This window comes from Amblyomma mixtum, chromosome 9 (genome assembly GCF_055824585.1).
Source record: "Amblyomma mixtum isolate Tamu chromosome 9, ASM5582458v1, whole genome shotgun sequence".
NCBI classification, from domain to species: domain Eukaryota; kingdom Metazoa; phylum Arthropoda; class Arachnida; order Ixodida; family Ixodidae; genus Amblyomma; species Amblyomma mixtum.
In genome coordinates, this window is record NC_143020.1 from 18937105 (window position 1) to 19081283 (window position 144179).

Here is a 144179-nt window from a genome sequence, read left to right on the forward strand (position 1 = left end):
GGCGCTGTGCTCTTACAGTGGCAGGACGGCGCTGAGCGAGTCATCGCGTACGCTAGCCGAACTTTGTCTAGTGCTGAATCCAATTATTCCACCACCGAGAAAGAATGCCTCGCTGTTGTCTGGGCAGTGATGAAATTTCGCTCGTATCTTTATGGCCGCCGCTTCCAGGTCGTGAGCGACCATCATTCTCTTTGCTGGTTAACGAACTTGCGCGATCCCTCTGGACGCCTTGCACGTTGGAGTTTACGTCTTCAGGAGTTCGACATGACCATCATGTATAAGTCCGGGCGCCAGCACAACGACGCCGACTGCTTGTCCCGTTCGCCTATCCAGTCGGCGAACGAAGACGAAGAGCCCGACTTCCCTATCATCGCAACTGTCGACGCAGTCACTGTTTCGCAGCACCAACGTGAGGACCCGGGGCTCGCACCACTCATCGACTTCCTGAAAGCGCGTACTACGGAAGTACCCCGTCCCTTCGCCAGAACGCACTCCTCGTTTGTCTCCCAAACGACGTGCTGTACAAGATCAACTTTTCTCTAACGGGAAGGGATTATCTCCTCGTCGTGCCAGAGACTCTCCGCGGCGAAGTCTTGCAGGCATGTCATGATGAGCCCACCGCCGGTCATCTCGGCTATGCTCGAATTTTGGCTCGCATTCAAAAGAGTTTTTACTGGCCCAAACTTGCCGCGGCAGTGCGCCACTATGTACGGACGTGCCACGATTGCCAGCGACGGAAAATACCGTCTGTAAGGCCAGCTGGTTTACTGCGGCCTGTCCAAGTGCCCAGACTTCCATTCGAGCAGGTTGGCATGGACTTGTTGGGCCCTTTTCCAACTTCCTCTTCGGGCAACCGGTGGATAATAGTCGCTACCGATTACCTCACGCGCTATGCTGAAACAAAGGCCTTCGAACGAGGTACGGCCGCCGAAGCAGCGAAATTTTTCGTAGAGCGCATCGTCCTCAGGCACGGCGCCCCGTCAGTTGTCATCACGGACCGAGGCACAGCTTTCACGGCCAAGCTGCTGGAATCCGTCATGTAGCTGAGTTGCACTACCCACCGTAAATCCACCGCCTACCATCCACAGACGAATGGCCTGACCGAACGTCTCAACAAAACTCTCGCCGTCATGCTGTCTATGTACGTGGATGTTGAACATCGGTCTTGGGATGACATCCTACCGTACGTCACATTCGCTTACAATACGGCGCAACAAGAGACCACGCGCATGACGTCCTTCTCTCTCTTGTATGGCCGCGAAGTGTCCACCATGCTAGAAGCCATGTTGCCCCATCACGGCCATGCTCCCGAAGTTGGTACCGAGGAATTTACTCAGCGCGCCGAAGAAGCACGGCAGCTTGCGCGACTGCGCATCCGGAACCAGCAAAGCAGAGACGCTCGGCGTTACAATCAGCGCCACCGAGTAGTGACCGTCGAACCGGACGACAGGATGTGGGTGTGGACTCCGATTCGACGCCAAGGGCTTTCCGAGAAACTGCTAAAGCAGTACTTCGGTCCCTACAGAGTGATCCGTCAGCTGAGTGACGTCACATACGAACTTCTTCCCGACGGCTCTTCTACTACTCATCGCCGCCAGCAGAAGCCCGAAGTCGTCCACGTCGTGCGAATGAAGCCGTACTTTTCGCGCGAGCTCCGCTAGCAGCCTACCGCCACGCCATAACCGCATGCTTCTTGTGACTTCATTTTCTCACCATCCTTGCTTACGAACTGCTTATTTTCTTCCATGTTCTTGTGAACTGCTTTTCTTACCTTCTTTTCTTGCGCATGCATCGGATCGATTTTTTTCGGGAGGGGGGTAATGCCACGTTTCCACAAGCAGCCACTAGGCGGCTGCTCTTCGCAAGTCGCGTGCACCGGCGAGTGAAAGAAGATCGGCGGCCTCCTCTGGGTGCTCTTGGCTTGTTCTCCGGTGCCGTCCAGGTCAACCCCCCATTAAAGCCTTTCGGTTACGAGCCCCAACGGCTACGCAACAATATCAGCTAACTAGATACTTGGGAAAGAAGAGTTTCCAAGCACGCTTACAAACAGCACTGAACTCACTGCATTCCGACCTCTGCCTTCCTCTACGTTTCCCTTTCCGTGCACTTAAGGTTCCTTTTGAAAAGAAAAGAAGAAAGCTGTCGCTGAGCGGTCAACCGCCCAGTGACGACAGCTCTTCTGAGTACTCAAAGCTCATAGACCCATTGGCGCCGCATCGCGTACCGATCTGCCACCGTACACCTGCGTCCTCACATTAAGGTATGTACTATCAGCGTCAAATGAAATGCGAACAAAACACCTGAAACGCGAGCACAAAAAATCAAGCATATTAGCGGTTGGAGGTGAAATACAGGCGTGGCCTATTAACATTTCAGAAGAGCGGTCTTTTCCGCTTTGATGGGGAAATCAACTACTTATGTATTTTGCCTCCCTAGTATAATATCTGCGAGTTATGCTGTTCGCGTTTCAATTGGCTTGTTCGCGTTTCAATTGACGCTGATAGTACCCGAGCAGAGCAAATGACTGACACCCAGGGAAACGAGAAGGATAAAAAAAAGCATCCACTGGCCACAAACACGACTGCAGGCATTCAAACCCTGAACACTGCACAGAGCTGCGTGCTGGAAAGATATCTGTGGTGGGAAGGCAAGACGGAGACGGCACGAGCGCTCTGCCGGCGGTGCCGCCGGCAACAATAGAGCAGCCACTGAGCCGCCGTCGTGTGGTCGCGGTTCCATGAATTTGGTAACCCTTTGACAAGGGATAGGTGCACATGTCAAAGTCTCGCTCCGGACTCTCTGTGCTGGAGACTGGATGGCGCCTCGGAAAGTTCAGCGAATTTCACACCGTCCTCTGTTCCAATGTGAAGACGGAACCCAATTTGAGGTTCTGGATGACAATCATTCGATTCCAGCCACCATGACAAGCGAGCTGCTAGAAAGTGTTTAGAAAGCTTGGAAATAGTCGGCGTAAGTGAAATAGGGCGGAGGGCCGAAAGAGAAACCGGCGGCTGACCTCAGTTGGATATTGGGACAACGATAGAATGTTTCCACTCTGCAGGAATAACTCCAGAATGCCACACCTCATTGAATGTATCAAGGAGGGACTGTAGAGCAGGTCCTTCCAATTTGCCAAACAACGAGTCAGGTACACCGTCATGCCCGGGAGCAGTGCTTGTCTTGAGGCGATCTATGGAGGCCAGCAATTTTGCCATGGTAAAATCTGTAGTAACCTCATCAGGGGGCTGGGAAATCCATTATATGGGAGAAGAGGTAGGAAGGCAGTAATGATGTTGGAAAAACTGACGGGCTGCTTGTTGTGCAAATGAAGCATCATCCACATTCAGAGCCAAGGGAATGCTTTCCGTATAATCAGCTACTTGACAAATGCGTTCCATGGCGTGAAACGCCCGCCAAAGATGCCTATTACCCTGTGTAGAGGAGAAGCGGGCACACCATGCAGCCCAGCGTTGTCTGCTAAGTCGCTTTGAGTAGCGCCGCGCACGTGCAGTAGCCCGATGAAGAGCTGGAAGAGCTGAAGGGTCATCGGGATTACGAAAACCATAATGATCCGCCCTGCGACGAAGAGACCAGAGATCAAGGAGATGCATGTCCGGGTTCGAATCATCCTCATTTACAGTAGTGGAGAATGTATGAGTCGACAAAACAGATGAGAGGGTAGACAAAACATTAGATTAATTCAGTGTACACAACCGATTATCTGTGCGTACGGAATCCCATGATGTAAAGCGCACGCTGCGGTGTATTTTCCGGAGACGCGAAATTGTGATATAAATTAAAATATGGCTCTGATCACTGCCCCAAGTATCTGGTTCAACAGTCCAACGAGGGTTACCGGGGTCTAACCACCAAGAGAAATCAGGCGAATACGGACCACCCCGTGGGCGCGTTGAAGTTTGCGGTTGATTTAGGAGTTGAAATGAATGATCTAGAAAGGTGTCATGAATGTGAGCACCACGGGAGGAATCCAAAGGGTAGCCCCACGATGTGTGAGCGCGTTAGAATCTCCGCCAACTAAAACAGGGGTGCCCCAGTAGTTATTACGGAGGAAACGAATTCAACCTAGGTTGGGAGATGCTGTTCATGGACGACCAATAAAAGATGCAAGTATCAGTGGTGTATGTGCAGGTTTTGCGAGAAGGCCAACGACCTCCTGGCGAGTGTTGCACCACCGTGAAAGATCGATCGGTGTATGGGGAACAAACAGATGAGCATAAATTGCAGATTTACCGGGATGGAGGGAGGAAGCGATGCAGCGGCGATCAGGGATGGAAAGAGAATGGTACGCCCAGAAACCACAGAGGCGAGGAAGGGAATTGTCTTTTTGAAGAAGGAAGGCCCAGGCCTTGAGTTTGCCGTCACGCAAGCAGATGTTCACTTCCGATGATTTATTAGCAAAGCCACGGCAGTTCCATTGCACCACCACAGATGATGCACTAGCCATCGCGAGGCCGAAGAGTTTCAACTATCAGGGTGGTCAACTGCTGCATGAGCGCCATTACTTTCTCCACTGCCGGGGAGTGCACATTTGATGGGACCTCGGCGTCGTTATGTGGCTTAGTGCTGTTTGGAGATGCTTCGTGAGGGGGTGGCTCGTTCGTTATGTTTCTTCGAGGTGGATGTGAGCGTCGTTGTTCTCGACGCTTAGTGAGTTCCTCTAAATGGCGACGAGCCTCTGCGATGGCATTGTCGAGAGCGGTGTCTACATCTGTGGTGTTTGTGGCTTTACGTGTTGTGATAAACTGTGATAAACTAAAACGATGGTATTAGTAATAAAGCCTGAAGTACCAAACACACGTGATAACGGAGCGCGACGAGAAGTTAGGCTAGTACATACAGAGGCTTGCCTATGTCGGCGCCAAGGCGGTTAAAGCCCTCACTATCTGGCCCCTGGTACAAGAATCTTTTTCTGCGCTACCAAAGACGTCGCAACGGCCAACAAGCTGGCCCGGAAATTCAGCCTGAAGTCAAATGAGGGTTCGCTCCCTCTTATTGGCCACGCGAAACTCAACGGCGAGGTGTGCCGGGGAGTCATCACCGTTAACGAGCGGAAGACCTCGGCTACTCTCCGCGACAGAATCGTCTGGCGCGACGTAGACACCGCCGCCGTCCGCAAGCTCGGAAAATCCTCTACTGCGCTGGTCACCTGTGTCGCGCTTTGTCCTGTACAAATCAACGGTGACAGCGGTGCGTGAGTACAAGCGCACCATTCCTGCTTGTTACCGGTGTGGAACCATCGGACACCGGGTGGCCAACTGTCCCCGCCCGGTAGAGGAACGCTGCGGCCATTGCGGCCAAAACGTAGGGACGACTGCCGTCGGCGGCATGGCGCCCCACCAGTGGAAGCCTCCGTGCATGGTCTGCGGGGAAGCCCACCTGACGGACTCGCAGACCTGCAAAGGCAAATTTCGCCGGCTCCAGAAAGCTCAAGGAGTCCCCACCGGACGAGCTCCAAGGGGCCCCCAGCAACACGTCCTCCCAAGTCGCTGGACACCGTGCCAGGAGGTGCTTCCGGCGGCAAGGCTGGTGGCGCGGCGACTAATGGCATGCTGCCGCTCGGCGTCGCCAAGCGCGCGCCAGCAAATTCGAAGACGCCCCCTCCACCCCCAAAGTCACCGAAAACGTTGTCAAGATTTCACAGGACCAGGGTGCTCCTGCTTTCCAGGCCGGGGTCTTCCCAGAGCTCGGAGGCAGCGGCCCATCAGCGGCTGATGTTTCCAAGAAATCATCGAGCAAAGTAGGCAACTGGGCTAAGGTCGCCTCCCCCACCTCTCGGCCCCCTTCCTCCCTCTCCCCCAAAATCGTAGAGATGCGCCGCGAAATGGCGGCGCTTCGCACGCAGGTAGCTCAGCTATCTGCTGAAAACAAAATTTTACGCTCTGCACACGCAGAATCGCTTTCCCCACCGTCGTCGCCGGGAGGTCCAGTGGTGCGCCCTCAGGGACCCGAGCCTATGTGCGAGGGCCCTCAGAAGAACATGATGGACAGCCGCATAACGACTGTAGAAAACACCTAGCCAAGTTGGTATACCAGTTTTCCAACTTTGGTAAGATCCTGGAAAACAACCCTCAGAACGTGACCACTGCGGTCACCAGTAACATTAAAACATGGATTAACGAGTCTGGCCCACCCTTCGTCCGTAGGCCTAGTCCGCTAAAGGACGTTAACCGACCATAAAAATTTATGCGAAATGCTGACCTGAGCGTATTCGCCGAAGATTCTGCGGAGCCCCTCCCAGTTCAGGGCCTGGGAGCGTAGCTGCAGAGTCTTGCCCAATTCAACCCAAAATTTTACATGGAAGCGGGAAGCGGGGATGCTGGGTGGTCACCCAGCATGCCCCCAAAACATCAGGCTTTCTCTCTCATACAGTGGAACTGCCACGGTTTCAAAGACTGTAAAAAAATAGCTAACTTTAGATTATATCTAGATATTTTTGAGCACACGCCAGCTTTAGACGCACTCCAGGAACCTGAGGCTGCAATGAGGCTATCGCGTTACAACACTTTCCAACGGGACCCGTCCACCTGTCTTCTTGTCCACGAATGCTTTACCGCGCAGGAGGTAGATCTCGAACTTTATCTTATTCGTGCGTGATGGTGACAGTCCTCACCCTGCGTCGCACTGACCCACCCGTACATATCTTAAATATATACTGCCCCCCTAAAGTTAAGAACATTACGTTCTCGGACATCTTTAGCAAAGCGTTTAACGCAGAAGGTCGCGACCCCCTTCTCTACGATTTCGGGGGAGAGGGAGGAAGGGGGCCGAGAGGTGAGGGAGACGACCCTAGCCCCATTTCCTACCTCACTCGATGATTTCTTGGAGACACCAGCCGACATCTGGAAACACTTTATCACCGAATTCGTCTGAATGCTGCATATACAAACGGCTTGCGATAGCGTTTTAGACAAATGAACAGTCCGCACTGTGACAACTGTGCCTCAATAGAAACTGTGGAACATATCCTGCTTGAGTGCCCTGCGTATGCTAATGAGCGTGCGTACTATGAACATTGCATGCAGAAGCTCTGCCCAGTGCCCCTAACGATGGACAAAGTTTTAGGTACCTTAGCCTGCTTCAGGCAACAGAGACTTGCAATGAACTTTCTATTTACATATTTAAAAGACATTGGACATCTCGATAAGCTATAAATTCACTTGCACGTTACCTTCATGCATTCTTCATGCAGTGAACTTCGTCAGCCCATTTGTCGGACATCCATACTCACCATTGCATCCTTAGTACCCATTTCATGGCCGCATTTCATCTTCGTCTTTTTTACCTCTTCCACGCTGCTCTCCTTCTGTCTTTATCTCCCAAATTCCCCTCCCTACGCAGAGGAGCTTGCCAGCGTAATCTAAACGCCGGCTAAATTCTCTGTATTTCATTAAAGAGTCTCTCTCTCTCCCTTCTGACAGTGGGAGATTTCAATGCCGCCAGTCAGTTGTGGGGCTATCCCAAGGAAGAGTCGCATGGCGGAAAGCTTGAGGAACTAATCTCCACGCTGGGAATTACTCTCCATACTGACCCCGTCCATCCAACACGTGCAGGTAACTCCGTAATTCAGGAGACTTGTCCCGATCTTACCCCCACCCGCAACATAAGACACGCAGACTGGATCAACACCGAGCATACCCTTGGTAGTGACCAGTACATCATCAACTCTATCATCTATATTCACCCCCTACACCGCCCCATAGCGTAGGCCCGCCTACCGGACTGGACGGCTTTCCGTCAATCCCTGCCCCCATACAGTATGATCCAAAACAACTACTCCTTCTGGGCGCACATCATTCTCCAAACGCTACACAAGCATGAGAAGCAAATACAACTCACAGATAAGCTTACGGATGTGGACAACTACCTCCATCTTTGGGAAGCGCGGCGCAGCCTCATTAAGAGGTGGCGTCGTCAGAAACATAACAAGAAACTCCGCTTGGGGATTCATGACCTCACACAAAAGGCGGCTGAGTGTGCTGCCCAGCTCGCCGACTCCAACTGGGTTAATCACTGTAACTTGGCTGCTAGACAAATGTCTAGTCGCAATACTTCGAGGCTATTCCGCAGCCTCATAGATCCAACTCAGACCCGCAGAAGCACAGAAACATCTGCAATGAGCAATTCATAACATCAAAGGCAATACGGACGAGCTTGCACAGACTCTACGGGATCAGTATCTGTGTCAAGTCCAAGACCCCAATGGACAGGAATATCTCTATGCAGGCAGAAATAATCCCGCTCTGGATCATCCGTTCCAGCTCCACGATCTGCGGGCGGCTCTTGCTAAAATGAGACGGGGTACCGCGCCGGGCAAAGACAAGATTGCGGTCAAGCTATTGGTCAACCTTCCTGACCCGGCATGGGTGGTCCAGCCATGCTTTACACTGCTTTGTAGAGGCCACTTAGCATATTTGCGAATATCTTCCCAGATGCCGCTCGCTCTGGCTCTGGTCAATGCACGAAATTCCTCGCCATCGATGGGGAAACCATGCTTGGCGATGAGGTCATCGCGTCCCTTGCGGAATTCTGAACAATGCCAAGCTAGGTGGTACAGGTGAGCACGACACATACAGCCACAGTGCGGGCACTTCATGACGTGTGCGGATGTGACAGACGTGCGCTGCATACGTTGGCATTGACAACGTTGTGCCAGAAACACGGCACTGAAGCCATGGGCCGTCGACGTTCATTGTGTTCATTGGCATTGGCGTTGACGTTTTAGACTCCGATAATTTTAAGGAAAGGAAGTGAGCATAACTGCCTCCCTGGGTCAGCGGATGCCTGAGTCACGTTTATAGGTACTACGTGGGGCGATGAAAGAGGGATGTGGGCTGCATGCGTTAACGCTGACAATATTGTTGCAGACACGCGGCACTGCAGGAATAGGTAGCAGCGTTCATTCGGTGAGCAAACACACGATCAACCATTAACACATGCCAGGGTGGCAGGGTGAGCGCGCTGCCTATCTAGTGTCCGGAACGCACTCAACGTTACAGACGCCAAGCCGCGTACAGTTGCCCGATACGCCATAGTTTTCGCTCTCTACCAGATTCAGCAGTAGTTAAACCACAGCCAAATTTTTTTTCTCCTTTTCCCATCTTTTACAGCCATTCTGCATTTCCTCTTCTTCATACTTTCACTGTCAACTAATCATCATCATCAACTCTTCAACTCATCGTCAACTCTCTTTCAGTCAATACAAAATTGAACCATTCCATATGTTGCATTCAAATTTGCACATAAAGCCGTCGTCCTATCTTTGATCTCCCAGCTAACAGGACCCCTTTCGTTGCGTCGTCCAATCTGTCAGCCTATACCCTATTAATTCTCCTTTTGATCTAAAGCTCCTAATCATTCCAACAGTTCACCGCCTGTGTCTTGGCCACTCCCCCGTAGTGGGTATGTGCCATTCTACTTGAGGCCAACCAACCAACCAACATCACCATTTGTGGTTCTCGTGCGCTTTCGCAGCGCTAGGCTTCGTTTCCTCGGCTGCTTTTCCGCACGCCGCCGCGGTTTATCAGGTCGTGCGCTATCGGCGGAACCGGTTCCGACGCTTCTGAAGATCCGTAAATCGGCAAAAAGCAAGGGTTATCTTCCCGGAATGACCGCCTACGCTTGAAGCATGGCCGCACGAGTACCGAAGCTTCGTCCAAGCGTGGCTTGTATCGCTCGTGTGGAAACAGAATTTCCTCTGATATTAAGGCACCAAAAGGTATTTTTCGGGCTAGTTTAACCACGAATGCCAGCATGAGCGACGACGAGCGCCACTACCCTTCGCGCAGGAGCCATCGCGCGTTTGCTACGGGGCCTTAGCACCGAGCGCACCTGGTTGGTAGGCGCGTTCCCGGGATGCGGGCTCATCGACCAGCTAGACTCTGGAACAGAGCATTGCGGGCGGCGCGACGGGTCTTGACGGAGTTTGAGCCGGGAGAACTCTGTCCGCGCTAATATGACAGGGGTGAGTGACTACGGGGCTAGCGACGTTGGTTGCGGCAATGTAAACGCCGGTGCCTTCCCCTAAACGCCGGTGCCTTCCCCATAGCCCGATGTCACCACTTCGCGCACTTTAGCGCGCGTTTCGACACCGTTAGAGCGAGTGTGGGTAGTAGTCTCGGTCACAAAGGAGATGCCCCCGACTCAGCGTGGCAAGCTCTGCCAGAGACCAGCTACCAATACAGACGGTTTGGTCGTTTGGTGCCCAACTTTCGCCAGTCGCAAGCCAGAGAATGGGTCGGAGACAAAGGTTCACAAACAAAACAAAGTTTATACAGCAAAGAGACGATACACAGGATTATCACAATGACTTGTACGAGCACCTACAAAGTGATTTCCAATACAATGCAACTCGTGCACTCGTGAGAGATCACAATACAAAGGAATTATTGCACCTTAAGTGCACTAACACAAAATAGAAGCCAACAAATAAGGCACAACTTGTTCACCGGGCACTGTGACAGTCCGACGACCAGAGGTTCACGACGCTACCGTCCCGCAGACTGGCGCGCTCTGTCTCCCTGGTCCGTGGCTGGGCGAGTGGTGTTTACCCTGGAGTCGAGCGGGCGCGCTTCTCTGAAGCTTGAACGGCAGCTCGGGCTGGCAGACAGCTGTTGTTGCGACTGAGCGAAGAATGAAAAGGAAATTGCATGGGCCTGCCTACTGGCTCGAGCCAAGCCGCCACCGCTGCCACGTGCAGATAGAGGAGAGTTAAAAGATCACAGGAAAGGAAAGACGCGCGTCGCAGCAACAACCGCGTCCGCCGAAGCGGACGTTGTTGTTGTTGCGACTGGGAGAAGAATGAAAAGGAAATTGCACGGGCCTGCCAACTGGCTCCAGCCAAGCCACCACCGCTGCCACGTGCAGATAGAGGAGAGTTAAAAGATAAGAGGATTGATTGATTGTAAAACATTTTATGCGAGCTCTTGCTACAAGATAAGAGGAAACAGCGAAAGAAAAGAAAAGACGCGCGTCGCAGCAACAACCGCGTCCGCCGGAGCGGACGCTAGCTGAAAAAACAGATAAGCGGCCGCAGCCGCGATTCGTCACCACCTCCCCAAGCGGACGGGTGAACGCCCTTCATATATAGGCGCGCTCCACGTCTGTTCCTTCTTCGCGCCAAGCAAGGCGCGCACATACACACAGTATCATCTGAGAGATTTCCTTCTTCTTGCGCCGGGCGTGCGTCCCCATTGGTCAGGCGCGGAGACTGGCTTCGAGATATTTCTTGTGTGGCGCCACCGCTGGCTATCAAGTGAAGAAGCATCACTTAGCTCACTCAAGGCTACGTCCTCTCCGTCAGCATTGAGCAGATACTCCGACAGACAGGCGTCGTTTCCTTTCCTTAACACGGTTAGGGTGTCCACTGAAATATCAGTGATCGTCGTTTCCTTAAAAGCAATTTCAATTTCATTTTCTTTCCCTTAACGCGTGGTTCGGGTGTCCACCGAGATATGACAGGCGTCGTTTCGTTTTCTTCAGGCAAGGCGTCGCGCCGAACGGGCGATGGCGTTCCTGGACCCCTTGGCAACGCTGCAACACTCTCCCGCGTCCCACTCTTAAAGACAAAGCTTAAGCACCTCCAATTTTTTTTTTTTTATACATGCGCCGAACTTTGTGGCACTTGGCTGCCTAGACAACACCGTTGCATCCATGAAGTCCAGGTGCACGACCAAGTCCACATTGACCGCTTGTCGTCTATCCTCATTGGACCGGCGCCAAACCTGAAATGCATTGTACTGCATCCCTGCCGCGGACTTCATCCTGGAAGCGGTTACCTCCAAGCCTTTGGGCCACCGCAATGCCTACGCAGCCTAGACCTCATCAACATCCATGTCAGCGACGCTCTTGCACCCAAGGTGGCCGAAGTTCTGAGGGGAAACGCATCCACTCTCCACAGCGTCAAGTTGGTTGGAAACTGTCTCCAGAAATCTTCCGGCGTCCTGCTCCTGGCATTAGTCTCATGTAAGCGACTGAAAGAATTAACCCTCCAGGACAGCAAAACGTCTTCCACCTGCGACTCCATCCTCCTTGGACTCATGGCAGACCTCTTCTGGAGCAGCACAGTGATTCAGAAGCTGTACTTAGTGGCCCTATGCGAAGCTGCCATGAGCTGCAAGCACTTCAACTTTGCGAGCGGAGGAAGAGTGCCTTCATTGTTTGACAGATCTCTATTACTTCAGCATCTGCCACTTGAAGAAACGTCCATTGATGGCACAATGGCAGAGGCACTGACTGGCACACTTCTTGACAGGGCATTGCTCAGTGCAGACATTGTCACTGCTCAACTGCATTTTTGATATCAGTGGATCGACGTATATTGCCGAAGTGCTATCTGCGAACGGCACTTGCGAGAATCTCAACCTGCGTAATTGTTCCCTTGAAGGAGAAATTCTCAGCAAGTTATCCTCGGCACTTCCTGTCAACACCACCCTGAGGACATCGTTCTGCCGGAAATCAGCAGCAGGTCGCTTATTATGCAGCAAGGAAATGCCATCCTTGAGCTGCTCTGGCTGGAGTGTCCTAGACGTGTTCAGTTTCGCCTGTTTGTAGAACAGCAAGCCTCGTGTCGCCAGCCTTGGCACAGGCCGTATGACGCGCTGCAACGGTGAGGATATATGCCATGGAAGGTCTGCCGAAGTCCCTTTAGCCGTGTATAACTAGCTCGCCTTGAATAATTCACTGCGTTCTCTGTACATCGACTACAAGGATGGCGGCAGTACCGATGAGGGCAACACACCGGGAGCTCTTATCGGTGCGCTCTGCACCGCACTCAAGGCATGTGGGTGCCTCCAGAGATTCCAGTTGGACGTGCACAGGGCTCATCATGAAAACTAGGTGACGGCACCACTTTTCACTGAGCTCTTTGACGCCGTCTCTTAACCAACGCATGAGGAAGCTTTCGCTGGTCACTTCTCGATTGACCTACAAGACTGCTGAGGCGCTGTCTGTCCTGGTTTCCCAGTGCAGGAGAAGCTTGGTTGAGCTGCACATCTTGCGCATGGCCAACATGTCGAACGCTGTCCTCGGCGTGCTTCACAAGACGGTGACCACGAATGTCTTCCTGTCAAGGATGTGTCAGCTATTCCGCCTGGAAAGACGTGGTGCAGGCTAGTGCGGCCATCGACGATGCTAAGGAGCGCAGCTAGGGCCTCCTCAACAAGGCAGGACAGTTCGTGACGAGCATCGATGGAAGCCAGTGGGGTCTGCCGAACAACAGTGCGCTGCTGCCTTCGACGAATTGCGTGGTTGCGGGAACACCTGGTGGCACTGTGGGAAAAATCCGGGCTCCGTGTGTCCCTGGACGTGAAGGCGTGGTGTGCAGGACAACTACATGGTCTTCGCTCGTGTCGTGCGTGCGGCGGTTGTCTCCGACGTGTTGCAAGGTACGGGCTGGGGAAAAGAAAAGAGGGCCCCAGGCCCTTAGAAGGTACAGACTAGCTCTCCGAGCAGCCGCTCTCTTCCGCTGCTGGAGTAAGACTGCTTGTCCGTTGACTGTCGCGTTTTCGAACGCCGTGTTCTCGGAATGAAGCGTTCTTGGCCGTTGACGGTCGCGTTTTCGAACGCCGCGTTCTCGGAATGAAGCGTTCTTGGCCGTTGACGGTCGCGTTTTCGAACGCCGTGTTCTCGGAATGAAGCGTTCTTGGCCGTTGACTGTCGCGTTTTCGAACGCCGTGTTCTCGGAATGAAGCGTTCTTGGCCGTTGACGGTCGCGTTTTCGAACGCCGTGTTCACGTGACCAAGCTGCTGGTTCTCGGAAGGAAAGGTAGCGTTTTTGAACGCCGTGTTCACGTGACCAAGCGGCAGGGGTGGGGGGTGTCCCGAAAGGTGTTCACGACGAGTGTGGTACCCTGCAGCGCCGCCGAGGGTAGGACACAACGCTCGCGGCACAAACAGTAGTTTCCGGAGCTCGCGGGCCCGCAGGCCAGTAGCAACGCAACAGAGGACGACGGCCCCTTATAAAAATTTCTATAGACAGTCCATAGAGTGTCTATAGACTTTAGTCTATGAAGTCTATAGACTGTCTATAGACAAATCCTTTAGACTGGTCTATAGACAGTCTATAGATTTATGGCCATACACTTTTAGTAGACTTTTGTCTATAGACAGTCTATAGACAAATGTCTACTGAAAGTCTATAGGTCTATAGGAAGTCTATAGACACAGGTCTATAGACAGTCTATAGACGATCTATAGACTTATGGCCATACATTTCCTATAGAGCTGTCTATAGACCGTCTATAGACACTTGTCTATAGACGACCTATAGACTTATGGCCATAGACTTCCTGTAGATTACTGTCTATAGACAGTCTACAGACAAAAGTCTACTGGTCCAGTAGACATATGTCTATAGACTGTCTATAGACATTCCATAGGTGTGTGGCGTGGCAGTGCTATAGACCTTTGTTTATAGACAGTCTATAGACCTCTGTCTACTAAACTATTAGTAGACCATTATCTATAGACTGCCTATAGACTGTCTACAATAATTGAAAAAGGTCACCAGACAGAGTTCACACATGAAACAATCAATATACTTACAAATTTAGTTTATTTCCAAGCTATCCAGGCTGGGAATATGCAATACATGCACCATAAAACTGCACCAGAGTAACATAAAAGTTGAAAGTAACAGTCCGGCTAGTTTCCTCAGAAGCATTCTTGTGGCCCGTTGTCTGCAGTAAATCATCAGGGCATGTTCACCTGTACAGCACAAAGAAAAAAAATAATATAAGAGGAACTGAAAAAAAAATTCCCATTCCATCTCTACACATGTGCTTTACAATGCAAGGCATATCCTGGCTATGCCATTCTAGAAAGGCAGTCTTGATCTTTTGGTTTGGTTTTATGGGGTTCAAAGACCCAAGGCGACACAGGCTACGAGACGCTGAAGTGAAAGGCTGGGGAATAATTTCGGTCACCTGTGCAGAGTACACAGGCCTTTACCATCTTGCCTCTATTAAAATGCGACCGCCTAGGCCGGAATCGAAATCTTTCAGGTCGCCACGATAGCCACTGAGCTATCACGAGGGCTCAATCATTTCAGTAAATACACGACAGATTGTAAGTGTCGTCATAAAACATTGTAACAAAGACCCCTAATCCCTGGAGCACTCTAACTCTGAATCCAGTACTGATACTGATTTCTGTATGGCAATACTGTTACAGCGAATACTGACCTCTTTATGGCAACCCTTTTACACTATTTGTAACAGAAGACTTCGAACAATTGTGCCACATATCTGCATTGACTCACAAGGAGCTGTTAAGAATGCCACCTCCATAAAATACAGATTCAGTGCACCTTACACAGGGATCCAAAAAGGAGATATTGCAGCATTTATTCTTATAACCGCTATAGAAGAAGCGCTTCAGAATACCCTGCATGAATTAAGCCTGGTACACCCGGCCAAATTTTAACTGGCTCGGGTGTTGCATCGCTAAATGCACCTTGTAAAAAAGGTGCCTTTCGGCTACACTGCTGGCATATTCATGCTGTAATTTAACGAGTGAAATGTCATTTCGTGGTTCCTTTTTGTTCATATAATGTTTGAGTGCAGTACTTGCGTGTTTAGATCAACGTTATCAGAAACATTCGTCTGCCACTACGAACAGCTGAAACAAGCGGCATACGCAGCAATGGATCTGGTCCATATGGCCTCATCCTCTGGGTAAAGTACCCCTCCTTTCATGGCGGACAAGTCGTTTACCCAGATTAGTGCAAATGCGCCACCAGAACCATGGCTGCGTATTCCGCTTGTTTCGGCTCTTCGTAGCGGCAGACGACGAATATTTCTGATAACTTTGACCTAAACATGCAAGTACTCCACTCAAACATTATATTAACAAAAAGAAACTATGAAATGCCATCTCACGCGTCAAATTACAACATGAATATGCCAGCAGTGTAGCCAAAAGGCACCTTTTTACAAGGTGCATTTAGCGATGCAACACCTAAGCCAGTTAAAGATTTGGCCGAGTGTACGTAAGCCGATACCCAAACGGGCACAAGCTATACAAAACCAGCAGGCAGAAGCAACCAGTTCACCACAGATTTGCACCTATAACTTGAAGCACAAAGACGGAACAGCATACTCATACATCTGCGCGCGCTCTTAGAAACAAGCGGGTTGCAGCGCTTCCATGCCGCGCTCATTATTCAGAAAACTAATACAGCACACAGAGGCTGCAGCTGCGCCGTTTCAAAAGCAGTCGCGAGATTGAGACAGCAAATTACTGTCACGATAAAATACCGTCTGAAATTCACTTAGTTTTTCCTTCAAGTGCAGCTCCAACAGCGCAGTAAAGAGGTGTTTCTTCCCTTAAGGCAGCCTAACCCAACGCTGCTAGAAAAATCAGCGAAAGCATTGAACGTGCTCAAAGTAGGAAGTATTTCAATGAAACAATTAACTCCTTCAACAGGCGCAGCTATAATAACACGAGAGCTTCATTTAATTTTAGGCGCATATAAGCGGCGAGTAACATCGGCGCTTTCGTAACGTAGCAGTCTGAAATCAGAAACACATACTTTGCCTCTCGCGCAAATGGTATTCTAGAAATATGTGCACGCGTGAGCGGGATTCATGAACGAACCACTCGGAACGAAATGTAAGCCACCTCTTGTCGAGCCGACCTTTACCCAGCTTTCAAAATGAAGTGCCCGCAAGCCAGCGGCGGTGGCCAACGGCTCTGATGACAGACACGGACGAATCCATACGTGTGCAACGAAGGGGAGATGGGATGGAGCTCGTGGGTTCTTCGCGGTGTTTGAGCACGCCGGCCATTCGCGCCGGCAACGAATTTTATTCACCCATCAGACTACAAGCATTCCTCCAGCGCCGCTTGAATACAACTTTGACAAACGTCTCGCGCTCCAGTCTATAGCGTTACAAGACATCTTTGCTGAAACGTCGGCGTCCACGACGCGCACCGAGTGAGCGTCCATACGTAGCAAGCAATGCACACCTCAAAAAGAACAGCACTCCATGGTCCGGACAGGCGATAACACAAAGATAAGAAAATAAATGTAATCCACCACTGAACGAGACTGTATGTAAGTACGTTTTCGGAGGTGCAAAGTAAATTGAGCTCACACGGCGCTAACTAACACACAGTTCCATTTCGGCCGTCATTCACAGGCTAAACGACATTTCTGGCCGCGCATCTACTTTGAAACACGAAAAATCTAGTAGACAGCTCGCGAGGAGCGGCGTATCAAGGGCATCGCACAGACTGCCTTTCCGAGCGTTAGTAAAGACAGCGGGACAGAGATAAGCGGCATTAGTCGAGAACCCCATGGCTTCCGCCTTAGAAACGAAGATAGGCGCACATAATCTGTTCTGCACACACAGCTCTGCTTAGAGTGGTTTAGGAGACCAAATGAATAAAATATAAACGTGTAGACTTACCGTAAGCGGGCGATGAAGCTGGATTTTGAAGAAAACGTAATCCGCGAAACACACGCCAACGCCATTGATGCAGCCATGCACAGTGTTGTTTGCAGCCCGAATGATTTTCCGCCGTCTCGCGGTAAAATGGGTAAAACGTGAAACAGAAACCCATTTCACGGTTGTATCTTTATCGCTCGCACTCTTGCCGTGTGCAGCTTGATCTGATATCCAAGTCCACAGAAGGCAACTGGTTTATAAGCTTAAATTCTTCGCTTACCCTCTAAAAATCTTATTGTTTTCGTGAAAACAGAACCGAAATCTAACTTCTTGTCGGTATACGCGTCGCATCTCCCACCGAATAGTATGTGGTACAATTCTCAAATAATAATTATAAGGTTGCATAGCATAACGTCTTTTTTGGATGTGTTCGTGTTTAGAAAACTGATATGCGCCACATCAGCGTGTCATCGGCTCCGAAGCAACAGGTGCAAGGGTAGGAACGAAAAAATACTGGCTTTGTGATTGTTGCGTCGCAGCACTTATTCACGTGAATACAAACTGCAAAGGTAGAAATGGCAGATGTTAATCGCACAGAGGACCAGGCTCTTCGAGATTAATCTAAGATGTTTCTAAGGGTTGGGCGCTTCCTTGAATTCTCACACCCGTATTTCCCCTTTTATTTTCAGGACGTTTTAAAGAGAAATGTAGAACCGTTGATGAAATGTTTCTGATTTCAGCGCGTTGGACAGTAATGATCGAAAGATGGAATGGAATTGTGTAGAGCGATTCCTTTAAGGGAAAGCGTATTCGTTTGACGTAGTACAGTTTGCGGGCGCCCTTACTTCAAGAACGGCTGCGTTTCCTCGGCTTACTTGTTAGCACTAAATATCTAATTGTACTATAACGAAAAGGAGCTTGTCAAGGCTCCTGAAAACAATATGCAGGAGGGTGTTGTAATGGCCTTACGCAATACTTCTTAATTTTCGTAATAGCGAAGGAGGTGGGGGACTCCCGACATGGTTGCGGTCACTAGATGCAGGTCCCCTCAACATGCAGTGCAAAAAGAAATTGACATTGTTCTGGACTTAGTCGAAAGTCAGTGTATCGAACATTGTTAGATAAAATTACGATTGTTATAGACTGGTCTATAGGCAGTAGACTATCTATAGTGTACAGTCTATAGACGAAAGGAAATTGAGGTAGTTGTAGACTGTAGTCTATAGAGAGTCTATAGACCGTCTATAGACAAAAGGAAATTGAAGCAGCTATAGACCGTAGGCTATAGAGATTCTATAGACCGTCTATAGACGAAAATAAATTGAGGCCGCTATAGACCTTGGTCTATAGAGAGTCTATAGACCGTCTATAGACGAAAGGCTATTGTAGCAGCTATAGACCTTAGTCTATAGACCGTCTATAGACGAAAGGAAATTGAAGCAGTTATAGACTTTAGTCTATAGAGAGTCTATAGACAAAAGAAAATTGAGGCAGCTATAGACCTTAGTCTATAGCGAGTCTATAGACCGTCTATAGACGAAAGGAAATTGAAGCAGTTATAGACTTTAGTCTATAGACAGTCTATAGACAAAAGGAAATTGAGGCGGCTATAGACCTTAGGCTATAGCGAGTCTATAGACCGTCTATAGATGAAAGGAAATGGAGGTAGTTATAGACTTCAGTCTATAGACAGTCTATAGACCGTCTATAGAAAAAAGGAAATTGAGGCGGCTATAGACCTTAGGCTATAGCGAGTCTATAGACCGTCTATAGATGAAAGGAAATGGAGGTAGTTATAGACTTCAGTCTATAGACAGTCTATAGACCGTCTATAGAAAAAAGGAAATTGAGGCAGCTATAGACTTTAGTCTATAAAGTGTCTATAGACAGTCTATAGACAAAAAGAAATTGAGACAGCTATAGACTTCAGTCTATAAAGTGTCTATAGACAGTCTATAGACAAAAGGAAATTGAGACAGCTATAGACCTTAGTCTATAGAGAGTCTATAGACAGTCTATAGACGAAAGGAAATTGAGGCAACTATAGATCTTAGTCTATAGAGGGTCTATAGACAGTCTATAGACGAAAGGAAATTGAGGCAGCTATAGACCTTAGTCTATAGAGAGTCTATAGACCGTCTATAGACAAAAGGAAATTGAAGCAGCTATAGACTTTAGTCCATAGATTTTCTATAGACTGTCTATAGACAAAAGGAAAAGTCTATAGGATGGCTATAGAGTCTATAAAAAGTCTATAGAAAGTCTATAGACCATTTTTATAAGGGGCAGCACACAGCTGGATGGACTCTGTTGACTGCAGGTGTGCCATCGCGCAGTACCGAAGCTGAGTGATGTGTATTAAAGTGGAAATTTGGGCTAGTTGGAAATCAATCGCAATCATATCTGCTAGCGCTTGTTTCGACACGAGGACACAGTAACACACAAGCCGCCGCGGTGGCTAGGTGGTTATGGTGCTCAGCTGCTCACCCGAAAGACGCGGGTTCGATCCCGGCCGCGGCGGTCAAATTTCATGGAGGCGAAATTCTACAGGCCCTAGTACTGTACTATGTCAGTGCACGTTAAAGAACCCCAGGTGGTCTAAGTTTCCGGAGCCCTTCACAACGGCGTCACTTATAGCCTGAGTCGCTTTGGGACGTTAAAACCCCATAAACCAAGCCAACCAGAGTAACATACGCACAGGACAGACGCGTCTGTCCTGTGTGTGTTACTTTGTCCTCGTGTTGAAACAAGCCCTAGCAAGCATAACTGAGAGTAGAGTAAGCATGAAATGTTTACGGGCATAACACGAAGCGTACGCGGACACGACGAGACGCAGGCCTGACGCGAATGTATATGCAGCGCGTTCGAAACTGTCTAAAGTGCGTAGAGGCGAAAGCGTTTTCCGCACCACTTTGCCTATGTGACACTGGTGACGTCACCACTGGATTACGTCACACATAACTGAAGACAAAGTAAACTAAATACTAATTAACTGCCAATTAATGACGCTTAAGCTTCGCCTTTAGGAGTGGAACGCGACACGTATTGTAGCGCTGCCAGGGAGTCCACGGAACGCCACCACCCGTTCGGCGCGATGCCTTGCCCTTTGAACGCGACGCTTTTTGAGGAAAGGAAGGGAGGAACGCTACCACCCGTTCGTGTGTTGTGACTGAGAGAAGAATGAAAAGGAAAGTGCACGGGCCTGCCAACTGGCTGCCGCCGAGCCACCACCGCTGCCACGTGCAGATAGAGGAGAGTTAGATCAGAGGAAAGAGAAAAAGGAAAGAAAGACGCGCGTCGCAGCAACAACCGCGTCCGCCTAAGCGGACGCTAGCTGAAAAAACAGATAGCGGCCGTAGGCGCGCTTCGTCACCACCTCCCCCGCTCGGCGCGAAGCTACCGGCACTTGTATGCCGGTCCTGTAGGAGGGCTTAGAGAGTCTCGTTAAATCTCGTACGGTGCCCGGATGAGTGGAGCCACTGGAGTTCAGTGTCCGGATGTTGGCTCTCGGTCTCGGCGTGAGGTCGCGCCGGATGAGTGGTGGCGTTCCTCCCTTCCTGTACGGTGCGGTTCGGGTGTCCACCGAGATGACAGAGAATTACTGTGCCATTTCCTTTCCTCAAAAAGCGTCGCGTTCAAAGGGCAAGGCATTGCGCCGAACGGGTGGTGGCGTTCTGTGGGCTGCCTGGCAGCGCTACAATACGTGTCGCGTTCCACTCCTAAAGGCGAAGCTTAAGCGTCATTAGCAGTTAATTAGTATTTACTTCGTCATCAATTATGTGTGACGTAATCCAGTGGTGACGTCACCAGTGTCACATAGGCAAAGTTGTGCGGAAAACGCTTTCGTCTCTACGCACTTTAGACAGTTTCGAACGCGCTGCGCCCCACCGCGGTGGCTCAGTGGTTACGGCGCTCGGCTGCTGGCCCGAAAGACACGGGTTCGATCCGGGCCGCGGCGGCTGAATTTCGATGGAGGCGAAATTCTAGACGCCCGCGTGCTGTGCGATGTCAGCGCACGTTGAAGAACCGCAGGTGGTCGAAATTTCCGGAGCCCTTCACTACGGCGTCCCTCATAGCCTGAGTTGCTTTGGGACGTTAAACCCCAATAAACCAAACCAAACCAATCGAACGCGCTGCATATACATTCTTGTCAGGCCTGCGTCTCGTGTCCGCGTACGCTTCGTGTTATGCCCGGAAACATTTCATGCTTCCTCTACTCTCGGTTACGGGGCAGAGATTTTTAAGGCGAAAGCCAATTCAATGCCTCATGCTGTCGTTAGCAGTGTCGACAGACGCGTCGGCAGCCGTGTCGGCAGATTTGTCAGCCTTTCGGCGTCACTGCTTCGAACCAGGGCCTTTGGCATTTGAAGCGGAGACGCTACCACTCCACCGCCACGAAGGCTCAAGGTTCTAGCATGAATAAAGGCGCATCTTGTGAATGCATAGGTTTGATAAATAAAATAAAAGGAATAAATTCAAGAAAACGCAGAATAAAAATAAAAAATAAACAGAAATAGAAACAAAATAGAAATAAGATATGAAAATAAAAATAAAAAGCAATAAAAATAAGGAAAGGAGCAAAAATAAAAAAAACGAAATATGAAAAATAAAAAAGGAAATAAAAACAATCAGTGCGCCAGGAAACGCTTTCGCCTTGCAGCACTTTAGAGAGCCAAAGTGCCCCCTGATTTTTTCTGTCCCCGGACGGCGACCAGCTGATCAACGTCAACTTCAAATGGCCCCGCCGCGGTGGCTCAGTGGTTACGGCGCTCGTCGCCTGACCCGAAAGACGCGGGTTCGGTTTTCCGCGTCTCTCGCCACATATCACAAGACCCTGCGTAGGCACATATGCATTAGTCTGGTCAGTACCAATGGGCTGTCGGACAAGGCCCGGAAGCGTGCGCATCTTACACTGCGTTAAACAAGCTCTCCCCCCCCCCCACACACACACACACGTACACACACACTCGGCAGCAGTGATGTCGAGCCAGGATTCTCACGAACGTAAATTTAAAAGACACTTGCCAGTAGCTGTGCACCGGGAACCACCGCCATCGTCTCCAGTAAGCGAGTCGATCGGACCAGCCAGCAATGTACAGTACACAATCATTTTATTCAACCGCTAGTGCGTATAGCTGCACGCCTTGTGCGTCCCAGCCTCGTCAGTCGGCGGTGTGGTGGACGTGCCCCAAACTACACTGCCCGCAACAGCGCAGCACACTGGACGGCCGCTCACTTGGTCCGGGGAAACGACGACGTCTGTACAAAACACAACGGCAGACCAGGTGGGAACAATCAATACTAAGAGCACACGTCGATGGTATCCAGTTGTTCCGCTCGAGGTTTCGGATCAATAGATGCCAGTTTGTCGGGGATGATTTGGGTCGCGGCCTTAGCCGAAAACCGGCGGAGCCGAAAACACACGTCTGCTCACGTCGGGCGTTCAGACGCCCCCGTGGTTAACTCACTAGCCTTGAAACGTTCACTGCGCTCTCTGTACAGACCACGAGGGTGGCGGCAGTACCGATAAGGGCAACACACCAGGAGCTCTCATCGGTGCGCTCTGCACCGCACTCAAGGCATGTGGGTGCCTCCAGAGATTTCAGTTGGACGTGCACAGGGCTTATCATGAAAACGAGGAGACGGCCCCACTTTTCACTGAGGTCTTTGACGCCGTCGCTTAACCCACGCATGAGGAATTCGGTGGTCACCTCTCGATTGACCTTCAAGACTGCTGAGGCACTTTCTGTGCTGGTTTCCCACTGGAAGAGAAGCTTGGTTGAGGTTGCACATCTTGAGCATGTCGAACGCAGTCCTCGGCGTCCTTCACAAGACGGTGACCACGAATGACTTCCTGTCAAGAATAAGTATCAGCTATTCTGCCTGGAAATACGTGGAGCAGGCTAATGTAGCCATGGACGATGCCAAGGAGCGCAACTAGGGCCTCCTCAACAAGGCAGCACAGTTCGTGACGAGCATCGATAGAAGCCAGTGAGGTCTGCCGAACAATGCGCTGCCGCGTTCGACGTCAACAAGCTAGCACAGTTCGTGACGAGCATTCATGTGCCGAACAACAATGTCGCGTTCGACGTCAACAAGCTAGCGCAGTTTGTGACGAGCATTCATGGAAGCCAGTGGGGTCTGCCGAACAACAATGTCGCGTTCGACGTCAACAAGCTAGCACAGTTCGTGACGAGCATTCATGGAAGCCAGTGGGGTCTGCCGAACAACAATGTCGCGTTCGACGTCAACAAGCTAGCGCAGTTCGTGACGAGCATTCATGGAAGCCAGTGGGGTCTGCCGAACAACAATGTCGCGTTCGACGTCAACAAGCTAGCGCAGTTCGTGACGAGCATTCATGGAAGCCAGTAGGGTCTGCCGAACAACAATGTCGCGTTCGACGTCAACAAGCTAGCGCAGCTCGTGACGAGCATTCATGGAAGCCAGTGGGGTCTGCCGAACAACAATGTCGCGTTCGACGTCAACAAGCTAGCACAGTTCGTGACGAGCATTCATGGAAGCCAGTGGGGTCTGCCGAACAACAATGTCGCGTTCGACGTCAACAAGCTTGCTAGCACAATTCGTGACGAGCATTCATGGAAGCCAGGGGGGTCTGCCGAACAACAATGTCGCGTTCGACGTCAACAAGCTAGCGCAGCTCGTGACGAGCATTCATGGAAGCCAGTGGGGTCTGCCGAACAACAATGTCGCGTTCGACGTCAACAAGCTAGCACAGTTCGTGACGAGCATTCATGGAAGCCAGTGGGGTCTGCCGAACAACAATGTCGCGTTCGACGTCAACAAGCTTGCTAGCACAATTCGTGACGAGCATTCATGGAAGCCAGGGGGGTCTGCCGAACAACAATGTCGCGTTCGACGTCAACAAGCTAGCACAGTTCGTGACGAGCATTCATGGAAGCCAGTGGGGTCTGCCGAACAACAATGTCGCGTTCGACGCCAACAAGGCAAGAGCATTTATGGAAGCCAGTGGGGCCTGCCGAACAACAGTGCGCTGCCGCGTTCGACGAATTGTGAGGTGCGGCATCGTTGCAGAAACACCTGGTGGCACTGTGGGGAAAATCCGGGCTCCGTGTGCCCCTGGACGTGAAAGCGTGGTGTCTTCGCTCGTGTCGTGAGTGCGGCGGTCGTCTCCAACGTGTTGCAAGGTACTGGCTGCGGACTATATCGGTGAAGGTTAGGAACTGTTGACCCAAAAAAGAAGAGGGCCCAGGCCCTTGGAAGGTATGTACTACATACTGGCTCCCCGACCAGCCGCGCTCTTCCGCTGCTGGAGGAAGACTGCTTGTTGACGGTTGCGTTTTCGAACGCCCTGTTCACGTGACCAAGCTGCGAGTTTCTGGGATGGAAGCGTCCTAGGCCGTTGACGGTCGCGTTTTCGAACGGCGTATTCACGACGTGGCTTGGCGGGCCCCGCCGAGGGTAGGCCGGAACGCTCGCGGCACAAACAGTCGTTTCCGCAGCTCGCGGGCCCACTGGATGGCTGCTGGCGTGCCATCGCGCCGTACCGAAGTCAAGTGATGTGTATTAAAGCAGAAATTTGGGATAGCTTCTAATCATTCGCTAGCGCTTGTTTCGACACATAAGCCGCTGCGGTGGCTCGATGGTTCGGTTGCTGACCCGAAAGAGGCAAGTTCTATCCCGGCCGCGGCGGCCGTTACACACGCACAGGACAGACGCTAGCGTCTGTCCTGTGCGTATGTGTTACTCTGTCCTCGTGTCGAAACAAGCGCTAGCAAATATGGCTCAAAGATGTGGCCTGGTAGTTGCTTACCTAGCTATTACGGGGACATTACAATTCATTGCCGTCTTGCTTTTGTATGTGCGTGCGTCGACAGACGCTAACGTCTGTCCTGTGCGTATGTGTTACTCTGTTCTCGTGTGGAAACAAGCGCTAGCAAATATGACAGTGATGTGGCCCGGCAATTCCTTACCTCGCTATTACGGGGACATTAGAAGACATTTTTTTTTATCTTTGTGTGCGCGTGGCGTGTGCTCTGCTATCAGTAAACCTTAATTGTAAACGGCGTTTTCAGTAAACACACATTTGTTCACTCGTTTCCTCGGCATCTTGATTTCATTTCTTTGGCTCTACTTTTTTCTGGCCCCGGACGGTGACCAGGTGATCAACGTCAACTTCGAATGATCACTGGTTCTCCTGCGTGATGCCTTCTGCGCGGCCGAGCGTCCAAGGACGTCATAATGGCTCAGACGCCACTGTAAAGATGTTTATCACTTCTCGGTTTTCGCCTGCTGCTTGGGAAGGCGATCCTGCTGTCGCTTCGCCAAGGCATATAAGCTCTAGCTCGTTGTTGCTTCGTCCCGACGTGCGTGGCGCTGTGCAAAATTGTCGCACAGAGCGGTCGGCAAAGCCACGGTGCAACCCGTTCCTTGCAGGGTTGCGACGACCATGTTGTGGCGATCACAGTGATATACGATTCCATCGTGTTGTCGTTGGTTTCCACATTGCATAATCGGTTCCCACGATGTGACGACTCTTCTGTGGACCAACCACGATGACGGCTTCGTCAGCAGCGGTGTCTAAATCATCGTGTGTAACTTACAAAGTTTGCTCACAATCCTACAGGGCGTTTCATACGGATATGCGGGACCTAAGCGTGCTAATCAAGCTAAGCAGCTGCTTTCCGCTAGTCCATAAAAGATATCAGATTCCAGGGGGGGGGGGCAGCTACCTCCCACCTTCGGGACGCCCATGACCCCATGTGAAGGCTGCCCCTTTTGTACTGTCCCTATTTCTACTGCACTGTAACCTCAGCTACGTACTGTCTTTGCCAAAACTAAATGATCAACGCGCTTTGCTCCTCGGCTGTGTAGAGAAAACTTATGGTGGCTTTTTGTGCACAGGGCAAGGAGAGCCCTAGTCCCCATCTTTCGGAATAGTTTGGTCTGTAGGAATGCCGTAAGTGCTCCACATATGGCCGAGAAGCAAACCCCGTTGCCAGGTTATTTTTGGCATGGGGTGTGTATTTCCACCGCAGATCACAAGACCCTGCTTAGGCACACATGCACACAACCACTAGTCTGGTCAACACCAATCGGCCGTCGGACAAGGCCCGGAAGCGTGCCCATCTTACACTGCGTTAAACAAGCCTCCCCCCCCCCCCACACACACACACACAAATTTTTAAGTGGTCAGGGCAGCAAACAGCTGCTCGGCAGTAGTGGTGTCCATCCAAGATTCTCACAAACGTAAATCTCAAAGACACTTGCCAGTAGCTGTGCGCTGGAAACCACCGTCAGCGTCGTCCAGTAAGCGAGTGGGACCAGCCAGTAATGTACACAATCATTTTATTCAACCGCTAGTGCGTAGCTGCACGCCTTGTGCGTCCGAGCCTCGTCAGTCGGCGGCGTGGTGGACGTGCCCCAAACTACACTGCCCGCAACAGCGCAGCACACTGGACGGCCGCTCACTGGGTCCGGGGAAACGACGACGATGTCTGTACAAAACACACAACGGCAGACCAGGTGGGAACAATCAACACTAAGAGCACACACTGGGCAATAAATAGGCTAGTCAATAAATACGGGGACGAGGGGAGACGGTCAGTGGCCGGGCTCGGGGGCGACGTAGAGGCCGACGGGAAAGTATTTGATGTGTGTCTGCCACTGGGCGCTCAGCTGGAAGAACTTGACGCCCGTCCACTCCACACCGTCGATGGACACTGCGGCACCAAAGGAGGGGAGACGCGGTCAAAACAAAAAACCGTAGGGCAAGCCGTAATTTGCTAAATAAAGGCATTCACGATGACATAACATCATTTCCTAAAACAAGGTCAGATTCCACACCACATGATGCAGCGCTTACTATACAACATTCCCATAAAAGATCAAGCCAAGAATGTTTGTGAACTTGGTCGGCCAATGTACAAAAACTAGACAGGCGATTGCTAATGGTGGGATTAAACTAGCTTCCTTCTTACACTGCTTAACTATGCCATAAGAAGAAGCAGTGTCCTGAACACTCCGCGTAGCTTGCAGACTGCCTCATGTAACCCAGTAGACTTTACAGGTGATAACAGCCAGCATCCGACCCCCAAGTCTGCATCAGAAGTGAAATAAATTAAAAGTAATGTCTTTGAACACTGGTCCAGCTGACTGAATTCACAAGCAGGCTTTGTTCCAGAGACAGCTTTGTTCCAGAGACAGTAAGTGCACAGATTCCAGAGTGCCCGTTTCGTCTCTGACTTGATGCAGATACTTTCTGCTTTGCTGCAGAAAGGCAAACTATCAAAGTGCCCCTGTCACAGCAAACCTTCGTTAAGCTTGCGAATCGCAAAATACCATTCAAGTCAGAAGTTTTTAATGCCATACAATAAACTGCCACGTGCCATGTGCTTGTCACTACTCAGACGCTCTCCTATGTGATGAAATTTGGATGTGAGATAATCTGGCCTCCAGAAAATTGAAAGGGCCATCACTCAGTGGTTTGTGCAGCTCAAAGATCGCCCCGTGAATCAACGAGCAATTCTGTACGAGCTACACGAGAGAGGGGACATGCGGCAAAGAGCATAACCCCAGATCCCAGTCCTCCACATCTTCCACAGGCAGTCACTTCATTCGTGTTGTGCTGGAGGTGGCCATGGCTGCAGTCATGTTTTGAAGCCAAAGCTTCACTATGAGACCTCAGGCTTCAATCGCGGACCGTGTAAATTTCCCGCATAACATCGAGAGGAGAAAAGCAAGAGGGGAAGCCCTGCAGAAGAAATGGGACAAGCAGACTAACACCCTTTACGTGGACGCAGCAGGACCACAGAATGGAGTCATGACTATTGTAGTCTCAACGCCTTCAGGGTCGATGGTGAACTGCGCCTCGGTGAAAACATCTAACCCCACTCACGCAGAGGAGGCAGCTATTGCATTAGCTGTAGCATCTAACCCCAACGCCGTTGTGCTCACTGATTCCCAGAACGCCTGTCGCAACTTCAATTACGGATTAATTCATAAGTCAGGGTTGTCATTGCTGACTAAGCATCCACCCAACCAAGTCTCAGTCATCTGGTTTCCCGGTCACCTGCAACTACCAGGAGGAAACGAAGCCGCCCACAGGCATGCCCGAGCTCTTCTATACCGGGCGTCTCCCCCTGATGAGCATGAAGGGTGCCGTGACCTGATAGGTTTAGCAGTGTATGCTGACAATCTCGCGCCATACAGAACAGCCAGAAAGGAGTACCCAACACCACACAAATCACTCAATAAGTTAGAAGAGAACACCCTTAGGAGACTACAAACCAACCCATACCCAACACCAGCTAAATTACACCATTGGTACCCTACACTATACTCTCCGCAGTGTCCACATTGTGGAGTGGTAGCTAACGTCTACCATATGGTGTGGGCATGCCAATATAATCCCTTAGTTGACCCCATTCCCAACCCCTCGGAGGAGCAGTGGGAGGCTATTCTGCTCAGCGATGATCCTGACCGTCAGCACTGGCTGGTGGGGAGGGCCAGCGCAGCAGCAGCAGCCAGTGGACTACCGGACTAGGCGGCCCACCCACATGTTCTGAGAACACTGAAGAAATAAAGATGTTTGTAATCAATCATCAATCAATCACCTTCATCTGAGGTAGAGGTCAAACCATGAAAAAAAGAAAAAATAAACTGAATCAATATCCAAGAATGGGAGTCGAACCCATGGCTGTGCAAACAGATCTCCTTTAAGGGCCGCTCAAAGAGACCACTAGGCTATCGCCACAGCCAACACAACTTGTGTTAAACTGAACCACACAGCGCGCTGTGCATCTGTGCTCCTTCATCCGCTTTCTGAATTAATTGGGGCAAGAAGCATCACTCCATTTCGCCGATGCCATCAGAGTGTAAACGAAACGTCCAGGGTTAACTGGCATTGTCTCAAACCACACTAAAGACAGCCAAACGCAGCTTGGCCATTCAAGAAGTGACGGCACCACTCCTTTAAAATTCTGGCTAAATCCGCCTCTTCTCACAGATCAAGAGGGAGTGCTCCACCACCGCCAAGGGAACTCGCATTCACTGTCACAGAACTAGAAAAGGTTTATGGTTGATGGGGTTTAACGTCCCAAAGCGACTCAGGCAATGAGAGACGCCGTAGTGAAGGGCTCCGGAAATTTCGATCACCTGGGGTTCTTTAACGTACGCTGACATCGCAGCAGTGCATGGGCCTCTAGAGGCAAAATTGCATTGCTAAGCATGAAATATTGTGGGAAAGCAGGTTTTTGCAGGTGAACACCAACAACAGCCCAAATATATGAAAGCAAAATTGAGGTGTCCACTGACCCAGGGAGCCAGTTGTGCCCCTTTCCTTTCATACCCCTGGGGGCCCACTTGTTTTGTTTGGTTTTTGAGGAAAGAAAATGGAGCAGTAAATGTCACATCTAGGTGGACACACCCGGAACAAACTGCATAAGGGAAGGGATAAAGGAGAGAGTGACAGAAAAGGGAACTGAAAATTGAAAACTGGTTTTTGAGGAACGGAAATGGCGTAGTATCCGCCTCACATCTCCATGGACACCTCAACTGTGCCTTAAGGGAAGGGATAAAAGAGGGAATGAGAGAAGATATTGCTAGAGTCGACTCAGAGAAGATGAGGCAGACGAAGTGAGAGGGTGCTTGGCGCGTGCTCGGGCTCCGAATTCTGTGCAGTGGCCTGTGTTTTGGCATCCGGTGCGCCCTGTGCTTGTGTTGTGTTCAGCGTGAGTACACCAGTGTTCTGCGTGGTGTGAACGCCTCCTGCCATGTAACAATATGTCATGTGGCTGCCACGCCTCCACTGCTCCTCCACTAGCGGCCAGTAAAATTTATCTCTGCTTATCTGCACCATGCTTCATTTCCGTATGAACAGGAACATCTGAATTTCGGCGAGGGTCATTGTGCCACCATAGGCTGATGCAAAAGTTGCAGTTGCTTGCAACAGTTCTGCTTGCGTCAGCTTTGCTGCAGCAGCCAAGTCGTTATTGCCATCGCTGCCCAACTCCACAAGCACTTGGCAAATGAATTCTCATCCATAAGCCCAGCACACAAGTCTACCTCGCTATCCACGTCCACAAACTGCGAGAAAGAAACAGCAAAGAAGACTGCAATGCCTGCCAGCTCACCAATCGCGTTATCATCATCCAAGGTGGCCGAATGACCATTCAGCTCAGATCACATGTAACGGAAGTAGTTGTAAAGTGTTCCGGGCGTCACCGACTTCGAAGCATTGGCAAGCATGCCAACTGCTCCAAGCAGATCTACAGCGTAACCTTTTCCGCTCTTGGCACACAGCACCGCAAGGAAAAGAAAACAGACGTGACTTATAATTAACCTTGAGGTTACGGATCACACCATTGCCCAACAATTGTAAGACACCTGTTGTGTTCAGTGATAAGTATTTAACGCATACAAATTAACGTGATCATAAGCAGTGCAGTTATCCATGATCGCCACAACCTTGCCGCCGTCTAGATCGAATCTGAGACCTAGCTTTCACATGTTGCTTTCAAAGAGTTGCTGCATAGCTTCACACCTTCTTGTTTGCCTCATACAAGACAGGCAGGGACTTCACATCTTTTAAGCACCTCGGGGCTTCAGACTTTCTGATGATCAGCATCGGCAATTTTTTTTCAGTCCCTGACATATTGCTTTCGATCAATCCTTGCTGCGTTTTCCGCCATGAAGAGGGTCACCAGCAAAAGAGTCTTTCTTGGTGAGAGCTTGAAAAACAGTTCCGTTTTGTCACAGCTAAACGCATTATTCAGCAAATAGTCTTGCAAAAGCTGAGGTCAAAATGTTTCTTGAAATTTCGAAGCCAGTGGTCGCTGATCTTGAAGCCTTCAATGCTTAGTGAAAGTGCCGTCATTTATGATTTTTGTGCGAGGAGGCCACTGGAGACTGTAACCTTACCAGAGACTGTCAATTTCAGCCAGCATATGGAGGGCCTCCTCGAGATTTTGGGTAGCTGCCTTGGCTTGCATTCTGCTGCGGAGACTTTTCAGCTGCTTCCAAAATCTTCTGCTCATTTTTCACATAGCACAAAAACGTCTGTTTACAAATCTGGAATATTCCCGCAACGTCTACCAGTGATCAGCCGCGTTCCATCGCCTTGGTGCTAGCCACTTTCTTCACCACTGACAGGGTGTGGTACTTGCGCTGCTTCATCAAAGCTCTCAAGGCCGATGACACCACAAAAGATTGCTTCTCCTTTATGAATTCATGCTCAGCTAAGCGGAACCCGTAACATTGCGCAGTCATAGGGAGGTTTTCACCGGATCACAACACTATCCCCATGGAACACCATCATCATCAGCCAGACTACGCCCAGTGCAGGGCAAAGGCCTCTCCCATGCCTCTCCAATTAACCCTGTCCTTCTTGGCCAGCTGCGGCCACTCTATATCCCCGCAAACTTCTTAATCTCATCCGCCCACCTGACTTCCTGCCGTCCCCTGCTACGTTTGCATTCTCTCGGAATATACTCCATTACCCTTAAGGACCAGCGGTTATCTTGCCTTCGCATGACATGCCCTGCCCAAGCCCACTTCTTCCTCTTGATTTCAACTAAGATGTCATTAACCCGCGTTTGTTCCCTCACCCACTCCACCCTCTTACGATCTCTTAACGTTACGCCTACAATTTTTCTTTCCATGGCTCGCTGCGTTGTCCTTAACTTAAGCTGAACCCTTTTCGTTAGCCTCCACGTTTCTGCCCCATAGGTGAGTACCGGTAGGATACAGCTGTTGTATACTTTTCTCTTCAGGGATATTGGTAAGCTACCATTCATGATCTGAAAGAACCTGTGATATGCGCTCCACTCCATTCTTAAGGCAGGGACACATGTGCGAAAAGTGCGTGTGATCCGCTGCGGCGCGTCGTTGTGATCGTCGTTGCAACGACCAAACACAGCTCGTCGCATGCGTCCAACCTGCTGGATGTCAACGACGAGTCGTGCGCGGCAAACGCAACGACGGGAAGCAGGAGCCAATGCGAGCACGGAGAGCGGCAGCGTCACAATGACGTACAGCGCGAGGCTCAGGGCGCTCGGGCCGGTCTGCCAGCTTTGATGCCGGCCGCTGGCGACTGGAAAACGCGCTAGTATTGTTTGTTGATGTTTTAGCAAGCCCACGGATACATGCATGTAAAAAATGCATCATTTCTGACGATCGTTGGCCAATACAGAGTTGCTAGTAAAAGTGATGACGGCGATACAAGCAAATTTCATCCCACAGCCGCTTCGGTGCTGCTGCTACTTGGTGCGGTTCGCCTACCGTCTGCTAGCTCCGTTGCTGAAGGCATCGTGGAAATCGAACATATCTTTTATTATGGGACGAGTTCGCAGTAAAGCGATGTGAATAGTAGGCCTTTTATTATAGCACAGGCGACTTCCGAAGCGCCATCAGCTTCGGCTTCGATGCGAAACCATTAGGCCTAGCGACGACTAGGGCAGCCGGGACCAGCACGCAGTTCGTCACCCGGCGTTGCCCCATTCAGCGTCGTTGCCGAAAGATCCTCTTTTGCACAGGTATATTGTCATTGCTCAAATCTAGAAAGCACCCTTACATGGCTGTTTTGTATTTTCTTGTGCGAACGTGAAGTACGCCAAGCATGCCGGCCGGCTGGCTAGCCTGGAGCCTGTCTGCCGGCATCATAAAAACGAGCTAAAGTGTGTTCTTGACTTAAATAATAAACCGTGGGATAAGAAATGTGAAAAATGCGTCATTTTTGAGCATCGCTGACATGTACTGAGCTGCTGGTAAAGGTAACGACAGTGATACGAGCAAATTTCCTGCCATAACCGCCTCGCAGCTGCCGCTGGCTCGACGTTGAGGTCCGGCTCGCCTGGCGCCCGCCCGCTTCGCTGCTGAAGGCATCGCGGAAATTGACCATACTATTACTTTATTGTGAGATTATGATGTTGACAGTAAAGCCATGTGTAGAGTAGGCCTTTTATTACAGCTCAGGAGACTTTCGGAGTGCCGGCCGCAGCGGCTTCGATGCGAAAGAGGCTATAGGCCTAGCGACGACAACGGCAGCCAGGCAACAGCACAACTCGTCGCCCGGAGTGCCCGCGAGCGGTGCAGTTGCCGAAAGCTCGCAACATAAGCAGGCATGCTTTGTCGCTACTCGAGCAGATTTTCTGATAACAAGGCAATCTTGTCTTTTCTTGTGATATTTGTACACCATCCCAAGCAGCGCTCACGCACCGCTGCATGGCGGCGAAGTGCGACACCGGTTGCGGGCGGAGCTTGGGCAGAGCGGCGCAGCGATGCTCACCGCTCCGTGTGTCCCTGCTTGCAGTGGGGCGCCAGTTCGCACGCGACGATCGGTGCGGCGCGACGGCCAAGTTTTCGCACATGTGTCCCCTGCTTTATTCTTCTAGCTAGTTCCCTCTCATGATCCAGATCAGTGGTCACTACCTGCCCCAAGTAGACATATTCTCTTACTACTTCCAGCACCTCGCTACCAATTGCAAACTACCTTGCTACCTTGCTAGACTGTTGAACATTACTTTGGTTACTGTGCCCCCCCCCCTATGTACAGTCAAACCCACTTATAACAATACCGGTTATAACAATATATCGGATATAACAATGGTCAGTTGCGGCACCGTCAGCTTTTGCATGTGTTCTATGGTATTTTCGGCACAACCCTGTTATAACAATTATTGGTTGTAACAATGGTATTTCCATGGCACTTCAGTATTGTTATAAGTGGATTTGACTGTAATACCCTCTGGAGGGCCTTTAGGGGTATTCTGTATAAATAAATAAAAATAATAGCACAAACCAGCATGCTCACTTGGCCATGCTCAGACGTGGTGCAACTCGGAAGTGCTCAGTCAAGGGCTCACTGGGACCCACTCAGACAAACACCGACAGGAAGGCCCTGCTTGCGTAAACTTCCACACTTCAGATAACACTCACCTCACGTGAATGTGGACACACCAAACTGACACACAGTCACACTCCCTCAAGGTCACGTGCACCCCAGACGACCCACTTGGACTCTGCTCGAGGCTCAGGTTCAAATTACAGTAGAACCCCAGTGATATGATCCTGGCTTATGCGAAGTTTGATACGACACGGATTTGTAAAATTCCTCAGCCAAAAGGCACTGCACACAATGCGCAAAATTTTGAATGCTCTGAACACTTTCCCAAGCCCCTACGGACAATACGAACGCCGACACGACAAGTGCCGTTCATGCTGTACACACCCCGAACATTTAGCGGGCGCACAGCTATGAATAACCCACCTCCTGTCGAGTTTCGAGAATGCGCTTTGTGTGCTTTGGCAAAGGATTCCATCTATTTTTTGATGATACAAATACTGTTCATGACCCTGTGAGATTCGTATCAGCAATGTTCTACCGTATCAACATGTAGACTGAATCCGACAGGCCCTCACCTCGGAGTGGAGGCTGGAGGTTGCGGCAGGAGCAGATGAGTCGCTGCACCCCTTCCACCTGCTGGCAGCGCCTGGCTTCCCTCTCGCCCTCCTTCTTCTTGCCCAGGCGCATGACTGCACAGTCAGGGGTCAAGCCACACTTAAGACTTCCTTTCAATAGAAGTCTCATCCTGGTCACGCCCCAAAATTGTTCGACGATAACAAAAAAGGAGAGGCTGACTTCATTAAGGGGGGGAAGGGGGAAGCTGGTCTTAGAAAAAAATTTTTTGTCAGTCTCTCTATTTATTGAGAGGCACGTTGGCCACCATAAGTGATATCGATGTCAGTTTTTATAACTTTGAAACCACAGTTACCCTTGGCACTGTGGCCTAACAAAATTCAGCTATATCGCGTCAAAATACATGTGGTTTGACAAGCTAGCAGGCAAAGCAACCCCTCCGGTACACCTAACTCATTGAAACAGCCAAAATTTGTCAAGCCACAGTGCCGAGGGTACCTGTGTTTCCGAAATTTTTAAAATAAATATGAATATTGCTTACGCTGGGCTAGACACCAGCTTATACATAAGGAGACTAACAGTAATGGTTGAAAAGTCAACTATTCAACACTGGTTAGCCAGTCTACTAGACAGCATGTCTTAACTGCGTTCTGATTAGCTACAGTGCTGAAACTGCTCCACCAAAAAAAAGTACTCTCCAAACTCAAAAAGACTGCAGAACATCTTCGGTAAAACCCACTAAAGAGAAGCTTCATGCAGCACAGCCATTTTACTCCACAAGAAAGCTCGAATTGCAATTACAACTAATTCCTCCTGTTTAGCATGAAAGGTGCTCAACCGCAGGTCAGCCCACTGCTTAGGGCACTGAAGGCTCATCAAATTATGTGAGCAAGACTGCTGCCTCAAAATGCTAAATGTAACAGGCTGCCCGAGTGGAAGAGATCGAAAAGGAGAGAGGGGAGGCTTAAGAGGGGGGGCACTCACTCTTCTGCTTCTTCTCCCTTGTGACATAGCTCAGGCTGAGGCAGGGGCCCAGGATCTCAGACACTGCCAGCCGCCACACCTGCATACGCAGCACAGCACCAGAAAGGGTTGAGATGCTTTTTACGGTGAAAGCCTTTAATGCCTCATCGTTGTTGACAGAAGGCTGTCAGCAGAGGTGCCACGCTTATCTGTTGGCCGAAATGGTTATGACATCAGAGTGCGCGGATTAGGAGTAATGAGGTCATCCCCGGACGCCTGACGCCCCCTTTTTGAGCAAACAACAAGCGACAACTAACAAAATAGTTGTTGTCCACTCCGACAGCGGGCGCAAGGCGTCCGGGGGTGACCTCATTCCGTATCTCATTGCCGCGAACAGAGCCATGGATACAACCGAACTCATCGAAGCAGAGCGAGACTCGTGCTAAAGAAGCAGTCAAGGTTGGCAGTCAAAGTGTGTAGTCAAATGAAGCACTAGTACAGCACAAACAGTCAGTCTCACAGTCCATGCCAAACAGTGCGCCAGGAAAGGCTTTCGCCTTGCAGCACTTTAGAGAGCCAAAGTGTCCCCTGAATTTTTTCCTTCTTTTTTTTTTTTGCATCCACTGAAACTTCACCACATTCCCCAAGCAGCACCGCATTCCCCAAGCAGCACAGGCCCTATATTGGAAACGGATGGGTTTCACTCTGATCGACTTTTGCCAATACGTATCCAATATTGCACCAATTAACTGTGCTGCTGGGAATGTTTAGGCACACCGGGGGAATACAAAAGGCAGAAGAGAAAGGGCACAGATTGCACTAGTGTGCACAACGTTGACAACAAAGGTGGTATCACCGTGACCATCACTGCCCACTACAGGACCAAGTCCTCTCTGACTGGTGATCAACTGGCCCTGTCCTGCAAATCAGTAACTAATCGCTCCAGGTTAACTAATCTCATCCTCCAGCCTGACTCTCTGCCATCCCCATTAACTATTCCTTCGTGTGGAATCCATACCACTACCGTAAACAGTAATAAAAGGTTAGACCTTTTATAGTAAACCATGACCAGATTCAAAGCCCTTTTTCGCTGCAGCTTCAACATGAAGCACGCTAGGCCTAGAGACACTAGCCAAACGGCACTTTACTACGATGCATATCGCCCGAGCCTGACGTCACCACAATGAAAAACGCTGAAAACGTGGATGCTCCCAATTCTAGCTTTTCGCACAGCATAACATTTCATCCTTTGTGGTGTAAACACCAAGCGCATAAGACGAGTCAGTAGCGCTGAGGCACAGCACGTTTGCTCCCAGCATAACCTACCATATGGGCAAATTCATGCACAGATGAAAAAATTTACTTTTTTTATTGAATTACCGGCCGCCATGTTGGGGATGCGGCCCTTTTATGGGGGCGGCTCTTGAACGAGTATGCATCACATCTTGCGAGCTCAAACCATCCAGTCATGCAACGGCTCCCCTGCCCTAGTAAGGGCAAACACGTGCTCGTAACCCAGCTGGTGAGTCTGACAACTTCAATTCCTATGCGTATTCTGTTGCTAGCTGTCATCATTGTCATAGCAGTGATATAGCACCTTTCTGTGTCCATACACTGCCCTACTCCTCTGTTCCCAGGAACATGACCCACCGTGGTTGGCTTGCATTCAGCAGCACTTGTAATCACGGGGTGAGGTCAACAGTTTGAACTGTCAGCTGCGAATAGGCGGGGAAAACGTATCTCTCCCTCTATTCACCCCAACCTGCCCCATGCATTAAGCCAACGAGATAAGTTACCAGATGGCAGGGCATGGTTGAAATGATCAACAACTCTCAGAGTTAGACCCTCTGCGGTGGCTCAGCGGTTAAGGCGCTCATCTACCGAGCCGGAGTACCCAGGTTCGAACCCGACCGCGGCGGCCGCGTTTCAATGGAGGCAAAACCCAAGAGGCGCCCGTGTGCTGTGTGATGTCAGTTAAAGATCCCCAGGTGGTCGAAATTATTCCAAAGACCTGCACTACAGCACCTCTTACTTCTTTTACTCCCACCTTCCTCTCTTTCTATTTTTCAGAGTTAGCTCAATGTATACAGGAAAATCCGCCAGGGCAATGGACATCTGAAATAAGGCAGTAATTACTTGTTCATACTAGTGCTGTATGTGTGTCTGAATCTCCTGTGTTCACAATCCTAGCAGACCCCCCCCTCATTTTCTCTGCACAGCAAAAAGCAAACCCAGCAACAACGTACCAACAAGCACGTTGCTGAAACACAACAGACCCAGTCAAGCACAACTGATCTTGCCAATCAGTCTTCACAAGAGTGTCTGGTCCTGAAAAAGAGAGAGAAAGAAAAAAAGAGAGAGAGAGGAGGAATGCCCACCTGTAGCGAGCGGAAGGCCGCCTTGAGGGAGAAGCGGCATGGTTCGGCGCCCCCCTTGCGCTGGAGGGTCCAGTAGTCCAGCTGGAGCTCCATCGCCTCGCATGGACTCCACGCGCTGCCAACACCCCTGTCAAGAAGAACAGCCGTGTTGGCTCCACATCACTCCACATTCACAAGGGCACTGATGACAATGCCATTCAACGTTCTCTCTTTGGCTCCGCATCGCTCCACATTCAGAAGAGCACTTATAACACCATTCAACCCTTTATCCTAGTAAAAATCTATTACTGTATTTACTCGCATAATGATCGCACTTTTTTTTTTTCAAAAAATTGACGCAAATTTAGGGGTGCGATCATTACGCGGGGTAAATTTTTTGCAAAAACTTTTGAGCATCGAAAACGCAAACAAGTCGCAGGCAGACAATCCTTATCACACGGGCGCGCTACCCACAGTTATCGCGAACCAATCTCGGCTTACGCCGTTAACCGAGAAGGTAGAGTGCGAAAAGCGCAAGAGCTGGCTCACTTCAAGAACATACTTTCTTTGCAATAAATCATGTTCCAAGAGCAACGCATCAAAATAGGCAGTGTGTATAGTGCTGCGCGACGGCGCTTTTATGCGGCCTTCAATCTCGTCCGATAGCGCGGCAGCAGCGCACAACAGCAACGTCCCGCGGCGCTCAATCTACGCATTTTACCGGTGATGCGCCGAAAAATGTCCGGTCCTTGCCGCATCGTTGATGTGCTTAGGTGACATGTTCGCAACGCTCGGAGCGCTGGATTTCGCGCGCTTACCGTAATGGTGCCGCCCGCGAGCGCAGCAGACGCCGCCGCTCTGTACTCCCTAGTCGTCGCTAGGCCTAACTTGTTTCGAATCGAAGCCACAGTGAACGGCGCTATTGAATTGACCAATGTTATAATGAATGTTCTACTTATGGCACTGCCTTACTCACAACCTAATTGTTTCATATTAAAAGAAATATATACGATCGATTTCAGCGACGCCTTGGCAGCAGAGCTGGCGTGCAAGCAGATCAGGTCACTCACGCGGCAATGGCGGCAGCTGCTACGCGGCTGCGAACGTGAAACTAGCTTGTATTGCTATTATTACTCCTACCAGCAACTCGGTACAGGCCCGCGATCCTCAAGGAGGATTCATTTTTGACGTTCCCGTATATCCCAGGGCTTATTATTTACGAGAAGAATAAAGTTTAGCCGGATCACCACATCACATCGTTCGTTACACTGCAACCCAGAATGGTGGCAAGACTTGCGACAACGGCGAACCGTGATTCGAGATAACCGTATTTAAGTTTGGTATCCGCGATTAAGCATTACCGCATTTAGACTGCCCGTGTGACTGCAGGTCAAACAACAGGTGGCTGCCGCTGCAATGCTGACAGAGCAAGATGGTCATCTGCACGTGCCATCTGTCAGACAGACGGCAAGTACGATTATCGTCGGCTAGACTTGTCGACAAATTGCCGCGGCAAGTTCGGGGTGCGATCATTACACGGGGAATAAAAAAAATGGAATTTTGCCAACAAAGTTCGGGGGTGCGATCATTACGCGAGTGCGATCATTATGCGAGTAAATACGGTATGCGGCTCTTGCACGCTACACGGCTTCTTGAGGGATGAGTGTGCACGAGAGCACAGCACCAGCTCAGAGTCGGAATACTCTGCGAGTGACAACTGAACCTAGAATAAATGTCGTTCATTCCCTTATTGGAGTGTTTTTCAAAAAAAATTTTTTTCGCACATCACGTGAATCGGCAACACCCCGAAAACTGGCCCTTGAATCTGGAAAAAAAAAAAATCTGCGGCCCTACAATGCATTTATACGGTACTTAGTATTTCAATTAACAAAAATGTATGTGAGGTTTAACGTCCTGAAGCGGCACATTCGCTAGGAGAAGCACCCACCGTATTGGAGGCCTCCAGAGTAATTTCAACCACAAGGGCTTCTATAAAGTGCATAGACATCGCACAGCATACGAGAGCCCTTTTTTTGCATTTCGCTTCCATCGAAATGCGGCCGCCACGGTCAAGGTTCAATCCCGTGACCCTGAGATCATTGGTTCAACGCCAAAGCCAAACTACAATTCGAAATCAGTCAGGAGCACTCTATGATGAATCAATTATGTAAACACACAATGAGAAGTTGCCTACGTTAAGTGCGATAGTAAGCCAGACACGCACCACAATTAGGACGCATGAGATAATCAATATGAACGGCCAACGTAATTACTGTAATCAGCAATAGTTAAGAGGCACAACTAAAGAACCACTGATCAGCCAGGGTTCAAGTAGACCACAGAGCTCCCTTTTGCAGCCATTAGACAATGCATTCTAAGACTGGGTTCTATGGAACTCTTGGGTCCCGTAGAGGGCTTTATGGAGTGCTTTTTGCACCTAAACCCATGCATTCCTCTAACTCCACCTTTCCTTCACCTATAGTACACAAAAAAACTATAAGAGGGCACCCAAAAAGATAGGCCAATTTCTTATAGTCCACACACTTGCATGTTCTTTTACTTCGACAGCTGTTAACGGCAGTTTTCCCGGTGCTGTGGCGTTGGCGGCGTAACACGAAGGAGCAAAGGGTGTGGCGCCATCTGCCGCGTGAAGGTGTTGTGGTGTCCTCTGTGTGCAGTGGCGTGAACTAGTACTCATGCCGTTCGCACTTCTAGGCAGAAATGGCATACCGTGTAGCACGGCAGAGGGCGCATTCACCATCACAAACAGCTGTCGCAGAATGCAGTGTTGCACAAGCATGGTAACCGTCAAAGAGTTTTTCTTGTGTGCACATCAGGCACGGAGGATTCCTCAGCACCTTTTTGAGAGCTGTTTGGGTTTATTCGAGGCCAAAAAGATCCGAGAATCCTTGCGTTAAGTTATCCTAATGTGGATGCTTACTATAACTAGTCTCTCGTTATAAATAAAACGTTAGAGGGCACTGTGGAAACCGCACTGGAGTAATGTGAAAGCATCGACACCTCCTCGCCGCCTCTAATTGTCCTCTTTGCATCTAGAATTTCCCCTACCTTACTCTATAATTAATTCACATTTAATTCACAACTAATTCATTTAATGCACACTTCATTCACTTAGTTCACAATTATAACATAATTCATCCATTTAATTTGCAATCGATTCATTTAGTCCATGATTAATTCACAATTCACAACTGATTTACTCTAATTCACTTTAATTCATTGCAACATACCATAAAGTCGCATTATAACCAGATTAATCCACCTTAATATATAAATAATTCACCTTAAATCACTGTAGTGCATCCTAATTCATCTTCACTTACTATTGGCATTTCTATAATTTGTTAATCAGTAACATGGGCCAATCATGTGGTACATAACACAGTGTGTAATATGGTACTGCACTTCCAGCGATTCAAACTTCACACCACTCCCGGGCCGACCACGCCCACCATTGGTCACTTTTTTGGCTCTAATTAATTAACTAATGATCCGATCGGCACCAAAATTTTTGCGCTGCATCTTCGCATCCTCCTCCTTCGATTACACCCACTTTTTAAACAATAACTCTTTATCATCATCATCATCATCATCATCAGCCTGACTACACCCACTGCAAGGCAAATGCCTCTCTCGTGTCTCTCCAATTAACCCTGTCCTTTGCCAGTTGCGGCCACTGTATCCCCGCAAACCTCATCCGCCCACCTAACTTTCTGCCGCCCTCTGCTACGTTTGCTTTCTCTTGGAATCCACTCCGTTACCCTTAAAGACCACCAGTTATCTTGCCTTCGCATTACATGCCCTGCCCAAGCCCCCTTCTTCCTCTTGATTTCCACGAAGATGTCATTAACCCGCATTTGTTCCCTCACCCACTCCGCCCGCTTCCGATCTCTTAACATCACACCTATCATTTTTCTTTCCATAGCTCGCTGCATTGACCATAACCTAAGCTGAAACCTCTTTGTTAGCCTCCACATTTCCCATAATCGCTGCGGACACGATTTCGATGACAGGAAGCCGCCGACATAGCCTAGTAATGCGTTCGCATTAATAAGCCGAGTCACACGAACTGACCCTGGTGTAGAGCTGGCCGCCTGGGCTGCGGCCGCGGCCACCCCAGCACCTCCGATGCTCGGTGACGAGGGCGGTGTCGTGCTCTCCGCACCCGGGGGAGAGCTGCCCAGGCACTCCTCCATGTCCACTGAAACACCCCAGTGCAGACCCAGTTCAGACAAGTGCACACTCTCAATGACACCACACTTTCGCACAGAGGCACACAGATACCCCCGCCTTCGAAGGAACAACTAAACCACAATGATGAATTCACAGCACAGCACCTCACTTCGCCCACTACCAAGGCCCCTGCTTTCCTGCGATTTCATGAAATATCGCGGATTTTAGCGGTTTTCACGGAAGCCACGCTTTTTTTGACGAGATGTACTGTTTTTGCAGAATGTCGCTAGGAATAGCAGAATGATGGGAATGCGATGGATTTAAGAGCGTTTGCTCTTATTACTTACGTTTGTCGATGACGCGTCTGTCTGCAATGAAGGTCAAAGTGACCAAAACACTTACCAACGTGACCACACTACATCAAGTAGCAACAGCGGGCGCCTAGCACCTAAATTGATACCTATACTTTCGGTCCGTTATATATATGTGCCAGTATAGCGGCCATCGAAGTGGGAACCCGCGGTACCACCATTTGCATAAAATTTGGGGACACCCGTTTGATGCAGAGTGTTCTAAGTGGTGTCAAATGACTTGCCATGTTCCTGGGGATAAAATTACTCATTGAGCTGAAGCCCAAAATGTATGTAGGATTTGCAACGACGGCCTTTCCAACCCCAGACCGTGCATTCCGAGGACCTTCAGACGGCCATTAGAACTGAACCGTTTGTCGCAGGGGGTTCCAGATGGTGTCAAACGATTCGTCATGTTGTGATGCACACTTTTATGAAATTTATTAACTGATACAGTGAGGAAATAGACCGGATATAGCAAAGGTGGCTGTAAATCACAATAGTAGTGCAAAATCCATGAGGCAGATGGCGCTGCTTGTCTCTTCTCCATGTTTGCTGAGCACACCAATGTAAACACTTGGAGCGCCCGTAGCTAACGCTCGAAGTTGAACACTAAGGCAGTGTTGGCAAATAATTTTTCTGCAACAGCGTAGAGCCAGGCGGGAAGACAGCAATTGTTTTTAACGTGCTGCAGTATACTATTCCGCAACCCTGCCTTCAAAGGTAGACTGCCCACACCAATGGATTGTGCACACAGCACTGACCTGAAGTCATGCCTCCTTCTGCAACACCAATCTTGACGTCCTGGAAAGAAAAAAAAAGTTAGCTTCACTTAAGTACACCTTGATGTCATTGTTGTGTTGGCTTTTATGGTTCATAAGCAGCTAAGGCTATCATGTGCCAAACACAGAGCTGGAAATGACTATTGTGATAAAGGATTGAAAGTTTTGAAAAGTTTAAGACATTTCCCGCTTCTAGGAACATCACAACACAAGAAGAATCTAGAACTACTTTCTCTCCCAAAGGCAAGCTAGCATGAAAGGGAATGTGTCGCAAGTAAATCAGCTTGTAATACTTTTTTTCTGAGTTTCTCCCATTCTTGCGCATAAAAAAGGGATGTGGTTTACTTCGTGTTTTTCTGTGTGTTAACCTGGCATGGAGTTACAGGTGTTACACACTCATTCACAGCATACTTTGGTTTGACAAACCTCCTAATTCAGAATTCATGCTGAACAAGGCCGCAAGACAGGTACAGTAAAACCTCGCTTACCCGGATCTCGATAACTCGGAAATTCAGTTAACTCGGACACGCACCGCGGTCCCGGCGAAAATGTGTGTAGTTCAATGGTGTTAAACGCTTGTTAACTCGGCAGCATTTAGCCGCGTATCGGTTAACTTGGACAACCCCGGCGAGAGCTATCGAAACGTCCACATTCGGCGGCACGAATGTTCAAACACCCCTAACCAACGACGAAGCCGGCGCAGCCGAGGACAGCCACACAAACCGAAACAAGACGAGAAACGGCCACAGGAGGCGAGAGATGTGATGATGATAGTGAGAGAGCGATCAGTGGGCAGGTGGCGCTAGCCACCACCCAGCGCACTGGTCGAGCATTCTGCCATCCAGCAACCACTAAAAGTTGCAAAGGACGATGGGACGGCTTTACTTTGTCACCGGATCTACGCGCGTGCTGCTCAGCCTATTCGACCCACTCTACGCCTGCGCTGCAGCTGTGTTCTTTTGCGAGCACGCGAAAAGCCGTGTTGTGTGCGGACTCGTGCCCGTTGCGTTCGACTTCTGGTGCGTGCTGTAAATGCCGCCACGTCTACGCCGACGCTGCAGCTGCTTTTTTTTTAGTTGCGAGTGTGACAAGCCGCATTGCGTGCGGACTTGTGCGTGCTGTCTCTGCCTTCACGCTTTGCTGTTATGGCGGCCGCCCCCCCAGCGAAACGGCAACAGCACCCGGCCAATAATTTAGAAACGAAGGTCAACATATTGGCTCTATCCTCGTTGGCGTCCCAGAACCCTCCTCGCAGCGCCGCCCCTCCTCCTCCGCTCCCCCTCCTTCTCTTTTTTCTCCCTTCTCCTCCTTTTTTCTTTCACAGCTATTGCGCTCTTCGGTCTATTCCTCCTGGGAGTCTGCCTCCGCACCCCGCCGCCACGGTTTCTTGAGGTTCTGTCGTGCAGAACCGCGATTCTGCGCGTCTTCTGGACCACGCAGTCTGTGTTCTTTAACATTTTTCGTTTTTTATAGTTTAATTTCTTTATTATTTTGTTTCTTTTCATATTTGCATTTTTTTATTTGTTTTATTTCAGTCACGAAACCCGTGCGTTCACTAGATGTACCTTTTCTCTAATATTTTTCGTGTTTTATGATCTAATTTCTTTATATTTTTGTTTCTTTTCATACTCGCAATTTTTTCATTTGTTTTATTTGACTCACGAAACCCGTGCGTTCACTAGATCTGCCTTTATTCACGCTCAAACCATGTTCGTGGCGGAATGGCAGGGACTACCGTTGAAGTGCCAAAGGCCCTGGTTCGATTCCCAGTCTCAATAAAGTTTTTAAGGTGAAAGCCTTTAACGCCTCATACCGTCGTTCGCAGCCGTGTCGGTAGATGTGTCCGTGTTTTGACGGGTGTCCACCGCTGCCTGGCAGCGCTACAACATGCTGCCGCGTTCCACTCCGAAAGGCGAAGCTTAAGCGTCGTTAATTAGCAGTTAATTAGTATTTTTCATTTCTTTTGACTCACGAAACCCGTGCGTTCACTAGATGTGTCTTTATTCATGCTCAAACCGTGTTCGTGGCAGAATGGCAGCGACTACCCTTGAAGTGCCAAACGCCCTGGTTCGATTCCCAGTCTCAATAAAGTTTTTTTTTCTTCGCCAGAACTCGCGTGGTCCAGAAGATGCGCAGAATCGCGGTTTTGCACGACAGAACCGCAAGAAACCGGGGCAGCGGGGCACGGAGGCAGACTCGCCGGAGGAATAGACCGAAGAGCGCAACAGCCGTGAAAGAAAAAAAGAGAAGAAAAAAAAGGAGGAGGGGCGGCGCTGCAAGGAGGGTTCTGGGACGCCAACGAGGAATGAGCCAACACGTCGGCGGAGGTCACTGCGAACTCCTTCAGGCACAGCGGGTTAATCCGCCCTGACGATTGTGATGTAGATGTGCCTCCCAAGGACGCTGAAAGGATGGGTGACGAAGCGACGGATGACAGGAGGTGGGAGTTTCTCCTGCCTGCTGATGTCCAGCTTGCCGACTACATAGCCATTGACGATGGTGTTGCTGCGGCTGGCCAGCTGACTGACGATGACATCATATCGGAAGTGCTCGGCGTGGAGGAGAATGAGTGTTCCGATGATGAAAATCCAGATCAGCCGCCGCAACGTCGCACTGTGCGGGAGGCCGCCGAGGCTCTCGCCGTTCTAGAGGAATTCTGCGTAGAATCCCGTGACAGTGAGCGCACGAACCATCACCTGATGGGGTTGAGAAAGATCGTTGTAGCGCAGATTCCGGCGACGAAACAAACGAAAATAACACAGTTTTTCAAGCAATAAAGGTATGTTCATGCTGCGTACATTTGTTTCTCGTTTTCTTGGTACATTCGATAATCCGGAATTCGGTTAACTCGGACATTTTTCCCAGTCCCGTGAGATCCGGGTTAACGAGGTTTTACTGTATTGCAACAACTTTTATCCACCAAAACATGGCGCTGTTTGCGGATACTAGAGTGTGGTGCTTGTACTGACTCCGAGAGAATGCATGAAGCTCTTTCTTTGTTTCTGTCAATTTCTAATATCTCTTCTAACATGCCCTCAATTGTAATGCACACCCATTTTTCAAAGTCAGAAAAAAATAAAGTGCAATGACTTCAATTGTAATGCACATCAGGTTTTCATGCTTCTACTACTGTGCTCCTCCTCATACACCGCACTACGCCAACACCAACGCCGCCGTAGAAACATAAAATGTGGCACTAACAGCTGTCGCTGTAAAACACGTCCCTGTAAACATGGCCTGCGGCAATAGCTAATTGCAGGGCAGAATGGCAAAGGCATACTCACACTGATGAAAGGCACGAACACCTGACTGGATTCGTCCTCAGAACTGGAAAGGATGGAGAGGGAAACACAGGTCACACATGGCTCAATGGACACATTTTCGAAGCTAGCACCATCTGGTGAGAAACACCAGCCCTAAATGTACCGGGGGGGGGGGGGTGGATGTATAGCTCCTTGACTAGAGAATTTATTTCTTCAATGTTCATTATGCAACAGGGGGTGTTTCAAAGAAAAACAATGTGCAATTTACCGTATTTACTCGCATAATAGGCGCGCTTTTTTTCGAGAAAATCCGGCTCAAAGTTCGGGGTGCGCCTATTACGCGGGGTAAAATTTCCGGAAATTTTTCGACTCTCAAAATTGAACACACCGCGTAAACGCACTCGTGTACGGGCCGCACCCCGTTTTCCTGAAGAAAATATTTTTAAAAAAAAGATCCGTGTAAGGGCCGCACCGAAACTTTCCACGACCCACGCGGGAATAGCCTTCGGAATGCACGCGCCGAGGCCTCTGCGATCGGCTCCGGCTGCGCGCAACGGGCGCTTGATCGTGGAGGCCACACACGCGCACAGGAGCTTCCAGACGCCACCCACGGATGGCGCCCTAGGTAGAGCTTATCATCATCATCAACGTTTTCCTCCGCTGCGAGCTTTCACTATCTATATCGCCATCAGCATCTCCAGCTCGTTTTTTTTTTGTTTTTTTTTTGTTGCTGTCAAGTGCCGGGATCTGCGGTAGCGCGATAGTTCATCGTGGTTTATGGCTTTGCCGCGGAGCGTTGCTGTTTTAGCTCGACGGCCAAGCACCTTTAACAGCTACACGGCTGAGAGTTTGCTCTCGAACACGGCTAGAGTGCGGCAGGTCGGAAAATACGACGTGGCCGAGAAGTGCGGCAGTTGCGACTGCGGCGTCCCTAAATTTTCGTACGCGACTCCAAGCGCCGAGGTTTTCGCGGGCCTAAGTCGGGAACGTTTCCAGCTGGAGATGAAGCTTTCCAAACAGACGTTTAAAGTGAGCATCCCTGAAAACTGTGTGCGGCTGTTCTACGCGATGTCGTTGTACGTGCTGTGGGTCCGCAGCAGGACTAGTAGTCAGTTCAGCAAAAACTTTGTTAAAATAAAGATTGTGGAGCGGGGGGTGGCGAGGTGTCGGCTTGCAATCGTGTAAATACAGTATTGATCACAGTGCCAAGTTCGGGGTGCGCCTTTTATGCGCGGAAATAAAAAAAATCTGATTTTTCGCGCCCAAACTAAGGGTGCGCCTATTATGCGAGTGCGCCTATTATACGAGTAAATATGGTATTACACAAATCACACCGACTCCCCCTGCAATATATCTTTAGAAGTCTCAATATTTTCATCACCCCATATTTAAATCCATTCTGCTGATCCCAACACGTTTTTCTTAGTGTAGTATGTCTTGAACCAAGGTGTGGGGTGTGGGTGAACACAGGCTTGGCTGACATTGCCGAATCCCCGCCACCTATGTCACCGTCATACAAGGTGGTCTCACTATCTGCCAGAGCACACAAAGTTGCCGTTACTTTCCTCAAGCAAGGCTCTGATTTCTGTGTCTATCAAAAACTTGCGTGGCTTTCAGGCATCCATACTGCAACCTTGCCATTTCCTGCCCATGAGAGTTAATTTTGTCATCGCCTATTGCACATAATTGCAACTACGCTTAATTAGATGCAGTTCATGTTAATTCTACTAGGTGACCGCAATAAGAAGACAATGGAACTTGTGCACAGCTACTGAACCGGAGTTCCCAGGTTCGAACCTGATGGAGGCGAAACACTAAAGACTAAAGAACTGCTGTATAATACAAACGTTAGAAGCATACTTGAGTATGCTTGCACAGTCTGGGATCCGAAATCCTTTCTTGACATTCAAAAGCTAGAAAGAGTTCAGAATTTGGCCGTTCATTTTGTTTTCAATAACTATGGGCGATATTTTAGCGTAACCAGCGCGAAAAAATCTTTGGGTTGGGACTCCCTTCAAAAACGTAGGAAAGTTCTGCGTTTAAAATTATTTCATAACATATTTCATTCTAATACTGGAATAGACAAAACCAAATATATAGCCAACCCTGATTACGTGTCTTTACGAAGAGATCATCCACTTAAAGTTAAAGAATACAGATGCCGGACTGACCTTTTTAAAATGTCTTTTTTCCCTAAAACGGTTTCGGAATGGAACAAGCTGCCTGAGGAAGTAGTGTTCATATTATCAAATAATTCATTTTCTTCTTTGCTGTGACATTTTTTATGTATACCGTATTTACTCGCGTAATAGGCGCACTTGCATAATAGGCGCACCCCTAGTTAGGGCGCGAAAAATCAATTTTTTTTATTTCCGCGCATAATAGGCGCACCCCGAACTTGGCACTGTGATCAATACTGTATTTACATGATTGCAAGCCGACGCCCCGCCACCCCCCGCTTCCCAATCTTTATTTTAACAAAGTTTTTGCTGAACTGACTGCTAGTCCCTACTAGTGCTGCTGCCGTCGCAGCTGCTGCGGACCCACAGCACGTACAACGACATCGCGTAGAACAGCCGCACACAGTTTTTAGGGATGCTCACTTTAAACGTCTGTTTAGAAAGCTTCATCTCCAGCCGGAAACGTTCCCGACTTAGGCCCGCGAAAACCTCGGCGCTTGGAGTCGCGTACGAAAATTTAGGGACGCCGCAGTCACAACTGCGGCACTTCTCGGCCACGTCGTATTTTCCGACCTGCCGCACGCTTGCCGCGTTCGAGAGCAAACTCCCAGCCGTGTAGCTGTTAAGGTGCTTGCCCGTCGAGCTAAAACATCAACGCTCCGCGGCAAAGCCATAAACCACGATAACTATCGCACTACCGCAAATCCCGGCACTTGACAGCAACAACAACAAAAAAAAAACGAGCTGGAGATGCTGATGGCGATATAGATAGCGAAAGCTCGCGGCGGAGGAAAACGATGATGATGATGAGCTTGGCCTTGAGCGCCCTCCGTGGGCGGCGTCAGGAAGCTCCTGTGCGCGTGTGTGGCCTCCGCGATCAAGCGGCCGTTGCGCGCAGCCGGAGCCGATCGCAGAGGCCTCGGCGCGTGCATTCTGAAAGTTTCGGTGCGGCTCTTACACGGACCTTTTTTTTTTAACATTTTCTTCGCGAAAACGGGGTGCGGCCCGTACACGAGTGCGTTTACGCGGTGTGTTCAATTTTGCGAGTCGAAAAATTTCCGGAAATTTTACCCCGCGTAATAGGCGCACCCCAAACTTTGAGCCGGGTTTTCTGGAAAAAAAGTGCGCCTATTATGCGAGTAAATACGGTAATTCCGTGTTCTTTCTATCTTATTGTTATCTTTTTTTTGTAACCACCTGCATGAGGTAGCATTTGTGTACTTTTTCTTCAACCCCCCCAGTGTAATGCCAGACAATGGCGCTGTGGGTATGATGATAAATAAATAAATAAATAAATAAAGGCACCCGCAAGCTGTGCAATGTCATGTCACTGCACATTAAAAATCCCCAGGTGACCTCCACTACTGCACCTCTTTTTTACTTCACTCCCTCCTTTGTTACTTCCTTACAGTGCCCTTCCCAAGATATGCGAGACAGTTACTGTGCCATTTCCTTTCCTCAAAAACCAATTTTCAGTTTTCAATCTTTAGAAGTGCTCCCCGGTTAAAGGTGCACTGAAGAGGATTCTGAACTTGTCACTTTGACGCGGGAACTCAATCTACACGTTCCGAGCATTCTTAGAAACTGCGACTTACTGCCCTGTGTGGCCGATTTCCCTAATTTAATCGAATTAACACCCAGCTCCCGCCTTTATTTTTTTAATTCTCCCTGTACGGTGGGCGGAGTCGACCAACGCATGGAGTGCCTTTCAGCCAGCTCCGTGGGGGTTTTTCTTTCGCTTTATTTTGTTTTTGAGATTTCCATGAATAAATAGTTTCATTCGCAGATAATATAGCTGGAAAATAAGGCCGCAGAAATAAAAATACGCGCGGACTATTTGCGACTACGGACTACTACGTAGCAGAGCGGCAACTGCTACTACGTAGCAGAGCGATGGCAGAGCGGCAAGCCGCCACGGGACTGGGTGAAAGGCGCTCCACGCGTTGGCCGACTCCGCCCACCATACCAACGTTCATAGATACTTTTTTAGTTCCATAACTCCTCGCAGCGCCCGTAGGGAGCAGGCGGCCTGTCGCCGTCCCCGCCACCGCGGCGCTGCAATCGCGGGTTGAGCTAGGAGAGCGAGAGTCGTCTGCTAGCGTGCAGCGTTTTGCACGAGCACTCGCACTCGAATCATCGCTGCGCGACTGCTGTTTTTTGTTTCCGGCTCTTGCTGGGAGGTATTGTATAACATATGTGTGGTTAGCGCGTTTGCGAACTTAAGAGCGGTATTCTGAGCCGTGTCACAAGCGGCCGTTTTGTACGGGCAATGACGAAATGCATGCATGCTTCGATTCTGCTTCTCGTGAGATGAACCTAACCTTGCTGCTTCAATAGATTCGGATTATCCGCCGAACCAGTTTTTCGCGACTGGCTGTTGTGTCTCGCATTTCGCGCAAAATTACTTTTACGTTTTATTACAGCAATACTGGTGCAAATAAAACCCGCCGCTGTCTCGGTGGCTACGGCCCGCGGCTGTTTTCCCGAAAGCCGTAAGTTCGATACCGGTGTAGGCGAAATGCAAGAGTAATTCAAGGCCCTTGGCATTTAAATAGAAAAATTTTATTCACAAATCCACTAAATATCGTTGTTCATAGATTTGCTGTCAACTAATTTGTCAGACAAGCTTCGCCTACTTTCGCTCTATTTGAGCTCTAACGGCGCTACTATTTTCCAAGCACTTTGCTCGCGCAAAGAAGTGCATGCGCGTCACTAAATCAAAGTAAATTAATTGAGCTGTGAACACCTCAGCATGGTAAACCAACACCATTTGTGCCTTTTTTTACAAGAGAATCCAGCACGTTCCAAAACAGGTCGCCGAACAACTCGCCCTTTCAAGCCTGTTTTATAGTACCCTCTACCGCGCTTACACAGGCAAACATCTTTTCGGAAGGGTACGCGAGACTGCCACTAACATACTCGCGCTCAATAATGAGCATAGCCTCACGCGGCAGAGAATCCTGCCTGCCAAGTGCGTCACATCGTGTCACAGAGTTCATATTGCGCTTTATTTTTCATTTTGAAAGCCACATAGCTTGCCAAATAGTACAAGGCTGTTTCTTCTGGTGATGGAACACTGTACCTGTGGTCGTTGGAGGCATCGGAGATGTCCCTGAAAGGTATCGCCATCAGCTCCTGCCAGATCTGTTCTTTCTAACCTTTTTCTGCATGAGGGCGTCGCGACGCTTTTTTCCGAGGCACTCGAAGACACTAATTAAGACACGATCAGTTCCCGTCTCACAGTTCCCTTTCACAGCTACTTCCACAGGTGTGTAAAAGAAAGCAGCCTAAATAATTGGCTGAACTTGGTCACTGTACGGTGGTCTTCGTCACCTCCTAATGACCTCACTAGGCCAAAAAATCTCTGAATTAAAAAAACACACATTATATATGAGCATTTCTAAGCTTTTCAACGTGCCAGTCTAATTACCTCAAGCGGGTCTTGGTTTAACTTCGCTGTGAGTATATAGCTGAGGCTCTTGTTGTGTAGGAAGTGGACAGCACTGACATCAATGTCACCCTCAGGGCCTCAACGGTTTGATTTGATGCAATGAGTTTGATATTTCCTCTTGCTTCCGTACGGATGGCGTTTCTGCGGGTTGCTCTTGTACCCGCTGGTACAGCCGGGCACGAAGCAAGTGGGCATCGTCGCGCTCGAAAGCTGCTTCACGGCCAGCAGCGTTTGTTGTTCTGAGTGCACGATGGGGACCACGTGTTTGCAGAGCGCACAGGAATACAAATGAACAAAAAAAATGCAACGACAAACTCGCGCACATGGGCTAAGCAGTAACTGCAGCCTGCAGGAGATGAGCCGCGCGCGCGCGCGCGCCGGCGACCGCGCAAACCTCGACTGCAGCGCCCTCTCACCGCCCGGGTACAAGCAGCGCCCGCTTTCAGAGGAGGAGTTACGGAACTAAAAAAGTATCTATAAACGTTGCACCGTACGGGGGAGAATTAAAAAAAAAAAGGCGGGAGCCGGACGTTAATTCGACTTAATTAGGGAAATCGGACACACAGGGCAATAAATCGAAGTTTCCAAGAATGCTGGGAACGTGCACATGGAGCTCCCGTGGCAAAAAAACAAGTTCAGATTCCTCTTCAGTGCACCTTTAAGGGGACAAGCAACGGAGGCTACCATATGCCAAAATGTGGGACTAAAAAGAACACCTGTTCTAGTTATGAGCTACTCGTGTTTTCACAAAAGTTACAGGACTGAATCCACACCACAAAGTACCCTGGGATGATAGAAATGGTAAGCATTCTCAATAAAGCCTTGAAAAATGCTTTTGTCTTTTATCTTCACAAGGATGTTGGGGAGAAGGGGGTGCCTTGCCTGTTGCGTGGCCGGTGGTTGACCATGGCCTCGGCGATGGGCAGCTGCAGGGTGGCGTTGGCCGAGGACAGGTAGTCGGCCACCCGCTGCTCGGCCTCATCCAGCCAGCCCTCGGAGAACTGCGAGGCATAGCAGTTGTCCACACCGCACAGGTACCGCAGCAGGGGGCCACTCCCCGCACCTGCACGGGGGGGGGGGGACCAGTTTTCAATTCGCACTCATACACCGCATGCACTGCCAGTTACAGGGGTCTGGTCGCTTACAGTGGCCCCAATCATAAATACACAAAAAACAAAAGCAGTCGTATTCCACCCTGGGCAATGTGTAATTTCTAAAAACTTTGATTTATGCATGGGGGACTCCATTATAAACGTTTCACCTTCTGTTAATGCACTAAGAGTTAACAATGTTGTATCTAAACTTTCAAAATGCACGGGTGTTCTTGCCAAATATCGCTCCTGTTTACCAGTGTCAATCAAACTCATAGTGTACAAATGCACCGTTTTTGCCCTATCTCAGTTACTGTTTTTTGGTCTGGGGCAGTACCACGGAAACAAATATCCGAAAGCTTTTTCGTGTGCAAAAGAAAGCGATTCGTTTTATTGCAAACGCTGAATACCGAGCTCACACGGATGAGTTGTTTACCCGCCTCAATATCATCAAAATTTCAAAGCTCTACGAATATTACTTAGCGACAAGGTATAAAAAATCCCTTCACCATATCCACGACAGCTTTCTAGACATGTGCGTGCTAAAACCAAATGATCCAGCATATACTCTTCGAAATCCTGAATTTTGGTGGATCCCCTTTTCACGGACTACATATGGTCATCAAATGCTCCGCCATAGCGTTCCAACACTGCTAAATAAGCTAATCTTGAACAATGTCTGTTTTGACACCTGCAATCAGAGAGACATCCGGGACATATGTTTACGATTGTAATGTTATTTATGTTGTTTGTGCCTGAGACCGCATTTTGATCACTTGACGCACTTTTTTCTGTATATTTGAGATCTAGTGACCGCTTTGCTTGACATGTTTTTTGAATTATTAGAATGTACAGCTTAAGTGCCAAATGTTTTGCGCTTTATTTCACACGCAAATCTTATTCGTGTTCTTTTTTTTGTTTTGTTTTGTACACGTGTCCCCCCGCGCTGCAAGTCATGTATACGGGGGGTTCAGGCTGTTTCAAGTGGAAGTTGTTTCCACTTTTTTGCCTGAACCAACCCTCATCAATTTGTGATGAAAATAAAAACGTTTGATTGATTGATTGATTGATTGATTGATTGATTGATTGATTGATTGATTGAATCTTTGATCATGATTGACGCCAAAGGCCCTGCTAACACCCAATCTGCACATCTTTTAGCCCTTTCTCACGATGTAGTCATTACCACACTCAAACCTCCTCTTCCGTCTGGAAGCCAACAACAGAGGTCTGTTCTTTCTCAAAGACGCAAGGAAAAAAAAAGGTCAGCTTCCAGCAAGATGTTGAAAGACAGAGAAGATGAGCTCCTTATAAGTGCACATTACCGAATATAATGCCACGAATCTTTGTAGTGTTTGTTTTTACATTATTCAAAGGCGCTGGCATAGTGCTTTATCACTTTGCTTGTGATGCAAGACTCGACCAGATTTATCTCGATGGATCACATCCAGGCAGAGCCTTACTTTCTGCCTGCATATACTTTCTTCACATCAAAACAAGCGAATCTTTTGCAATATAAAATAAAACTGAAATGACGAAGGCGAATCGTCCGGAAAAACGCCCCACACTGCACACTCTTAACAGCTGCAACGAAATATATATATATACAGTCGACGACCGAAAATTCGGACGCCTGATTTTTCGGACACGCTTGATTACTCGGACTTTTTCGCGGCACCGCGGCATGGCCCATACAGCCAATGTATAAGAGCGCTTGAAATTTCGGACGCACCGCAACTGACCGTCCCGATTTTTCGGACCTCGTTCGCCCTCGCCGCCAGTACCCAAGCTGCCATATAGTGTGTACAGTGGAACCTCATTAGTTCAAACTGCAGTAGAAATCGAAAACTTGATTAAACAAAATGAAATTCAAGCTTAAATGGACCCTCTTAACTTCTGATGCTGAAATTCTGCGCGAGTCGGCACTTTGCGCTCGCGTGGTTTCGAATTCGTACTGATCTTGAATGTCTTCCACGAACCTGAACCATAGTCTCAGTTCACGGAACTCATCTGTGCCGACTCTTTCGCCCCGAATACGGAACACGAATACGATCGCGGAGGCTACGCGCGTGCCGTGGCCTCCGCGATAGAAGCCCGCTTTCGGCGCACCGCCAGAGCAGATCGCGGTGGCCACGGCGCACGCACAGGAGCTTCCAAGTGCCGTCCATGGATGGCGCCCGAGCATGTGATCATCATCATCATCAACTTTTTTCTCCGCCGCGATTTTTTGCTATTCACATCGGCAATTCGGCATCAGTATCACCAGCTCCAGCCTTTTGCGTCTTGTTAGCGCGTTTGCCGTAATAGTTGTGGTTGTGGCTTTCGCGTGCTGCCGCTGAGAGTTGCAGTTTTAGTCCAATGGGCAAGCACCTTAATAGCTACACGGCTGGGAGTTAGCTCTCGAACACGGCAAGCGTGCAGTGGGTGGGAAATTCGACATGGCCGAGAAATGCGTCTGATGATGGTGCAACCAGAAGAGAAATGCAAGCTGCAAAAAGCGCACTTTCCGAGGCAAGTTGCGCGAGTTTCCCGAACTGGAAGAAGAGCTGCTATGTGATGAAAGTGCGGAACAACGGCTATGCGTTGACAGCGGACATGCTGAGCGGCTTCTTTTGGGATGAGCGTGCGCGAGTGACTGAACGTAGAATAAATGTCGCTCATTCCCTGGTTGGTGTGTTTTTACCTAAAAATTTTTTTTTTCGCACATCGCGTGTATGGGCCGCACCCTGAAAATTGGCCTTCGAATCTGGGAAAAAAAAATTGCGGCCCTTATACGCGTTCATACGGTATGTCGCACGGCGAAATATAGTCATGAGACGCTTCAGAATGTGTGCAATACAACCGGCCGCTTCCTCAAGCATATTGGTAATAAGTTCTTGGTTTTTTCAGTGAAATATGATTTTCCGGACTGCCCTTTTTTTCTGTCGTTTTCGCGGTCCCTAGAGAGTCCGAAAAGTCAGTCGCCGACTGTATATATGTCCTGGAACACATGCTGCCGCCTACTGAGTTCCGCCACCAATCCATTCCAGCCATAGCTTGGCTTAGCTAGCTCAGCGGTACGGCCACCGCCACCAGTCATCAAGTGCACGTGCGGTGCCGTTCGTGAACACGCATGCCAATAATGAAAAAAGTGAGCTTGATAGTGAAACATCAGGTTACGTAATGCTCCCACTGCCGACCCTCGTGCCTACCCTGCTGGCGTTTTAGCATCTAAAAGTCGAGCAACAGAAAACATGAGTTTTAACAAACCACTGCAAGTACTCTGTCTGGTCTGCACACACCCGCAAGAGGCGTACTGGAAAGGGGGACTGGCCACTATGGGTGCTCAGGGAACCCACAAAAGCAGCCCGCAGAACCCCTAGGTTCTACAGAACCCAGTTGGAGAACCTCTAGTCTGCACTAATGTTGTGGATCCGGGGTTACTGCCCTGTCAAGCGAGGAGGCGGCCCTGGTTCCGATTGGGCAGAGTAGACAGTGTTCCGCTGCCGCTGAGCCTCGCCTCGGGCGAACGACCTATGCGCTTATATACAGAGAATTCCGTTTTTATCTGGGGGATTTCAAACATTCCTGCGAGCAAACTACTGGCCTAATCGAGAGCAAACTTCGCTCACGGGGTAGCATATTATGGTTGACGTTCTTTGAGACGTAATTAAACGTCAGTACTTGCCTGCATTTCCTGAAATTAAGAAAAAACTGCTGTCAACTGCTAATAAAGCTGTCGCAGACGCGAGCCGAGCAGCTGGTTTGACAGGGCGCGCCATCTGCCGGAAGGCAAGGCAAACGACGTCCCTGCTCAGTGGGTGGGAGGGTAGCGCGCTGGCTTCGAAGATGCGGCTTGTCTGCTCGTCGAATCTCGCCTTCCAGCAGATGGCGCGCCCTGTCGAACCAGCTGCTCGGCTCGCGTCTGCGACAGCTTTATTAGTAGTTGACAGCAGTTTTTTCTTAATTTCAGGAAATGCAGGCAAGTACCGACGTTTAATTACGTCTCAAAGAACGTCGACCATTATATGCTACCTCGTGAGCGAAGTTTGCTCTCGATTAGGCCAGCAGTTTGCTCACAGGAATTTTTTTAAATCCCCCAGATAAAAACGGAATTCTTTGTATAAGCACACATACTCTAGCGAGAGATGCATGCTTTCCTCACGTCATCGGCAAGCAAACAACGGCACACGCTACCCTTCTCTACTCTTCATGCTGCTACCCTTCTCTACTTTTCATGCTGCTACCCTTCCCTCCTCCTGCGCCTTCCTCCTCGCGCTCCCTTCACTATCACCGTCTTCCCTCCTCCAAGGTCACATGCCCACTTCACCAGTGTCACGGAGAGAGAAGGACCAGTGCTGTGAGCTGAGATGCACAAGTGGGAGCCTGAGCGTTCAAGCGTACTCCACAACAATCTTTCCTTCATGCGACAACGCCGCGCAACCTGCTTTTATGCTACCGCTTCCCCCCCTTGTGCTTTCAGGCGTGGTCCAGAACAATCTTCTCCTTCACTTTTGCTGCAAGTCGCAGCTTTGCGACCTGCCTTCACGCTATCGCTTTCACCCTTGTGCTTTCAGGCGTGCTCCAGAACAATCTTTTCCTTCACTTTTGCTGCAATTCGCAGCTGTGCGACCTGCCTTCACGCTACCGCTTTCCGCCTTGTGCTTTTGAAGCGTGCTCCAGAACAATCTTTTCCTTCACTTTTGCTGCAAGTCGCAGCTGTGCGACCTGCCTTCACGCTACCGCTTTCGCCCTTGTGCTTTTGAAGCGTGCTCCAGAACAATCTTTGCCTTCACTTTTGCTGCAAGTCGCAGCTGTGCGACCTGCCTTCACGCTACCGCTTTCCCCCTTGTGCTTTTGAAGCGTGCTCCAGAAGAATCTTTTCCTTCACTTTTGCTGCAAGTCGCAGCTGTGCGACCTGCCTTCATGCTACCGCTTTCCCCCTTGTGCTTTTGAAGCGTGCTCCAGAACAATCTTTTCCTTCACTTTTGCTGCAAGTCGCAGCTGTGCGACCTGCCTTCACGCTACCGCTTTCCCCCTTGTGCTTTTGAAGCGTGCTCCAGAACAATCTTTTCCTTCACTTTTGCTGCAAGTCGCAGCTGTGTGACCTGCCTTCACGCTACCGCTTTTCCCCTTGTGCTTTTGAAGCGTGCTCCAGAACAATCTTTTCCTTCACTTTTGCTGCAAGTCGCAGCTGTGTGACCTGCCTTCACGCTACCGCTTTCCCCCTTGTGCTTTTGAAGCGTGCTCCAGAACAATCTTTTCCTTCACTTTTGCTGCAAGTCGCAGCTGTGCGACCAGCCTTCATGCTACCGCTTTCCCCCTTGTGCTTTCAGGCGTGCTCCAGAACAATCTTTTCCTTCACTTTTGCTGCCAGTCGCAGCTGTGTGACCTGCCTTCACGCTATCGCTTTCCTTTTTTGTATTTTCAAGCATGCTACAGAACAATCTTTTCCTTCATTTCTGCTGCAAGTCGCAGCTGTGCAACCTGCCTTCACGCTACCGCTTTCCCCCTTGTGCTTTCAGGCGTACTCCAGAACAATCTTTTCCTTCACTATTGCTGCAAGTCGCAGCTGTGCGACCTGCCTTCACGCTACCACTTTCCCCCTTGTGCTTTCAGGCGTGCTCCAGAACAATCTTTTCATTCACTTTTGCTGCAAGTCGCAGCTGTGTGACCTGCCTTCATGCTACTGCTTTCCCGCTCGTGCTCTCTTCGCTATTGCAGTCTTTAATCCTCTGCTACGCTCTGTATCCACGTTCATCCTTCAGTGTGCTAGTTTGCTCGGTTATGCCGTGGCCAATGGCGAGGCATGGCATTCAGTGCAAGATCAGGTGCCTAGGAGCTGCACTTTAAAATTTTTTTTACCATTTTTCGCAATGTAAAATCTGCATCCACCATTAACAGTTGTTGTTGCTAAAGCATTCCCAACAAACCCAAGGGTTTGCAGCACATGGCGTGAGAAACCCTGGTGCCGGAAAGCTGGTGAGGAGGATTAGAAAGGGGCAGGTGGTGCCACTGACCAGAGGGTGCAGCCGGCATGGGGAAGAAGCGCAGGTAGGCCTGCCACTCGGGCGGCTTGGCCGACAGCTGCTCCACGTAGAGCCGCACCAGGGCCGCCAGGAAGGCCTCCGACCCCAGCACCCCGACACGCACGGTGCCGGGCGGGCGGGCATTGCAGTGGCAGAACTTCTGCAGGCGCCCCACCAGGGAGCCCAGGGCAGCGCGCAGCAGGTCGGTGCCCCCCACCACCAGGACGGGCAGGGAGGGCAGGGGCCGCACCAGGGGTGCCTCAGCCAGCACCAGCCGCTCGGGCAGGGCCCACTCCTCGGCCGGAAGCAGCCGCGACAGCTGCTCCACCACCCGCTGCACACCGGCCGCCTGGGGCGCACAGCACCACACACACATCTCAGTGTTCTCGAAACATCTCAAAATGTCTCACATATACAGTAGTAGACAACAGAGAATAAGGCTCACGAAGAACTCAGACAATTTATAATAAAAGCTCACATTAAGATGAACAGTATTCAGAATAATTCTTGAACGTGATTAACAGTGTGAGAACATTTATATTTATTTATGTATTAGAATACCTTCAAGCCCTCAGGAGGCGTAACAGAAGGGAGTGGATAAACGGAAGAAAAATAGTCATAATGCAACAAAACAAAAGCAAGACATAACACAGCAAAGAAAACCATAAGTTTAAACAAGATAGGAGATCGCATTAGGTAACATGGCAGATTAGTCAAACACTATGTTTTCAGCGGCTGTTTTAACCCTTTGACTGTTTTTGCCGTACGGGTACTACGGCCGCATTCCGTCCCGCGGCGTTTTTGCCGTTCGGGTACTGCGCTGAGCGCTCGTTTGAAATTTCGCGCCTTTCTAAAAAGATGCGTGCTCTGGGATGTGCTGCCATCTTCTGAGAACTACAAGAACTGCCAAGATACAGCTTATGTTACTATATCTTCCAGCAAAAAAAGCAAACTGCGTGTGGCTATCGGTGTTGGCCGTGGATTGCAACGGCGCGACCACACGTCGTGGGCGGGCTTCGGTTTCTCTTTTCGCAATCGCAACAGAAGCGCGAAATTTGACTTTTGTGCTTGCTGGGACTTCGTTCTTTCTCGGAGGTGCTGCTGCCACCTTCAGCAACTTATAAAAAATTGTAACAAAATTGCTTATGCTACAATCTTATGGAAGAAAAAATTCTTATTGTGACCTCAGCTCGCCCGCGCACTTTCGGATGCTCTGTGAGATCGCACCGGAAACGCCAAAGCTGATTTCTATCTTTGCCGAAACCCTTCCGGAGGCCCGTAGACCTGATGTTTATCTTTGTTGAGACTCTCTCGGTTTATCAACCCTCACGGAGTGTCATTGCTCTCCAGTTTAGTGAGAGCTTGTGGCGGTTCGGGTGCCTAGTAGCACTGCGTTATGGTTATGAATGCATTCCCTTCGGAATGCAGCCTGCCATTTTGCCATTTTTTGTTTGCCACTTTGCCATTTTTGCTTGTTTTTCAAGGATCCTATGTAGTATTGAAAATTTTCATCGTTTTTATTGATGCTGTAATTGTAATCATCTCTCTATACATTTTTCGCCTATTTATTCTAACTTTGTGAGTTTGATTTGTTTGAAATCGCCAATAAAAAAATTTTGACACTGAGGGCGAATTTTTTTCGAGAATATTCGACAGTCAAAGGGTTAAACAAACACAGGCCAACCAAGGTGCGCAGGTGGTTCCAATTGCTGACCATCTGCGGCAAAAATGAGTCAAAATATGCACTGCTCCGGCAGTATGGTGGGCAGAACAACGAAGTTCAGATACAAAGTACTACACGAGGTGGCAACTCTGCCAAATGGCCCAATAAGCTCCTGATGCTACCGCACAAAAATCCTGGCCCTCCTAGCATGTAGCAAATTAGTCTAGTTCCCATTCTAGCTTTCATCATCATCATCAGCCTGACTACGCCGACTGCAGGGCAAAGCCCTCTCCCATGACTCTCCAATGAACTCTGTACTTCGCCAGTTGCGGCCACCATATTCCCGCAGATTTCTTGATCTCATCCGCCAACGTAACTTTCTGCCGCCCCCGTGCTATGCTTGCCTTCTCTTGGAATCCACTCTGTTACCCTTAAGGACCCTCCAATCATTTTTAGGAACGGGGGAAAGGGGCATAACTGGCTCACTTTGTCAACGGACACCTCAACCATGCTGACAGGAAAACCAACGCCCCAGCTCACGACCCGAGTCAGAGTTCATGTTTGTTTTCCTCACAGTGTGGTTGAAATGTCCGCCGACAAAGTGAGCCAGTTATGCTCCTTTTCTCCCTTCACTCATAACCATCGGAGAGTGTAGACTGCAAATGAGGCTAGACTGGGAACTAGGCTAATTTGCTTTGTGCAAGTGGGTCCTGCTTAAGACGAACTGTCTCTTTGCCTGTCTCTTGGTTAAGACTAACTTTTGCAGTCGCCATGAATAAGGCGATTCTGCTCAATGGTATTCATTAATCTTCTGCGCCTCACGAGACAAACAAGTAAGCTTCCCCGTGCCTTCAAGCGAGGATCCTTTCTTGAACGTACAGTAAAAGCAGCACACCTTCGCACCTCCGTGTGCACGGTACCAGAGCTCAGTACCGGCCCTCACTCTTCAGCTCAAGTCGTGCATTGAGTAGGGTTGTGCAAATATTCAAGCGTTTCGGATGTTGAGGCTAAAAATGCAGTATTCGATTCAGGTTTTGAAGTGAACAGAAAGATTCGAAAACCTCGAATATTTTTCTAAGTATTTAGAAGTTTGAGATTTTAGGAAAATAAGCTGCTAGAAGTAGTAGTTCACTGTATTCGACACATTGTGACACTTTTGAATGATCGCATCGCTCTGAATGTTGGCATGCGCCATGCATATAGCACAGCGGCCTCATCTACAACTCGGTCTTTGATTACCATGCGGTTACCGTGCGATTACCATATCGAATAACGACCATGATGACACAAAGCCCAGATGTGAAAGCGAACACGCTGCGGCAGGAACTGCACAGAGGGCCCAAGAGATGAACATAACGAAAAATATAACGCAGCAGTGCCAACATAACCGAGGCAGGTGCTTAAATCAGCATTTGCTTTTGCAGTTGCGGTGTTGCTGGAAACCAACCGTGAAGGCAACAATTATAACTGTCTACATTAGAAATGTAAGCATGCACGAACACCTGCATACAATTCTTTTTTCAATCTGCACAAAAAAAATATATATATGTTATTCACTCACGTCTTCACGCGGCGTAATGGGCGGAGGTGGAGCCGTCTCTTGAGCTGGTGGACTTTCTTCGTCCGTGTCCTGTTGGAGTGAAACAGGCTTGAGATTCGATCCCCTCTCCACTTGAGATGGAAGACCAGAGCACGGCCACCTTACCTGTATGCTGTCTGAGTCCTGGCCCTGAAAAACAGAGTGAAGGGATGAGAGATGCTTTACATATGGAGCGTGATGCAATTACACACTGCCTTAGACTAAAAATAAAACCAAACTTTCCTTGTCGTTATTGTGGGTGTTTTAAATTTGTCGTTATTATGGGTGTTTTAATGTTTAAATTTCCCGAAGCTGCTCCGGATGAATTTCGACTACCTAAGGCTCTTTAACATGCACGTGAGTGCACAGTACACAGGCACCCTTTGTGTTTCGCCTGCACTGAAATAAGCCGAGAAATAATATTTGCGCGAATACAGTTGCTGACTGATTTCTTGGATTCGGCAGAACCCAAAAAATTTTGCAAATAATCAAACAGTCCAAAAAATTCGTGAACTCCAAAAACTTTGCTGATAAAAAAAAAAAATACAACTTGAAAAATCGCTAACCTGGCCGTTTCCCATGTTCCGTTTACCAGCGACAAAAATGGATTGTGCCAGAGTTATGCTTTCATGTCCGCACCACCTCATGTCACCGATAGCTGATATAGCTAATGCCTGAAGAGGCAAGAAAAGCATGTTTCCCAGAGTAACAACAGTCTTCATGAAAACCAATGGAGGGAACCTACTGGAAGAAGCGAATAGAAGCAAGAGCCTCTGACTGCCCCCTAATCCCATCCCCATGTTCCCCTACAGGCCCCACAATACGGCAATGTGATCCCACATCCCGGCTCGCATACTCTTCTTTCCAGGTCACAAAGCTGCGTTCCGCAAGCTGTGGCGGAGTCACGCTATCAGCGCGATCGCGAAATGTTTCTCCACATTTATAGCTTCGAATAACAAGGTTTCCTGTGAACGTTATCAAGGTGATTGCACCTGCATTTATTTCTTATTCTGGTTTCCGTTCTGCATTGTCCTTTCAAATCTTCTCGCAAAAACTGCATGTATTGGAAACCTGAATGTAACGAAAAATCTCGGACCTTTTTCTATTTCATTATAACCAGCTTCAAACGTAAAAGAAAAAGAGAGGTAGAGGTGTCGCAAGTGGAGGGCTCCAGAAAATTCGCTGTGGCTTATCTTGGTTAAGCCCGGTAATTGCGAAAGCAATATCCGTACCTACGCCATGGTTCAGCTGGTAGTGTAGCTGGTGGTTAGACTTGTGGTGATGCATCGGTTATACAATCCAATCCAATCCAATCCAAGCCAATCCAATTCAATCCAATCCAAACCAATGCAATTTAATATGCCAATATGGTAGCTACCGGCCTCGCTATGCGACGGGCTGAAAGTGCAACTAGTATTGCTTTCGCAATAAAATTTCAAACACCTGGGATTCTGTAATGTGCACAGCACGCGGGTGCCTTTGACATTTCACCTCTGGAAGAAATACGGCTGCCGCTCACAGTGGCAAGATGGGAACATACCCAGCACGGCACCGGGGAGAGGGAGGGGTAGAGGGGAAGAGGGGGACGCACCCGGCTGCCGTCGTCCCCCCCGATGGGCACCAGGGTGGCGGAAGAGAAGAAGGGCCGCAGGCTGGGCTTGGGTGTCGAGGAGCCCAGGCTGAGGTCGTCTTCGGCACCCCCGCTCTCCTCCTCCGACAGGCCCAGCTCGTCGAGGAGGAGCTCCTGCAGGCCGGGCTTCTCCAGCAGCTCCTGCTCCAGGCCAGGGTCCGTGCCAAAGGCCTGCACTCCACACAAGGGGGGAGGGGGGAGGCACTGCAGTCACGCCCAAACAGACTGCGAGAACGCTCAAAAGACTTCTACCGTCCAGAGAAGAGAACAACTAGAGAACAATCGTAGAAGACGTTTAAAAAAATTCAGGGGGCACTTTGACAGAAGGCAAAAAGTTGGGCAAGTTGGTAAACATTCATGATGAGTTCCAAAGCGCGACAAGACAGAGACGAAAGGAAAAGAACACACACGAGTGAGTGCTTGTCGTGTGTGTTCTTTTCCTTTCGTCTCCGTCTTGTCGCGCTTTGGAACCCATCACGAAGGCACTTTGACAATCTAAAGTGCACGAGGTTAAAGCCTTTCTACGCAACTTGCCGTAGGCAAACACGAGGTGGTTATGGGGCGACTTAGATTGGATAGTCATGACTAAGTAGTCGTGACCCATGACTAACTAGTCATGATTAGTTAATGACTAACCAGTCATGACTAATGAGTTCATGATTGGTTAATGGCTACCTGGGCACAACTAATTAGCTCGTGGCTAGTTAGTAACTAGTCAGTAATGACTAATTAGTCGATAACCAGTCATGATTGGTTAATGACTGACTAGTCATGAGTGGTTAGTGACTGACTAGTCATGACTGGTTAGTGACTAACCAGTTATGATTGGTCAATGAATAACTAGTCGACTAATTAGTTGATAACCAGTCATGATTGGTTAATGACTGACTAGTCATGACTGGTTGGTGACTAACTAGTTATGATTGGTCAATGACTAACTAGTCATGACTAATTAGTCGATGACTGGTTAATGACTAGCTAGTCATGACTTGTGACTAGTAATGACTAGTTACGACTTTCACTTCAGATGTAACGGACAGAAGAACAGAGTCGTGGCCATGAGTATGAGCCATTGAAGGCTTTCTTTCATCTTAAAACATCTTTCATGAATGCTATCACTTCCCTTCCATTTCTGAGGCTTTCGCTTTCCCATCTACGCCGTCTACGCCCCCGTCTACGCCCCCACCGCAAGAACTACCGCTCATTCTCGATCTTTTTTTCGTCACGTCATCCCGGGACTGGAATGATCTACCACAGGACGCCGTGCATCACATCAACGCCATCCATTTTAAGAACGCCATCAAGACCATTATTGTTTAACTGTCATGCCCATCCCTCATGTAATGCCCCATACCAGGGGCCTTTGAGGTATCAAATAAAAAAAATCAAGTCCCAAGTTGCAGTAGCAGGATCCTGAACACTAGTACCTTAATGCACGGGCTCTCAAACTAGGTTCCACAGCAGTCCCGGGATCTTTGAAGTGCTTCCTGGGTTCCTCAAGCCGTTAAATGCAATTATAAGCCGCAAGCCGCACCTTTCGTTTACCGACTTTATATTACAATCATTAGAATTAACTACCCTCGCCAGCAACTAGGAGCGTTAAAATTTTGCATTGTGTCGTTCATTCGCACTACTGACTCTCAAGTGACAGGTACATCCCGAGTGCCATACCATCGACAAACAGAAGTTATCATAATCCTAATCTCTTGCCTTAATAATTGTCCGGTTCTGTGCTTTCCTTCCCGTAACTATAACTGATAACCTCTATTTTTTTACTCACTGTCTCCCACACCCAATTTGTGTAGCATTCCCTATGCTTTCAACTTTGCTGTTTTAATTTATGCTGCCATGTCTTATACAGTTTTGTTTGTGTCTACGGTGTTTTGTATATGTCCACTCTTGCGATAACCCCTGTAGGGGCCGCAGTATGTGCAAATGAATTAGTAAAAATAAATAAACAAACACTGGGACTAATCGTACTACAGTTGATCGTAGCAGACTGTTACAGTATAAAACCAGTCAATCTGGGCACTTCTTCAGGTGCCAAGCATCGGCATGATTCTTTCTGCACATCAGGCAGGAAAGGACAGATTCCAAGAAACATCTGGCTCCTCAGCATATGTTTCGAAAGATGGTGGCGTTCTGCAAGACTAAAAAATTTGAGAACCTCTGCTTTAGCATTTGGCCCGTAACGAATCAACGCACACAACACCAACGTGAAAATACCGAGCACGCATCAACGAACAGAAACTCCTCTCAGGCTCTAAGTGGCAAAAACTAGAAGATGCTTCGTACATCTGCTAGCATACATCCACGGTGTGCCACATATAAACCCAAGAAACATTCACGCTTCCTCTGTGCAAACCATCAGAACAGTTCAAGTGCCCTAACGTAGAGTGTGTTATTTCGGCCTTGCCTAACCTTGAAACTAGAAGAAAAATATCTCGACTATGCCTATTCCACAAGTTCTATCATTCACCTTTAGGATCATCTATCATATCAACAGCTCATCGTCCTTCTAGCCGCAACAACCACATCAAGACCGTATATCCACCCGCTGCAAGAACTACATCTCATTTCCGTTCTTTTTTTGTCACATCATCTCGGGACTGGAACGATCTGCCGCCGGAAGCTGTACTCATCGTCAACTGCATTGACTTCAAGAAAAAGATTGAGGCCATCCTTATGTAATCAGTAATCTTTATGTATCCTGTAATCTTTATGTATCCTGATCTTTATGTACTCTGTAATCTTTATATAATCTGCATGTAATCCGCCCATCCCTCATGTAATGCCCCACAACCGGGGCCTTTGAGGTAATAAATAAATAAATAAACATCTGTACATCGTCAATGTGCTGCACTCCTATGCTCCTTCCTTCCTCCAATTAGTCCCTGATCAAAGCTTGCATCCCATTGCGATGGCATTCTTACTGACAGACGCTTTACGCCAGTGACCAATGCCAGAGAGTTCGGGGAAAACCACTGTGTCAAACCTAAAGTGTGCCAGGGGCCACGTTTTATAACGATTTCTCTTCTATTCCATTCTTTTGCCTCTCTATTACTGCCAGCTAATTGCTGCGACGTTGGCAACAATAACGACCAAGCAGTGCCACTCAACGACTCTGGTATCAAAGGTGAGGTCAACCGATAGCAAAAAGTCCACGGAAACTATCAGGAAAATAATGGTCACAAAAAACAGCGCCTGCAGTCAATTCTTATCCGTCTTTGCAATGCTAGTGTAATGATTCGTTATCCCACAGGACTCGTTACTTTCAAATTTCAGCGTAACACGCTGGAATTATGACTTTCAATGATCGTAAGACATTATACATCCCCAGCAGCACAGGTTATATCGGCCCAAGGTTGGAAATGTATTGGCAAAGGGCCAGAGTGAAACCATTTATTTACAATATCGGCCCGATTACCTATGCTGCTCGGGTGCTGACTGGGCAGCGCCACCCATCTTGGCAAGAAAACTTGGCAAGCCCGGTGTGGTCAAAGAACTTATCAAATGACCCGCAGAAGGTAGTGCAGTGGCGACTATACTACCGTATTTACTCGCATAATAGGTGCACTTGCATATTAGGCGCACCCAGAACTTTGCACTTGATCAATACTGTATTTACACGACTGCAAGCAGACGCCCTCCCGCCTCCCCCATCTGAGATGAAGAAAAAAAAAGACACTCACGCACATTCCACAACCCGAGCTCATTTTAACAAAGTTCTTGCTCAACTAACTGTTATTCGCAGCCGGAGCCGATCGCAGAGGCCATGGCGCGTGCATTTCAAAGGCTATTCCCGCGTGGGTCATGGAAAGTTTGAGTGTGGCCCACAACGGATCTTTTTTTTTATTATTTTAATATTTCCTTCACGAAACCATTGTAAGGCCCTTACACATGTGCGCTGATATGGCATGTTCAGTTTTACAGCGCGAGAATGCTAGTCGAAAAATTTTTGGAAACTTTACCCCGCTTTAGGCTCACCCCGGACTTTGAGCCGGGTCTTCTGAAAAAAAAAAAAGAAAGTGCGCCTATTATGCGAGTAAATACAGTACTCTGGCAGTGCGAGTGTATGTGGTGTGAGTGGTGCGAGTGTAGTGTGTCCAGTGCGTGGTAAATACTTGCACCAGTGGCGCACCACCATCGCGATTCGAAGCCCAATGAGAGCCGAGTGTCCCACCTCGGCGTCAGGCACCCGGAACTTCTTGAGCAGGGCGATGAACTTCTGCTTGATGTTCCTCTGCAATGACAGGGGGGGGGGGGGGGGGGGGGGGGGGAAGCTGCGTCTCAGCACCACTGAGCCACTCACAAAGCGAATACGGCTCTCCTCATACCTCATTCTCACACCTGATCATCATCACAAGACAGCTAGCTCACATAAACAAGCTCTCAATGTTGTTTTTTCTCAGGCTGCAATTTTCATAATACCTGCCAACGCGTCCATCTTAGCACACATATATGATTGACAGAATAAGTTTGCAAAGTAAAGTCGCCAACCGATTTTTCGAACACCAATGATTCGGACTTGCGCAATATTTCAGACCTCGCTGCAGAAAAATTTCATGCACCTCGTAGGAATGTGTACATTTTCGCAACCAATATTTCGGACTCTGTGGAGTCCAAAATTTAGATTTTTTGGACTAAAATAGACATCACCCATACTGTGCAGACTGTTCTTAAACCAAATTCGGTCGAAAAGACGTCAGCATAGCAGTGGTAGCCAGCACCACGTGTTGGAAGTAATCAGGGGCTCTTTAAAAATTGCTGCAGAATGTTCCAGATATAGTGTCGTACGATTCAGCATTTCATACAGCATGAACTTACTAGTTAAATTAGAGCCTAGGTCCCGGCAGAGATTCAAACCAGCGACCTATAATCGGGGGCTTGTGGCCACGTCGCATTGTCTGGTATCGTGACATAAAGTGACTATCATAATGTGAGGTGGTGCGGACATGACGAAAGCATGACTGTGGCTCAGATCAGGTCTAATACCGTATAAACGTGAGTAAGGCCCGCACTTATTTTTAAAATTTGGGCATGAATTTTCAACGTGCAGCCCATACACGAATAAAAAAAAACGTATAATCGTATTTTTTTTCTCAATTATCTGTTCCAAAACACAGGGTGTGGCCCATACACGAGTGCGGCCTTTACACAAGATTATACAGTATCATCACTTCCAAGCAGAATGTAGGGAGCGGCAAAATTCGGGATTTTTAAAGCCGGTCTTTTCGCAGAAAGATGTTTTTTTGAAATTCACTGATTTGCCAGAGTGCTAAAATGCACGGATCATTTTCCAGGTCCAGCCGAGTCCGAAAAATCAGTCGGCGATTGCATGATGAGATGTGCGATACAAAGATTTGCAAGTCATTTTCAGACATAGACAAGCATGCATGTTTTATCCACAGATGCCTGGATGACAATACACATGTTTATTTTGCCTGAAACAATATTTTGAACTAATTAGGAAGGAGAAATTTCGTTTCAGGAAAAATTACCCTTTTGGGGGGGGGGGGGGTTTACCCGCAGCATTATATATTTTTCCATCAAAATCAGTTAGCTTTGATTTGTGGGGGGTTTACGTCCCGAAGCGACCCAGGCAATGAGGGATGCCGTAGTGAAGGGCTCCGAAAATTTCGACCACCTGGGGTTCTTTAACGTGCACTGACATCGCACAGTACACGGGCCTCTAGAATTTCGCCTCCATCGAAATACGACAGCTGCGGCAGGGATCGAACCCGCATCCTTCGGGACATTAACAGAGCACCGTAACCACTGAGCAACTTATCAAAATCAAAAACTGACCTAAACTGTTTGATGTTATCTGTGAAAACCTATAACTTCTCTCCATCAGCACATTTCACTTCCATTTAGTCCGGTTTTTGAAGGAAGATGCTCCTTCGTTAGAGAATAATGAAGTACGTTTCCCTCGTTTCTCAGTAATTAACTTTGCCCCTAGAATGCAAGAGCTATGCCATCCCTTCTCTTTGTACCATTAAGAAGTCTAGACTTTCCTTCCTACTCAGACACATTTTCTACATGTCCTCCACTGATAGCTCGAGCACTGCTGAGGCAATATCCTGTCACATATTGCCTAATATCATATACTTAAGGTGCTGCATGCACCTTAAGTACAGACTGAAGTGCAAACAATTTATGCACGCCAGATCATGCATTCATATTTTGCTATCAACATGCTGCCACACAACAAGCAAATCTCACACATCATTGTTTTGTCACAGTTTTGCCCAGAAATGCACAAATGTTGTACAGTAAAACCTCGTTAATTCAGCCCCTGTTAATTCGAAAATGTGGATCATTCGGAATGCCACTGGAGTCCCACCAAATGCCCATGCAAGTCTATGGCGTCGGAAGTCCGTTTATCGGACAATGCGGAGCTCACATCAGTCAATTCGGGTAGGCCCCCGATGAGGCATCATGTCGAGATATGACGACAGGCGATACTCCAGATATCCGTCCACAGGCCTGAATTGCATATTACAGTGTCTTCCACACCCCTCTGATGTGCACACAGAGACCCTAACCATTGCGGAGAGGTTCTGCTTTCGCCACTCCAGATACCGTGCGCAAATTACAACATTTGACGGAACTGCGAGAAATCGCTGTTGTCATGCAGTTTTCGTCTTATGAGGAGACAACTATTATTCAGGTTCCTACCAAATAAGTTTTCCTTTCACGCTAATGGTTTTTGGCAGTTTTGAGGGACCAATCGATAATTCGACATTTGGATAATTAGGACGTGCTTTCCACTCCCTTGAAGTCCAAATTAATGAGGTTTTACTGTATGTGGAGTTTAGCATGAAATGGTCAATGGGGTTCATTAAAGGTTCGTTATATTTTAAAATTTTAGTAAAAATGAGATATCAAACACATGGGCTTCCTTTAGGAGCTTCCAAAGGGCACTTGCTATTCCTTCGTTATACCATTATTTACTTACAAAACATTTCATTAGAGCGAGGTGTGACAGTAATTGCCCATGCCTTAACGAGGCCTCAATTACAACACATACCCTATTTTCATGCTCGCAACAACAAAGACTGCAAAGTTTGTTCGGAGGACTGAACTGCAACGCATTTCCGCTTTTGCACGAGCCCTGATTGCCCTGCGACAGGTTTTTTTTTTTTCACTGTCTCTGCATCAGAGCACGTTGTCGTCCATGCCATCGTAGCGATGAGTCTTCGCATTCACCACAGCCAATGTGGATCGTGAAACACAGCAAAGATGTCCCATACACACTGCCGACGAATGATTGCAAGGGAAATCAGCAAAAAGCACAACAAAGTATAGCTGGACCTAACGTAGCCAACAAAAAGCTACAAGCGCAGAAAGACTAAGCCATCATCTCCCGATGGGAACAGTACTGGGACAGTTCCTAGCAAAGTTTCAGCTTTGCATGTCACTGTAGTGTGCAAGGCGTTCCGAGACATTTTTTGTTAAAAAAAAGAAGAGAAAAAGCGAACTAAAATCGGGTAGATACAGTGAAACCTTGTTACAACAAACACGGATATTACAAATTACTGGCCATATCGAACAGTGCCTACATATTTTTAACAAACACAAGCACTTCTTAATTTATACATCGAACGCACCTTGCCATAAAACGGATATATTCAACTGTCGACTGCCAAGCTGTGCCCGTTCGGATGGCAGGCATCAGGCTTTGCCTCACTGCACGGGTGACTGGAGGTGAAGCGGCAAGCTTTCACATCATGGTTCACGCTTTATCTCGCATTTACCAACAGCGCCACAGGAGATATAGCAGTGAGAACAGCTGGTAGCCAGGCGGTTGGCACCTGTTTGCCCCTCTCACACCGGTCGATAGCGCCCCGAAACCAGCGACACGGTCAGTTGTAGCTTTCCAGCAGCCATCCTCAGCTCACATCGACTGGCACGGAGCGGCAGTGGTAAAAACGGTGAGGAGCTTTGTCCTGGCATCATATTTTTTTACGCCACACCGCTGTAATGCGAGGAAGCCACCATAGCCAGCGTTCGACCTGCCCGCCGTCGCATGCTACGATGCTGCACGGCGAAGCGAACTTAACCGGCATTCGAGGCTCATTTTTTTTTTTTTTTGCGGCTTCCACAATCACTGTGAGCAGTTTCAAAACAGTGCTACAACTATGGCAAAGGTCTTCCTAGTTGCCATGCTTTCGTTAACTAAATTTAGCTTCTCTATCGCGAGTTCATTGGCGAAATTTTATATTCTGAATTTTGGTTATAACGAACTATTTTACAATTTTTTTCTACCAGTTTGTTATAACGAGGTTTCACTGCACGCAGCTTTCGTGCGCCTATGTCTGGCAATATGGCAGCACAACTTTTGGCCGAATGCTGCCAAAGCACGAAAAGCGAGCGGAATTGGAGGGAGACAAGTGACACGAGAGCCTGGGAGGCCCCGGCCTCCACCTTGCGCATTTGGGAAGACCGCCGCCGACAGCGGATCAGGGCATCGTCGTTGTGCGGCTCATCACCGGCCGCCTCGCTGTCACTCGCCTCCTCATTGGACGAAGACGACGACTCCTCATCCGTGGCCGACCGTTCCGCATCTGCACAGTCACCACACAATCACAGCCATTAATCGAAGGTCCAAGCAATGACTGATTTCACGGGGCACAGTTAAGAAATTTTCTATCGCACTCAACATGACTTGCAATGCATCCAGAGTGAACCAGATGAGGATTCTGCTTTATTACTAGCTTTATTTCATACTTCGTTATTACATGTATTTTGTTTCCAGTGTCTGTGCCGTATTTTTATGCTTGTATCCCCCCCCCCCCCCCCATGTAGGACCCTCGCACGAGGGCCCTTACAGGTATTTTAAATAAATAAATAAATACATATATAGTAAACTAATGAGCACTGAATGAATAAGAATGGGGTGGAGTGCATTTGGCACGTTCTCTCAGGTCATGAATGGCAGTTTAGCAATATCCCTCAAGAGAAAAGTCTACAACAGCTGTATCCTACCGGTACTCACCTATGGGGCAGGAACGTGGAAGCTAACAAAGAGGGTTCCGCTTAAGTTAAGGACAATGCAGCGAGCCATGGAAAGAGAATGATAGGCGTAAGGTTAAGAGATCAGAAGCGGGCGGAGTGGGTGAGGGAACAAACGCGCGTTAATGATATCCTCGTTGAAATCAAGAGGAAGAAATGGGCTTGGGCAGGGCATGTAATGCGAAGGCAAGATAACCGCTGGTCCACAAGGGTAACGGAGTGGATTCCAAGAGAAGGCAAGCGCAGCAGGGGGTGACAAAAAACAGCATGTCAAAGGTGCAGCTCAAAGATGCATTAGCTATGCTCTTGCATCACTGGTTTCTGCACACAGAAGCAAAGGGCCTGATTTACCCAAAACCACCACTTAGCTTACATACTTGTGAAATGTAGGGGTAGCCATGGGCCAACTGAGGTTTTGAAGTTTGTTTCACAATAAAGAGCAGAATGTCTGAGTCAGAATTCAAATCTGGACAAGTTGGAGGCATACCTGGCGCAAAAACAGTGAAAAAAAACCCAGAGCAAGAAACATTAATATTCTCATAGCGCTTCTGCTACAAGACATGTCAGCCAACCTGCCTTCTTTTTGGCCACCTTGAATGGCCTTCCAAGTACGGCAGCCTCTGTTTACTACCACAACTTTCATGCATCTTCTTGATGTGGTCAGAGTTGCCTCCTTGAACACCACCTCTGCCACATTTCAGTTGGCGACAGACAACGGGATCGCACGATTAAACAACCTTTCCCAGCACCCCTCCCTCTCCACCCCTGGCCTCACCGTGCTGTCCGGTAGCCTTGAGCTCCTGCTCCACGGGCTGGCTGCTCAGGGAGTCGAGCTGGACGCGCCCCACCGTGGTCGGCGGACCGGCCCCTCCGCCCGCATCCTCCGCCACCTGCAGCTCCAGCTCACGGTCCAGCGGACGCTGCAGCACCTGCAGTAGCACATCCACTTCCCCTCAGTGCATCCACATTCATGGTGCACGTCAGTCATCAAAGCTATTTATTGTGACCTACCGCTCTGTCTCCCCCGTTCGCTGTTCCACACTGACCCATCCATACACCAGAAACTTGTATGTGCCTGTACATGAGGCTTATTGTCCCAAATCAACTAATGGGCTACAAGGGACACCACAGTGGAGAGTTGCAGATTAATTTCAACCACCTGGCACCAAAGCAGCACACACACACAGCATCCACAGTGAAAACACTCTCTCACCCCCCCCCCCCCCCCCCCCCCCCACCGAGGTTCGTGTCCCTATTGGTCAGGCAAGGCGTGAGGCTTCCAGAGGTTTAGTTTCTTCTCTACGACCAGCGCCGCCGTGCGTGAGCAAAGTGGAGAGGGTATCACACATGGTGACGCACTCTCCATGGGTAAACAGGGGTTGTTTCTACAAGCTTCTGTGTCCGTCTGGAGCGTGCACAAGTGTGACTCCTTTCGCACCGCACCGGCTTTCAGCACGCTACAGCGAGTACAACTCTGGCGCCACCTCTGAGAGAGCGGTGGCACTCTGCACCCGCGTGGCCCGCACAAGTTTTCGTTTTTATTGCGTAAGCAATACTGCGCCAGGTTTTGAGCCGTCGCGTAGCCCCCAGCGGTGGCCACGGTTGACCTTTAGCCGCAGCGAGGTCAAACAGATGGAGCGCCGTTGCCATAGCAACTGTTTCAGCCGCACTCCACCAGGCGGCAGGACCGTCGCTGCACCGCCGCCTCTGCTGCGCGCCTAGTCGCGCGCTCTCGACACTGCTTATGCAACTTGCCCAGTTTGACCAGAGCTAAACTTCCGCTAATTTTTAAGTTCGGTGTCCAGTTACACTGACGGCAACACAGAGGGACACCACTCAACCTATGAATGGGCACTCAAGAGCTGCGCTCTAAAATTAGGATGCGCAATTACACAAAATGGTGTTACAAAAATGGAGCATTAGCTGGCGTATGATAAATGATTACACACAAGAAAATAGTGCTGCAATGAAATGATTCTGCACGACGCAACGAAATCATACAATGATCATGTACTGAGCAACAATTATTTTACTCATTAATTTATGCACAATTTATGCAAACTTAATCAATTATATGGAAACTATATGGTATCAAATCTGTATATTACTGCCAATTCAATTTTAACCTGCGTTTTTTTCTGTTCGAAGTCGGTTGCTGTCAAATGCTTTGAATGTTTGTTTTAATTTGTTGTTTGTTTTTGTATAGGAGGGCAGGCCTTAGTCAGGTGTTGTTTAACGCCTTTTGCCTGCTCGTCCTTGGTTTACGTATGCATTTTAAACCAAAAATAAACCAATAAAGAAGAAAGAAGAAGAAAGAATTTATCACATGCCAGCTAGCAGTGCATTTTACCCATACTACTTTGTGTAAAGTAGGTCAAGAGCTAAGTTCTGAAGACGAGTATGCAAACGTATTCTTTCAATGAATCTTCCGTTCACTCGACCTCCACAGATCATTCTTCTGATGCCGGTCGATGTCCACTGGACGCTTTTTCATATGGGTGCCTGGCTACATGTACACTTACACTCTCAAACAGCACAACACAGTCACCAGAGGCTCTCCTCGCAGCTGCACGGTGGCGGCCGCTGAAAGAGGGCACTCGGTGATGAACATCACAGCTCCCTAACGAATCATTGGTCATTAACTCTTTCTTTACCAACAAATCATTCAACTTGAACGACGGCACAAAATGCCCCAATCTGAACAATCGAGGCCGCTTCTGGACAAGTTAATGCCATTCAGTATGTTGAGAAAAGGACAGCACTCAGTTTTGGATGCATTTTTTTTTCTTCAACCGCATGAGGAGGTAATTTTATAAACTTTCCAAGTAATTTGTCAACACGGAGCAATTGCGCATGCATGGCGCCAACCAAGGTGGTGTCCTCTTCTCGCACAGACCTTACTCGACAGCGAACGTGTTCTCGTGATTTCGAAGCATTGACACTTGACTTTGAAGGGCGCAAGCAATAGCTTTGCACGAAAACATGACGTCAAATCAGCTTATTTCAGTTTGGATAGAGATGATTGCTCCTCCGGGCCGGACTGGGCCTCTTCGATCATCCGCCTCTGGCTGCCCGCTGGCTGCCCACGGGTTGCCAGGGCGCGAAGTCAGGCACTCGATTTTCTCTGGCTGCTCCGCGCACTTCCGGTGGCTGCCCAGAACGCGTTCGTTTTTCTCTGGCTCAGCGGTTTCTGGCTGCCAGCGGGCAGCCAGACTTGCCAGGACGATTTTGTGCTGGCAGCGCTTGGGCAACTAGCAGACGACGGAGAGGTGGTATAGTAGCGGGAAGCTCGCGCGGCCATTTTTATATGGACTAGAAGGACCGCGGTTCTTCATGCAATGTTTTGCACGATGCAGGCGCTTGTTTCAGCTAGACCACGGTGCATATCGTCTGTGTCACCTGCAATGGCACCTTTAGTGGTAGTTCTCGCAGTTTATTTATTTGTTTTGCATGTTTGTGATTGCAGTTCATTCGTTTTACTACCTTGCAAGCACAAATGCTTGCTTCATATTTTGATCATGTAGTTTGATTCACAAAATACTTCGGCTGTTAATTTCGTACACCCCGCTCGTATTGCGATTGCGTTCGAGGTCTTTCATGAGAGCAGCCGCCGATTCCACTTTCAAGTATGCGCTCAGATGGGCGCATACATGCATGTGGTGAACGTGCGTGGCAAGGTGTTCGTTGAGTGCGATACGAGAGCGTGGTCTTCGTTGCGTTTTGCACAGTGGAAAGGCGGATGTGCTTTGAGAAATGCTTGTTGACTGAAATGTGCCCATTAATAAAAGCCTTCATGAGCACATTGCTCAAGGCATCTGTGTGGGCATATATGTGGCCACACAGTTATACTTACGGCAGCCAATCAAGGCGGGTGCCGATTCTGTCGTCGCGAACTGTTGTACAGCTTAATCCTCGGGCTTTCTGCCACATATGCTTAAAATATCTGAGAGGTACCGTAGGCATGCATCTCCTCGCCTTTGGTTCATTAAAGAGATAAAGAGAATCTCCCAGTGCTGATCATCATGCAAGCACATGCCGTACATGAGGCGCCAACATGCAGGGCTTGATTGTAGCGCCTTTCATTCCAGTGCCAGTTCTCTGCGGTAAAGCTGCAATATTACAGACACGATGCGCAGCTAAATTTGTACAGTACACCCACTTGTTCTAGGTGAACGTTCAACAAGCTGATATGTGCTTTTGTCGAAATTATGTGTGTATTCCTTGCCCGCAGCAAAAGCCGCCGGTCGACAGACTGCAGTTGAACAGAACGTATACCAATTCTTTTCTGATTACAGCTTACAGGAAGCAGTTCATGAGCTTAGAAATCGCAGCGACCACAGCAGAGTCATGCAGGGTCGATTGTCTGCGGTACTACCAGTCATACTGTGTATACTAAACAAACACGCGATAATCCCAGTACGGCGTGTCGTTTGATAAGCAAAGAACAGGCAGTTTTTTCCTCCGATGAGGTGTCGAGTGAAACACGTTAGATCGCGATTGCTCATCGCATGCTTTTGAGGATTTCTTGAAGCTTACACAGCACTCTGCGCACCGAAGGCACACGCTCACGTTGTCGTTGCCGATGCATACGGTTGCGCAAGAGCGATCAGCTGTTTGTTCTGCAGTCTGCGGCAGCCCTTAATAACTTCAGGTCGTTGTTTTCAATCCCAAGCAGCCTATTTCTGCCGTACGTGTGCGTAGCAATGAGAGACAGCCGAACACAAAGCTACAGGGCTACAGAGAGCATCTGCCCTCCGTGATTCGCATCTTGCTTGCCGCCGTGATTGCCGGAGGGCTGGTTCCGGTGGCCGCCAGCCCACGTGACCATGATGCGCTTTCCTAAGAAGGGCAAACTTTCTTTCTGGAAGCCAGCAGACCGCCTGAGTACAGTAAATCAAAGATGGTTTGGTTTGGTTTATGGGGTTTAACATCCCAAAGCGACTAAGGCTATGAGGGACACCGTAGTGGAGGGCTCCGGAAATTTCGACCACCTGGGGTTCTTTAACGTGCACTGACATCGCACAGTACACGGGCCTCTAGAATTTCTCCTCCAAAGAAATTCTAGCCGCCGCGGCCGGGATAGAACCCATGTCTTTTGAGTCAGCAGCAGAGCACCATAACCGCTGAGCCACCGCAGCGGCAGTAAATCAAAGAGGCCCACTATCGCCAGGTACCCATCCAACTTTCATTTGCAACATTGCCGAGGAGATTCACTGCATTCAAGGCCTCTGTGAAGGTATCGGGCATGTTCTGGATGATTCCGTGCCACTAACAGTGTAGTAGACAATTATATACAAGACGGCCCAGTGTCCACATTGACACTGCACTGCACAAGCAATTGACAATTTTTTTTTTCTTGACAGGAATGTTTAGCACAAACAGTTCTGTAACTTCTAACACTCATTTTCGGCACAGTAATGCAAAAAGCGCATATCCTGGATTTTATATTCTCCCATTTTCTGACTGGGCATGTTTAATATTTTTGCGATTATTTGTGCGAGTCTCTCAAATTATGGGGATCAAATTTTTTTCTCTCGTGAGAAAAATATATTCTGCTTTTTTCCTAGTATCACTAAAAAAAGAGAATTCCATTGGCTACACTAAGATGTGCTGAAATAGAAAAGATTTTAAATTATTGCATAAAAAAAAAATTTTAAGCGCACCACCCTGAAATTGCCTGTTTTCCCGCAGTAAGAAAAGAGAGGGCAGCGGTTTTTGCTTGCATTACTTCGACAGAAGTACCGCGGCTGTTTTATCATTTTGGTTTCTGAGTCCTCCCCATTTCTTGCACGATTCCTCTCCCTTTAAAGCCTAGCTGCGACATCTGTGCACCATTCCTTTATACATCCATCTTCTTTAGAACAATAATGCAGCAACAGATAAGCATTCGGGCTGGGTGAGCACTTCGTCGCATTACCCTCTCCAAATCTCCAGTGCACAGCAGTAGGCAAAATGGCCTCAGATCTTTCGCCCTTTCCTGCTGGGATTTTCTTAGTCTTTCCCTGTGTGTATATATACAGGGTGTCCCAGCTAAATGTAACCAAGCTTTAAAAAAAGACGAAGTGCCCTAGCCCCAGTAAAACCAACTGAGGGTTGTTGCCAGTCACGTGTCCTAGTCTGTAGTATTTTTTTATTATGCAAACGATTAATTAGCAGAGACTAATTAGCTAACTTCTTAATTATTGCCTACAGGAAGAAAGTGTCAATGCAGGAGTTGTAGATCCCTTAGAAAAATAACCGTTTGCCGTGTTTGCAGCCAAATACCACTGATACAACTTCTTTTATTTGACTTAAAAGAAAGCCCGCAAAATACAAAAAGAGCCACGTGATAGGGAAGCAGTTTCAGCGCTCCCAGACGACCGGCCAAGCAAAGACCTTCGCTTATCTTTGCAACGTTGTCCCGCACGGGGTTCGGCGTTTTGCGATGGTTGCGAGATATACGCCAGCAACTCTCGCATCGACGCTAGGGCAACCGTTCCTTTAGCGCGTGACAGTGCAAGTTAGCGGCACGGCCACATTCCTATCACTTGAGGCAAGGTTAGGCGTGAAAAAGCGCTCCATGCGAGCCGCGCTTCACTTCCTTCAAAAGCAGTGCCCGCTAACTTTACACGACGCATAAGCAGTTCCTGGTGCATATCTCGCCACCTCCTCAAGACGCCGAACCCTGTTCGGGACAGCGTTGCAAACACAAGCGGATCTCGTTGCTTGATCGCTCGCTTGGGAGCGCTAAAACTGCTTCCCTATCACGTGGTTCTTTTTGTATTTCGCGGGCTTTCTTTTAAGGCAAATAAAAGAAGCTGTATCAGTGGTACTTGGCTGGAAACACTGCAAACGGTTATTTTTTTATGGGATCTAGAACTCCTGCATTGACACTTTCTTCCTGTAGGCAATAATTAAGAAGTTAGGTAATTAGTCTCTGCTAATTAATCACGTTTGCATAATAAAAAAATACTACAGACTAGGACACAAGACTGTCAACAACCCTCAGTTGGTCTCACTGGGCTAGGGCACTTCGTCTTTTTTTAAAGCTTGGTTACATTTAGCTGGGACACCCTGTGTGTGTGCGTGTGTGCGTGCGTGTGTGTGTGTGCGTGCGCGTGCGTGCGCACACACACACACAGATATATATATATATATTATCTTAGAGCTACAGCTCTAAACAAAGCAAAGCCAACAAGACGGAAGTGCAGAGGAACAAGAGGAACACACAGGACAAGTAGCTAACATGCCCAAATTAAAGTCCTCCTTGAGTTCACTGCTGAGAAATTTGGAAGGCGAAAATGGAATATTTTTTCCAGCTAATCACATTCGAACTGATCCCACTGATGAAGCCATCAAACGCACAACAAAGTGCAGGGTCAGCTAAAGGCAGAGAGATAGGTAGATAGGGGAGTCTCGCCATGAATGTTCATGTCCCAAAGAAAGAACTTACGCTAGCATTTAAGTCATTCAAATCAGCTTATAAAGAATTTTTACAGATCACTGAAGATAATTTATACATATAGGTACCCGTAAGGCATATGCAAACCTTTGGTTCTTGTAATTTTCCCCGGTTTTCTGTCACTGTCATCCATCACAAATGCTAATTCATGTCTTCACTGAAATGTGTTGTCACGAAACCTAAGTTTTTTGTGTTGCTTCACCGCGGAAGTTTGTTTAATCTATAGCCATCATTCTGTGTTTATATGCATATTATATTCTTCTGTCATTATGTATATCGTTTCAACAGGAGGAAAACCTGTATATTTATTGAAGCTGCCCACTGTTAATTTCCGACGGGAGACGAGGCCTTGTCAGGCTCCATGCATTTTGCCTTGTCTTCCACTTTCAGTTGAAAGAAAATAAAATGTTTCTCTCTCTCTCTCTCAACTGACATCACTGCGCTTTATTAGTGCAAACAGCCTGAGTGTGCCACTACAGTGGACTCTCAGTAATTCAAACTTTGAGGACCAAGAGACTTCTATCTGAATTATCAGAAGTTCTCTCAAACAATGACGTTTCATGCTGTAACCGAAATGTCCATCTATTTGACCCGAATACTCTAATCCAGACCCTCATCAGCTACAGTATCTTGAAGAAAACTCTGGCAGTTTAGAAAAATTGAGAATTCCGGATCTTAAAATTCCCTGAAAATGTGCAAAAAAACTCTCTTTTCAACAAACTTTACTCCGAAAATTCCTCTAAGAAGGGAGACTTCCCTTGCAAGTGGTGCACCCCCCTCCTCACCTCGGCCATGTTGATGGCCCCTGATGCGATGGTCTTGTAGCCGAGCATGGCGCGGTTCTTGTAGCGCTTGCGCCGCTGCAGCGTCACCAGCAGCTGGTTGGCCCCGGCACCACCCCCCTTGAGCAGGTGTGGGTACTGCGTGCAACGTGCAACACAAATTACAACACTGATCCCTCGCAAGAACTGTCAACGGAGCGCTGTGGCCAAACACTGCAAGACATGCAGCCACCCAATTGATTTTGACGGCACTGTTGTACTGGAAACCGAGGCTAACCCGCGCAGGAGGCTTCTACTCGAGCCTTGGCACATCCAACAGACATAGAAGAATGTTAACCGCTCCCTGGGGACACATCCTTTTTCTCACATCCATGGTTTGCGGCCGTTTACCCAGACGTCTTCCACACGAGGGCTTAAAAAGACAAGCTGCGCCTCGCCCGTAGTCACACCATGAAGAAGGGACTGAGCCGGTCTCGAAACATTGTGTTTTTCCCAAAATTAACTCGGTAGGAGTCAGTTATCTTTCTCCTAAATTAACATTCCCAAGCAGACAGACTTCTGTCAAATGTTTTCGTTTGAGATACGAAAAGACACAAGTTCAGTTGTCCACTTCCAAGGGCACATATGCACAGTGCAACAAGCAGTACATAAATTCTAATAAAGAAAAAACACACGAATCACGGCACCCAGAAACTAACTTAAAGATTTTCGACCTTTTTAAGAGGAGACACTGGTCTTGAAATAATAAAGAAAGAAGCAAAAATTTCCATTTTTTAGAAAATGGCGTATTTGGATTCAATATAGTCTAAAGTACCTATCTACCAAGTTTTAAGGTCTCATTCGACCTCTAGCTACTAAAAAAAAAAAAAGATCCAAAGCACTGAAATGGTGACTTCGGAAAGAAATGTGGCAAAACTTAACGCCCGTAGCTTCTCGCAACTGCGTCTCTGGTGGCTGCCATACTGCTCTTATTTACATACTAGTGCTATCCTTTACATACTGGTATCACTCACTATCGTGAACTTCCCTCAGAATATCTCTGGAATATTTTCTGAGGCCTCTACAACATCCGAATGGCTGGCAGGTGCACTTCAAATGTGATTTTCTCCACTCCGTGTTTCTTGGTAGCATGGCTATCCTTATGGAAGTTTTCATTATGTTTTTGTGGTGCAATTTCAAATTTATATCATTAGATTCGGAAAAGACGTACCTATGGAGGTATGCTATCTTTTTTGCCTCAGTCAAATATTTCAAATTTTGTGAACAATACTGTCACCTACTACAGTAAAACCTGTTTAATTCGAAGTCACTCGGACTGCGGGAAACATTCGAATTAACCGGGTTTTCGAGTTAACCAAACACAGCAAGAAAATGAGACCCAGACAAAAAATTTCATAGCGGGAACGTGCTACTTGTATTGAACAAAACTTTATGATTCCCATACACTAGCGTGTAAAAGTCTAGCCTCCCCGGCTGGCAAAAAGAAAAAAGAAAAAGTTTGACTCCATTTATAAGTCAATCCCGCCCCCCACTCACGTAGTCCTGCCATCGTGTTTTGTTTTGTAGTTTCCCATGGGTTGGAACCGCGGCGTCCCCGAGACTCAAAGCAATAAACGCTTAACGGTGCGATCACAAGGACAGCAGCCTGAGGCCAATGGAGCTCAAGAGCAAGAAAACGGCGCTCCATCCTGTCTTCCATGCTCGCGTGCTGCTCGACAGACTATAGCGGCAAACCAAACTGCAAACAGTCCTGTAATTTCGGATTACGGCACGACACATGCCTCGGAGATTAGACACCTTTAGCGTACCACGTATCATGTTACTGTTACCGAAGAGAGGAGCTCGTCATGAGCACGCACTGATTGGTCCAGCTACCGCAGATGCGAAAATTTCGACCACCGGGTGTTCTTTAACGTGCACCGACATCGCACAGTACATGGGCCTCTAGAATTTTGCCACCGCGGGCGGGATCAAACCCGCGTGTTTCGGGTCAGCAGCCGAGCGCCGTAACCACTGAGCCACCACAGCGGCTTATAACCACAACTGTAGATAGCTCAATCCTGAAGAAAGGCTTTCTACAATCAGTACATCTGAAAGTCCAGAATGGGTGCAACCCACCTGGAGGGAGAAGGAGAGGTCAAGCTCCGTGTCCAGCAGTCCGTTACTGGGTAGCAGGATGTCGTTGGAGCGCAGCGTCCTCTTGGAACTCTGCACAGCGAAGGAGAAGAAACCCACCTCCAAGTCACACCCTCGTGTAAGAAAAGTCCACCGCTCTCTCATGGCCTCGAAATTCCCTGTCTGCGGACACCCTCACCAGTGACAACTGTAGTGCCGGACTCGTAACAAGACAATGGTAGCAGAAGACGTGCCCGCAATCCTTCACAGCCTAACGCTTTTTTTCAAGTCTTGAAGGCTGTAAAGCATATCCTGACAAAGTACTCAGCATGGTAGTTCATAGCCCCACCGTAGTCTAATGGGCAGTACTAATCCCCGTTTCATACATCAGGTCCAACGCTGTCAAAGCAACGCTCTTGTTTGCGCTGCCAACACCCATGATGAAAAACTAGTACGTTCCTTATGATGAACGAAAACTAGTAAGTGCTTCGCCTGTGGGCTTATTATTGATTAAATACATTCTTATTGCTGACGATTCCCTGTTCCTTACTCATGCTTTAGACCACTTGGCGACAAAGAAAGCGCACAGTAATAAGCGTCCCTTTACTTTTTGATGCGGACTACTTCCGTACTTTTCACAGCGTTGCAACTGATGTGTGAAATGGAGCATAGTGAGAGACTACCCGTCACACTAGGGAAATGCAGTTAGAACAAAGTTAATTTCATTATCAGAGAAGTAGTAAGTAAAAAAAAATCCAAAGCACAAGAATAAAACACAGAACACTGCAAATGAAGCCCCTATAGAAAAATGCATCCATGAATGCAGGTACAAAAAGAATATGACTGTTAAAGGTTGTTAAACGTGCTTGCCAGGCAATTCTGGTCACCAGTAGTCAGAAAGGAATGGCCACGGGCGCAGAACTGAGCCAGTAAGGAGCATGCCAACCTTGTTAGAATAGTCGGATAGTCAGTAGTGACAGGATAGAATCCTGCCAGGTTAATCTGAACAGCAAGTTGGCATAGGAACTTAATCTCGCTACTGTCATAAGGTAGGACAGCAACAATACTACGCCTGTGTGCTTGTCAGAACAATGGGCAACACAAATTGACAAACTGCCGTTCTGAGTTAAGGCAATAGCGCACATTTTCCGCTGCGCTGCAATGGTGACTATGCGGAAGAGCAACCAATCTGTTGCTTCTACAAAAGCTGCCACTTACAAAAAAATTCTCGAAGCAACTCACTGATAATGCATTAAGGATTTCTATTATACCACCTCAGTTTGTCAAGAAAAGAAGGGACTTTAAAAATTAGCAGCTCATTTCGAGGGCACACATGATGAAATCAGCTTTCTAATCTACACCTTCTCACACTTGACACAAGTCATCACTAGTACGAAGAAGCATTTCAAGCTGAAATCCAATCAGTTCATACTGAGAGATTGAAGCAGGCTTGAGCAATTTTGGAGAAGCGCAAAGCGGAAAAAAAGAAACGAAAATCCTTGGAGATTGCTGTTAGGAACACTCAAATGCACAAAGCACATCCATTCGTGTTGAAAGAAGGGATCCGTGAACGGCATCTACTAACACATAAGTTATGACTAGTCTACTTATGAAGCAATCTCAGGCATGTCTGTCGGTCACTGGTGGAAGAACATCACCACAACGGCAGCTTGTGGCGATATTGGCAATACAGTCAGGCCCACTTATAACAATACTGGTTATAACAATATATTGCATATAACAGTGGTCAGTCCCGGCCCCATCAGCTTTACCATGTGTTCTATGTAAAGAGAGAGAGAGAGATAAAGAGAGAGGGAAAGGCAGGGATGTTCACCAGAAAGGTTTCCGGTTGACTACCCTGCACTGGGGAAGGGACTGAGGGGATTAAAAAGGGAAGAGAGTAGGAAAGAGACAGTCACGATCTATGAATCAAGGCAGTCTCTCGGAAAAAAACAAAACAGTGCCTTGTGAGCCTTGATGGTAGTCGGCTGTTGTGGCCACGGGCCGAGGGTCTTGGCCTCTGTGAAAGGGCGGGGATAATCGCAAAACGTTCGGTAAATTCGGTTCTCAGATCACCAGAATGGGAAGCGGTTGTGTCTGAAATCCGGGACTGGAGCCCGCGGGCACTTCACTGAAAAATAAAAGCTTGCTTGACTTTCTTCAGAAAAGATAGTTCCGGGGGAGCCGTGGTGTCTTCTATTGTAGAGCTGCAAGAACTGGCTGTAGCGCGTCCAGTACTTGCAATGCGTTGTGTGCTACTGGCGTGCGTAAGCTGGACAGCAGATCACGCATGACATTCATCACTGACGTGAGGATTGCAATCACTCATGGTAAAATAAACTGCTTATAGCAATGCTGTCAGGGCACGTCATTGGTTATAACAATAGGGGATATTCAAAATTCCGCAAGTGCGCTTTCCCACATAACTGTGTTGCCCCAAACAAGATGGCCGACTTCGCTATAATGAAACTACGGGGGATACAGGACAGGCGCTAAAGGTGTGGATAGAATGTAAGAAACGTATTTTGGAAGAATCAAACAAAAAACCAGTCTTTCTTGCTTTGTTTCAGCTGGAAACGCATGGTCAGCCATCTTGTTTGGGGCAACATTGCTATGCGGGAAAGCGCACTTGCGGAATTTTGAATATCCCCTATTAAACCTAGTAATTGAGTGTCGACCATAATAGAAAAAAAAACAAAACAAGGAAATGCTACGACCACACCAGCAAAACCACGCTTGCAACACAAAAGCGCGCGCATGTAGGGCCGACCAACGGACCGAGCCGGAGCAGCGATGACGTGAAAGCGAAAAGAACCCGTGACCACGCACTCGGAAACGCCGCCACTGGGCACTCCGAGGATACTTGCTTGTTGCGTCGACACAGGCAGGAGAAGTGACCGATCTCTTTACCTGTGCAAGAGGCCCATGCAAAGAAGAAAGTAGGAAGCATGATAGGGAGCCTAGGTGGAGCAGTCCATTAATTATTAACGTTTCTGAGGTGTGCACCGCTCGCAGAAAAAAATGCACAGATGCGTTTTTCTTTGTTTTTACACTCCGAGCTACGGCTGGCACCGGCAGTGCGTACGTTGCCCCATCTTCCCCTGTTCTTCGCTAACTTCCCCACGGACCCCGCTTCCCAAACTTCCCGTTTCCCAGGGGCAGGAGTCATCCCGTCAGACGAGCTGCTGCATTGCTGCATTGGCTACGCGCGCCATGCGTACTCCCAATCAGTCGGTGCAGCGCATGCGCGTGTAGCCAGCGTGGTTTTTCTCTTGCCACCTGTCACCGCACCATTGGTTCTGCGTGCTTCTTGAATTTCCTGTAAGAATCACTTCCACAAAGCCGGCCTGATTCCTGTGACGTGGAGGTGTGCGAAGCACCCGCCGGTGCAGTGATGGGGGTGCTTTGGTCACCGGTGAACGGTGAACATTTTTCCGGACCCCTTAAGTTCGAATTAACGAGCTTTTACAGGAATTAGAACAATCAAACCACTGCAGGTATTTACTGTCAGTAAATGCTCTCAAGTTTCTCACCTTTTCTGTTTTTTCAGCACAACCCTGTTATAACAATTATTGGTTATACCGTATTTACTCACATAATGATCGCACTCGCGTAATCAACGCACCCCCAAATTTTGTTGGCAAAATTCAATTTTTTTTATTCCCCGCATAATGATCACACCCCGAACTTGCCGCTGCAATTTGTCGTGTGCCAAGTCTAGCCGACGCTGATCGTACTTGCCGTCTGTCTGACAGATGGCACGTGCAGATGACCATCTTGCTCTGTCAGCATTGCAGCGGCAGCCGCCTGTTGGCTGACCTGCAGTCACACGGGCAGTCTAAATGCTGTTACGCTTATCCGCGGATATCAAACTTGACTGCGGTTATCTCAAATCACGGTTTGGCGTTGTCACAAGGCTCGCCACCGTACTGGTTTGCGGTGCAACGAACGAAGTGACGCGGTGATCTGGAGCGAAGCGACATTTGCAAATATTTTGCAGCGCAGTTGACGCTGCGCCGAGAGTGCCGTCCGACAGCGCTGTCCGGTTGCAGGACTGCCTCCACAGCCGAATACATCGCTGCGCCGACTGCAAGCCACCCGCGTCAAGGGAACATCTGTATGGCGGATCCCTGGTGCTAGCGTCAGAAAACTGTGCTAAACTTTCTTGTTCTCAAAAATAATAAGCCCTGGGATATGGGAATGTCAAAAATGAAAACTCCTTGAGGGTCGCTGACCTGTACTGAGTTGCTGGTAGGAGTAATAAGTGTGACACAAGCTAGTTTTTAAGTTCGCAGCCGCGTAGAAGCTGCCGCCGTTGTAGCGCGACTGCCCTGATCTGCTTGCACGCCAGCTCCGCTGCCAAGGCGTCGCTGAAATCGATCGTATATATTGTTTTTAATATGAAACAATTAGGTTGTCAGTAAGGCAGCGCCATAAGTAGACCATTTAGTATAGCGTTGGTCAATTCAAAAGCACCGTCCGCTATGGCCTCGATACGAAACAAGTTAGGCTTAGTGAAGACTATGGAGTAGCACACCAGAGTGCCGTCGTCCGCCGCGCTCGCAGGCGGCACCATTGCAGGGCGGAATCCGCTGCTGCAAGCGTTGCAAACGTGTCACCTAATTTAACACTGCAGCAGGGACCGGACATTTTTCACCATAACGGCGGTAAAATGCGTAGCTTGAGCGCCACGGGACATTGCTGTTGTACACTGTTGCTGCACCTTTGGACGAGATCAAAGGCTGCATAGAAGCGCCAGCGCGCGGCACTATACATGCACTGACTATTTTGATGCGTTGCTCTTGGAACATGATTTAGTGCGAAGAAAGTACGTTCTTGAAGCGGGCCAGCTCCTGCGCTTTTCACACTCTACCTTTTCAGTTGACAACGTAAACCGAGGTCACCAAGCTCAGTTCGCAATAACCGCATTTAGCGGCGTAACTGCGGGTAGCACGCCCGTGTGACAAGGGTAGTCTGACCTGCAACTTGTTTGTGTTTTTGGTGCTCAAAAACTTTTTGTACAAAATATACCCCGCGTAATGATCGTACCCCTAAATTTGCGTCAATTTATTTTAGGAAGAAAGTGCGATCATTATGCGAGTAAATACGGTAACAGTGGTATTTCCATGGCACTTGAATATTGCTATAAGTGGGTTTGATGGTAATCTCCTCGATCACAGCAAAAGGAGAAAGCAGCTTCACCCACCTGCATCTTGACAGCGATGCTGATGGCTGAGACTTCACTGCCCAGTGGCCGCAGCAAAAGCAGACGAGTGAGCGTGAATGAGCATTGCCTGCACGGAAGGGATAGGCAGAAAAAAAAAAAGCTCAAACATGGCATCCACATCCTCTCAGCACAGCAAGGTCATCCACCAACCTTTCCAGGGGAAGTACTCAAGCGTTGCGCAAAAAAACCAGTTCTTCTGCCCTGGACAGTCTGCTATGATGATGCAGACGGCATCGAAACACAGACACCATGAGGAACTCTAAATAGAACTTTCTGTTGGGTAAGCTTATGTTTTCAAAAAAAAAAAATGCACTGGCCAGTAGCAGGTGGTGACAAGCAGCTATCATCATCATCAGCCTGACTACACCCACTGCAGTGCAATGTCTCTCTAATTAACCCTGTCCTTTGCCAGCTGTGGCCATCCCATCCCCGCAAACTTCCTAACCTCATCCGCCCACCTAACTTTCTGCCACCCCCTGCTAGGCTTGGCTTCTCTTGGAGCCCACTCCGTTACCCTTAAAGGTGCAGTGAAGAGGAATCTGAACTCGTCTTTTTGCCACGGGAACTCAATCTACACGTTCCAAGCATTCTTAGAAACTGCATTATTGCCCTGTGTGGCCGATTTCCCTAATTAAATCGAATTAACGTCCGGCTCCCGCCTTTTTTTTTAATTCGCCCCCGTATGGTGGGAGAAGTCGATTAACGCGTGGAGTGGCTTTCACCGAGTCCCATGGCGACTTACTGCTCTGCCATCAGCGGAGTAACACATAGTAATCCGTAGAAGCAAATAGTCCGTGCATATTTTTATTTCTGCGAGCTTATTTTGCGGCTATATTATCTGCGAATGAAACTATTTATTGACGGAAACCTAAAACACAAAATAAAGCGAAAGCAAAGCCTCCACGGAGCTGGCTGAAAGGCACTCCACGCGTTGGTCGACTCCGTCCACCGTACGGGGAGAATTCAAAAAATAAAGGCAGGAGCCGGACATCAATTCGATTTAATTAAGGAAATCAGCCAAACAGGGCATAAGTCGAAGTCTCTAAAAATGCTCGGAACGTGTAGATCGAGTTCCCGCGGCAAAAAGACGAGTTCAGATTCTTCTTCAGTGCACCTTTAAGGAGCAGCGGTTATATTGCCTTTGCCTAGGCCAGCCTCACTACATAAGGTTCTAGCGTTAAACACTACCAGGTCCAGTTTCCAACGGCAGCCTGTCTGGAGTCGGAGATTCTTAGCACCCTCTGCTGCATCACAGGTCTGACCGTCACCTTAGGCTATAGCAAGGGCTGTACCCATGATCTCCACATGTTTCCTGTGGCATGGTAAAAACCAAACTACAGCCTTTTCTTTATTGGTCAAATGTTTAGGCGAATCCCCCAAGGTGGAGTAAATATGTAATAGGGGAGTAATTAGTCATTGGCATCCACCCGAGCGCAGCCATACGGCTACAAAGGAAAGCTATACAGCTTTCTCAGAAACTTCGTAGTTAAAGAAAAATTCGTAGAGCGAATTGATCAATAACTCGAAGTGGGAACAGTGTTGGTCAAATTGATCGAATTGGTTGATTGAATTGGTTATTGATCAATTCGCTCTCGCCATACCATAAGCTTGCCGTCCCGGTTAGCTCAGTTGGTAGAGCGACTTCTCCGGTGAAGCGGTGGTCCCGGGTTCGAACCCCGGACCAGGACGAATTTTTCTTTAACTACGAAGTTTCTGAGAAAGCTGTATAGCTTTCCTTTGTAGCCGTATGGCTGCGCTTGGGTGGATGCCAATGAGTAATTACTCCCCTATTACAGCCTTTTCTTTAGTGTCAATGAATGTGCAAAAGTTAGGTTCCCTACCACACTGTGTAGCAATATCTGAAGAAAAAGAACAGCAATTATTATAATAATATGTGAAAAACAAAATGCAATATACTAGATACACTAATATGATAGGTGTAAAAATAATGGGCCTTGTACAGCCTCTTATATAACTGCAAAGGAAATTCAAGTAAACAGCAGTAACTGCAGAAAAGAACAGCCTCAGTTACAGGTCAGATTCGTTTCAACACTCACAGCATCTAAAATGCAAGGCTTTGGTGGATGACAGTTATTTATTCGAGATTTCCACAAAAAGGTGAAATCGAAACCCACGATGCTTCTTAAAATATGCTCCCTGAAAATAAAAGCAATGGAGTGTGTTGTAAATCTAGCAAATCACGATGCTTTCAGCTCCTTCGGAAAAATATGAGTGTTCCCCAGTATAAACTGCAAGGTCGTATTACCTCTGGAAGCACAGTGCAATCACTTATGAAATATGCTTCAAATTGAAATTCTTTATTTATTCTTAAAATATCACCCCCCCACCCCCCCTGTACTTTCATTCTTTACCATTCTTTGACAAGAAAGGCTTTGGTAGGAATCTCAGCCTCCTGAACTGACATTGCTGCTTCCCAACTAAAGGTTAATGGCACCTGCAAACTTACTGTATGATCAATGCTCCATTCTTGGTTAACCTTTGATTTAAATGAAACAGTACAGCATTTCACATTGATGAAGTGCAACCATAACCTTTAGCATTGTACCTGTCCTCACTTTCTCTGCAATGCATTCATTGCACTCTCAATTTTGCCAATGTTGTAAATCCCTATTACTTGGTGCACGCAGTTAGAACCTGTACAACTGACGTCCCAACTCTGTTATAGCGGTGCTCCATTTTGATCATGAAACCTCCCCTTGCAATAACCCCTACAGCACTATGACTACGCACTGCCATATTTTACACTGGGATTGGCAGCACATTAAATAAGATGCTCAGGCATGCACACGCAGTGGCCCAAACCAGTTCTGATGAACCTGCATGCTTAATGTGCAGACCGTTTCAGCTCCTCTCATTTCATGGCAATAACTGCGTATGATACTTGCTGAGAGGTAAATTGTCGTACATCGTAATGGAAAACTTATGCATTCCCGTGCTAGTCAGTGAGGACAGTATGCCTTGAGAACAATGGCAACATGGCAAGCAACACTGGGGGCATAGATTTTTCTCAAAATTACATACAGAAACTATATGGGCTTCTCACAGCGTAAATAATCCATAGCAGGAATGCCCGGAATAGGACACTTCACACCTGGACTAGCACTAGCCCTAGACTAGCAATGGACAAAAATGTGTTGTTTTTTTTCTGCGGTATCGTAGCCGCGTCATGACGCTCGGATTAAATTTTTTTTAAATGATTGTTTTTTACTTCTGTGACAAACAACATGAGTGAATCATTAGTACTTGGCTGGTGCAGAAATTAGTAATGCATTTTCTTGTGGTCTGCCTCGAGAAGAGTAGTGTGGTTAAGATTGAATCCAAGTCTTGCCAAACACTAGCCAAGGCAAATAAAAAAGCCACACCTCCGTGGAATTCACTGAGAAGATGAAGTGCCATGTTGTCAATTTTCCCTCTATGTAAATGTATGAGGAACTGTACGGTTGGCGGCACTTGAGAATGGTGCCATCAGTGGTCTTACGATTCAGGTGAGCCTTGGCCCTAGATGCCAGGAAAAGACGCTTTCAGTAATGAGCTGCCAATGGTCATGCGATCAAGGTGTGCAGTGGACCATGCACACTTGTATAACGTACACATTTTCTGACCCTTTTAAATTGCTAGCAGTTTGAATGAGCATGGATGAATCACGCAGAAGCAAGACTGAATAGCGATGACAAAAAGAACAGGGGATATATTCAAGAGCACAGATTACAAACGTCCACATTCAAATATTCTTTGTTTCTCTCTATACCCCCAGAAGGCATGCTCTTTCACTTCTTTGTTCTTCGGCCAGAAGCCAATCCTCCCATCCGACAAAATCACTGACATTCGCTTCGTTTGCTCATCCACCTGCAAGGACCTTTATGGTAAGTAAATAAATATTCGTTTTCTTCACAAACAATGCAGCACAGCCACTGCTCACAGTCCTTCCTCTGACAGCGAAGCGGAAAGAGTGGTATTTTTTTTTTTTCCCCCTTTGAGAAGACATCCTCTCTTTGCTCAACCTCACAACCATTGCTCCTCAAATCCGGTCAGGGCAACAGGATGACCAGTCATGGATGTCCAGACAGTAGCATCCAACCTTCATTCCCCGCAAAAATCAATAGCACGGCTCGTTCTGGCTATGCTCACATTTTGACTGGTAGAAAATGCACTTAAAGGGAAACTGCATAGGTTTTAGAAATCAATGAGCTTGAGAGGGTTGAATGTGTGAAACTTGCCGGTAAAGCATGCGAAGCCTTTTGGGCTAGCACTTGAGATAGTGAAGTAATCGCCGATTAAAATCCGGATGCCCTTCAAGCTTCTCTGCAGTGCACAATGCCAAGTGGGGGGCGCATGATGACGTCATCGAAGGTATCGGTACATTTCCAACCCACAAACGCCTGCTTTGAAGGAAAAAAACCAACGCCACCGAAGGCGAACCCTGCCGAGAGTTGTTTGGCAGCGTCTAACACGTCAGGGCAGGGTGTGGCTGACGACAGCAGTAATTTGAAGTCATACCTTCCGTGACGTCACGCTGAGTTTCCCTGCACTCCTCCGGTGCATTGAGGAGAAGCGCAAAATTCAATCGTCGATTACGTCTCTATTTTAAATGCTAATGCAAAAACACTTGGCATGCTTTACCCACAGACTATACAGATTTGAATACTTGCATATCGCGAAATTCTCAAAGAAGTGCTGCAGTTGCCCTCTAAAGACTGGATTTAAACAAACATCTCTAATGCAACAGCGTTAAAGGCCCTGTTCCTCAGAACATCCGGCGTTGGCGTTGTAGGCATTGTGAGAGAAAATAGGGTAGCGTAGGGTGGCCCAGGTGGCCACCCAACAGAAAAGCAACCTACGTGAGCCACCCAGGTCACATGACCGTGTGGCGACCTCACAACCTGCCCACCGGATTGTGAGCAAACTCACCACCCCGAGCAGCACAATAATTGGCCCAATATTGGAAATGGACGGCTTCACTCTGGACCTTTGCAAGAACGGCAATGGCAATACATTCCCAATATTGGGCCGATATAACCTGTGCTGCTGGGGTTACAGTGGCAGGTGGCTGTTACATTAACGACTGATCGCGAGAGGTTGGTCAGAAAGAGTAACTTGGGTCTTCATTAAGGATAGTTGCCGGGCCAGTTGGTACATGATTTCACCGTAAAACAGCGCGCTTACACAGGACGAAGAAAGAAGACACGCACACACACTTCTTTGAGAATTTCGCGATATGCAAAGATTCAAATCTATACAGGCTGTAGGTAAAGCATGCCAAGTGTTTTTACTGTCAGCGCTGTGTGTGTGCGTGTCTTCTTTCTTCGTCCCGTTTAAGTGCGCTGTTTTACGGTGAAACTTGGGTCACATAAGCCCTACCAGGTGGCAGCACTTGCCACGACAGGGCAGTGGCACATCCCCTAACCGCTGCACCATTGCCCAAGGAGTGGCGTGAGGACTCCCACACACATGTGAATGCAAAATTGAGAATGACCAACTCCACACATATGGGCCCCAACTCATTAATGCTATTGCGTCATATCTTTAAGACGGAGCTTACGAGTCCCCTCCATTCCTTTTTCCCATCGCTCGATTTAAGGAGTGACACAAATTTAATGACGCAGGTTAATGACATCCTAGTCGAAATGAAGAGGAAGAAATGGGCTTGGGCAGGGCATGCAATGCGAAAGCAAGATAGCCGCTGGTCCTTAAAGGTGCACTGAAGAGGAATCTGAACTCGTCTTTTTGCCGCGGGAACTCAATCTACACGTTCCAAGCATTCTTATAAACCTCGATTTATTGCCCTATGTGGCCGATTTCCCTAAGTAAATCGAATTAACATCCGGCTCCCGCCTTTTTTTTTTAATTCTTCCTCGTACAGTGGGTGGAGTCGACCAACGCGGGGAGTGCCTTTCACCCAGTCCCGTGGCGGCTTGCCGCTCTGCCATCGGCGGAGTAATACGTAGTAGTCCGTAGAAGCAAATAGTCTGCGCGTATTTTATTTCTGCAGGCTTATTTTGCGGTTATATTATCTGCAAATGAAACTATTTATTCGCGGAAACCTAAAAAACAAAATGAAGCGAAAGCAAAGCCTCCACGGAGCTGGCTGAAAGGCACTCCCCGCGTTGGTCAACTCCGCCCACCGTACGAAAGAGAATTAAAAAAAAAGGCGGGAGCCGGGCGTTAATTCGATTTAATTAGGGAAATCGGCCACACAGGGCAATAAATCGAGGTTTCTAAGAATGCTAGGAACGTGCAGATTGAGTTGCCGCGGCAAAAAGACGAGTTCAGATTCCTCTTCAGTGCACCTTTAAGGGTAACGGAGTGGATTCCAAGAGAAGGCAAGCATAGCAGGAGGCGGCAGAAAGTTAGGTGGGCAGCCAAGATTAAAAAGTTTGCGGCGATAAGGTGGCCACAACTGGCAAAGGACAGGGTTAGTTAGAGAGACATGGGAGAGGCCTTTGCCCTGCAGTGGGCGTAGTCAGGCTGATGATGATGATGCCGAATTTCAATGGTGAAATTATTTACTTTTTCTGTGCAGAGCAATAAAATTGGGTATGCTTTTTTGGAAAGTCCACTGAATGCTTAAATAAAAAATTTCACTGAAATATCGCAACTAGTTTTGACATTATAAACTTTTATACGCTTGAATGATACAGCAAGCTTGCAGAAACCCTGGCATGACAACAGAATACAGTAGGAGTTCTGCAATCACTCGAGTTTAACCGAAAGGAATCGTTGATGCAGCGACTTTCTCCAAATATTTTTAGCAGCCAGATATTTTTCCATACACAATGCCATATCCATGCTTGCATGATGGTCATTGTCGTCAAGTCGAACAAGTGACATTAAAAAAACGAGAAAGTACTTCAAGATTACAGGAATGTCACTGCATAAAGAATTTATCAAGGAACACACATGGCATGAAAATACGTGAAGGCATTATCATGCTACGCCTTCTGCAAGCAGGGCAGTCAGGTCAATGAACACTTTTGAGAAAACTGACATTTTCACGGATATTTCAGCCAGTTTTTTTTTAAGTCACTTCTCGGCTATTCTCGGAGAAAATTTCTCTGGATATTTTACAGATACCAAATGTGGTGTTTTCTAAAATTCAATTTTTTTTAAACATTTCTATGATTTGAAAGCCATGTCGCCCCTCAAACTCTCGTCAAGATAAAAAAAGACTCCATGACTGTCGTCTCTAAATGAACGGTGCTGTAGCCTAGGCTCAGGGATATGCATGAAAAAATTATCTTGATATGCAGCACTTGGCCAGTGAGAACAGCTCATGGAAGAGGTGCCTGGATTTCATTTTTTAAGCATGAAATGCTTTTAGCTCCCGTTGTCGGCAGTGTGGTGACGTCACGCCGAGACCGAGAGCCAACATCCGGGCTCTGAAACGAGAACATCCGGGCACCGTACGAGATTCAACGAGTTTAAACGAGACTCTCTAAGCCCTCCTACGGGACCGGCATACAAGCGCCGGTTGCTCTCCAAACGAGTCACAAAAAATAACTGCTGCCAGTGTCTTCTCAATGTTCATCAAGATATCAGTCGAGCTGTGCATTTGATTGCACGGAATTATAATTTCCGATTTCTAATAACGCGTGCGAAAAGCACATAAATGCCACAATACACTTCGTTGTCATACGTGATCTCTTAGGGGCTTCGCGCATCGAAGCAAAGCCGCGCAGGCGCACAGGGGCCAGGGGGAGGAGCTTCGTGTCGTCTGCTACCGCGCTGGCGCGCACCTCGCTTGCACCTCGATTGAGGTGCGAGCAAGCGCAGCGCTGTAGCAGACGACACGAAGCTCCTCCCCCTGGCCCCTGTGCGCCTGCGCGGCTTTGCTTCGATGCGCGAACGCGCTGGATCTGCTGGCGCTCCGCGGAGCGCGGCCACGCGGAGCTGTGTTCGCACTTAGAGTGAACCACCCTGTACATTCTTGTCAGGCCTGCGTCTCGTCGTGCCCGCGTACGCTTCTGCATCGTCCTGGATTTCAATGCCGCCACCGTCGCAGCTGCTTAAGCCGAGCAATGGACCCTGTGTTAGGCCCGTAAACATTTCATGCTTACTCTACTCTCGGTTACGGGAGAGGCGCAATTTTTTAAACCTTTTCATGCTCATAAAAGCTCCATTTTCAGTGACACTAGCAGCTTTAGAACGCAATTACTATGCAATGACTACTAGCATCGTTAGAATGCAATTATTAGAACGCAATTACTACCAATAGCAGACAGTCGTCAGTGTTCCGTTAATATGCAACCGAAATAAAGTCATTCCACCCCCTCTTAACCCTTTCTACGAGTGCCTTCTAAAGTGCAAAGCACAAATTTTCCAACTGGCCTTCAAAGAGACAAAACACTGAAATCTCATGAAACAACAACAACAAAAAAATAAATGCTGGGAATCACAAAACGCAGCTTACGCCTGAACTTCCATGTCCCGCACTCTCAGTTACTTCAAACAAGCTCCTAAATTCTCCGTACCGCACTCTGTTTTTAATGCTAATCAAAATTATCAATGGAAGCTGCAGTTGTGATGAATTCAATGTTTTGTTTTTGGCCCAGTGTTGTAGCTATACAGGCCACAGACACAAACGCACTCACAGAAGCTTAGCTTATGGGGCACACAGAGGATAGATTGAGTTCAGCCTGCATCAACTAACTATGGCATTACAATGCCAAAGAGGTCACTCTCATCGAAAACAGAATTTATAACCTAGAAGAAGCTACAAAGCGAAACACAGGTGATGCCATCACCAGCTGATCTTGCAAGCAAACAGCACGCGTCGACACCGAACTTTGTGTGCAGATCCCGCAGGCTCTGTGATGATGTCATTCACTTAAAAATGGGGGCAGTCTGTCTTTCTCAGTGCAGACAAGGGAAGGAAAATGAGAGGCTCATTCCCCTTCCCTTGTTTGCTTAACTGCTTAACGAGAGCCTCGGTTCTGGCAGCCTTGACACCGCAGGAAGCATAAGAGGGTTCTCACTCAGCTTCCACCCTCGCCGTTCGATGATGTTCCACGTCTCACCAGCGGTAACTCAGGACGTGCTACGTCCGCTGCTTACGAACATGGGTGGCGCTGATGAACACTCTCAAGGTTAGGTTACTTGTAAACATAAATACCCCCGAAAGCAGCAGATCTGACAGCCATCGCTGTAGCTCAGTTGGTAGAGCACCGGACATGAAATTCGGAGGTCAGGGGTTCGGACCCCACCAGTGACAAGCGATTGTTTTTTCTTCTGCTCTTGAATCAATTATCTAGCAATAAAATAACTACACTATTAATTTCCTATTTATCAACACCACAAATTATATATAAAAAGAAAGACAGAAACATCATTTCCCTATGCTCCTTGGTTTCGGTGATTGTTGGCTTCCTTTGTACGTTTCCCAGTGTAGACGTCACAAGTTTGAGAGTCTGATGGCGAGAAAATTATTAAATCCAATTTTCCCAGCCATACATGCGCGTTTTTCTGCCAGAAAAACATCAGCGTACCCAGGAATAGCCGGAGAATCATTTTTACTGATAACGATAACTTGATATTCTTTCTTCTGCATATGGCAAAGCTTGACATTCAAGCATGAAATAACACATGCAAGCACGAAAAACAAAATGGCACTCCCGACTAAGGGACAACGATATGCTGTTTTCAATTACCATACGTCAAGATTTTGATTTCCATGTGGTACATCAACAAATTTAACCTTATCTTTTCATTAACAAAAGCATCACTGTGTGTGCAGCAAAAATATGAAACCCTCATTCTTATGCACAAAGATGTCGCAGGCATTATTTGAATCAGCTTCAAAGATCAAAACAGCGGCACAGATGTGTGAAATCACACTGTAATCTTTTGGAAAAGTTTTGTTCACTGAACGACAGGAGAGCGGTTATGTACAAGAAACCCTAAAAAAACCAATTCTACAGGCTGTTTGTCAGTGTCAGTGTCTGTCAGTGAAAACTTTGGCATTTCAGATGCAATAGTTCAAAGAAACTATGGACAGACAGTACTTGTTGCTGGATTTGTTGGCACAGGTCCCTCAAATAAGAGAGAGAACAACTGGTTTGCACCAAAAGACAAATTTTTTTATTAATCCTCTACTAAAGTTTAAAGTTACTTTTCGATATTAGGTGCAGAGAGTAAAACTAGTTAGCACGAAAAAGTGTGCTTGTCATACATAATTATGAAAAAAAAAGCAGTAACTGTCTCACATATATCGGTGGACACCTTAACCACGCCCTAAGGGAAGGGATAAAGGAAGGAGTGAAAGAAGAAAGAAAGAATCATGTGATGTAGTGGAGGTCTCCGGAATAATTTCGACCACCCGGGGATCTTAAACCTGCACTGACATCGCACAGCGTACGGGCGTCTTTTACGTATCGCCTCCATCGAAACGCGGCTGCCATGGTTGGGTTCAAAACCGGGAACTCCGGCTCAGTAGCCGAGCGCTCTAACCACTGAGCCACTGCGGCGGGCCCCGTAAATATGGAGTAGTCATTAACTGGACACTCAAACCCTGTTCCCTTTCATATTAGATGGATGTGTATTACCCATTCAGGATAAATACAGGACACACAAACCATGGGCACGGATGACGTAAACGGTCTTTCTTCTATTTTTTCACTATTTTCTTTTTTCCTTTTTTTTTTTAGAGGATGTACGGGACAGCACTCATCCCGTCCCCTCACCTATTATACATGGTTTGCAATCCTGCGTTGAAAACGCACCAACAGCTCGAATTTAGTGAGCCAATGGCATCTGTGTCCCATTACATGCTGTTTCATGACATTTCAGGCAGCTCAAAACACAAAGAAGTACAGACTTGCAGTGGCTCCTTTGTCAATCAGCACTGCCGCAACTGTACAGTGCACAGTATGGCAGACAGCTACTTCGATGAGCTCCAGACCAATTTCAGACATGAGATTCATTTCTATGATCACATAAACATGACAGAACAAACACACTGTGACACTTTTCTGAGTGCACTGTGGCCAAGAATGGCAGGAAGCATCAAATCTAAAGTTTCACATTCCTATGACTGGAAGAAATTTGTTTTAAACATTACAAAGCTAAAACGGATCCAGATCCCCAGTGTTCACTTCACACAGGCAACAGATCGCAGTTTGTCCCGTCCACGTCTGTTGTCCGTGTATTTCTGAGCGCTTTAAAAATTTAGGATGCTATATCAACTAGCCCAGCAGACGATTTTGTTATACCACATCGCCAGGGTTATACCACACCCAAGGTTTACACCCAAGGTTTACATTAAATATTTGGCCCGAAATTCAAGAATTCCAGGATTTAAAGGCTACAAGGGAGCAATAATCAATGAGGCCAAGAAATCTTTCTTCTGGAACATGCAGATTAAGAAATCTCTCACTCTAGCTTAGATCTGATTTCCTTCCCCACAACCGCCAACTCTGCTTCCTTTATTTCTGGCTTTTTGGCAGACACAGCAAACCTCGACACTTAAAGCTATGTCAACCTCAGCATCATCAAAGAGACTATCTGCCTACCCCCACTGAAATGTGAACCTTTTTTTCGGTTTCGTCTTATTTCAGATTTCTCAAGCTCCAGCGCCTTCCTTTTCTGACTTGGCTGCTGACTTTCTGCTACATCCTCCTGATCACGTACACGCATCCCAGATGATTCTTTGCAAACATGCAAGAAAGTTTTAATACCAGAGATGCTTCTGTATGCGGCTGACCTCACATTTGGTGTGAGGTGCTGGGAAATCATCGGCATCCTGGTCCTGGAGCTTCAGCTTCCTGTGTGAGCCACAGTCATCGGCCGTGAGTCCTTGGCCTGCTTCACCCGGCTTGCCCCAGCCGTTCCAACCCGAGCCGACCTCGCCGTTGCTTTCCCAGCCCCGTCCCCCGCGCCGACAACCCGACACAGCGAACTGGACCCGACACCATGACTGACCCGACCAACCGACCCCACCGACCTGAGACGCTGCACACACAAGACAACACCGTTTCCCCTGCCCCTGCTGTTCACCGCGTCCTGGGGTCTCGGCCGTTGGCTCCTGGTAACCTGTGGCCCAGAAGTTTCGTGGACCGGGACTCATTCTCTCATCTTTCTCATCGTGGTGGCCAGCACTGCACCGTATTCTACATACTGTCCAACCCTGCTCTCAAGACCATCACCATTTCGTGCATCTCTGTCAATGATCGGGATGATCGCTCGGCAGCCCCGGGTAGTGTGGCAATGATGAAGCTGGCAGTGGCATGGGACGGAGCACTCACACTAGGCCAGCGACCAATAAATCCTGTCTTGTTCATCATTCATCACGCCTCATTCTTCGGCTGGCTGCCACTTAACAATATTAATGCAACAGCATTTAGCCTGTCATCTCGCAAAAAATTTCCAGCCTCTCTGTCACCAAATTCCCTGACCCCGACAGGTAGAGAGAGGTTGTGTGATCTTTTGACATCATTGAAACGTGCCCCGATGGGCCCCCCTGATTGGTCAGGAGAGGTCACATGACCTTGTGACATGCCACAACCTGCCCACTGTGACAGGTGGCCATGGTGGCGACCTGCCAAAATCCCCAAAACTCAAAAAAATTCCTAAGGGCCCGCGAAACCCTGGAAGTAGGCCCAGCCCAGAAAATGGATTAAGGTGGACTGGTTTATGGTTTATGAGGGTTTAATTTCCCAAAGCAACTCAGGCTATGAGAGCTGCAGTATTGAAGGGCTAGTGGGTCAGATTAGCATAATCATGAATGATTACACATCACACAGACATGACTGACCGTGCTTCTGAACTGCCCTACTGTTCCACTTCTGCTGCAGAGGCGATGTTAGCTCACTTTAAGCTACCGTATTTTCCGGTGTACAAGACGCACCCTTGTATAAGACGCACCCGCCATATATGCAGGCTGTCATTGAAAAAATTGGTATATAAGACGCACCCCATTTTGCCCAGTTAGGCTAGTGAGGCTTAATTAAACATGCTTGTGCAACCATCACAAAATGCACCGTACGTGTGAGAAGTTCTTAAGCAACGCTATGTGACCCAAAAAGGCAACACTCACGCCATACCAGCCCACGTTTTAGCACAAAAGAAAAAAACCGAAAGAACTCTCTTTATGTCCATAACAATTTATTTTTACATAAAACCTTCAAAGTCTTCATCTTCGGATGCGCTATCGAAAAGGCAACACGTCTGAAGCATTCTTCGCACTTCGTACTTGCAAAGGGTGACTAAAAAAAAATATCGGCTTCTCTTGGCTTGTCTTGACAATGGCGAGAAGCTCGACTGTCGCCATCTTTTGGCATTTCACATTACCTTTGCTTGGGGCCTCCAAAACGGCCGCGTGTTTAAGATCCCGGAAGTGGTCAACCCCGCCATTTCATGATAAAGTTAACCTAAAAAAGTTGCACACGGCGGTCTCCGTATTGAAAACCATGTTACAACCGCGTTATTTGTAGTAATATTTTTTCGGTGAAAAAAGCTTGAACATGAACTTGAGTAATTTCTGAACTTGCAAAAAAAAAACGGAAAATTTGCATACAAGACGCACCCTTGTATAGGACGCACCAGCAAGATTTTTGAAAAAAAAACCGCGTCTTATACACCGGAAAATACGGTAATTTGAACTGGACTTCGGGAGGCATGCAAGTGACACCTCGGCATACAGGGTTACTACCCTAGCCAACCAAAAGACACTCGAGTCTGGACCCAAGGGCCCTGTTGGCATTCATAGCCGACACCGGCCTGCAAATGTACCTATAACCGTCTTATACTAAAAGGGCATATTTGCGCAATAAAAAAAAATTATAATTATGATAATCCAATAGAATGTGCTTGAAAATTCAGAAAGTTGATGACTCATGCATGCTATGGAATGGTAATAGAGCCAGTTTCCATTGGAGTTTTTGTGGCAAAATCGCAAGAATAACATTGGACACTCATTCTAGACATCACAGAAGTCAACCTAAATGATATCACATTTTCCGCTCAAGAATGTCGTTAAAAAGGCGCCTAAGTTTTGATATGAGCTTTTGAGTTGACTTTTCAGTGCCGACTGAACCATTGCTGCCACATGAATCATCTTCTAGCACAATCTGCATTATGCTCTATGCCGATCACTCAAGTCCACTCTCATCCGCCCGTCATAGCCCGCAAGCTCCAATTCACCAGTCGCCTTACTTTTGGAGTGAAATGCTCCACTTCTCGAATGCAAAGCTGAAGGTCAAACGATGCTTGAATTTGACCTCTAACTCAAGGCTCATTGCAGGCGTGGCTGTGACATCATACAATGTGACTTGTCGCAGCAGTTACCACTCGATCTGCCACTGCGACGACCACCACTCTGACCGCTCGCTCGATCGCCACTCGATCACCAGATCGAGTGAATATAAGGAGAGCATCAAATTTCAAGGAGTTTCAAGGGCCCATGAAACTGTGTTTCAAAGATTGCCTGTGCCAACCCTGGAAGCACCAAACGAGGCTGAATGGCTAGAAGGCAAAAACAGGCCAGGTTACAAACTCAGGACTACTTATTTCTGTCATTGAATGCTTGCTATAAAACAGAACACAAGCTTAACAGGGGAGCAGGGACGATCCAGCAGGCACGAAACTACAAGAAAACCAACATGCAAACAAAAAACTAGCTTCCTAGCTCACACTGCTGTCCGTATATTTTCCACGTCATCACAGCCCAGAATAATACTGAGCCTATTACCGTGTCTAGAATGAACAAGCAATGGCAAGAGCCAACAGCTGTTTCATCTGCAGTCCTGTTCAGGTCTCATGCCTCGTGTTACTTCCATTAAAAGAGGTGGAAGTGTAAGGCTTCTTTCTATTTCTTTTTTTTTGTTGTGTGTTTTTGCTTTGAAATGACAGGCAAGACTTCATTAAATACGAATTAACATGTGGAACTCGCCTGCACTAAGTAAATGCTTCACAATTTAATTTCTTCTCACATGTAGTTTGCAGTTTCTGCAACCACACGGTGGTTGTGACGTCACAAGTAGGTATGCGATCATGTAAGGTGCACAAATACTAAAATATAATTGCTGCTTCATTGTTTCAGTTCCATTTAACTCTTACGCTAGCTTGCTCCACAAGCCAGAATGACAGCGTGTGGACAAAAAGCTGTTACATTGCAATTTTTGTATGCCTTGCACTTTGACATGACAGCCGCTGTATGACCACAGAATCCGCAACTGAAGCAGCAGTACAGAATGAATTCAATTAAAATTATTTACAGAACAACATTCAATTGTTACAAATCACTTCCCACAAAGCTCACCTCAACCTCACTTTCAAGTGACACACATTGGTCCATCTGAATAAAAATATCCTGCTGTCTTGAAGATTTTAATTTTGAACATCATAGCACGTTTGATTTTGCTACATTGCACTTGGTGCACAAACTCTGTGCTTCGTGACTCCTTCAGCAAAAAAAAAAAAAGTATGGACAATTTTTTTTGTTGCGTGTTGCTTTCATCATAACGATGCACGAGACAATTGCATACATGGATCACTATATGGTGGCCGTCTATCGCTATCAATAATTTATAATTCTGATTCTTTTCTCATGCGGTTCTGGTTCCAACAGCCAAATGATGGCCGTGATGTCAAGTTTGCATAGGCCATGTGAAGCATTAAAAACTATGATATAATCGCTGCTTCATCATTTTAATTCACTGCAACATAACACAGAGCCACCTGCTTCAAGGGTCTGCTGAACTTGACAGAACAAATTCAATTATAAATTATTTAGTGGGCACAGGCAGACACCGTAGTGATTCATGTATAGTAATGTATAATGCATAATTACAGAGGAAACATACTACCATGATTTGGCTTCTATGATGTGTTTAACATTGCATAAGACAAAACAATGAAGTACCGTATTTTCCGGTGTATAAGACGCACCCTTGTATAAGATGCACCCCCCATATATGCAAGCTGTCACTGAAAAAGTTTGTATATAAGACGCACCCGTGTATAAGACGCACCCCGGTTTACCCAGTTAGGCTAGTGAGGCTTAATTAAACACGCTTGCGCGACTATTGCGAAATGCACCGTACCTGTGAGCAATTCTTAAGCAATGCTAAGTGATCGAAAAAGGCAACACTCACGCCATAACCGTCCACGTTTTAGCAAAAAAGAAAGAAAAAACGATACAGCTCCCCATAGGTCCATAACAACATTTTATTTCTACTTGAAACCTTCGAAGTCTTCATCTTCAGATGCGCTATCAAAAGGTTCACCCATTTCTGGAAGCAACTCGGCTGAAACGTGCACTACGTACACGGAGCAAAATAAGTTGCAAAGGGTGACTAAAAAAGAACGCCGGCTTGTCTTGACAATGGCAAGAAGCACGATTGTCACCATCTTTTGGCGGTTCTCATTACTTTCGCTGGGGGCTCCGAAACAGCCGCGCGTTTGTGATCCCGGAAGTGGTCAACCCCGCCGTTTCATGATAAAGATCACCTAGAATGTCGCGCACGGCGGTGCCGGTATTGAAGTATTAACCGTGTTACAACCGCGTTATTAGTAGTGATGTTTTTTAGGTGAAAAAAGCTTGAGCATGAACCGGAGTAATCGACGAACTCGCAAAAAAAAGATGAAAAATTCGCATATAAGACCCACCCTTGTATAGGACGCGCCAGCAAGATTTTCGAAAAAAAGCCGCGTCTTATACACCGGAAAATACGGTAGTTCTTTTTTTTTACTGTACCGCATGGTTGCCATTTTTTTCTTATTTTGTATGTTTTCAAGTAAAGGTGCACATGTACAGCTTATGCCTTAGAGCAAATGCTTGAATAAAAAAAATTTACACACTCAATAAGTGAAACGTGCACCGTAGGACCTATATCAGGGAGCAGAGCAACCTTTCATACAAACTGAAACTTTTTAGCACCGTGAAACATCGACGCAGCAAGTCCATCAACAGCACGCTTATTAGTTGACCCGTTCCAACTGAGGCCTCTGATCTCAGTTCAACTGAACTGCCATTGAAAGCTCAACACTCTCCAAATTCTGCACAACCAAACTGCTCCTGAAAACGTTCACCTAGCGAGTTAAAAAAATAACCTACAAAAATGTCCTGCAGTCAGCAATGTGCTTGCAGATGTTTGGACAAGGCAATTCAGCAGAATCGTCGATAGGGGGCACTAGTAAAAACTCAGCGATAAGCCTGAGCCTTACACCCGTTCTGAACCAGAATGCTAAATGCACAAGAATCTGGAAAAGAACGATGAGCACTTACAGTTGACTCGACAGCAAAAGAGTACTCGGTATCTCCCGATATTACTTGTTGAAAAATGCTTAGTGAAAATAATCAAGTAAAATGACCGCTACAAACAGTGCAATGCTGAAGATCCTAAGAGCTGATGGCGACTGGCGAGCCATTCAAGAAATTAATGAATTTTTACTGGCCAAAGCCTACGGAGAGGCTAAAAAATTGAAGAAACTTAGACTACCCAGGATATTTAAGCAGGCAATATATATTGCCTTTGCATGTGAGCATTTTAGCATTTCACCTTGCCCACGAACTTGTGCTTAGAACCAGAATGTCACAATCAAGAAAAAGAAAGTGGTGCTTACAGAACATCAAATTTCAATGCGAGTCGTATTCCAGCTCCCCCCATGTGTTTGTGTGTTGTACTGCCACGCCCAGCTCAACATTAGCTTTGTTAACTTTATGGAGGTTTAACGTACCAAAGCAACTCAAGCTATGAGGGGCGCCGTAGTGGAGGGCTCCGGAAATTCCGACCACCTGGGGTTCTTTAACGTGCACCGACATCACACAGCACACGGGCGCCTTTTGCGTTTCGCCTCCATCTAAATTCGACCTCCGCGGCCAGGATCGAACCAGCGTCTTTCTGGTCAGCAGCCGAGTGCCATAACCACTGAGACACCATGGTGGCTGGCAGTACTATCACGGGTTGTTGCAGCAACCCGAGAACGCAGCCGGAAGGCAGGTCACGGCGCCCTGAACCAGAGACTTAGCGAGAGCGAGAGCCGGGCAAAGCGGTCGGGACTCAGTTCACGCGCAATCCACACGATCCTCTACTTCTTCATTGCCAGTCTGCGCACAGCAGTCAACAGCAAGGATAGGTGGCATGCATGACAATATGTTATGTACTACATACCGTAAATAGTGGCAACTGCTGTAATATAATTAAAGGTGTTCCATAGCAGCACCGCGGTACACGGAAGTGAAGTCATACTAAAGAATTAGTTTAAAAAAAATTCCACCTTGATAAAGTGGTTACTGTTCAATGCATTCCGCATAAGTATTGCTGGGTCATGGAATCTTACTGTTTAGAAAAGCAAGCCATCAACGACTCTACTCACTATATATTAGACAGTGGGTGACATGGTAGCCAGTGCAGGCTTTCAGATTTAGTAGAATACACGTATACCGTGAATTAGTTTCATCCTCGGTTTCGTAAATACAGCTCAGATTCCTGTTTTCTGCCGCTTAAAGAGACCACATGTACACGAGTCTGTACAAGCTGTTTCGTAATTGAGCGCACCTTGCATGTGCTTCTGTTTCGCAAATCGCTGGCAGCTGTGTGCAAGGAAAAATTTCTGCGGTGCACACGAGCGCGATCCAAACGGCGTCGCTGCAAGAGAGCGTTCGTTGACTACTGGTATCTGCAGCCTTCCATCACTGACGAGAATGAGGAAAAGGCGTCCTACACGCAAGACGGAACTTTCGAGCAGACCGTCACAAGCCCACAAGAAGCGCGCCTGTCGCAAATATTTTTCCTGCTACCCAGGAAAGTGCTACTACTGCTTCGAGATTGCCGTGCAATTCTCCCGTCTGTATATACGCTCACCCTTCCTCAGTGCTTGAGACTGGGGTCAGTGGCCCCACTTGGAGGAGGTCTGGGTGATGCCGGCTAGCAGAGGGGACTCCGGAATCTTTTTCTTAATTGGGGGGGGGGGGGGGGGGGCAGGACTTTGAGTGTCTTTTAGTTATTTGTTTATTTATTTCACATTTTATTTAAACATTTATCCATTTTATTATATTTCTATTGATATTTTTATACTCCACTGTTAAAAAGTGTATTTGTTAATGCACATAAATCTTAAATTGAAATGGGAAGCTTTATAAGGATATATACACAAGGAGTAATCAACTGCATTAAAAATTCAGGGGGCACTTTGACTGTCTAAAGTGCGTAGAGGCGAAAGCATTTTCCGCACCACTCTGCCTATGAGACTGGTGACGTCACCACTGGATGACGTCACACATAATTGATGATGAAGTAATGACAACTTACTAATTATTAACTAATTACTGATTAATCACTCAGCACTAATTGACTACTAATTAATGGCACTTAAGCTTCGTCTTTAGGAGTGGAACGCGACAGCGTGTTGTAGCGCTGCCAGGAAGTCCACAGAACGCAACCATCTGTTCGGCGGGATGCCTTGCCCTTTGGACTCAACGCTTTTTGAGGAAAGGAAAAGGCACAGTAATTCTCTGTCATCTCGGTGGACACCTTAACCGCACCACACAGGAAGGGAGGAAGTGTGAGTGAAAGAAGAAAGAGGGGCCGTAATGAAGAAACTGAAAATTGTATTTTAGGAAAGGAATTTACGCAGTAACTGTCTCACATATCTCGGTGGACACCCGTCAAAATGCAGACAGAGGCTGTGGACAGGGACGCAGGCACAGCTGCCAACACGGATTGCTAACAACAGCATGAGGCATTAAAGGCTTTCGCCCTAAAATGTGTGCACATAATCTATTTCAGTTCTGCTCTTGTATGCTATTGCGGTCAACGAATGCGGCACCAATGGAGACACAGACCTGCATTAAGCCTCTCTTTCTGTCTTTTCTCTTTCCCTCCCAACTTCTTCTGCGTGGCTGACCGATATGTGAGACAGTTACTGTGCCTTTACTTTCCTCTGAAATCACATCCACAAAAGAAACGCACAACAGCCAATTCAGGCAGCATCGTCACTGCAGCCCGTTTATGATCTCTTTAGGCGGCGGATGGGCTGCTTTGGGAGGCCTCCTAGAGACTCTTGAGTAATTTGTCTAACGCCAAGGCGTCACGCCGAACAGGCGATGTTGTTCCGTGGACTCCCTGGCAGCGCTGCAAGACTGTCGCGTCCCACTCCTAAAGGCGAAGCTTAAGCGCTCTGCAATTTTTTTGCCGGACTCTGTGGTTCCGACCTGTTAGCGGGCAACCAGACTTGCCAAGACAAATTTGTGCTGACGGCACTCCAGTGGGGTATGGACCGAAAACGGGAGGAAGGGTGTGGAAGTTTGGTTTATGAGCGCTTAACGTCCCAAAGCGACTCACGATACACCATAGTGAAGGGCTCTGGAAGTTTAGACCACCTCGGACTCTTTAAAGTGCGCTGACAACGCACAGGCTTCTAGAATTTCACCTCCATCGCAATGCAACTGCCGCGGCCGGGGTCGAACCCGCGTCTTCGGGTCAGCAGCCAAATACCATAACCGCTGAGCCACCTACAAGGCGAACATTAACCCATATATGCTGAGACTTCACAAATTTGAAAAGATTAAAATAATAACAAGTTCATTTCAGTTCAGAATTAAAAATTGTTCTTTTATTAGTGGAAATATTTTCCTCAACACTGGCTTTTAAGCTGTCCTACAATGTAGGATACTAGGCAAATTTGCTACCTGTTATGTGTGGTAAAGCTTCAAATATTTTGCATCTACTTTAAATCACATTTCTTACCAAATGCAGTGCTTTTTTTTGCGACAATCCGCAAAAATTATTTGTTTTTCTTGCAGAATCACAATGTAGTCATTGAATTGGGGTCCAGAAGGACTTCTCACCTTTCTGAACGCACACTAATGCACAAAAATGAGCGCACACTACACAACCCTTGCACAGAGAAAGTTTAGAGCCTCTTGAACCCATGCCAGCAGGTGCAAGCTTTTATACAATAAGCTTTTAGTGCATTAAAAAGCAGCCCCCACATGTTGTATGCTATGCTTATATGGGTTAATAACGCTCATGCGGACAACTAAAGTACACCTAACGCCGATTTCACACATCCTCCACCTGACTTTGAAAAGTTCAGTTCACTACATGGCTACTACTCTTCACATTTGTTTTATGTTTGTTGTTCAGAAACTTGCCTTCCTAAATAAACAAAGATTTAATGTACTTGGTCGCATTTCTTGGGTGCCGATGTGGTCCGCGATGTCAACCACACTGTAGCTACAGAAACCCTACATGACAAATTTTTAGCACAGGTGCCATTTCACCATTTTACCTTAGCTGATAGCATAGCCCAGCCAGCACAGTCGAACACAACCAATATACAACATGCAAGATATTATTTTTTGTTATTATGATTATCCACACAGTTAGTCACGAGAACACCAGTGAAGACGTGAGTGGTTTTTTTCCATTCATGTATTCTATAAGCAAATAAACCCTTCGGAACCCAGCCTAGGAATCTAATTACATCTACTAAAGCTTACTCTACAAGATACAGTTGCAATAATAATTCATTTCAGTGTTCCTTCCAATAAGACAAAAAATATAAAGCATGCAAATATTTACTAGTTTCGCCCCGCCGCGGTGGCTCAGTGGCTATGGCACTCGGCTGCTGACCCGAAAGACGCGGGTTTGATCCCGACCGCGGCGGCTGAATTTCGCTGGAGGCGAAATTCTAGAGGCTCGTGTACTGTGCAATGTCAGTGCAAGTTAAAGAACCGCAGGTGGTCGAAATTTCCGGAGCCCTTCACTACGGCGTCCCTCATAGCCTGAGTCGCTTTGGCACGTTAAACCCTAATAAACCAAACTATTTACTAGTTTCTCCCCATTATCAACAAAATTCTTAAAGGTGCTGCGATGAGGCGTCACCTAGACATTCCTACTGGCAGTGATTAAGAGTAATAACCAAAAGTAAGAAAAAATTACACCTGGGGTACCTAGAGATATATATTATTGTGTAAGTTCTAACATGTGCCCCTGCCTTCAAGTGAAGCAACAAGCTATCATCATGCAGCTTTGGTTTCGCATCTAATTTTAATGTCTTTTTTCAGTTCTGTGTTTGTGGACAAAACAACCACCAGACTTCAGTTCACAAGACAGTAGTCGGCAGGCTTGCTGGGTATAGCACTATGAATCAAAGGCACCAGAAATGAAAGGTCAGCTGCTAAACTAGCAGTTGATGGTTTATTGCATAACATACCTGTTCTCCCCACATATTCTGGCCTAAAACATTGCATTAATTAACGAAGAAACAAAATGCAGGATCCCGAGGCCATGCACTCACTGCACAAAATCTGAAGCTGACAAAGTAATTTCAAAATAATCCATCAGCTTTTAATTAAGTCTTTGTCCAGTCTCTTTTCAATGGTTGGTCTCTTTTTTTTTTTTTTCATCACTTCCCTTCAGCTGTAAAGGACAATGACCTCTCTTTGGAATCAGCACAGCAATGCAACACTGTCAGCAGAGGTCTGCCAAATGCACTGCTTCTATATAGCAGTGCAGTGACTGTTCTCATAGATGAGACTGTGCACGCAGTTGGCAGAGACCCCACAAAATAGATTCCCCTGCCTTCAGAAGCATAGTACCAGGCAGGTTTAACCTGCAGTCATTCTAGTATCCTACAAAAATATCAATGACCATTTTGTACAGCACGAAATGCACTGTGAAAGACTAAGGTGCAGCCTGTCTCCTGACTCTCCTCCAAAATTGAAGAAACTGACCACAGCAAACTTATGTAGGAATCCTGCAGTACGTATGGATTAATCAGAATGGGGCCACGGTGAAAGGTCCAGATCTATGCACAGCCTAATACTCAATTTATGCTGCAACACTGCCAAGATGTCAACCTAGCAGCTTTCGCAGAATATTTTCACCAAATTTGCGCGAAACAAAAAAGAAATCCCGACAGCAGCACTAACCCATTTAACACAGCTAATAAGTCATTCTGTGTACAAGAAAAGCACGGATCACTAGCACTACTTTGACCCCCCCCAATCATAGTGATTTTATAATGACTGTTAAAGTTATTCCCCAGCCCTCCACTATGGAAGCGCTTTCCATCTTCCATCCTTTATCTCACGGCGTGGTTGAGGTGTCCACCAAGATTGAGGCAGTTGCGCATTTCTATTCCTCCAAGCCAATTTATTATTATACATGAATACGCTAAAGGATTTATTCTTGCCGAAAGAAAGCAGGTCCTATTCACCAATGCACAAAGGCACTTTCAAAGTCCTTCTCAAGATGCAGCAGCAAGGGCCCAATAACGAATTCAGACGAATGAAATAATGCAAAAGGCTCATTCTGCATATTAAAATGACCAGCACACTGTGCTAACCGTCACTTCTACCATTCCCGGTTACTGCAGACAAGTGAAGAATAAAATCATGTGGTAGGAACAAATTCAAGCACTGCAGTCTTTCGAAATGGACTAATGTGAAGCTCAGTAACAGCGAATTTCATTGGTGGCATGTGCTCATACTTCATAACAGTGTTTTGTAATTTCAGCTGAGTCGAAAGTGCTCTAAATAAATATAAAAAGGCTCATGAAAATGGGAGGGTATGTTCTGTGGTTAGCTTCATGTACTATCAGCGCCAATTGAAACGCGAACAGCACAACTCGCAGATATTATACTAGGGAGGCAAAATACATGAGCAGTTGATTTTCCCATCGAAGCCGAAAAGACCGCTCTTCTGAAATGTTAATAGCCCACGCCTGTATTTCACCTCCAGCCTCTAATATGCTTGATTTTTTGTGCTCGCGTTTCAGGTGTTTTGTTCGCATTTCATTTGACGCTGATAGAACATGCACGCATGAAGATTGCAGATTCTTGTTTCTTTTCAAGACGTCAAGGATTTTTGTCTTCCTTGCCTGCCTAATGTGGTGGCTCAGCGCATTCGGTATTATACGGCTGAGCTTGTGTATTTGACTTCACAACTACAGATAAAAATTGCACAATAGCAAAATCCTAGCTCGCCTTCTTGCAGAAAGTTAATGATTACGCTGTCCGAACACAGAACACCGAAACCCGAGCAATCTTTGGCTATTTCCTTTCGATGGGAAGCGGGATTATCAATTCGAATCAAATTAAAGTGAATGACCAATAGGTCGGCTCTGTGACAGGGGAGACGATCGAGTATGAATAAGCATCTATTCACACCTACAGATAGCCGCGGTGATCGCATTTATTCAGCTATTTTCATACCTTTGCCGCAATCGAGTGCAAAGAAAATTGACGACAAAATGTATCACTCTCATATCAGGTGCAAAACTGCCGAATCGCAAAAACGTAACACTCCGTTATCTCCGCTGCAACCATCATTCCACTGAATTCCGCGGCCTGCGGCCCACACCTGCACTTTGCACGGAGCAAGGCTAAAATCGGCAGAAAAGACGGAGGAAACACCACCATCAACAGAGGCACGCCTCTACGATCTAACGGGCGCTCTTTTGACCAGTTCCGATCGAAGGGCTTGATAACATCTTAAAACGGTTAATCGAGCTCACTGAAACAGCAAATCAAGATCGGTCCGAAACAAACCAACAGAGAACTCGCGAGGCGATCAACGCTAGCAGTCGTGGGAACCACGTGAAAGAAACCGAGTCGCCAGCTCATAACCAGACCAGTTTCGAAAGACACACGGGACGTCTCCGCGGCGGCCGAAACCGTTAGTAGCAGTCACGGGACGCACAACAACGGTACCGACAAACACGCAGCGCGTAATACACCGGATAAAGTGATCCACATGCCTGGGTATGCAGTTGGGCGTCGTCTTGTCCACTTCCCAGGCGGCGAACAGCTTCATGGGGACGGGCCGCGCCGTCGGCGGCCGCGCCGTCGGCTTGCCGCTGTCCCCCATGCTGCGCGGCTACACCACACACTCGTCGGCCCTCAAACTGGCTGCGGAGCGTAGTAAGCCTAAGCGCTGTACTCGCAGCGGCGATCAGCAGCCTCTCGAGGTCGGGTGGACGCGGGTTGCTGCCATGAGTGTCACCGGCTCACGCACGTTCAAGAGCGCACACACCAGCACGATAAACAACGCGTACCGACAACACACTACTCATGATCACACGACCCAAGCGGCGGTGACCGTGACAAACGCGCGCAACTGAGAGGGGGGCGTAGCGCGCCGCTAGACAGATGAGCGCTCTGAGTAAACTTGATGAGCTTGAAGCCGGTGGGTACACATGTAGGTCAATGTGAACGGGTTGATGCCGGCTGTTATAAGCGCTGCCATAAAAACGCGATCTACCGCCTAAAGAAAATAAATACATATATGACGGTGAAGATTCTGTCTACGGTCTATGTTTCTCCAAGTAACCGAAAACTTGAAGTCTGCATTGCCCAGATAGTAAAAACTATGATGCCAACGTGGAAAAAGCTGATAAAGCATTTTAGTTAGGGTGCAACTCGGTAGGCCTCAGTCGTTTGCAGTACATACTACTGAATATTTTGCAGCTACCATTTCTTCCTGCGTGCTTCTCCGGACATGGTGGCGTAGCTACAGTGCTCTGAATATTCCATAGAGCTAATATGGAATATTCTAGAGCACTGTAGCGTAGCTAGCACTGGAGGCATGTCTGGAGATGAGAACACGGCTTGTCGGCGAGGTGGATATTCACATATTCACACACTGGGAGCGGGAAAATTCAAATAGCAAATGTCAGAGCTCTTACGCGACCTCTTACCAGGCTCTTTCCGGCGAATAAAATGTTTTACAATCAATCAATCGTAGAATTTGGCATTCCATTAAACAGTATTTCACGCTGTTTTTCGCCTCTTTGCACTTTTGTATACCGCTTACATGCTGTGCATGTACGCGCGTACGAGTTGAGGGGGGAGAGGAGGAGCGTGATTTTTAATCGCCTCGAACTCGTTATTATTGATGCTAACTCAAAAATTCTTGCGCTGGGGTGACGAGTGATGGAATGCCTATCTCTCGTCTGCTTTACGTAATCGCAATTAATTTACTGCATAGTCTCTTTAACGTGCACTGACATCGCACAGCAAACGGGCGCCTCTTGCGTTTCGCCTCCATCGAAACGCAGCCGCCGCGGTCGGGTTCGAACCCGGGTACTCCGGCTCGGTAGGCGAGCGCCTTACCACTGAGCCACCGCGGCTTTTTTTTTTTTCTTTATTACCGACTTGGCCGGGCAAACAAAACAAAAATACGACATGACAATAAAAGCACAGGTCAATTTCTAGCTAGTGCACGATGATAAAATGGGTTAAATGATTTTAGTTGGTCGAGGACAGGCAGCCACTCAGGCTGAGGAGCTTGCTGTCCGAAAACTTCCTGCGTATACATGATGCTCTCAATGAAATACTGATGAGCCGGGTTCACAACAACATGTTCATGCCTGACATCCATTCGCGTACGCCATAGGCTGTGCATGCACAGCAACATTAGCAGGTCGCAAGGCACTTCACCTGGCTCTGCATATGGTAGGAAGCGTATTCCAAAAGGAGTCAGGGGGAAATCTTTTTTCAGTGTGTGCTTCAACACATCCCAAAGAAAAACAGCGTCATGACAGTCGAGAAAGATATGTTCTGTAGTTTCCACTTTCTTGCAAATAAGACACTCTACTGACCAAGGTACAAAAAGGCCTTTGCTTTGCAACCATGGCTTTACTGGGAGGGTTCCAGTATGCAATTGAAAAAAGAAAGAACGCGCTGAAGGCTTCACCGGCATTCTTTTGACTCTTTTTAGCACATCCCTTTCGGGAACTGAGCCACCGCGGCGGATTGGCATCATACACTTATTTTTTTTTTACGTGTCAGGCCCGCATACCACGTGTTTCAGTAATTCAATTCTCAAAAATGTTTTTTTGTAGGTAAAAATATGGTTTTTTCACATAGTATTGCCATTGTTGGCGGACATTAGAAAAACTGTGACTCATCTTAAGTGGTAAGCTGGTTAACTAATTTTTAATTGACTCTAACTATTAGAGTTAACTATTAGAGAGAGAGAGAGTTAGATTTGTATCCGGTCGTTAGTAATAACCATATCAGTTTATAGAATTTAGAAAGCGCTATTACCCTTGGCGCTCTGGCTCCACAACATTTCGCTTTTTTTTTACTAGTTACGAGCATGTTATCCACAGCGCCGAGGATAATCGCGTTTTCGAAATTCTAAAAACCGGTTTGGCGATTACTAAAGACCGGCTACAAATCTCTAATTCGAACCAGTTGTCTACTGTGATAGTCAACAAGTTAATTATCAGAAATTAGTCAACCAGCTTACTACTTAAGATGACTCACCAGTTTTTCGGTGCCCGCCAACACTGAATACTATGCCATAAAAGTCATATTTTTATTTAAAAGAGCCTATTTTGGAAACTACTGAGAGTCTTCCCTGAAGCACCTGGTATATCGACAGACCCCTCGAAAAGATCCTCCCTGCCCCGGCGGGGACATTCTGTACATACGTGACCACATTCGGGCTCTCATTGGCCGCATGTTACTTCGGATAGCTAACAGTACTAACCCAATTTAAGACGCACAAAAACACAAGGCAGACAACACAGATGCTTCATTTGTTGTGTTCTCTTAGCGCCGCTGGCTGTCATCAGTGTAGTACCAACTAGTCTGTAGACGCACCATTTAAGGAGGCGAGGGGTGGCGCATCAAATATCTGCCAGACGTCTCCCTCAGTCCCTGATGTAGAGTTGATTACATTCGCTAAATGCGCTAGACGTTTTGCCGCCGCGGTTGCTCAGTGGTATATGGCGCTCGGCTGCTGACCCGAAATACGCGGGTTCGATCTCGGCCGCGGCGGCTGAATTTCTTTGGAGGAGAAATTCTATAAGCCCGTGTATGTGCGATGTCAGTGCACGTTAAAGAACCCCAGGTGGTCGAAATTTCAGGAGCCTTTCACTACGGCGTACCTCATAGCCTGAGTCGCTTTGGGACGCTAAACACCCATAAGCCAGACCATAGACCAGCAGCACATTTCATGTAATTAGCCTAGTATATCGTTCTTTCGTCGTCACGTTGTATTATATTTATCACATTTTATCTATACTACAAGCACTGCCGCGGAAGCATCATGCGCATCATGCGAACTCAACCTTTCACTCGCCGCATCAAACCACCTACGTGCATTGGAATCACTTAGAACTTTTGTCGGGCTGCCGCTATCATGCCTCATTCGCTGAGGAAGTAGGGGGTGAAGGAATTTTGGCAACAGCGTAACCATTTAAAAAAAACTGTCGGGACAAATTTAGGCCAATTGAGAATTTTCTTTCGATCCAAATGGAACCAACTGGGCAGCCAACTGGTTAGTCCAATTGGACTGTGCAACTGGTTTTATTGATTAAAATTTCTTTATCCAATTGGTTTCAAATTAAAAATAAATTATCTAGTTGGGGAAATGACTGCAATTGGAATCTTATGAACAATTAGGATTTACAAAACCTGCGTCTTCAGATGAACGCCTTTTGAGCAGAGTACATAAAGCCCAATCACTATACATTCTCTCAACATGAAGACCTGAACCAAATAGCACACTTCTACACGCAGCAGGAACCCATAATTCCGCGCGAAAGTTGGAGATAGAGAGAGATACGACTTTATTCACACCGACATGGGCCTCGGGGCAGGGGCTCAGCAAGAGGGAGGCTCTCCCCGCTGCCGGCCCTCCTGCGCCGTGACCACAGAGAAGGTCTTGAAGTAAGCCTCCTCCGCAAGGCGTAGGACAATCTTCTGTACATCCGCATTTGGGCTGCGGATGTAGGACTCCCAGGCAACTTGACCAAGGGGACCAGTCTGTTCAGCTCCCAGAGATTCGCCGCATCCCCAGATTAGATGATTTTGACTCAGAGGTACGTTGCAGAGATTGCAAGCCTCCGGGTCGCCTGTAAGCTCATTATGCAGAGTAACGTAAGGGAAGGAGCGACTGGCCTGAATTTTTCGCCAGGCCCTACATTTTGAGGGTGTTAGGGACCTATCTGGTGATGGATAGATCCTTCGGCCTAGTCTGGGAGTCTCAGAGAGCTCCTTGTAGGTGATGAGGGGGTCTTTGTCTCCGGGTAGCGGGGTCTCTACGGCCTCTCGGGTGTATACATCTCGAGCGAGGCGATGGGCAGCCTCATTGCCTGGTAGACCCTAATGAGCTGGAACACAGAGGACTGAAACCTCCCGGTTTAGCGGGTGCTTCCTCAGTAGACTGGCCGCCTGCCTGGAAATTAGGCCTTTGCCGAAGTTCCAGACAGCCTCCTTGTTGTCTTAGAGAATAGTTTTGGCTCTAGTGCCCGAACAGGCTAGCGCTATCGACGCCTCTTCAGCTATCAAAGCGTTGCGCGTATTAACGAATCCAATTAATTCTGGGAGGGGTTCCCATCTACCACTGCTATGAACGCGGCCCCTTCTAGCCCGCAGGCATCATCGCAATAGGCTGATTCCTGAGAAGGTTATTTCATTAGTTCGCTTTGAATAAATTTTTCTCTATGCCCCTTCGTTCTTTGTCATGGATCGAGTGCATATTATTAGGAATCGGTGAGTTTTCAATAATTTCCGCGTCTCAAGCTCCAGGAGTTCGGCGATAGGGTGGCTCTCCTGAAGGAAGCCGTAATTCTTGCAGTATTTTTCGGCCCACTACAGTGGAGTTGAGCCGCCAGATCTGCGCCTCCCTGACCGCTTTGGCAATCTCTTCCCAGGTATTATGCATTCTCATAGCTAGAATCTTCTCTGTCCAGGATTTGGGGGGGATGCCTAAAGCCATTGTGAATGACGTTCTGAACATTATCTCCAACTTGTCCCCTTCGCCAGGACTGAGATTGAGAAAGGGAGTGGCATAAGCTATCCTGCTGATTATGAAGGCACGAACCAGCCGTATTAGGCAGTGTTCTCTAAGGCCTTTGTTCCTAAGGGACATTCATCTGAATATCCCCGTTCCCTGGTCGATATACGTCGGAAGCTTTTTAAGGATAGTGGTGTTCCTATTCTGCTGTAGGAAATACCCCAGGATCCTAATGGTGCTGACTCTGAGTACATTACTCCCTCCCACGTATACCTCCACTGGTTCCCTTTGCTCTCGTCACTTTTTGAGCGCTCAAAGGGCGGCGCTCCCCCGCCGGCTTCCGACGCCAGCGGCAATTCCCCACGGGGATGGGGCGGAGCTTTGACTGGCCGGGGCAGCTGACTGGCCGCGGGGCAATGGCAGCTGCGTGACGTCCGAAAGACTCTAACCAATAGCTACCTCTGAACAGAAATGCGCAGCAGCGCGCGACGGAGGACGGCACGAATATCGCCGGAGAGGATTCGCCAACTTTCACCCCGTTGCCCCCCCCCCCCTCCCCCACCGAAACATAGAGGTGTGGGGGGGGGGGGGCAAGGGGGGTTACACTCAGATTTCTGACAAACGCTTCAAATCTATGACGTTATTAATGTCAAGGACAGATGGGGCAGAACCATTTTACATCATAGCCAGTCGTACGGAACGCATTTAATTCGAGTAACCGAAACCAATCATGGCCCCCGTTCATGAGCATGATTGGCAGAAATTAAATAGGCTATATATATGCGCCAATTTTTTAATGCAGTTGATCACTCCTCATTTATGGTTTGGTTTGGTTTATGGGGTTTAACGTCCCAAAGCGACTGAGGCTATGAGAGACGCCGTAGTGGAGGGCTCCGGAAATTTCGACCACCTGTGGTTCTTTAACGTGCGCTGACATCGCACAGTACACGGGCCTCGAATTTCTCCTCCAAAGAAATTCAACCGCCGCGGCCGGGATCGAACCCACGTCTTTCGGGCCAGCAGCCGAGCACCATAGCCACTGAGCCACCGCGGCGGCCCTCATTTATACATCTTTATACATCTTTATACATCTTTATAAAGCTGGCCATTTCAATTTAAATTTTATATGCTTAAACAAATACACTTTTGAATAGTGAAATTTAAAAATTTCAATCAAAATAAATAAAATGAATAAATGTTTATATAAAACGAAATAAATTAACAAATATCTAATAGAAGATCGAAGTCCTGCCAGATTCCCGCCACCCCGAATTTAAATGCGATGTCAGTGCACGTTAAAGAACCCCAGGTGGTCGAAATTTCCGGAGCCCTCCACTACGGCGTCTCTCATAGCCTTAGTCGCTTTGGGACGTTAAACCCCATAAACCAAACCAAACCAACCGAATTTAAAAAAAAGATTCCACCCTTACAAAAATTGTGTATAGACAGTCTATAGACTTCTTATTGACTCTATTTGTCTATTCATAGTCTATACACTGTCTATAGATAAAAGTATACTAAATGTGTATGGCCATAAATCTATAGATTGTCTATAGACTGTCTGTGGCATTTGTATTGCCTATAGACTGTTCTCTCGAATTTGTCTATAGACAGTCTATATACTTTATAGACAGAGGTCTATGACACTCTATAGACTGTCTAAAACTTTTTTGTAAGGGCGGAGTCCCTACTTATAGCCGACATCACCTAGATCTCCTCCAGGTGGGGCCACTGACCCCAGTCTCATGCACTGAGGAAGGATGAGTGTATATACAGACGGGAGAATCACACGGCAATCGCGAAGCAGTAAAGGCACTTTCCTGGGTAGCAGGAAAAATATTTGCAACAGACGTCTAGTCGCGCTTCTCGTGGGTTAGTGACGGCCTGCTTGAAGTCCCGTCTTGCGTGCAGGACGCCTTTTCCTCATTCTCGTCAGTGACGGAAGGCTGCAGATATCAGTAGTCAACCAATGCTCTCTTGCAACGACGCCGTTTGGATCGCGCCCGTGTGCACCGCAGCAATTTTTCCTTGCTCGCAGCTGCCAGCGATTTGCGAAACAGAAGCATATGCAAGGAGCGCTCAATTACGAAACAGTTTGTGCAGACTCATGTACATGTGGTGCTTTTATGCGGCAGAAAACAGGAATCTGAGCCACATTACGAAACCGAGGCTCAAACTGAATCGCCGTACACGTATAGTCTACTAGATCTAAAAGCCTGCACTGGCTACCGTGTCCTCATTTTAAGATAAGATAAGATTAGAATTTATTGTGTACAAATCGGTTACATAAATTCAGTATACAGGCGAGGGTCCCAAAGTCAAGCGACTGTCACGGGACCCCCGGTAGATTAATACTAACTTGATTAAAAAACAAGGAGCATCAGAGACACGTACAATTAGCAGTAATAACAATGGTATTTTAAATAAGTAACATTTATATAATGAGAATGAAATAGATTAGCAGGGCAAAAACAAACAGACAAGCAAAACAAGAATAACAACCCACTATAAATAATATTGTACAAAGTACAGCGTTGTGAAAAGACATAAAGAAACAATTGAGAATACAAGGATACAGTTGTCAAGAAACAAAAAACAAAGTAGAAATTTCTAGCAAATAATTAAGGACAAGAATTTTCTAAAGGGAATAGAAGTAATTCACTCCACATTTTGCTGCAAAAGCAAACTTTTTAAATTCGATTTAAACATAGACAAAAACATAGGCGATTTTAAACTCAGGGGTAAATTATTCCACAGAGAAATGCATGCAAAATGAGAATGACGTTTTCCATAATTAGTAAAAACTTGGGGAAGGAAAAAATTTTTTTGAGCCGCAAATCTCGCAGGGTTACAATTTTTCAAAAAACATTTGTCGATAAATTGAAAAGAAAGTGCATTGTTCATTAATCTAAAAAAATACATAAAATACATAATTTTAAAATACATAATGGGTGGATTCGTCAACAGCATGCTCTTCTGAACAGTAAGGCTCCATGACCCATAGGCGCCGAGTTTTCAATCTGCCGGGGAGGGGGGTGGGGGGGCAAGTTAGCACCCTCTCTCTTTTTCATTTGCCGGGCATGCTCCTTGGCAAGTGATATTTGTTTATTTATTTTACTCTCAAGTTAAAGTGCACTACAGAGGGGAACAGAAATTCACTGCAATATAGAAGATAAAAAGGTCCGAGGCCAAGTACTGATCCTTGAGGAACCACAGAACCAAGTGGTAGAGTAGAGGAATCAGCGTCATTAATACTGACAAATGCAACACGAGAAGAAGGAAATCCATGGATTCAGTTCAGAACTGCAGGGTCAGTGTTCAGCCCACTTAGTTTATGTAATATGAGTTACTTAATAACTTTACCGAATTCTTTAGCAAAGTAAAGAAATATGCAATGAGCTGAAAAAGTGGAGTCCAAATAGAACTGCAAGTGGTAAGTGAAGGAACGTAGTTGAATGTCACAAGAGAACAAGTTTCGGTAGGCATGCTCTGTTAGAGGAGAAATTGTTAACCTCTAGAAAATTTACAAGATGGTGTAAAGATATGTGCCATTATTTTGCGTGCTATTGATCACAAAGTCATGGGTCAATGGTTAGACGGATTCTGTTTATCTCCGCCTTTATGTACTGGTGTGACCACAGCAGTCTTCCAGTCATCAGTAGTGCACCATGATGATACGATTGTGAGAGTACGCGTTTCATGATGATAGAACTATAGTCTAGCATTCTGTATAAATTTGCTATTTATACCGTGAATGGCGCTAGAAAATGTTAGTTTCAAATCAATAATCGGTATGACGCCTTGCAAGTCGAACATAGTGGGATCCATCGCGAAAAGATCGCACAGTTGGAGATCGAGACGTTGGATAAAATTGGATGAGGAAGGAAATGACTTAACGGAAGTGTCGTTTAGAACCATAGGACAGAGGCGGTCGGGAGCAGGCTCGCCGTGGGGTGCAACAACGACAGTTTATTGGTGTTTCCAGGTTTTATTATGTTTCAGAAGCATTTTGTATTAGTTTTCAAAAATTTCAGGGGGATGATCTTTAAAGAAGGAGGATTTAGTATACTTCAGTGCTCGTTATAACATGCTGAAGCAGCTGTCTTGTCTGCTGTCCAATGGAAGGAATGTGCCAGTCCACAGCAGAAGATATGCTGCCCCCTGACCCCATCGCTCAGTCTCCAACGGGGGGGGGGGGGGGGAAGGGGGGGAGGCGGGGTGCAGGGTACCTCTTTTATTGCAGAGCGACTCAGGCTGTGAGGGACTCCGTAGGGGAGAGCTGCGGATAATTTCGACCACCTGGCCTTATTTAACATGCTCTGACATCAAACAGTACACGGGTCTTAAGCATTTCGCCTCCATCCAAATGAGACTTTCGGGTCATCAGACGAGAACCTTAACCCCTGAGCCACTGAGGTGGCTGTTTAGTAGTTCGTAGCAGTGTTGTTTTTTATTGTGATTATTGTTTTATTTGCTTAATCCTACGTCCAATGCAATCGCATTTCAATAAGAGCTACAAGCAGGGTCAAGTCAAATTTTTGTAGTTTTTATGGGCACGACTCTCATCTTTATATGATTAATTGCGAATACACATATAAATTATATTTAGGTCAGTCAGAGAGTGGGCGCATTTTGCTAGAGCCACTACTTTATGAAGCTGAAAACTTTCAGATTGTCCTTTTTTTTTGAAGCAATGCCTACAATATACACACCCTTCTCAGTAGAGAGTATAACGACCGTCTGTATAAGGCCCTCTTCGGCATAAATCGCCACTCCATAGGTGTGTACCTGGTTTGCGCCACACTCAGTGGAGTTGTTAGAGCTTGATAAAAGAGAACATTCCTGTGAAGACAGCAATACTACCCGTTGTTAAGATCGGAGAACACGGGCCTGGGAGGAATTCCTAGCAGACATGAGTCATATTGAAGGAAAGCTGCTGCGAGCACTGGCGACGGCGGCAGCAGCGGCGGAAGCAGCGGCGACGCCGACGGCGGCCTGCGGCGTCAAGTGGCCGAGTCTGCCCTCGGGTCGCCGAACGGAGTGGTGCTGCGAAAGGTCAAGCTGTTGCTGTTGATTGAAAGATGGCTACGTCCTCGACAGAGGTCTCGTGTTTCGGACGCCCGGCGGGGGAGTACGAGGACGATCATTCACCTGCTGGGAGGCTGTGGGAAATTCCTTTCCTACGGAGGCATCGAACAGAAGACTTGCAGCAGGGGTCAAATTGACACATTATTGTTTGATTACTCTGTGTTTACCTCTTACCATCGACCGAGCTGCGAGCGAGCGAGAGCCCAGCACCGCCCCCTGCCGTGGGTGGTACGACCATTGTCCATAACTGGCCACCTGACCGGACATCGTTCTCCGAACTTTATTCCCAAGTCAGGCATCTGGGGAATCCGAAACGTATTTAACGGGATGTTGTTTTGTGACCGAAGCACTCCCATCTCGACTGTAAATATGTACAAATAAACCTGCTGTACAGTTTCCTCCATAACGGAGTTCGACACCGTTCTTCGGAGGCGGGAACTGCGGGGCTGAACGAGTAAGTCAACTCAAAGGCCCCTCCGTCTCCAGCACCGTCCGCAGAGAAATCTTGTTCGTGCACGAGGTAGAATCTGGAGCTCGTAACGGCAGCCGGTACGGGGTATAGAGCGAAGTTGGGAGTGCTTCGACCCACGATCCAGCTGGTAATGAAAGAATGCTTTACGAAGATCGATGCACGGCACGAGGAGGACGACGCCCTGGAGAAGATCCGTATTGTTCGCGTCTGTCTCGCTCCCTCGATCTACGGAGCTACGGCCGAAGCTGCGTGGCGTTTACTGTGTGGCGTTTACCGATATCCCTAATTCCTAGTACTACTGTGAACAGTCAAAAGGAAATATAGTGGATGACCAACGACGCCAAGCAAACTGCTTGGAATGTTAGCGCCCCTCGGGTATAGTGCACATGATTCCTTGCATAAAGGTATACGAGTAATTGCTAATAAGTGCGTTTGATATGCGCATTTATAGTGCAGTTTGGGCTTCAAACCTGCTAAGGTCGTCTTTATTTGGATATGCGGTCACACGTGCTCAACCTGCGAGCGTGCCCACTTCTGCGAGACATCCACTTGTATCGTTGAGTGGCAATGGCGTAAGGCTGCTGGGCTGAATTTTACGAGAAATCCTGGCAGCGGCGGTCGCATTTCGATGACAGGGAAATGCGAATAAGCTCGCATAGGGAGATTTCGGTGCACTTTAAAAGGCCTGGAATGGGAATCAATCTAGACCTCTCCGTTTTTATACAGCTACCGGGTCCAGTGCTTAAAATCAGGAGGTCTGTGGGAGTCAGACCGCAAGGGATCTAGACCCCCCGTGCCAGAATGTATAGGTACTGCATGAATCCTGAGCAAGCAATAATTTTTAATCCTCTTGTCCGCGGGGGTCCAAACATTTCTTCTCTATCGTTTAAAAAATTTCTCTATGATTTTTAGCAGGAACCATTCACGTGTTTTCTAAAACCTGAGACAGATAAAAATACAAAGTTGACAACACTACACAAAGGGCGGAAGAAAAATAGAAACCCGTGCCCTCACAACAAGAGTCAGTCAAGAGCTGACCGCTCAGCTCCAAGGCTACACAGCATGCACTGGCAGAGAGGTGGGGGGGGGGGGGGGGGTCGTTTGTTCCAGGTCTGTGACATAAACTGAGCGAACAATGACTTTTGAAAATGATTTCTCGTCTTCGTATGAAACGATGTGTAAAAAAGGCCGTCCGCCGCTTTCTCTCTATATATATTTATTTCCCTCTCCACCTGAGCTAGAATCACTATACTCCGATTCATACATCAGGTGAAACGCTGTGAAAGGTAGGGAAGTAGTCCGCACGGAAAAATAAATTGAGGCGTGTTACTCCGCGGTTGTTTTGCGGCGCAGCGGTATAAGGCATGGGAAAGCGACAGCGTGTAGTCAGCAATAAGAGTAGTAAGCCTGCAGGCAAAGCATTTACTATATTTCGCTCGCCACAAGGAACGCACTACATTTGGTCGCAGGTGCAGACAGCGCAAACAAGACTGCTATAGCTTTGACAGCGTTGCACCTTATGTCTGAAAAGGAGAATTGATACCCCTAAGTGGAGCCAGAATTTAAGCACTGGCTGACTCAAAGCCCGCAGGCTTTTTGGGGGGCACAAAGCTTCATTGACCATTAAACACCCCTGCGACATTATTTAAAAAACAGCACTAGCTGTTTTGCCCGTGATTACACAGTGAACCATGCCGCAACTCTTCTTCTGTTGGGCGGAATAGAAGAATATGGCGGCAAAATCGAAGCGAGCATATCACGACCTTGCAACCAATGATGGCTCCACAAATACTAGTGATAAGCAGACTTTTTTCAACTTTTATAAATAGTTTTCTTCTAGACGAACAACGCCCATAAGACATACAAGTGTAAAAATAACAAAATTAGTTCTTTTTTCAGCGAAAGAGATAGACAAAACGCTTATGCACTGCTTCTATAGGGTCTTGGAAGTCTTCATGGATTAAGTCCCTAGTCCAGGACTTCTGCGGCGGCCGCGGCAGCTTGGACCCGTACGACCAGTGAAAGCTGATCTCTGGGTTCCCAGATCGACAGCGCTGCCTCCCACTGCTGCGGCGTGGCATTGTGTACGACTGGGACGGAAAGGTTGCGTTGGCATCCCCATGTGGTGTGATACACTGACACTGTGGTTGTCTCTCCGCACCATGGGCATGCGGGCCTGTTTGTAGAAACTTTTAAACTGAAGCTACATGCACACGGTTAATTTGCTCGAGTTAAAATAATCTAATGATGTTTATTTTTGCGAGAAGCCTGAATGGAATTTAAGTCTCCTATTCTGCGACGTCATTTTTATTAGAGAGTAAATCACCGTCTCCCTATAAAGTCTATTGGTTCTGCTCGGCTACAGGAAAGCGATGACGCTCAAATCGCATTAGCGTGGCCAATATTCTCCGACAAAAGTTTTGAACATTGGAAAATAGTAAGATACTGTCATGGAAATATTAAAGGTGATGGTCCATTCTTCCCATATGTAGCAAAATCATTATTTTAAAGAGTTTCTGTCGCTCGCATCGAGCAGTTAAGACTGCCACAGTAAACCAATGGGGAACGCTTTTGGCGAGAGCAAAAACGTTATTAGAAAGAAAAATGCAAGACTACTTTCGGGTGATCTGCGTGTATATTGACTGTAATGGGAAATCTTGCATTATATGAAAAAACTGCGTTCATAAACGGTTTCCCTCTGAAAGATGTTCTTGCCCAGGTTTGTTGGTTTCTCGATTTTTTCTTTGGTTCTTTATCACTGGCCGCTGCTTACTGTGACGACGTGATTGATAGCCAACCAGCGATTAATTCGTCTCAAAGAATGTGCTGCCAAGTGTAGAGCTCACCAATGGTGAACCGGTAAAAGAACAGAAGTGGAAACGGATCGTTGCGAAACACTGGCCTAAGTTTTCTGGCAGCCGAGTGGACGAAGACTTCGTTCATATCAAGATATATGCTTAAACAAGAAAACAGAGGTATTATAGAAGCATTCCACAAAGCGTTGAGATAACAGAGCACTCCTGTAAGCACGCCTCTGGTGGACCTCACTGCTAATTAGTTCTAAATCATCAAGCAAGGCATCAAGTGAAGCACTTCCACGCTTGCTATTTAGCAACGCATGTCCAGTCGAAATACACAACAGAAAAGTTTCTGTCGCCACAACACATTTTCTGCAACGTTTTTGAACAAACACTTGTAGTAAAAACAGAAATTTTTGTTGTAACAAAATAATTTCGTGTAGTTACTCCAGAAAAGCACTACGTAACTACAGACTGAGAAAAGTAGTACCGAAAAAAAAAATCTGCAGTTCTACAGAAAAACACTACAAAACAACAGAAGAATCTCCAGTTACGACAACATGTTTCGCAGTTTTGTCGTAACTACAGACTTATGTTGTTTTGTCGTTGTTCTGTCGTTGGTTACGACTTGGTTCAAACATGTGAGCGTGTTTTTATCGTTTTAATCGTAGCCGCTCAAGCCCCCTGAGGCTTTTGTAGGCCTGATTCTTTCTGTATATCAAATTACACGAATAAAGGTTCTATCCATCGTTGATTCACGTTTGCCTTTTCCCGTCACATTTGGTTGACATTTGTCGCTACTTAATCGGGGCACACGAAGAAAAAAGTGCGGATTTCGTAAGGAAACACTCATTAGTGCGCATTTTCCACGGTTAAGCTCGTCTGCCATTTCTCGCATAGATGTAACGTAGATCAGGCGAAGAATGTGTTTATCGACTTTAGTACAAGTACAGAAAATGGTCGATTAGCGAGCAGATGCACTGTGAAAGAGGTCAAGTAAGGTAAGCATGAACATGCATCAGAAAAAGTACTAGACCCGGAGTTGAACTTTGTGGCAAGCCCCATGCTAGTTCTGTTAATAGGGAATCGTATTCTTCACTAGTGTTGCACTGACAGTGGTTATAAACTTAAAACACAAGAAAGCGAGACTAAACTTTAATGCGGAAACTTAAGCAGTACAAGTTTGATTTATTGATTAAAATGATTACAAAATATGACGCAAACCTTGACCAGTATAACATGTAAACAGTGTTTGAGATGTAGCAACTGTGTTTCACGTTTTGCAAGTGAGAAAGTAGTGAAAGATGTGTGCTCTTCCACTGAAGTACTGTTTTGCGTGATTTTTTTCTAATTTTAGAAATCTGACTCAGAATTCAGTGCTAGATGAGGTCAGTACAGGCATTAGGCAGTTGTTTAGTTTCATTTCACTATTCACCCAATTGATAAATGTTAATTAAAAAGTTACCTAAGAAGCCTCCCTGTAGTTTGTCGGCAAGCGAGAAAGTTTCTAAGCAGTTGTGCCCATGCATCCAAAAATCAGCAGGCTCCCATCGGCACCGGAATTCGAACCTCCACACATATACAAGGCGCATGCACACAGCGTGAGAGCAGCGCCTACTCACACTCAATGTCAGCCATAAACCGCACAACTGTAGCAAATGAGGCCCGCTTTCGAATTCGTTCTTGAAGAGTAGCATGTCTACTAGCTACTAAATCTACTGGGCAGTGACTCTGTTGGTCGTCTTCCAGTGCACTGCCGAAAATGCAATTGCACGCCACACTTTCCAAGCACCAGAGTCCTCATTCGTTGTCAGGACCAGGTGGCTCATGAGGCGATGAAAGCGCTTTGTTATTACGAAGAACGTTAACCATTGTGTCATCCTTCAGTGGCTTTCTCAGACATTAGCCGCTTTTACATGAATGCGACAACAGCGCATCGCATTTCCTAGCGTACCCCGTGGAGCCGATGCGCTACTGTTTACACGTACAGCATCAAGTCCGGTGGGACAGCGACCCTTCGCCCATTGCCCGCGGCAGTGGGGTCCAGTGACCTCCATCTTGAGCCAAGTCTGCTTTGTTATCCGGCGGGGGGGGTATTGTATAGGCACGACAAGGAGGAGGAGGGACACCTCCAAACCTGTTTCCATTCACCGCTGAAGTCGACTTGCCAATCTAGATCTACCCCCATCTGGCGCATTGATGCGATGCGCTTTCCTAGCGCATTATCAATCTTTACATGAATACGATGCGCTAAAAAGTTGATGCGATGCGCTGCTGTCGCATTCATGTAAACGCGGCTATTGAGTTTAGATAACCGGCTTCCGTGTGCTGGTGACTGGTAACTTTCTGCACTTATCCTCTTTTTTTTTGCACACGTTTCACTTTGTCTCCACGCGGTCGTGATATGCGCAGTGTTCGGTGGTTCTCCGTAATTATTCCTTCCACATTTTCATCCTTCTTTTTTTGCGCTGTTTTTCACTGTGCGTATCCACCACCAGTGCCGATCAGGCAAGAAAACGCGAGCGAGGCAGACGCCGCACCAAGGCAACCGCACACCGCCGACGCAGAGTTGTCACACGCATTCAACAGGCTTTAGTTCCTTCAAATAGGTCAATATTTACATCATATAGGTTTGACCAAAAGTTTCCAGTTCACAGGGTGCACTTTTGAGCCTTGTGGTTGACCATATAGAACACTCCCGCAGCTCAGTATCTGCGGAAGGTGGGAAAGAACATCGTGTTAACCCCAGGAAACCACGTTAGCGTCGTAGGCTCCGCAAGGGCCAGAATATTCTGCTGAAAACCAGACACTGTGGCAAGGTGACTGCTGACGCAAACTGTCAACGTTATGCGACAGAGACCGCCGCGACCGCTGAGTCCCAAATGGCCGCTGACTGATCACTATGGCGTTACTGGGCGAAACTGCGCGAGATCTTGGCTGAAACCTGCCTGGATAAGTCTGTGACCATTTCATGCTTGGAAGAGCAGGTGGATTATCTGCGCTCAAAGTGAGCCGTGACTAAAGCTCCTCAAAGAACTTTGATGGCCTTAGCCGTGACACCTGCATGTCTCCAGACCTGTCTTCTCTCCCACTTGTCAAGTACCGCTCTTGTGTTTGAAGCGAGGGGCGTTATAGCTCGCATAACGCCCGCGAGCACCACGTAATAACACATGATCACGTTCAGTTGCATATATATCAAAGTATATACCTATATAGAAAGACTTATCCTCGCTCAAAAAGTCAGTAAACATATCTTATGTTTAACTGCGAAAGTACTACTTGAGGAGGTCAAACCCAACCAAGAATCTTGAGGTGTGCCTGGCCATGAGGTTGCAGAAATAAAATACTGCTTTGACCGCGGGTTTCGAACCCAAGGCGGCGCGAACAGATGAGCTTCGCTGGCCACTGCACGAGAGCAACAAATGGGACGATGCGACAAAACTAAATGACGCAATTTTTCATCTCACCGGCGCGGATAAATTGTGGTATCGTAACCACGAGGTGGACATCCGAAATCGGTCTGCCTTCAAGACGACCTTCTTCGAAGTGTTCGGTCGTCCTGCTGTCCCGAAGCTCCGCGACGAATAACGCTTACACGAACGGTCTCAGCAGGTCGGCGAAAACTTCACAAGGTATACATAGAAGATGTCCTTAACCTAACGTGCCAACCACACCACGACGGAAGCTGACAAGATTAGACACATCTTGAAGCGTATTGACGACGCCGCCTTTCAGGTGTTGTTAGCGCGCGACTTGCGCACCGTTGCTGAAGTCGTCACCCTCTGCCAATGCTTCGAGGAGCTGCGCAACCAGAGGCTCCTGACTCGTCAGCACCCCTGGCAGGTTGAGTCGCTTGATGGGCTGACGCCAGCAGCTGACACCTGCTCGCTGCGGGAGCACATCAAAGGCTTTGTTCGTGAAGAAGTGGTGCGTCAGCTCTCTCTTCTGCCGAGCCTTAGTGAGCGAGCTCTATATTTGGCCACCCCGGCTCTTCGACATGCTGTCCAAGAGCAGGTTGAAGAGGCTCTTCCGCCCGCCCATCCGCCGCCACCTGTCGCCGCTCCGCTGACGTACGCCGACGTCGTCGCATAACCGCCGCCTCCTATAGCCGCTCCGCTTACATACGCGGAGGTCGTCGCCAGCCCTCGACCGCCTACCTATCCTTTGCCTCCAGTACCTGCGTGAGTCACAGTTCTTTATCTTCCACGGGCTCCGCGAGTTAGCAATCCCTGGCACACCATCGACAACTGGCTTATTTGCTACACTTGCGGCTTGCATGCTCATTTGGCAAGACTTTGCCGTCGTCGTCTCCCAGTCTACGCGTCCCCTCCTCAAGCTCCTGCGTACGGGCCTTCTACGGCCTGCTGTGCCGCCGTTCACTCGTCTTTTTTTCTCCTGACCGTCCAACCCTTTCAAGACACCGGTCACCTTCGCCGAGGCGCTGCTCCGTCTCTCCTATGCGACGTCGCGCCAATACTACTTAAGGCCGATTCACACGACGGACCGTTCGTCCGCGGCCCGCGCAGTACGTGTGCATACGTCAGCACTTTGAGAGGCGCGCTAGATGCATGGATGGATGGCGGCCGACAGCGCGCCTCTCAAAGTGCTGACGTATGCACACGTACTGCGCGGGCCGCGGACGAACGGTCCGTCGTGTGAATCGGCCTTTAGGAAGAAAACTAGGTGCCGCAGTTCCTGAGCCGAGAACTGCGTCCCCGTCGAACTTTAAAGGCCTCGCATATCACCTGCTAATCTGATCGAAGTTTCTGTCCTGGGAATTTCAGTCATGGCGCTTGTGGACACCGGTGCTGCGATTTTTGTTATGGACGAAAAGTTTTGTCGCTTAAAGAAGCATGTAAGGACACCGATTGCTGGACTCTCGCTGCGCACGGCCAGCGCTGAGCACATCAAGCCGTCCGCAGCGTGTACTGCTAGAGTTGTAATTTATGACTCCCTTTACATGATTGAATTCGTCGTGCTGCCTTCCTGTTCTCCTACTCTTATTCTGGGCTGAGATTTTCTTTCCCGCCATGAAGCCATCATCGACTCTGCTAGAGCGGAAGTCGCGTTCTCTTCTCTACCCAATCCTTTGCCGGACGCTACTCCTTCCGTTGCCTGTGTTAGAGCCCTCGCTGCCTAAGACTTCGACATTCCCTCATGCTCTTCCATTCTTGTTCCCCTCTCTTGAAAATCTCTCAGCGCCAACACTGTCCTCTTTACTCCAGCCAATACTTTTTCTGCACCGCAAGTGTCTTTCACTGCCATACGCCGTACGGGCTGTCACCGCTGGTCTCTCGATACTTTTGGTCTCTAACCCGTCTTCCTACCCTACCGCTCTGCGTCTTGGTGAATGCTTCGGCAGTGTGCAGCCCATCGCATCTCTGCTCATCCGCGAGGAGACCGACCATACACCGCACCTCGTCATCAACGTGCTCAGCCCAAGTGCATATGCGCCCGATCCCTCTTCTACCGAATTGTTCTTACGCTCCATCAACGCCGATCTTCCTCCGCCGCAAAGAACGCAGCTTCCTATCTTCCTTCATCAGTTCCGTTCTTCTTTCGATGCTTACCAAACTTCCTTGACCCGAACTTCCACCGTCACCCATCGCATCGACACCGGTCCCCCGCGCCGCTGCGGCAGAGCCCTGTCGTGTGTCTGCAACAGAGCGCCAGGTTATTGAGGAACAGATCAACCAAATGATTCGCAACGGCGTAATTCAGCCCTCAAGTAGCCCTTGGGCATCGCCTGTTGTCCTCGTGAAAAAGAAAGATGGCTCCATACGCTTCTGTGTCAATTACCGCCGACTTAATAAGATAACGTGCAATGTCGTCTATCCCCTCCCACGCATAGACGACGCTCCGGACTGTTTGCAAGGGGCAGAACTCTTTTCCTCCTCTGATTCACGTTGCGGCTGCTGGAATGTTCCCATAGACGCGGCCGATCGCCGCAAAACGACTTTTGTGGCTGCCGACGGATTGTTCGAATTTAATGTGATGCCGTTCGACCTTTGTAATGCCCGTGCAACTTTCGAAAAGATGATGAACACCATTTTGTGCGGACTAAAGGGGATGGATGGATGGAAAAAACTTTATTTTTAATAAATTGGTGTTCTTGATCCTCACGGGTCAGTGGGGGAAGATGTGCCTATGCTACCTCGACAACATTGTCGTCTTTTTGCTCGACTTTGACACCCATCTATCCCACCTGCAGCACGTTTTGACCTGCCTCTCTGACGCCGGCCTGGACCTCAACTTGAAGAAATGCCGTTTTGCTGCGCGTAAGCTGACCATCTTAGGCCACGTTGTCTGCAGGGAAGGCGTGCGTACCGATCCCCGCCAAACTTAGTGCTGTCGCTGCCTTTTCTTAGCCATCAAAGATTTGCGCAAATTCTAAGGTTTGTGCTCTTACTTTCGGCGATTTATTCGCAACTATGCTTCGATTGCTGCGCATTTAAAACACCTATCCGGCAGTTCCGATTTATCGCTGTGGTCTCCGGCGTGCGACGATGCCTATAACACCTTGTACCGCCTCCTCACGGCACCGCCCGTACGGCGGCATTTCGACTCGACCGCTCCTACCGAGGTCCACACAGACGCCAGTGGCGTGGCCTCGGTGCCGGTCTAGCCCCGCACATCTCTGGTTTCGATGAATACGTCGTTGCCTACGCAAGCCTCACACTTCCGAAGGCTGATTCTAATTACTCCGTCAGTGAAAAAGAGTGTTTGGCCATCGTATGGGCCCTTGCCAAATTTCGCCCTTACCTCTATGGCCGCTCTTTTGACGTTATGACATCCCATCATGCGCTTTGTTGGCTTTCCTCCTCTAAAGACCCATCGCGCCTCCTTGCCCGGTGGGCTCTTCGTCTGCAGGAATACGCCATCCGCGTGGTATCGCTCCTGCCGCAAGCATCAAGACGCTGATGCCCTGTCCCGTTGCCCACTTCGAGCCGAGATCGCCAGCCTTTCCACTTTTGACGCCTCTCCGCCGTCGCATCATATAAGCGACATACCCTCAGCGCAACGTACCGACTCCTGGATCGCTTCTCTTCTCGACTTTCTCTCCAATCCCACGGGTGCTTCTTGGTCACGTGCTCTCCGCTGCCATGCTTCCGACTTCGCGATTCGTGACTATCTCTTATATCGCCGTAATTGCAGCTCAGACGGCCGCAAGTGGTTGCTCGTTATACCTCGCCACTTGCGCGAGCAAATATGCGCGTACTTCAACAATGCGGTCACGCGGGAGTTTTCAAGACATACGTACACCGCCTCAGGCTGCGCTACTGCTGGCGCGGCATGCACACCTTCGTACTTAATACGTACGCTCCTGCCTTGCCTCTCAACGTCGCAATACATCTCCTCATCGTTCTGCTGGAGAGTTGCAGCCGCTTTCTTGCCTGTCACGCCCTTTTGACCACACCGGCATTGATTTCTACTGCCCGCTTCCATACACTGCGGCCGGCAACCGTTGGGGTATCGTTGCGGTAGATCACCTGACGAGGTATGCCGAAACCGCCGCCCTTCCGTCTGCCACAGCGACAGACGTTTCCTCCTACCTATTGCAGCGTTTCGCACTTCGTCACGGTGCACCTCGTGAACTGCTTAGCGACCACGGACGCGCCTTGTCCGATGTAGTCAAATCCCTGCTCCGCCACCATCATCATCATCATCATCAGCCTGACTACACCCACTGCAGGGCAAAGGCCTCTCCCATGTCTCTCCAATTAACCCTGTCCTTTGTCAGTTGCCGCCACTGTATCCCCGCAAACTTCTTAATCTCATCCGCCCACCTAACTTTCTGCCGTCCCCTGCTACGTTTGCTTTCTCTTGGAATCCACTCCGTTACCCTTAAGGACCAGCGATTACCTTGCCTTCGCATTACATGCCCCGCCCAAGCCCATTTCTTCCCCTTGATTTCAACTAAGATGTCATTAACCCGCGTTTGTTCCCTCACCCACTCCGCCCTCTTCCGATCTCTTAACGTTACACCTATCATTTTCCTTTCCATAGCTCACTGCGTTGTGCAACATAATTAATCTAATTTCCTCCGCCTATCATCCGCAGGCCAACGGCCTCAGCGAACGATTTAAGTGCACCCTCGGGGACATGCTCTCTATGTGGGTCGCATCCGACCACTCAAATTGGGATCTCGTCCTTCCTTATGTGACTTATGCATATAATACCGCTCGGCAGTCCACAACCTGCTTCTCTCCTTTCTTTCTTCTTTACGGCCGCCATCCCTCTGCTACAACAGATACAATTCTAAAAGCGTACGTTGTTGGGCTAGTCGGTCAATCATGGTAGATAAAAGGGCCTACTGCGCACAAAAAGACACTGACAAGAAGGTAACACAACAAGCGCTTGTTGTGTTACCTTCTTGTCCGTGTCGTTCTGTGCGCAGAAGGCCCTTTTAGATGCAATTCTGCCTTACCAACCTGACGCCTCCAAATATACCTGTTTCCGAAGCCGCGCAACACGCCGAAGACTGCCTCCAAATCGCCCGGTCACTCACGACTGACACCCAGGCTCGCCAGAGAATTTGCCACGATAAGGCTCACACCACTTCGCCCATCTCTCTTGGCACCATTGTGTGGCTCAGGATACCAACCGGTACTCCTGGCATGTCCCCGAAATTTCTCGCCAAGTATCAAGGCCCCTGCCGTGTCCTGGAGCGCACATCCCCCGTTAATTACGTCGCCGAACCCTCCTTGCCTTCTCCCGATCCCCGCCGCCGCGGCTGCGAGACAGTTCATGCCCAGTGCCTGGAGCCTTACTGCAACCTCGCCACCTTACCGTCGCCGTAAGTCGCCAGGATGACTCCTCTTCTCACCGCGAGGTGATTGTAAAGAAGACGCACATTCATGGCAAACACGAAGCTGGCCCTGCTCTTCAGCCATATTGCTATCGCCGCGTATGTCCGTGGTCGCCCTGGCTGACTTCAGACGGTTTTCGCCGCTGCTTCCGTCTTCCCAGTCGCTTTCAACAGACCCCCCTCTTACACTATATTTTTTAAGGCGAAGGTCTTTAATGCCCCATCGTTGTCGACAGAAGGCTGTCAGCAGAAGCTTGTCAGCAGAGGTGTCACGCTTTTCTATTCAGACCAGACAAAAAATCTTGGTTCACGATGGGATTCGAACCACCATCCTTCCGTTTCGCAGCCGAGCGTGCTAACGGCTACACTACTTTCTGCCAACGCACATGTAGTTCTCCTTGTCTTGGACGCTGGAGAGTGTTTGCTGAAAGGCGTCGAATCAGACGGATGACCCCAAACGCACGTGACTCCAGCATTTAAGATACACAAACACTTGTGTGCTTAATTAACATCACAACCACACATCAGTGACACAAGCAGCAACACCGCGCAAACGCTTTCGCCTCACCGCACTTTAGGTCAACAAAGTGCCCTCCTGAATTTTTTTTTTTGTGATGCGAAAAGGAAAGTGTGCATATAATTCATGAAGAAAGATTGAGGCTTGACAAAATTTCACCCCAACTGAAAAAACGACCTCGGCCCTATGTTGGGCCGAAGTCGGTAGCCGGCCTGGCCGACCTTGGCCCTAGCTTGGCAAACTAGGTTGGGCCGAGGTCGGGATTGGTGATTGGCCTCACACCGGCCTACCTTTGGCTGCCAACATAGGGCCGAGGCCGTATGCCGACCTTGCCGTCGCCAGCCAGCGCCCTACTAGATTGTGAATCAATGACAAATCGTGGTTACCTTATCTATATATGACGTTTGAAAACTAAATTTTGGCCATGAGGAATCCGACCTGTATGCACAGGCATCTTGAGGAGACACAAACAATGAAGACGAACTTGCAGCAATTATTAATGGGTTCCTTTATGCAGACATCAGTATACAAGCAGTTCCACTTGCTGTAAACGCACGCGTACTGTGCAATCTTGAAAAATACTGAAAAACACCAAACACATTTCAGCCATATATCTTTTATTAATATTCTATTCACAATCACTTTCAACAGGAATGCTACCGGATGACTGAAAAGTGGGGAGGGTCATTCCGGTCCACTCCATTGAATTATCTCCCCATCTCCTTAACCAGTGTGCCTTGCAAAATCATGGAACATGTCATATATCTATTCCGATGTCGTAAACCTCCTAGATTCTGACAACGTTCTTCATCCGGCTCAGCAGGGGTTTCGTAGGGGACTTTCCTGCGATACCCAATTGGCAATCTTCACTTTCGACCTGCTTGCTAACCTCGACAGTAACATACAGACCGATGCATTATTTTAAGATTTCGCGAAGGCTTTTGACAAGGTACCGCACCAATGCCTATCACTGAAACTAGTCTTTTTAAATTTGCACCCTAATATTTTAGACTGAATTAAAGAATTCCTATAGTAGGATACAACGTAAAAAAACAGCAGTTGCTAACACTGGGCCACGGTCCGCTGTGTCTTGTATTACTCCGCTGGCCAGTCGCAACAGTAAACGAAATCAACTCTTTAATGTTTGACTGTATCAAACGATTTCTGTATCCAAATTCTAGAGCTCATTATCTTTTTCTTGTGCTAAGTTTCGTGCTTAGGTAACAAGAAACGTTTCAGCAGCGCACTATTTTTTTGTGGTGGAGGAATTCTGTGCGCGGAGGCTGAATGTGGGCGGAGCTTCACTGCAGACTTAAGTTGTATCCGACTATAGCTAACCGTTCTCAGTTTGTTTCTATTAACAATCACAACTCAGGCACTCTCCCCATAACATCCGGTGTTCCGCAGGGATCTGTGCTCGGCCCGCTTTTATTCCCAATATATATTAACGATCTGGCGCCATAAGTATCGTGTAAAATTTGCATATTCGCCGATGACTGTGTAATTTATTGTACCGTTACTAACATTTCTGAACAAGTGGCTCTTCAAAATGAGCTCAACCGCATCCATGAATGGTGTGACCTCTGGCTAATCACACTAAACACTAAAAAATGCAAACTCGTCTCATTTCAGCGTCAACGTAACCCCCTTGTTTCTTCCTATACAGTTGCCAACTCATCTATAGAAAGCGTCCAATCATTCAAGTACCTCGGTGTAACACTCTGTACCGATCTTTCTTGGCGAATGCACATTACCAATCATATCATCTGCCAATAGATCTCTAAGATTCCTAAACCATTATCTTCGTCATGCACCGCAGCAAGTGAAACTTCTAGCTTACAAAACCCTTATTAGACCTAAACTCGAGTACGCCAGTCCCATCTGGAATCCACACCAAATATACCTAACAAATGCACTCGAATCAGTTCAAAACCGCGCCATTCGCTTCGTTCATTCTGCTTATTCATATACAATCAGCGTTTCATCTCTAAAGAACACTTCCGGTCTCGAAGGCCTTGAAGGTCGCCGTCGCGTCGCCTGCATGTGTTTGCTCCACAAGTTTTTCCATAGCACTCAGAATCAAACACCTTACATTTCTCATCCGACCCGCATATCTCACCGCACCGCACACCCATTTCAGATCGCCCGGCCTCTATCGCGTACTGCTACTTTTTCAGTTCTTTTTTCCCCGCACCACTGTTGACTAGAATGCCCTCCCCGCTGATGTTGCCGCCATCACGTGCCCACCTTCATTCTTATCCGCTGTAACCATTTGTATCATACTTCAAAGATTGCTGAATATGATTGTTTATGATTGCCGCATATTTATGATTGTTGAATATATCAAGCCACCCCTTATGTAATACTCCCTGAAGGGGGTCTTTAAAGTGAAGAAAGTGAAGTCTTATTCTTCTGCGCCCACTTCCTCCCTTGCTCGAGTCGGCTGGTGCCTCTGGCTGCGGCCACCCTCCCGATCCTGCGCGCCAATCAGCCAGCGCTTTACAACAGCGCTGCTATTCTTCAGGGTCGCTTGTACAGGGTAGTGTGCTCTCAGGCAGGCTACGATAAAAGAAGAGAGCAAAAACAAATGCCACCACTTCAAAAAGGCTGAAACCAGCTCAGCAGTGATATTCCAACCAAATAATCCAGTGCTTTGTAGTCCAGACTCGGATATAACAGTAGTCAGCACTATATTCTATAACCATTGCAATATTCACTTTGAACCCAAAATAACATGCGGCAATGAGGGCAAAATGCAATAAACTAGAATATCTGTCCTTAGTACATAGCATCAATTATGATATATTTGTGGGCAGTCTTCAATGTCTTCACAACAGTATTATAAATGTTTTAGCTAAAATCAGGGCCTTATATACTGAAAAATTTGGCATTATGTGTACCATTATAAATAGCACTAAACAATCGCAAGCAGTATTAGAAATTCAATAGTTTTACAATTGCATGAAACCTGATGTAGTATACCGTAGCAATTGTTTTAACAAGTTGCTTTAATGAGGCAATCTAAGCCAACAATAAAACAGCTACACTACCGCCAACATGCATATATACCCTTAAATACAGGCAAATCATTTAAAACCTGCATTTCATTACGTCCACATCACAGCAGTGCCAAAATTAAGAATGAATACGAAATTTTTTCATGACTAAGTAGACTAAATAGAATAGAATCTCGAAGCACTCAAAATTTTTTTCCTGGGAAAACATTGCGCGGTTTAATGTCCCAGAAGCAACAGATGGACAATGAGGAACACCTGAGTGGAGGGCTCCAGGAATTTCCACCACCTGGGACAAATGTATTGTACTGAAGAATATATGGCTGATAAAATGACCAGCATGTTTAGCACAGCATGACAATTCTTCACCAGTGTGCTGAAGAATTTCCGGCTCCATTACTTGGAGCCGAATGCCACATGTCCAATGCACGCAATAAGCCTCTCTGAAGGCCAAAATGAACGTACTCACCACTGCCGAGTTGTTCAAGTGGCACGCTTTGTCGAGTGGACGCTAGAGCATACTGTGTCTTAGGAAGATCAGTGAAGTGCGGCCTAAGAATGTCAAGTAGTGAATTAACTGCCGCTCTCCTGATATGATACTTCACAGCCCAAGCCCTCAACTGGCTCCTTATCCTCTCTGGACACTCGGCATTGTCGGGAACATCAACCAAGTTATGTTCATAAGGCTCCACGGGACCAGCGTTTTGACCGTGCAAGTCACTTCCAACTGACTCAGCTTGATCTGCACTTGAACACTGCGCCTCAGCTGCCACGACAGAGGATTCAAAAGTATTCACTGTTGCATATGCTTGCCCTAAGCTGTCCCCGAACGGTGCAAATCTATTGTTTCCAACAATTGCTAAACGTGATGGATTGTCGGATTGCAAATGGGGTAATGTCTCGGAGCATGCTGCCGCCTCTGCGTCTTCTGCGACTTGCTGCAAACACCGTACGCTGCCCACCTTCGCCAGATAAAGTTCTCGGCGACGTTTCGCCCTCAAGAACCGCTCCATAATGAGGTCTTACCTTCCAACGTTTAGATCAGGCGATGTTGTCATGGTGAAAGGCCAAGACACGGCACTGCAGGAACAACCAATGCTTCGAATCCAAACGAAGCACTTTGCCAGCTACGCCGCTACGAGAGCATGAGTGTGAAAAGCGCGGGAAGAGCATTGCGTCGCAGATTCAGTCGTTGTGACTGACACCGCGCTGTCGTAGATGTGCTGTCAAAAATAAGACCTACTGAACTACAGACCTGCACATTTGGCACTGCTCCAGCGCGCATGTTCTAGTTCATGCCTTTTGCCGCTAGGAAAAAGGCACCTACGGGAAGCGTGGCGCTACATTATACCTTTTGAACAAGATGGCCTCCTTCATCATTTTATTTCAAACAAGGCAGTTTCGTCGTTTGTCCACGTAGTCATTAACATCCATTTATCTATGCTAGGCACGGTGGTGCTGACGAAAAGAAAGCGGATAAAAAGAAAGACGTTTTTTATACTCATCCAGAGCAAAAAAAGTCGTTATATTGGATATTTTTATCTTTGATGTTAAGATAGCAGAAGAAGACGAAACAAATGTATTAAATATCTTGCTCTATTGGCAAACGATGATGATGATGACAGCAGACGAACAGGTCAACCGAGCGCCCTCAACGGCAAATAAGCTAACGAAAGTTGGCGCACGCTGCTCCATAGGACCCCGCCATATGTGCAGGTCTGTAGTTCAGTAGGTCTTGGTCAAAAATATGTTCGCAAGGAACAAAAAATAAAATAAATGTGTTGTTTTATTCATTTTTCTCAAATTATGCAAGTTAAAATTTACATTGCTTCACTACGTCTAGATAAAAAAAACAATTGCTTGCCAATTGAACAAAAACAACGAAACCGAAACTTTTGAGTTTCGGTTTCGTTTGATGTCAGAATTACAGGACTTTCCTTTTATCTCTCGATGAAACTGCACTCGTCCGACAATTATTTGAATGTTCAGCATTAAAACTAAATTGATGCCGCAGCATTGCACCTGCATATTGCTTACAGATTACATTTCACAGATTGATAAATTAGGCTCACCATGCATGCAGTCATGCGCGCAGTGTATTCGTAAACAAAAAATATTGGGATAATATGAAACGTACGTCGATCGAGCGTTTCGTCCGCAATTTCCACGCGCCTACTGCGTGTGCGTCTGCCATATATGTCACCGGCCAAGCCAGTGGGTAGCCAACCATGGCCCTACGATGGTCCCCGTGTGGTTGCCCGAGCGTTGGGTGCCGACTAATTCCCTATCATTTGCCGGTAGTTGGCAGAACGTTTTTGGCCAACTATTAACGAGCCCAATTGACAGCCAACCACGGCCCGGCTAGGTGTCGCCATTGGTTGGCCGAGGATACCTGCTGCCGAGCACTGTCCAATTGCTTACCGATGGTCGGCCGTCGGCCAATTTCACTTGGGACGTTTCCTTCTATACAGGTCGAAGCTTGTATTTGAGAAATCAGAAAAGGGACGTCTTTCACCTGTTGTGACATTGCCAGTTATACGATATACCGATATTACTACACTTTTACGCAATACACCGTTACTAACAGCCGTAAAGCCCAAGACGACTACCCCCTCCGATCTCTATCGCCCCTCTCACAACGTCGCACGCCTTCCGGCCCTCCACAAGCCAAACGGCCCACTGTCACTCCTGGAGGAGGAGCCGAGACGGCTCCGAACCGTCGGGGTTTTTAAAAGGGCTGCGAAACACTGCTTGGGGGGATACCGGCTATACTTCAGGTGGATTCTTTGTGTCACACAGATGTTGACTTAAAAAGAATTACAGGAATCGATGCACAGGAACGGGAGTTATTCAATGAAGAAATTTCAAAATACAAGCAAACAAAACGCTGCCCTCAACTCGATTTTGGCGCGGCTTCCCACTCCTATTTCGCTCTCCCAATGACGGCACCTGGTGCAACCAATCAAAACAGCCTGCCAGAGCACGTCGCGGAAGTTTGCACTCCATGGTTGCCTGCTCTCTGTAACTTGTTCTTGCTGAGACTGGCAGCGTCGTTTCCATGCCAGAGCCCCTGGTGGTGTATTTTTATTTTACTTGCGTTGCAGGGCTTTTATCTAAGACGAACAAGTTGTTTTTGTTTATCTAATATAAAACACCGACAGGTGACAAAATGTGTCTATTTATTCACACAATTTACAGTATATTGACTGTCCAGTCATCAGCTCGCGCCGGGTGATGTCATATCCGCTGCTAAAACCCGCCACTGTGTGGGGACACCATCAGAGTCATGAATTTGTTTTTGGGAGGACATTAAAATTTTTAAAAACGGAATATACGCGGTATTATCGACGCTAATAGCACCATTGTAACTCACTGTATGCGATTAACAGGCAAAACAGTGAGCTAAGATTGTATTTCTGGGCCCCTTTAGCATGGCAAGTTTTGATTGCAGAAAATGCATCACAGTTTACAATAAGTTATCGAAACCAAAAAGACAGGCGAATCTGCCAAAATGTTCAGTTTTCAGAACAAAAAAAAATGTCGAAGATAATCACCTGTGTTCATTCAGACATCATGGTGAAACAACTTGTCCGAACTGAAGTTGTGCTGGTATATCAGAAGCACGTCCAAAATTATCCACGTCTAAAGAATGGTTTGGTTTGGTTTATGGGGGTTAACGTCCCAAAGCGACTAAGGCGATGAGAGACGCCGTAGTGGAGGGCTCCGGAAATTTCGACCACCTGGGGTTATTTAACGTGCACTGACATCGCACAGTGCACGGGCCTCTAGAATTTCTCCTCCAAAGAAATTCAGCCGCCGCAGCCGGGATCGAACCCGCGTCTTTGGGGGTCAGCAGCCGAGCACCGTAACCACTGGTCTAAAGAATGCGTCTCACCGAAGAGAAAAGAAAAACTGGATGATAATACAGCACCGCCTTTGGCATTGCCAAAGATTGGCTCGTCGTAACGACTGCCCCCCCCCCCCCCCTTCCTCCCCTTTTTCCTACCGCAGCCCATCACCGGTTGTTACGCGCCGTTTGTTTGACTAATTTTAAGAATTTTTTTTCGCTCTTTATCTTTTAAATGGGTGGAAAAGATTGATTACATTTTACTTTCCTGTGCCCAATCTCCGGTGTCCGCTCATATTTGTGTCTCTGTAAGCCCGCACATGGATACCGCTCCACCTGTGTAAACATCACTCCATCCTTGCTCTGCTCCTTTGTAGACGATGCTGCAAATGATGTGCAGAGATGTATGGAATGCGGGCAGTCCTAGTGGAAGAAAACGAAAAAATCGTTCCCAAAATACGGCGAACTGTTTTGTCGTAATATTTTTCTGTAGCACTCTAGTATTTGTCTGTACTGCAGCTCTGTAGCTGCAGGGGAGAGAACAATATTGCAGGAATTTCTGTTGTTTCTCCAAGTCCATGGCCAAAAATACCTTGAAGATATGTGTTGGGACAACAGAAAATTTCCCCTTTTTTTTCGACTTGGCTGAACGTTGTGAAACGGGCTTGCATTCCTTACACACGTATGCGCAGCTAGCTCTGTATACACTGGCTTCAGTGAGAGCCTGCCTCACGAGTACAGGTCTAAACTCAGCTGAATAACGGAGGAACACCCTTACATCTACAACGGTAGATGATATCCTCGAAGATGAAATCCTTTTATGGTAACCGCGCTGAGACATCCAAAAAACCGAGCAGGCAACACAGTTCTCAGTTAAGGGACAAGAATTGCTTTATTGTCACACTGCGTCCTTTTCATGTTCAAAGCAGCTGTATTTAAACACTTCTAAGGGACGCAAGCACACATACACACAGTTTGTCTACGCTGCGCAGAGTCTGTCACGTGTTCTGTTCGCGCAGCTCACCG

At 47.6% G+C, this 144179-nt stretch overlaps 2 protein-coding genes, 1 long non-coding RNA gene and 1 pseudogene across 5 annotated transcripts in view; 1 reads left to right on the top strand and 3 right to left on the bottom strand.

The window, feature by feature from the left end:
• Positions 1–4870: 4870 nt before the first annotated feature.
• LOC149328428 (uncharacterized) lies at positions 4871–6037 on the top strand (annotated as a pseudogene).
• Positions 6038–22502: 16465 nt separating this feature from the next.
• Positions 22503–24890, bottom strand: LOC149328429 (uncharacterized). The gene is made up of 2 exons (XR_016285804.1): positions 23120–24890; positions 22503–22667 (listed from the first exon to the last, which is right to left on the bottom strand). It is a non-coding gene; the product is annotated as an uncharacterized LOC149328429 (long non-coding RNA).
• Positions 24891–26718: 1828 nt separating this feature from the next.
• On the bottom strand, positions 26719–113992 carry KrT95D (phosphofurin acidic cluster sorting protein KrT95D). 3 transcript variants are annotated; one of them, XM_089561979.1, is made up of 19 exons: positions 113618–113992; positions 88877–88964; positions 83674–83763; positions 81559–81693; positions 74108–74261; positions 72832–72884; positions 68498–68557; positions 64276–64485; positions 62811–62834; positions 62667–62735; positions 59434–59791; positions 53226–53406; positions 46734–46776; positions 43432–43471; positions 42219–42345; positions 38145–38271; positions 35788–35866; positions 34806–34919; positions 26719–27109 (listed from the first exon to the last, which is right to left on the bottom strand). In XM_089561979.1, the coding sequence occupies exons 1-19, from the start codon at positions 113725–113727 to the stop codon at positions 26991–26993; spliced, it is 2181 nt and encodes a 726-aa protein (XP_089418105.1). In that variant the 5' UTR covers positions 113728–113992; the 3' UTR covers positions 26719–26990. The 3 variants fall into 3 exon arrangements, with proteins under 3 accessions (XP_089418105.1, XP_089418104.1, XP_089418106.1); XM_089561978.1 differs by having other exon boundaries at positions 72745–72884; XM_089561980.1 differs by lacking the exon at positions 88877–88964 and having other exon boundaries at positions 72745–72884.
• Positions 113993–144097: 30105 nt separating this feature from the next.
• LOC149328431 (translocator protein-like) overlaps positions 144098–144179 on the bottom strand; it is an 8059-nt gene continuing 7977 nt past the window's right edge. The window contains exon 3 of the mRNA XM_089562005.1: positions 144098–144179. This exon is cut by the window's right edge and continues 321 nt beyond it. The gene's annotated coding sequence lies outside the window, so the exon portion shown is untranslated.

Bases quoted from the DNA above. Each gene is read 5' to 3' on its own strand.
- KrT95D (XM_089561978.1), bottom strand. From the start codon at position 113,727: ATGGGGGACAGCGGCAAGCCGACGGCGCGGCCGCCGACGGCGCGGCCC. The intron at 46,777-53,225 runs GCAAGGCACCCC...CATCCTTTCCAG, and splicing joins AACCACCGGCCACGCAACAG to TTCTGAGGACGAATCCAGTC. The intron at 42,346-43,431 runs GTCAGTGCTGTG...GGGGTGTTTCAG, and splicing joins AGAAGGAGGCATGACTTCAG to TGGACATGGAGGAGTGCCTG.